The sequence below is a fragment of the Mustela putorius genome, unplaced genomic scaffold, assembly GCF_011764305.1.
Source record: "Mustela putorius furo isolate JIRA1106 unplaced genomic scaffold, ASM1176430v1.1 tig00000083_pilon_pilon_pilon, whole genome shotgun sequence".
NCBI classification, from domain to species: Eukaryota; Metazoa; Chordata; class Mammalia; order Carnivora; family Mustelidae; genus Mustela; species Mustela putorius.
This window is the reverse complement of record NW_025421273.1, coordinates 15,277,830-15,420,412: the sequence shown is the minus strand read 5'-3', so window position 1 is coordinate 15,420,412 and position 142,583 is coordinate 15,277,830. Positions and strand designations below refer to the sequence as shown.

The 142,583-nt window shown below is 50.4% G+C and overlaps 2 protein-coding genes across 7 annotated transcripts; one reads left to right on the top strand and one right to left on the bottom strand.

Moving 5' to 3' along the window:
• Positions 1–186: 186 nt before the first annotated feature.
• EVC (EvC ciliary complex subunit 1) lies at positions 187–61,932 on the top strand. Of its 4 annotated transcripts, none has more exons than XM_045075519.1 (21): positions 188–576; positions 6,769–6,891; positions 12,833–12,916; positions 14,957–15,189; positions 16,155–16,239; positions 21,850–21,948; positions 24,691–24,828; positions 27,676–27,834; positions 31,952–32,168; positions 34,780–34,928; positions 36,306–36,404; positions 39,072–39,284; positions 46,404–46,513; positions 50,157–50,367; positions 51,313–51,519; positions 53,704–53,848; positions 54,482–54,593; positions 58,357–58,483; positions 59,216–59,309; positions 59,832–59,943; positions 60,503–61,932. In XM_045075519.1, the coding sequence occupies exons 1-21, from the start codon at positions 403–405 to the stop codon at positions 60,582–60,584; spliced, it is 2,973 nt and encodes a 990-aa protein (XP_044931454.1). In that variant the 5' UTR covers positions 188–402; the 3' UTR covers positions 60,585–61,932. The 4 variants fall into 4 exon arrangements, 3 of the variants coding, with proteins under 3 accessions (XP_044931454.1, XP_044931451.1, XP_044931459.1); XM_045075516.1 differs by having other exon boundaries at positions 60,500–61,932; XM_045075524.1 differs by lacking the exon at positions 6,769–6,891 and having other exon boundaries at positions 60,500–61,932.
• A 4,966-nt stretch (positions 61,933–66,898) lies between these two features.
• On the bottom strand, positions 66,899–138,512 carry CRMP1 (collapsin response mediator protein 1). Of its 3 annotated transcripts, none has more exons than XM_045075501.1 (14): positions 138,084–138,512; positions 114,354–114,442; positions 109,110–109,294; positions 104,766–104,930; positions 91,953–92,014; positions 89,830–89,910; positions 85,253–85,321; positions 84,040–84,160; positions 81,289–81,445; positions 79,885–80,026; positions 78,839–79,009; positions 73,540–73,719; positions 71,111–71,276; positions 66,899–67,957 (listed from the first exon to the last, which is right to left on the bottom strand). In XM_045075501.1, the coding sequence occupies exons 1-14, from the start codon at positions 138,462–138,464 to the stop codon at positions 67,866–67,868; spliced, it is 2,061 nt and encodes a 686-aa protein (XP_044931436.1). In that variant the 5' UTR covers positions 138,465–138,512; the 3' UTR covers positions 66,899–67,865. The 3 variants fall into 3 exon arrangements, with proteins under 3 accessions (XP_044931436.1, XP_044931444.1, XP_044931441.1); XM_045075509.1 differs by lacking the exon at positions 138,084–138,512 and adding an exon at positions 133,810–134,182; XM_045075506.1 differs by lacking the exon at positions 138,084–138,512 and adding an exon at positions 120,653–120,745.
• Between the last annotated feature and the right edge of the window lie 4,071 nt (positions 138,513–142,583).

Sequence of the window (142,583 nt, the reverse complement as noted above, 5' to 3'; positions counted from 1 at the left end):
AACCGAGGAACACCCTCCCCAGCGGCTGGGAACGCCCCCCCCCCTTCCTTCCGGAGAAGCCAAAAGACCCGGGGGAATCCTCCGAAAGCTCCTCGGGCTGAACCCCGCGCCTCCTGCCAGGCATGCTCAGTACAAGAGCAGGCCCGGGCGGGGGCGGCTCGAAGTTTCGGGCGGACGACCCAAGCTCCTCCCTCCGGCGGGGCCGCGCGGGGAAGGGGGGACCGGAGCAAGAGGAAGGAGAGCGCGCAGGCCGGAGGAGTCGGCGGAGTGCGCCGCGCCTCTGCCCGCCGGGTCCGTGAGTTCGCTGTCGCCGAGCTGGCGGGGACGGTTCCCCGGGCGGCGGGCCGAGGCGGCGCGCGGCGGCGAGGGCGATGCTGCCCGCCCTTCGCCTGAGTGCCCCCGATGGCCCGGGGCCCGGCGGCCTGCGAAAGCGACGCGCGCCTGCTGCTGGGCCGGGACGCGGTGAGGCCGGCGCCCGCGCTGCTGGCCCCCGCCGTACTGCTGGGCGCCGCGTTCGGCCTCGGCCTCGGCCTCTGGCTCGGCTGCCGCACCTCCGGGTCGCGCCTGCGGCAACAGGTGGGTCCACCGGGCGGGTGGCCGTATGGGGGGCGCGTGCGGGCCTCCTGGGTCCCGTAGGCGCTGGAGCGAGATCGCGGGCGTCGCGCGCACCCGGCCCTGCCCTGGATTCCCCTCCAGCCTGGGAGAGGGTTGGAGACCAAGACCAGAGGGGGACGGCGGAGTGACAGAAGCGCACCAGTCTGGGGTCCGCCAGAAGTGGCTGCTCCTTCCGACTCCGCTGTGCCATCACAGGCGCCGCTAAAGCCCACGGATGCCTCAGTCTCTCATAGGGAGCACCAAGGGTCTGGACTCGCCGCTGGCGGAGGGGCCCAGCTGAACACGGTAGACAGGAGGGCTGCGATTCCCAGCCCTGTCCATAATGCTGCTTGCCCGGTGGGTTACCTAAATAGCCTCTCCAGTCCCAGCTGCCACCCTGGCATGCGTTCATGCATTCATTCACAATGTCATCCCTAGAGTAAAAGTGTGCTGATCACCCCTGCTAGCTACAGTCCTGTGCAGGATAGACCCTGCCCTCACTGCTAGAGGGTCACGGTCTCCAGAAAACGCTAGATGTCAGGTGAACATTTGATTGTAGCCCAGGCTGGGGAGTTGGGTGGCGGGAAGTGAAGAGGCTAGCTAGCACTTGCAGATGGCCACTGTGTGCTGGGCACTGAACTAGACTCTGCACCTGACTTATCTCACTGATTCCCCAGGACAGCCTTGGCAGTTTGTTCTATGAAGGACCCCGTTTTGCACTGGAGGAAACTGAGGTGCAGTGAGGTTCAAGGACTTGCCAAAGTGACAGACGTGTGTCTGAGCCCAAAGTCACTGTATTCTTCATGAGTGGCAGTGGTCACAGGAGATTCAGGGTCGGTTTTCATGACCATTGTTACAGGATTGGATGTTGTGGGGAGATGTGGGCATGCAGGGGACATTTGATCCGTGTGGTGTGATCACTGCCCTGGGTCCTTGCCACTTTGACCTCTTTGAGGGATGAAGTCGATAAGATGTGCGATGAGGCACGTGGTCTTTTTCCCTGCGTTCCTGGCCCATGCAAGAAGAGACAAGTCCGGCAGATTGCTGCAGACTTTGGGGAGTGTTTTGCTGGAAAGGCACGATAAAGGTTGAACGGAACTTACAGAACAAGATGCTTGTAGGTCAGTCTGAGGGTGTCACATCCTGCTGGTGGTTAAGGAACACTGAGGGACACTGGCTTCTTGTGTGAAGAGGGGAATAACACGCACACAATTTTGCTGGGTGTCCTGTTCAGAGCTGAGTGTTTGTGGACTTTTGGTTCTCTATTCCTGCCCCAAACCTCTGATGGGGGAGCTGTTATTATCCTCACTTTCAAGAGACGGAAGTCCAGGCTCCCCAGGGTTGTTCTTGGTCCAAGGGCACGTGATGAATAAACCGTAGGGCTGCGTTTCAACCCCAGTCTGTCAGAACCCCTAAATCAGAGCATTTAGTGTTCTGCCACCTGGTGACGTAGTGGGTAGAATCTGTCTTAGATGGTTCGACTGCTCTTAAGAAAAATACCATAAACTGTGTGACTCACAAACAACAGAAGCTTCTCTCTCTCAGTTCTGGAGGCTGGAAGTCCAAGACCAGGTGCCAGCACTGCTGGGTTCTGGCAAGGGCCCGCTTCCGGGCTGCAGACTTCTCACTGTGTCCTCAGAGAGTAGAAGGGTCAGGGAATCTCTGGCACCTCTCTCGTAAAGAGGCCTCTACCCTCAGGACTTAATCGCCTCCAAAAGGCCCCACCTCCAAATACCATCACCTCGGGAGTTGGGATTTCAACCTATGCTTGGGGAATGGGGCACACACCTTCAGACCATGGCGGTGGCCCATTTCACAGCTGAGTCACCTGAGGTTTACAGCGGTTAATCAAGCTATCTGAGGTTGGGCCCCTGGTCAGTAAGGGCTGCACTAGTCCAGTTGAAGGTAATGGTGGCTCAGACCAGGGCAGGAGCCGTGGTGGAGGGTTGGTGGGGGTTGCGGTCTCTGGCTTCAGAGTCTGGCTGATGGGATTTTCAGATGATTTGGATGGGACCTTAGCAACAGCCTTCTTTCTAAATGGACTCCTTTCCTCCTCTCTTCTTTAAGTCTCTTTTCCTAAAACACACATCCAGCAGTGACTCTCCGGGTTAAAAGCGTTCAATGACTTCTGACTGCTTGCAGAGGGTTATGTCCAATTTCCTAGCATAAAGAAGGGCTGCGCAAGATGGTTGCCCTTCCCTGGGTTATCCTTCCGAACACAAGGTGCCGTATGCCCCTGCACCCCTGCGTTCCAGCACCCCTTGCTCCCTCCATCCCCCCCCCCCCCCGCATCTCCTTGCTCCCCTTCCGCACATCCCTTCTGTCTGCCTGAACGACCTTTCTCGGCTTGCCCGCTCATCCTTCAGGATGCACAGAGTTGCCCCTCCAGGCACTTCTACCCTCGTGCACCCCGGGATCTCTGTTTTCCTCTGGTCCACCTCATCCCGCTCGTAATCGCGTGTTGCACCTCTTTCTTTTTGCTGCTTTTCTTTCGTTTTTATTTCATCCTTAGAACTTTGGATTGCGTCGACATTCCACGTGCACTTCGAGTGTTCATGCACAGGCAGCAACCAACGCCCCGGTCCACCCGCCGCTTCCCAGCAGCCACCTCGTCCAGCTCTTTCAGCCTCCTTTTTGGTCATTTACTTCCCCTTTGTAAACAACCTGCTTACTGGGCTGCTCCTTGCATTTGGGGCTCTGGGCATAGCATGGACTTCCTGCTGTGGACTGGGGGGCGGTTCAGTTCTCTTTTCTCCTCCTTCACATGAACCACCCATCCCAGCCACCCCTGCCTCCACCCGCCTTCTGTGGCCATTGAGCAGTTTTGGTTAAATCAATATTCAGTGTTTCCTTTCTTACAATTCCGGAAGCACTTTTCACCGCAAGTCAAGGATCAGCTACGATTATGATTCTTTTACTTTTTGTTACTATATTTTGTTTCATCTGAAATTGTTACCCAGGGCTCCCCGCACCCCGCCACATTGGCTTATATTCTGCGTACTTACTCACTTAATGCAGGATTCCCCTCTATTTCTGTACACCTTTTTTGAGAATTTTGAAGGCATTAAATATTTGATCAATTTTATCTTCTTGCAAAACACCTCTCCAATAAACTTCTCGCCTGCTTCAGCCTGAGTTGGTTGCTGTCTGGACCCACTGCCACTCTCAGCTGGACCAGACCAGCAGCACCAGCAGCAGCCCCTGGGAGCTTGTTAGAAATGCTAATTCCTGGGTCCCACCCCAGACTCTCTGATGAGAATTTTTGCAAGTGGGGTTGGCAAGCTGTGTTTAAGGAGCCTTTCCAGTGCTGTTTTTGTTCTTTAGCTTCAAGAAGCAGCTGCCCCTAGGCTCTTGCTCTCACCAGTGGGACTTCTCAGGGCTGATCACACTGGAAACTTTGTCACCTCCCCAAAGTTGCATACTCTTTCAGGGACCCCCCACTGTCTTTCTGGGTTCATTTCCTCATTTGGGTGGAGCACAGCCTCCAGGATCTTCCTGAGAAAGATGGGGGGAAGGGTTTTTGAGAACTTCCGTGTCTGAAATTACCTACACTCTCCTCTCTTTATTCTTGACTTGGTGAGAGTAGTTAGGTCATGGAATTCCAGGCTGGAAATAATTTTCCCCCAGAATTTTGAAGGCATTTTCCCCATCATCTCCCAACTGCCATGGTTGAGGGGGAGAAATAGGATTTTGTTCTGATCCCTGATAACTGTTTTGTTCCCCCGGGGAATCTGGAAGCATCTCTTCTTTGTTCCCAGCACATAGGAATCACACAGGGTGGGGGTTGGTGGCACTTGGATGCCCTCCTTGGGATGTGCATTCCGGAGGACTTTCCAGGGGACAGACTCACACTCCCTTGAGTTCCTTCACGATTCTTTACCTTTTAAATATTCTGTTGCATCTTTTGGGAACTCGTCTCATGTTCTGGTTGAATTGGACTGCCAATTGCCTTCCTTCTCTCCTGTTTTCCGTCTCTGTCTTTTTAGGCCGTTTGTGGAAGGCTTCTCTCAACAACACTTGTGTTGAGATTTTCACATTTCTCAGTTCTGAGTGTCCTTTTCTGTCCTCAGAACATCCTAGGTTCAATCTGCCCTATACTTATTTTGTGGGTGTGACATATTCTCTTGGCTCTCTGAGGATGTTACAGTTGTTTGTTTGTTTGTTTTAATAAACAACTTCTCCTTACACAGTGTCTGTTTCCATTTTGCTTTTTCCTTTTGTTCCTTTGGGGTTTTCTCTTTCATGTTAGAGTCTGTCCTCAAGTGGCTGATGAGCCTTGGCTTCCTGGTTACTTTTAACTGGGAAACAAAATAATGATGCTTCTCTATGGAGAGGATGAGTTTTATGCCTGGATATCTCTACTGTAGGATGATCTGGTTGGGTCCTTTCCTATAGAACCCTTGTAATGGTTGGCTATAACTCAACAAATAATCCCTAAATCCTTGGCTTCATCATCTGCCCCTCTCCACCATACCCAGACTGATGCAGCCACAAGGCCTTCCCTGGGCAGGCTGTGCACGCTCCTGCCACAGGGCCTTTGCACTTGCTGTACCCTCTCCTGGAAAGCTTGTCCCTGACATATCTGAATGGCTGGCTCTCTCACTTCCTTCACATTTCTTCTCAAATACCACCTTACTCAAGAGATCTTCCCCTCCATTCTCCTATCTTCCATCATTTTTTCTCTCTAGCATTTACCACTGCTGATTTACTACTTATTTATTTACATCTCTCTTCTATCACTGAATGTAAACTCCACGAAGTCAGGAGTTTTGTTTATTTTGTCCATTACTCATTCCCAGTGACTAGAATAAGACTTCATGCTTAATATTGCTTCGCAACAGTTGCTAACTAACTTCTTCAGTGTAAAGATTATATCCATGAGCAACCATAAGAGGGACTTGATCTGGGGTCTCTGGCATAACGGGATTTCAAAAACAGTTGATCATTATGATTGACGGAATCATGGCAGACAGAGAATTAATAAACACTGAATCATTGCTCTCAGGGGAAACACAGGGCTAGGTTTCTGCAAGACTCCAGCTACAATGTCTTCATTAACGGGCCAGTACGTAACCTTGTGTGATGTGTGTTTCTGTATAAAGACACCCTATTGAATACATATTGTTATTGTGTTAACAGCGAACATGCAGCCAATGGCACAAAATAGCTCATGCCTGAATGAAGCTTCTCCAGCACACATTTTCTCCATGACTCATACACCAGCCTTCTTGCCCTTAGAAACACCACACAGCACTTAATGTAACATGTACGGGTCATTCTTTTTTTTTTTTTTTGAAAGAGAGAGAGGAAGAAGCAGGCTCCCTGCCCAGCAGAGAGCCCGATGTGGGACTCGATCCCAGGCCCCTGGGATCATGACCTGAGCCCAAGGCAGCGGCTTAACCTACTGAGCCACACAGGCGCCCCCGTACGGGTCATTCTTAAACAACCACATCAGCAACGGGAAGCACAGACATGTGGGAGAAGAATGGCTTTCATGGAACATGAAAGGGACTCTAATCTGTGGCGGGAGAGCTGACCCAGGAAGGCAGGGCGTCACCTTCACTGGCTCTCTGCTGGACAAGGCACGGCAGGCAACTTGATTTTTCACCACACTGATTGTGCCCGGGGATGACCACAAGTGTGGATTTGGGGGGTTACAGATAAATTTCAGCAAGTAAGCAAATTTACAAATATAGAATCTACCAATACCAAGGATCAACCGAGTTTCATTACACAAATGATTTTATAATTTAAGGGCACCTAAAATATTTTTTTGAAATCATCCAATGGCATTATGGAAAATAATAGCAAAATTAATGATTATGTGCCATATCGTGTATTCAGCTGTTATCCCAGGTTGCTCACAGGCTACCAAGGGCCCCCAGCCTAGAAGAACAGTGGAGTCACCTTTGATCCAAGTGTGACCTCCAGGTCCTAAGGACATCCTGATGTGGGGAACACTGGGGCTTCTCAGGAAGCTGATGTCTGGACAGTGTCAAAGGCTGTGTGGATGAACCCTGGCGGGGTAGGAGGCGTGACACTACACACAGAGGGCCGGGCGGAGACACAGAGATGGGCACAGGTCGGAGGGGTGGGGGTTGATGGCTCGATTCCCAGGGGCACTAGGCTGACTGGCTTCAATGTGTTCTCCCTACCCCCACCTTTGGATTTTAGAAAGATGACGCTCAGAGTCTGCTCAAGAATTTAGAGTCAAATGTCCAAGACCCCTCGGAAACCGGCTCCCCATCAAGGAGGAGGAGGCGGGAAGCCCAGACGTCAAAAGAGGAGCCTGTGGATGTAAGCTGCGTGTTTAGGTTTATTTGCCGAGTCGAGTGTTGGGTGTTGTACACATCAGCGTACGGTCAGTGCAGATGCCATCCAGATGAGCCTCTGAAAGACTTCCTGTCCCAATTGGGCTTTGCTGTCATAGAATTTGCATGTGGCAAAATGCACAAATTTGAAGTTTACGGTTAGATAAGTATATACATCCTGGTAACCAGAGCCCCAATCTGGAATGCTCCATCACCCCCAGAAAGTTCTCCAGTGCCCCTTTCTGGTTTACCCTCCCACATCTCCCTCACCCCCACCCTGCCTCTTTCAGAAGGAGACATTGCTGTGATTCTACATCACCAGGATGGTTTTGCTGTTCTAGAATTTCACATCAGTGGGATCGTGTGCTTTCTTGCACTTGCCTTGCCTGAATGTCCTGCTTTCGAGACTTAATCATGTTGTTGCATGTGTCTATAATCTGTCCCATTTAATCACCCAGTCCACTGTGGGGATATAGTGTAGAGCAGGCTGTTTCCCATGTCTGGCTATTCTGATTAGGGCTTCTGTGAATGTATAAGTTTTTTTCATGTCGCTTTATTTCTTTTAAGTGAATGTCAAGTAAATATCCAGGAGTGTGGGCTCTGGCCCTCTTGACAGACATGTTAAAGGTGGATTCTCCCTGGTCCTTCCTCGCTGGCCCCCACCCTGTCCAGCCTGAGCCTGCCCATAGGGCACCACTTTGTGTGTGAGCTCCCTGGAGAGAGAAAATGTTTCTGCCAAAGCAGTGCTATTTCTAGACACTTGCTGCTCCCCAGAAAGTACCATGGATCCTGATCATTTAGCCTCAAATGCCCAAAAGGAAATATAGATATTTAGGGAGATAGATATGTAGGTATATAGAGGTAGAGGGATCCTGAGAAAAAGGGAAATATTTTTTTATTGTTGTTGGGTTTGGGTTTTGTTTTGTTTTTTAAACACTTACTGAGCACCAGACATTTTCCCATGTGTCACTTTTGAGTGAGGTGAACACTCGTGTGAATTACCTCCTGCACCTCTTTCAGCAGCCCCAGGAGGTAGATTTTATTTCTGTCCCCTTCTTGAGGATTGTAGAGGCTAGCTTCCATTATGCAGCCCGGGGGAAGGACTGGCTGCCCTCGTGGGGCTGGCATGAGGAGCCAGAGCCAGGGCTGGAGTGAGACCCTGGCATGTAATTGCTCTGTGTCCAGCTCACGCTCCCTGCCTCCCTGTCCCCAAGTGCTTGTCTCTCCCCATGTGTCTGTATGTGTGTGTGTCAGGGTAGCTCTCTGGAGATCCCCGTGTCTCTCTCTCTCTCTCTCATGTCTCTCTCCACGTGCATCTCTTTGTTTCTGTGATCAGGTGGGTTCCTGATGTCTCTCTTTCCCTCATCTGTCTCCCTCTGTTCCTATCAGCCTGTCTCATCAAAACCCTGCTCACACCCATGAAAACACACAGGTACATAAAAATACACACACTGTGGTCATAACAGCATTCTTCGGCCAAAATGTGGAAACCCAAGGGTCCATCAGCTGACAAATGGCTCAACAAAATGTGTTCTATCCATAAATGCAATACCCTTGGGCCAGAAAATGGAAAGAAGTGCCAAAACAGGCCACAACATGAAGGAACCCTGAAAATAATCATGCTCACGAAAGAAGCCGGTCCCAGAAGACCACATATCACGAGATACCATTCATATGGAAATCTACAACAGACATTGACAGACAGAGGAAGTACGCTGGTGGGCGCTTGGGGAGGAGGTGAGAGAAGAGAGACAGAGGTGAGAGCTAAGTGGTGTGGGGTGTCTTTCTGAGATGATGAAAGTGTCCCAAAACTGATTGTGGGGCTAGTTGCATGTATCTGTGAAGATACTGAAAATTACTAAAATGCATGCTTCACATGGTCGAATTGCATGCATACAGTCCTGGTCATGCAGAGGGTGGCCTTGGACATGGTGAAACACACTGGCTCAGGGGATCCTGGTACCTGGATCCCAGGAACCCAGCCCTGTCTCCTGTTTGCTGTGTGATGCTAGGCAAGAGACATAACCTCTCTGAGCCTCTGGTTTCTTGGCTTCACGAGGACAGTCACAATGCTGGCCCGAGGGTCACCCATTGGTTGACTCTGTGAACTTTCCAACTACGGGATAAGTGTTCATCAGTGTTTCCAGGGAAGCCAAGTCCTTCTACCTCCCTGGAAGCCTCACTCATGTTTTTACCTAGTTATGTTTTACCTGTTAACCATTTAGCAACACCAGATGATCAAGCTAATCATTGCCAAAAGCCAAGTTAAAGATCTGCCTGTTCCAGTGACTGGCTCGCCAGAATGCCCTGCCTTCTGCAGACCGAGCTTGTCAGCAGATCTTGGCCAGGACCAATTCTGACAGGGTGAGCTGAGCTCTGACTGTGATGTCCCGGAATGCACGGAAAACCAAGGCACTTGTAGTTCTCGCCACTCCTTGCCTAAACTTTATTTTGATAAATACCTCACGTTAAATCAAAAGCAAACAGAAAATTCCAGAAGGCTCTTCCACATGCCACGGCACAGCCTTGGCTCTCTTCATCCTGTCCTTTTGCTCCAGAGGAGGGAGAGGGGATGGCTTGTTCGTGGACGCCTCTGGGCGCTCACTGAAAGGACGCCTCTACATTGGTGAGTGAAAGGGCTTTTCTTTTCCTACAATTAGGTTTTCACTAATTTTCTGAATAATTGCATTGCTTCCACCGAGGAAGTTTTACATGGTAGGCTCGCACTAAAACCAATTTTCTGTACAATTGTATTGCTACGGTTGAGAAGATTATCAGAATTTGGAAGGCATCTGAACTTAATAAGAAAAGCTGTGGGGAAGAAAAAAAAAAAAACTAAAAACAGCAGAAGTCTGTTCACTCCTGGATTGCGTGTGCCAAGCGCTTCCGGGTCCTTCATCCTGGCAAACACCATGGCCATCACAGTGCCAGTCCTTGGTCCTCTAGGGGCTTGTGGTCTGCAGGTGGATGGGCCGGAAGCACAGAGGCATGGACTCCCCAGGCAGCTGCAGTAACCCGTCAGCTGACCTTGTGCTTCGATGTGCATCCCGGGCTCTGCTTCCAGACGTCCCAGGTGGACCCCAGCATCTCCACCTTGTGCTGCTAATTATGTTTTCTACATTTAGTGCAGTTTTTGCTTTCTCTGTGCCCTGGAGGGCAGGGACCGTGTCTTCCTTTCATTCTCCACCCCTTCCATGCTGGGCTTTCTCCTCACCTCTGTTTGCAAGAAGTTTAGGAAAGCACGGTGCCCTCTGCTTTCCTGAATTTGCTTGAGCAGGTGAGTCTCTGCTGGAAAGCAGCCCCGGTCGGCTGGCTTCCCAGGGGTCCTATCTGTGCAGTCTTGAAGAACCCGAGCTCAGTTAGGCCCCACCTCTGTCTTCTGTACTCTCCTGTCCTGAAATTCTTAATCATATTTTAATCAGACACACCTCCCCCTTTTCATTTTGTATTAGGCCCCACAAATCATACAGCCTGGTCTGACATCAGCCTTTCTGATCTCACTGCCATCCTTTGCTTTTGAACACACATGGCTTCAAGCAGAGATTGGGGCTGGATGCTGGGGGCTGGGACAGGCTAGACTCTGCTCCCTCGGGTCACAAGGAAGCCAGGAAGGGGTTGAAGCTGGCAGTGATGGGGATTTCAGATTTAAAAGATCATCTGATGGCCATGGAGAGAATGCACTAGAGGGAGTTAACCTTGGAGACTCGCTCCATGAAATAGAGATGATGGAAATAGTACAGACGTCCCCAAGTTGGCTATTGTGTGATAATTAAATGAGCAAGAGGGCATAAAGAGTCCAGCATATAGTAGGCGCTCAGTGCATGGATGGGAGCCAGCCTGGAGTCTACTGTAGCCCTATGGTCATGGCTCCGGCCAGCGCAATGGGTGTGAATGACATTTAGGAGCTCGAGCTAGTGGGTTTTGTGGTTGATTTGACATGGCAGGTTGGGGTGTGGGAGTGACAAAGTATCTGGGATCTGCCTTGTGTTCCTGGAGCATGGTGAGGCCAGTCCAGGTGCTTCTCCACCCAACACCCACCCGTTTAACTTCCTGTCTTTCATCCCCGTTCTTATTTGCATGATGTTGGAGGAGACAGAAAGGTGTCAGCTAAAGAGGAGGGACTCTGGAGCCAGGGAATCTGAGCTCAAATCCTAGTTCTGACATTTATTAGCTGTGTGACCTTGGGCTCACAGCTTAACTGCTCTATGTCCCGTCTCCCAAGTGTGGAGACAGTAGCCTCCGTGGAAGGCTCAGAGCCCTCAGAAGTGGAAGAATGTGGCACATGTCGGTGGTCTGACCCATTCTTGTCGTCTAAGTCTGTTTTTGTGAAGCATAAAATACAGATGGAAATGACAAAGCCCAGCCCTCACCACGTGGCTCCCATCCCCAGCCAGTTCAAAAAGACATCGCGGGGACCCCTGCTCCAGAGACTTCCCAGGGTCCACACCACAGGCTCAGGCAGTGCCGGTCAATGTCCACATCATGGGGAAGCAAGAAATCCTTCTGTGTGCCCCATGGGAGCGTGTCGCATTCCAAGCTGGCAACTGAAAATCAGTCATTTGTCACAAAGCTCTTTCTTCAGAAAGGGTGTAGGTAAGAAGTCTTGAAGTTGATGTGGGTGCAGTGCTCGCCCATCAGCCAGCTCAGAACTGGTAAGCAGAGATTTCTCATGGTCTGGAATGCCAGGCTCCTGACTGTCTGTTGCCAGCATCCCCTGCAGCTGATTCCCAAAACATTTATTCAGCACCCACCCAGCAAGGGGCAGGGGGCGGCCCTGGCAGGAAAGAGACCCAGAAAGGGTGTGGGGACATAGGGCAGCCATGAAGAAGTCTGTCCAGCTATGGTCAGAGAAGGCTCCCCGGAGAAGTGGCTCCTTCCCATCTTTCCTTAGAGCCGCCCATTGCTTCAATTCTGTTCTGTTCCAGCTACTTTGCTGGGTGCTTTACCCACGTGGTCCTGGGGGCGGATATGGTACCTGTTTTCTGTCTTGGAAGACTGAGGCTCAGAGAAGTGAAAAGACTTACCCACCTGCTTTTCATTTAAGGATCCGATCCAGAGTCTTGAGTGAATATTGCCATGTGGATGTGTTTACCTCCGTGGCAACGCTAAAACTATTCTGTATTTCCTTTTTCCACTAAAAGATGTTTTGCAGTTTTAAGGAAAACTTAATTATTGTCAATATTTAAATACTTATTTTTTCCAAAGCTGAAGACTTAGAATTAAATAAGGCATGTTCTACATAACACCTATCTGTCCATCCATCCATTCATCCATCCACCTTTCCATCATCCTCCCATCCATCCATCCATCCATCCACCAATTTTTTTTTAAAGATTTTATTCATTTATTTGACAGACAGATCACAAGTAGGCAGAGAGGCAGGCAGAGAGAGAGAGAGGAGGAAGCAGGCTCCCTGCTGAGGAGAGAGCCCGATGTGGGGCTTGATCCCAGGACCCTGAGACCATGACCTGAGCCAAAAGCAGAGGCCCTAACCCACTGAGCCACCCAGGCGCCCCCATCCACCAATTTGTCCATCCATCCATCCATCTCTCTACCTATCTACCCATTCATCCATCCATCCATCTACTAGCTATCAACCTACCTAGCCATCCATTTTCCCATCTACCCATGTGTCCACCCATCATCTATCCATGCACTCATTTGTCCATCTGTCCAACCATCCGTCCACTTCTCCATCTACCTATCCACTTATCCATCCATCCATCCATCCATCCATCCATCCATCCAACCCTACACCCTTTCACCCTCCCACCTAGCAAGTGAGCACCTACTTGGATCTAAATGTGCCTGTTATGGTCCCTTCCTGAGGCCACTGTTACAAATGGGTTATGGCATTTTGGTAACTCTTAGTGGGTTATCTTTCCTTTTACATAAAGCACCCCATGCCATCTGTTCTTCCTTCCCAGGAATGTGAGCCGGCTTTCAACAGCAACATCACAGCATTTGCACTGAAGGCCAAAGTCATCTATCCCATCAATCAGAAGTTCCGGGTGAGGGTCCTCAGCTCTGCCTGAGAAATGCAATTACTCAGTAATTGCCAGAGATTGGGATGGGAGTTGGCAATGGAGTGAGTGATTTGGGGTCCTGTATGGGGGTTTTATGGCAAATCATTTTAATAGGGACAATTTTGAGACTTTGTGATGAAGGAAAACGTTAGGATGAATCCACTTTATGACAGCGTTGTCAGGGAAAGGGTGTAGCAAAGCGTCCCCAGGGACAGCAGGTGGCAGCACAGCTGGGCCACGTCCCACTGTTCTAGACTAACACAAACCCGGGCACAGACACAATTACCAGCACTGCTCCTCACTCACAGATCGACCACAGATGAACACATCCTGGGGGGCTAGCACAATGCTAAGCATTTGTCACATGTTAGGCATTTCATGTAAGCTGAATCAGACTGTTATTGGCTCTTTATGCCTAAGGAAACTGAGGCACAGAGAGGCTAATGACCTGCCCGAGGTCACCTGGCTGTCTAAAGCCGGAATTCACACCTGTGGTCAGATGTTTTGCAGACAGCAGCAAAGCCCACAGTGTTTCCAGGTTTGCAAGGACATGAAGGACAGAGTCCCCGGTCCAGTACTTGAGGGAAATGCAGCTGGCTCTCCTGACCATAAAGAGGACGGGCTCTGGAGTCACACAGACTCCGTCCTAACTCCTGTCTCGACAATTTTCTGTGGGCTGTTTCCTGACTCTGCCTCCATTTCTTCATCTGGAAATGGGGGCGGTGGGCCGTCCTGCCTCCTCCCGTTGCTTGAGGGTCAAATGGGGTAATAGACATAGGGCTTAGCATGGCATGTGACAACCAAGTGTTCAGTTTTTCAATGATTATGTGCTTTTGAAGACAGCCGGAGCCAGGCTCTGCAAAGTATTGCATCAAAGCAAGGACTTCACCTTGCATAACACAGACTTTCCCAAATTAAGCTTTCTGCGGAACCATTACTGATGGGGAGCAGTAACTGCAACTGTTCCCAGGAACACACATTGGGAACTGCTCCCCGCACTTAGCCATCTGGTGTGTAGTTGAAGGGACAAAACTCCCAGAGCAGGGGCATGATTTATCGTCCACATCCCCAGCAGGCTGTCTCCTGGTGGGCACTGAGGTTTATCCAGTGGTCAGGATGGCATCATCCTCACCCTGGAGGCCCTCGCAGTCTGGGCTGAGCTTGTAGGATGATGGGTGAGCCCAGGCAAGACAGAAATGACCAGAGGCCTGTGGAACCCCGCATAGGCTGGGGAGGACAACCCTGGGTCTGGGTCTCTAGGGAAGTGGTGCTGCTGCCTAGCCGACAGTGAGTGAGGGCTGTTTCAGGCAGGGGGACCAGAATCTGGAAAGGCCCAGAAGTATGAAATGACAGGGGAGGTTTAGAGCTGGCAGCTGGCTTGGGACTGCTTGGGCAGGCACATCCTGGAGCAGCAGGACAGGCTGGACAGAGGTGGCAACCGACATCTGTTGAGCCCTCCAGCTGTGCCAGGCCCTAGTCTGTCACCTTGTGTGGTCAAGGTGACATGGTCAAGGCAGTGCATGGGGCTCGAGTTCCTTGATAAGCAGCTTTGGACCCATTCAAGGGCAGTGGGGAGCCGCCTCAACGGACTGGGGACAGGAGGGTGACACCCAGGTCAGTGTAGGTGGGAGAGCTGGGTGGTCAGCAGGTTCGTGGACAGAGCACCCCCAGGGGTCTGAGCCAGTGGTGGGAGAGATAGGGGGCAGATGGACTGCTGTGGAGGAGGTCAGGGTTGGCAGTCAAGTGTGGGGTGCAGGTGGGCCACGGGGAACAGACCCAGACTTATAGCTAAGGGATAGAAGCCTGTTGTAGAGGGTCTGGCCTGCAGTGCTCAAGAGCCATGACATGGGTCCCTGGGGCCTGGGTGTGACCCTGGGGCAAAAGCTCTATGGTCTACTCCTCCCCACCCAGTCTGCCCCCACCGGGTCTTCCTGGGACTGGCGTCCTTTGCCACTGGTGGAATTACTGAAGCAAAGTCACACTAGGTCCCCAAGACTGACTGTGCTTTCTGTTCCTCCACCCCAGCCGCTGGCCGACGGGTCCTCCAACCCTTCTCTGCACGAAAACTTAAAGCAGGCTATCTTGCCAAACCAGCCAGTGGAGGCTTCCCCCTCCAGCAGCCTGGGGAGCCTGAGCCAGGCTGAAAAGGAGGACTGCAGCTCCTCGTCCAGCATCCACTCAACCACCAGCTATGACAGGTTCCTGAGCCGCACCTTTGTCCGGGCCAACAGCTTCCCTGAGGCCCTGATCTGTGAGAGGTAAGGAGAGGGAAGCTTGGGGAAGCCTACCAACGGACCCAGTCGCTGTCAGTATTTGGAATGGAGGCCCAGAGAGGTTAAGCAAGTCAACCATGCACACACAGCTATGCAGTGTCCGAGCTGGAGCTCCCCAGCTACTGTGTGGTGCTGACCAACGTGGGGGTTATAGAGCCAGACCTGAGCCCCTAGGAGAGACCCATTAGGGGATCTCACTGAATCACTGATGTGCTCTGAGCCCACCCTGACAGCAGCTAGGGGGGCACTGTGTTGTGCAGCTGAAACTGCCCACATACTTTGTGTCCACCCCGTGTCACTAACAAAGTAAACAGGCCTCCCTGCCGATGTGATGGTCATGCAGGCTAGGAGCTCAGAGCTCCCTGGTGGCCCTTAGGCAGAGGAACCAGCACTCGGCTTGTCAGGAGGTAGAAGCTGCCTTTGATGCCAGTAAAAGCAGAAAGGCAAAGAGTTGGGAGGGTCGGGGGAACTGTGGCCGTTCAAAGTACATTTGCCCACGTAGGACAGATGGTCCAATATGCCTTGCCACTTACCTGCCCTGTGACCGTGTGACCGCTCCTTGACTTTCTCAGTCCGTTTTCCCATCTGTGAAATGGGCATGAGAACGTCTGCCTGCAGGGGCAGAGGTGGGGGACACATGACAGGCATTTCGATCGAGGAAGGGGTGTAATACCCTCTTTTCTCCCACCTCTGACTCTTGCTGCCTCCTCTCCTTCATACCTCAGGCAGCTGCTTCCCTTCTGGTCACAGCTGAGTTTCAAATAGTCCCCTTGATTCCTTCGTGTAAACCGGGGACGGCTGTTAGGCATCCCTGAGTTGGGCAGCACTTAAAATCTGGAGTCAGGGTTCTCCAAGCCTTGTACAGAGCAGGGATCTGCTAACTCCCTGGAACCCCGACTCCCCATCCCAAACACTCTCGGTGGCTTTCTGTTTCTCTTTCCACTTTCCAGTGTGGATCTTGACCTGTGTATCTATAACCTTCACCTAAAAGATCTGCTGCATCTGGACAAGGCTCTGAGGCGGGAGAAGCACATGGTAGGTGCAGGGTGGGGCTGCTCTCCCTCTCCCTGCAGGCAGGGAGTCCTGTGTGCCCTCTGGGGATGGGTGCTGGGGACAGTGGCGCCACCGCGACAGGAAGGGACAGAAGCCATTTGTGCCTGCTGATGGGGCACATGCTCTCCTTTACTGGGAGCTATGGGGCGGGGCAGACAGATGACAGCCTCCTCCCATGGGTCCCTTACTGGTGAGAACAGGTAAAAGGTGTTGGAAAAGGGCAGCATTTTTCATTTTTTAATTTAAATTCAATTTAATTAACATACAGTGGATTATTAGTTTCAGAGGTAGAGGTCAGTGACCCATCAGTTACATACACCCAGTGCTCATCACATCACGGGACTGCCTTAATGGCCATCCCCCAGTTACCCCATCCCCCCATCTGCCTCCCCTCCAGCAACCTTCAGTTTGTTCCCTAGAGTTAAGAGTCAATTATGGTTTGTCTCCATCTCTGTTTTCGTCTTATTTTATTTTCCCTTCCCTTCCCCTATGTTTATCTGTTTTGTTTCTTCAATTCTACATATGAGCAAGATCTTATGGTATTTGTCTTTCTCTGGTGGACTCCTTTCGCTTAGCATAATATCCTCCAGTTCCGACCAGGTCAATATAAATGTAAGATTTCATCCTTTCTGATGACTGAGTAATATTCCATTGTATATATGGACCACATCTTCTTTATCCATTCCTCTGTTGATGGACATCAAGGCTCTTTCCATAGTTTGGCTATTGTGGACACTGCTGCTATAAATATTGGGGTGCACGTGCCCCTTAGAATTACTACCTTTGTATCTTTTGGGGTAAATACCCAGTAGTGCGATTGCTGGGTTGTAGGAAGGATAGCTCTATTTCTAACATCTTGAGCAACCTCCATACAGCCTTCCCGAGTGGCTGAACCAGCTTGCACTCTCACCAGCAATGTGAGAGGGATCCCCCTTTCTTCGCACCCTCGCCAGCATTTCTGAAGGAATGATAACAGTGACAACAATATTTAGGAGCGCTGACTTTGGTGACTGCTCACTATGTACTGGGCCCTGAGCATGTCAAACAGGCTGTTAGCTTTGAACCTCAGCACAGCCTAGAGGGGTGGGTGCCGTTATCATTCCACATGACAGACAAGAAATTACGGAGCCACAGACAGCAGCAGAACATGACTGGTCTCTGCTGGACGCACATAGGCTCTGAGTGAACCAACTCTGGGCCCACGGAGCGAGGAAGCCAGACAGACGTGTGCCACCTCCTACCCTGTAGCTGTGGAACCCCAGTGGGGCTGGCCAGGCCTCGAGGCCACAGAGCTACAAAAGAGGAGTTATTTCTCCTGGATTCTCGAATGAGGGATGTGACCTACAGCAGGGAGGCCTGTTGGAAAGAGAAAGGGAGAGGGGTCGACGGAGAGAGTGACAGAGACGCAAACAGACACGCCCATGGGGTGCCTTGTCATACACTGGAAAAATATAAACATCAAGTTGTAGACACAGTAGAAAGAAATTGGGGCCTGTGAGAGCAGAATGGGCCTTGTAAACAGGGGCTTGTCCTGGAAACCAGAAATCCTACCAGGACTCCGGAAATAGACCCTGTTCCGGCGGCCCCACCATCCAGCAGAGCTCTGGCCCTCCCATGCCTGTGGCCTGGTCTCATTTGCCGCATGCCGTCTGGCCAGCAGGCAGGTGGCCCTAGCAGGCTTCTCAAAGGCTCTGTGCTCCTTGGAGGGCTGATGGCGTCTGCGTTCAGAGCACCACCCAGCTGGTGAGGGACACAGTACTGGCTGCCTCGCCCCTGCAGCAGCCTGCAGATGCCCACAGGGAAGGAGTCACCGTCACTCATCTGTGTGTCTTCTCTGTGGGCAGCCTTTCTTCATCTCACCTCCTTCCAGCCTTTCTTCCAGGCCTGGCATGGAACCAGGGACAGCCCCCATGTATGGGGTCCACTCTCCAGGGGGAGATGGCGGGGAACTGCACAGATGCTCCCCAGCAGACAGTAGCGTGTAGCAAGCTGTACAGTGCTGGGAGGGGAAGGGGGGCATTGAGTAAGTGTGGGACTGATGGCCAGGCTTCCCTGGAGGGACACACGTCTGCTGGAAGCTGGGGAAGGACGAAGAGTCAGAGACTTGGGTTCTGGTCCACCCTCCCACACAGATGAACTGTGTGACATAGGGTAAGTCATTTCCCCTTTCTGGGCCACTTTAGAAAAGGTATAATGTTCTCCAACTCTTACCCTGTGGAATTACTAGGAACTGAAGCTGTCTAGCTCTAGAGGGTCTCTGTAGGCAGAGCTCGGCCAGGCTGTGTGACCAGGTATCACAATCCCCCTTGTGAGGCACGCAGACTCTGTGAGGCTAAGGAAGCCCTCTAAACCTCTGAGCTCAAGGAAGCCTTACTGTTGTTTTTTGCTGCAAGGAACCTAAGACTCAGAGAGGTTGGCTCAGTCACCCCAAATCACACAGCTGGTGAATAACAGACACAGAACCCAAATGAGGTCTGAGTGCAAGGTCTGTGGGCCTGCACACAGTAGGTGTTCCACAGAAATGTGCCCGCAGGTGCCGACACCACCCTGGGGGACCTCTGTCCATGTGTGGTGTTTCCTTCCCTGCAGAATGCATCTTCGTTGTGAGCAGGACCTGGGGAAACATACCAGTCTTTGCGGAGGCCTCAAATGCCATTTCTTTGGGAGAGGTCTGTCTGCACAAGTCAGTTCAGAAGTGACTCAGACCGAAGCTGGGGGGTCACTGTGTTGTGCAGCTGAAACTGCCCTCATACTTTGTGTCCACACTGTGTCACTAACAAAGTAAAAAAAAAAAAAAGTGACCCAGAGCAGATGTGATGGTCATGCAGGCTAGGAGCTCAGAGCTTCCTGGTGGCCCTTGGCAGAGGAACCAGCACTCGGCTTGTCAGAAGGTGGACAGAAGCTGCCTTTGATGCCAGTAAAAGCAGAATGGCAGAAAGAACAGCCTAGGTTAGGGGCTGTGTGCATTTGCAAGTTGCCAACAGAGGGATCATTCGGCCTAGGGGCTTCTCCTGGTACTGGAACATTCTCTGTCTTGATTGTGGCAGTGACTGCATGAATCTGTACTTGGGGTAAAGTTACATAGACACACATACACACAGACACACACCGATACATGTGACAGTGAGTGGAAATGGAGTGAGGTCTGTAGGAAACAGTCGGACCAATGTCAGTGTCAGGATGGAGTTTGGTATTGTACCACAGTGACGTCACATGCCACCCAGGTGACAGTACACAGGAACTCTGTATTGGTTTTTCACTTTCCTCTGAGTCTGAAATTTTTCCAAAAGAAAACATTCATTGATTGACATAAATGGTAGGTATTCATCCTTTCTGATGACTGTGTAATATTCCACCATATATGTGAACCACTTCTTCTTTATCCATTCGTCTATCGAAGGGCATCTCACCTCCTTCCAGTGACATGGATGGAACTGGAGGGGATCATGTTGAGTGAAATAAGCGAAGCAGAGAAAGACGGTTACCATATGGTGTCACTTATATGTGGAACATAAGGAAGGGAGGGAAAACTGAATGGGAAGAAATCAGAGAGGGAGACAAACCATAAGAGGCTCTGGACGCCGGGAAACCAACTGAGGGTTTGCAGAAGGGAGAGGGATGGAGAGATGGGGTAATCAGGTGATGGACATTAAAGAGGGCATGTGTTGTGATAAGCATTGTGTGTTACACACAACTATGAATCGTTGAACACTACATCAAACTATTGATGTACTATATGCTGGATAATTGAACATAATAATAAATAATAATAATAATAAATAAAAAATAAAAGCAGATATTATTTAAAAATTATTAATTGAAAGGAATGAAATGAGACCTGTACCCATCACCCATTCAGTCTGGGGTCAAAGAAAAATGGGTTTAGACCAACATGTTGAGAAAAGAATGTCACCTTATGTGGCCTCGACTTCAGTGGGTAGAAAGCCAACATGACATTGTGTTCCTAGAGCTTGTTAATGCTGGCAAGCCTAAGGAAGGTTAGGGGAAGTTCTAGGTTCCACCCCTCATGGCTGTCCCTTGTGACATGAAGCCAGTTATCCAGATTTCTCAGCCGAAGAGCTCTTTGTCTGTAAGATGGAGGAGATTGTACCAATGTCCTGCATGCTCTAAAAACCAAATGAGATAATACATATACTAGCTTGGCATAGAACAGTGTTCAACAAACCTTATGACAAGGGTTGCAAACTGTGGCCCTTGGGCCTGTCCAGCCATTCCTGCTCTTGACCGTGGCTGCCTTGATGCTCTAACAGCAAAATCCAATGGTTGCAAAAATGACAGGTTGGCCTGCAAAGCCAGGAACGTTTACCATGTGGCCCTCTGCAGGAAAACATTTGCTAAGCCTTGTACTAAATTGCCTCACCACATAAATATGTCTCACCTCTGACAACTGAGCAAAGCAGCTCCACGGAAGAGTGACACGCTTTTTAGGACATGATATCGCAACAATCAGCAGTCCATAGCAGACAGAGACGGACTCACACCAAATGAACTCAAAATGCATCACGGGCTTAAACGTAAAAATGTGAGACTATCCATCTTCTAGGAAAAAATGGAGGAGAAAATCTTCAGGATCTAGAAAAGCAGATATTGTAAAAAAAAAAAAAAAAAAAAAAAGATAAACTTGTGCTCTGTAGAAGACCCCATCAGAGAGGATGGGGAGGAAAGAAGTATTCACAAACCATGTGTCAACAGAGGACTCACACTTAGAACCTAGAACATATAAAGAACGCTCAAACCTCCACAGAAGCAAACAATCTCATTAGATAAAGGGCAAAAGCTGTGAACAGACATTTCACCAAAAAGGATCTACAGCTGGCAGATAAACACACAGACACACAAAATGAGATAAAAGACACTGGACAGCATTAGCCATTACGGAAGGAATGAGGGATCTTGAGTAACAAGAAGTAAACGAGATATATTAAAAAAAAACAAAACAAAAAAAAAAACGAGCTATGACGAGTCACCTATCGGAATGGCTAAAATAACAAATGGTGGCAACACGAGATGCAGGTGACGATGGGAAGAAACGGTCCCGAATGCATTGCTGGTGGGAATGCAGAGCGCCACACCAAAGAACAGGCGGTTTCTCAGAAAACCCCACAACTGCACTCTGGTGAACCTAACCCCAGAAAATCTTATGTTCACACAGAAACCCGTTATGTGAATGTTCTTACCAGTTTTATTCACAATCGCCCCAAACTGGAAACACAGATGTCCTACGGAGGTGAATAGCAGGTGTGGGGACAGCAGGCTTGGACGTTCCTGGGTGTCCCCGCTTGTGGGAGGACTCTCTCTGGTGTAGAGGACGCCTCCATCCATTGCGACAGGAGGCCGGGGAGGAGGACTGTATACATTGCAATTCCGAACAAGTGTCCCTCTAATCCTTCTTCATGAAAATACAGCCCCTTATAGGCTATTGTCATGATTTATAATCTGAGGTATTTACCCTCCAGCAAAAAGGATGTGTGTGTGAAGAGACAGAGAAAGAAAAAGGGGAGAGAGGGAGGGATGGAAAGGGCGATACCATTTCTAAGCCTTTCTCGGTTATGTCTCCCTTCTTGGCAATAGATGTTTATTCAGATTTTAAAAATGTGCCTCCTTGATCTTCTGCCTAAAAAGAAGTCTGATGATGAATTATACCAGAGGATTCTTTCAAAGCAAGAAAATGTAAGTAAGTCTTCAACCTACATTTCAAGGTTACTTAAAAATATTTGATTATAGGGGCGCCTGGGTGGCTCAGTCATTAATCATCTGCCTTCGGGTCAGGTCATGATCTCTAGGTCCTGGGATCCAGCCCCGGGCTCTCTGCTCAGCAGGAAGCCTGCTTCTCCCTGAGAAGCTCTCCTACTCCCCCTGCCTGTGTTACCTCTCTCGCTGTCTCTCTCTCTGTCAAATAAATAAAAATCTTTATTAAAAAAATAGTTGATTAAAATATATATAAAACATATATAGGAAATTATTTTTGCTTTCATGTGTAAAAATAATCTTACAATATGTGCTTTTGAACCCAATGCAATTATGTAAAAATATGTGTACAAATATAAAAATGACCATAGTTATTAGTAAAATTTGGAAAAATACTGAAAGCAGGAAAACGAGAAGAATGCTGGTCATACCTGCTACTCAGAACCACTGTTACTGTCACCTTCTGCACAAGGTTGGGTATTTTTATTTATTTACTTTTTAAGATTTATTTATTTGAAATGAAACAAGATGGGATCGAGAGGGAGACAAACCATAAGAGATTCTTAATCTCACAAAACAAACTGAGCGTTGCCAGGGGGAAGGGGGTAGAAAGAGGGTGGTGGGGTTATGGACATTGGGGAGGGTATGTGCTGTGGTGATTGCTATGAAGTGTGTAAACCTGGCGATTCACAGACCTGTACCCCTGGGACTAATAATACATTATATGTTTATAAAAAATTAAAAAATTATTTTAAAAAAGATTTATTTGAGAGAGAGAGAGAGAGCGCAGGGGAAGGGGCAGTGGGAGAGGGGGAGAGAGAGAGAATCCCAAGCAGACTCCATGCTGAGCACAGAGCCTGATGCAGGGCTCGATCTCAGGACCCTGAGGTCATGATCTGAGCTGAAGTCAAGAGTAAGACACCCACCGGGCTGGACCAACCAGGCACTCCTAGGTTTGCTGTTGCGAAGTGTTTATTGATCGATTTGAGAGAGAGAGAGAGAGCGAGCACACCCCCTCCCCAAGCAGGCAGGGAGGGCAGAGGGAGCAGCAGACTCCCTGCTGGGGTGAAGCCCCATGCCTGGCTCCAGCCCACAACCATGAGACCATGACCTCAGCCAAAATCAAGAGTCGGACACCCAACTGAGGGTGCCAGCCAGGCGCCCCTAGGCTGGGTGTTTTAAATACCTAAATGATTTGTCGGTCTGAACTGTTTGTACTAGGGGGCATTCTGCCCTGTCCGTGTTTTACATGGAGTTTACATTGCTTTAGGGGCAGTGACACCAGTCAGTCGGGTCTTGGAGTCGAACTGGTGGAGGCTGATACCCTGATTCGTTCTTTCGCAAACTCTCGGAATCCCAGCTCCCTACTGGGCCCCGGGGTCGTGACTCCCGTCCTGCGGGATCACGGAAGGGCCAAGACAAGTGTGTAGGGGAGCACCTGGCCGTGTAAGAGTCAGCCCCTGCGCCGTGATGGCTGCCCCCATCCTCCTGACCACCCGACAACCGTCTTCCTCGTCCCGGTCGTCAGCAGCGCCGTTTCCCAGTCACCGCCGCACGAGGCGGGGGGATGCCGAGGGCAGGTTTCTCCCGCTTCCTCGGGGTCCCGGGCGGAGGGACGAGTTGCCGCCCACCCCCACCCACCCCCTCGGGAAGGAGGTCGTGCCTCGTCACCATCACCACCCCCATCCCCGGGGCCGGAGCTGCCGGGCCGGTTCCCCTCAGGCCAGGCACACGCGGTTGCATTGCATCCCCGCGGCGGCCCGTGGGCGGCCGTCAGTGTGTGGTCTGCAGCCGGGGAGACGAGTCTCGGTGACCCCTGGGGGACGAGTCTCGGTGACCCCCGGGAGACGAGTCTCGGTGACCCCCGGCGCACAAACAACGACCACCACGGTGACCCGAGTCCTTCCAGGAAGAACAGCTCTAGGGCAGAGCAAGGGCTTTGCAGGCCGCAGACCCCGGCTCTGACGCCGCCGCGCGCACCACAGAGCACGAGAGTCACCGCAGCGGCTCCTGCTGACGGAGAGCCAGTCTGACGGCCCCGACCTCCGGAAGGGGACCCGCCGCGCCCACGCGGACAGAAAGTCGGCCTGCTTACAGAGGGGCCGGTTTCCGTGCTCTGAAGCCCAGGGTTCGCCAGACTGCCTACCTCACTGCTGACCACGCTGGCCGCCTCCGCGGCAGGCCCTCACTTTCCGCACACTCCGGGCCGAGGCCACACCACCGTCATGCCTTCCCCATGGAGGACCCATGCCAAAGAGGAAGAGGCCGGACGAGTTAAGGGGGCCGCTTCCTGCTGTTGAGCCCACCAATCACATCGTGTCCCGCCTTCCCTGGGGTGTAGTCAGTAATCCTTCCCTGTGGAAACCAGAGGTGTGGGGAAGAAGTATTATTCCCTTGCAGCTCCCTGAAGTCATGGCATTTTCCAGGACTTCCTAAGAAATGTAAGGTACGAATTCATCATTTTAAAAAGTATATTCAATTTTTTTAAGGGAGGGAGAGAACAATAGAGAAGAAAAGAATCCAGTATTCTTGAGAGTCTATGTCTAATGAGCAAAAGAGATTTCTATCATCAAACCTTAAGTAGGACAATACCTAGATCAGCTATTGATGGTTAAGAAATATTTTGTGCTGGAAGATAAAAAGCATTTCTTTTTTGGAATTTAAGATATGTTAGATTTTTTTCCTTTGCTTATTTGCATTTTTTCCTTTCTCTGTTTTCCCCAGGACTTGGAGGAATTAGAAAAAGGACTTCAGGTCAAACTGTCAAACACGGAAATGTTGGGGGCTGGTGATTCTGAGTACATCACTCTGGCAGATGTGGAAAAGAAGGAGCGAGAATATGCTGAGCAGCTAATAGATAATGTAGGTGATGGATTTTTCTCTTCTTTTTCCTTATAAGAACCTTGATTTCTGCGGCAGTTAAATTAGTGAAATTAAAGAGATGGCACCTAGAAGCATGTTTAAGACTTGAAATCCCTGATGTGTTCTGCCTCAAAGCCAGGGATCTAGTTTCAGAAAGTAAGTGATGGAGAATGTAAAATGAAGGGGCCAAGATTTAGAGTTTTGTTTTGATTTGTTTTTTAAATGAATCCCCCTTGCTTAAATTTTAGATTGATCTCTTTGTCATTCAAAGCGAAGATTGCTCTAACCCTGTATGTCATTCCTGCCCTGTGGATCAGAGCAGATGCTAGCGGCTAACTTCTCCAACCCCAGGCATCACTCATAAAAGCCTGCTTTAAATTCCAGAGAGGGTGGCTTCCTTCAAATATCCCTTTTTGCATTTCCATTCCAGTACCCCCTGTTCCTATATTAGGTATAAAAAAAACACGGGTTTGTGGGTTTTGTTTGTTTGTTTGTTTTGACACCCAAGCACTGTGCTGCGCGCTGGGGATTCAGAATGGCCTTGGACCTGGCCTTATCAGAGAGATGCACAGGCTAGCCTAGCACAGGGACCAAAAGGTGAGCAGATGTGGACTTTATAGCTTACAAGTGTTGTGACAGATGAGAACACCGGAAGGCGGAGGCGCAGTGGAGAGAGGAATCCATTCTATCCTAGAGTTAGGAAAGTCTTCATAGAAGAAGAGACCCATCGAGAGGACTTCGGGAAAAATGTGGGTGGATGCTGGCCAATGGATAGGCAATGGAGGCAGCGAGGGCGGACTGAGGAGCAAGCAGAGCCAGAGAAAGCCAGAAGTCTGGCCTGAGGGTTTTCATCTCGCGCCAAGGAGGTGGGAGTCACTGCAGTTTGACAGCAGAGGGCAGCTGGATCCGTTTCTGTCTTAGAAGGACCACTTGAGCAGCTCAGTGGAAGATAGATAGGTGCTCTGGGACTAGGACAATAGGAAAATTTCATGAAGGCAGCTGCAAAAAGAGAAGGGTAAGAAAAGGTGGGAGAGCTGATAGGGTAGTAGATAGTGAGGTTTAGAGGAGAGGAGAGTGTAAAGGATCAGTTCAATGGAAATAAGGATCCCAGAATGAGAAGCAAGTTGGGAGGGGAGCCGGCTTGCCCCCTTGAGTGAGTCCTGGCTTGCCATCTTGAACTGGAGATGCCTGAGGATGGAGAGTCTCCACTAAGCTTGGGTTAGAGGACACGGAGAGCGAGGATGCTCCTGGCATGAGTGGCAGAGGGATGGTGCTCAGCCTGGATCCCCGGGTCCACGGGCTCCACAAAGCAGTGGACCCGCCTGTCCGTGTCTGCGTATTTCAAGCAGATGATTCGTGGTATGCCCAGGATTCTCAGACATGTGGTGACATCCAGCAGTGGAGATGCCCGGGCCTACAGTGTGTGGGGAAAGGGTAGGGAGGGGTGCCTGGTGCCCAGTCTGGGATCCTACCAGGCATTTAAGGAAGAGAAGACAAGGAGAATTGAGACAGGAAGGCAGAATATGGACCCTGAGGGACCAGGAGAAAATCCCGTTACAGATGCCAAGGGAATCAAGAGTTTCTAAAAATAGGGTGGGTATCCTGGATCTCTGGGGCTGGAGGAGAAGCAGCCATGCTGGCTGGACATCCAACTCTGTTTGGAGGTGGGCGGGGTGTCGCAGGTGATAGTCAGGTCCTTTTAGAATAGTCTGGAAAGAGCCTATCCAGTGGGGTGCTGGGAGCGGGAGGGAGGCCAGAGGTGTGATGGCTGGGACACATAGTAGTTTCCTGGGGGCACATGGGGCCTGCCCACCCCAGTGTGGGCTTCCTCTCTGCTGTGCGCTGCTCCCTGGAGGTGGTTGGTCAGGGAGGCTCGGTGCTTGGGTTGCATTCATCTCCGCCTTTCCTTTGGTGCCCCAAGGTCAGGGCAGGCTTCTGGTGCTGCTCAGCCCCGACCCCTCCTATGACCTGTGCAGCAAGAGGTGCCCAGATGAATTCAGAGTCAGAGAGGCTGAGCCACGGTGGAGAAAAACCACCACTCCAGGAGTTCCGTGGGCCTGTACCAACTCTGCCCCTGCCTCCCAGCTCTGTGACCTTTGACCAGTGACCCAACTTTCTGAAACCATTCCAACAGCCAGCCAGTAGACATTTTACCTGGACCCCCAAAATGCATGAGGCCTAGAGCCTGGCACCTACATGCCACCTACATGCCACCCTCCCCCATAAAGGGAGGGGGTTATGACTGCTGGTATCCCGGTTCTTAGAGCTCTGGGAGGCTGCTTGAGCCCCGACATTCTCAGCCACTCGGTGATTAGCACCTCTCCTTCTGATGAGAAGGGGGGAGAGGAAAACGATTTCAAAGAAGGGTTTTCATGGTCAGTGCCGTCTTTTGCTCTTTTGTACTGTTAGGGCAATAAGTGAAATGTAAATGCCCTTCGTACTTTTATTTCCAGAACATGGTTAATCCCTTTTGGAGATATGGAAGCTTCCAGGAGCACACTGGTGAATTTCACACACTCCCCAGGCAGCAATCATGGCCTGTTTAAGAGTTTTTAAGCTGTTTACGCTGGGCGATCTCATTGTGCCTGCCTTCCTTATCAGCAGAGCATCGGTGTTTGCTGAAAAGCCACCTTGAAACTGACTGGCACCTACAATACACCAAGGAGTAACCTCTCTATAGAACTCGATTATTGCCGAGATAAACTTGCTCCCAATTGCAGAAGTGTTTAGAATCTCAGTGTGTGATAAGGAATGAATTGTAATTCTCAAGCATGAACAGTCTGGTTTTATAACTTTCTTAAATAAGTTTTCTACACCCACCTCTTGCTTTTCATTCTCATTTCACAGATGGAAGCTTTCTGGAAACAGATGGAAAACATCCAGCACTTTCTTATGGACCAATTTAAGTGTTCGAGCTCCAAAGCCCGACAGCTCATGATGACGCTCACAGAAAGAATGATTGCAGCCGAAGGGTTATTGCGTGATTCTCAGGATTTGCAGACTCTGGTATGCTGAAGGGGTAGGGGAGGGAACCTGAAGACACCCACACTGGGGATGTGGAATCCACAAGCTTGATGCGCCATAGAGATCAAGTCAAACTCATTTAAATTGTAGATGGGGGTGTAGAGCCCAGAGAATAACAGTGAATCCATCCATCCTCCATTAATCCATCCATTCATCCATCTATCCATCTATCTTTCCCTTCATTCATCCATCCATCTTCCATCATCCATCACTCTACCCATTAATTCATCTATCCATCCAACCATTCATCTATCTGTCCATCATTCTTCCATCTTTCCATCCTTCATCCATCCATCCATCTACCTTTCCATCTATCTATCCATCCATCCATTCATCCATCTATCTTTCCATCCATTCATCCATCCATCTGTCCACCCATCCATCCATCTAGCCATTCATTCATCTATCCATCCATCCATTCACCCATCTGTCCATCCATCTTTCTTTCCATCCATCCATCCACCCATTTTCCCATCCATCCATCTACACATCCACCCTCCCATTCGTTAAGTGGAGATTCCAGCTAGCTTTGTATTGTGGAAGCAGAGAGCACTAGATCTCAGTCCTGGCTGCACACTGAGATTATCTGGGGAGCTTTAAAAGTATTGATGGTGGGATGCCAGATGGGGCCCACCCCCAGAGACTCTGACTTAATGAGTCTGGGGTTTTTAGAGATCTAGGTGACCACAGTGAGTAGTCATAGTTGATGCCCACTTGTGTGGATCAAGCTTTTTTGCTCTTCCAACGGCTCCATTAATCACCCGAGGAGATTTCAAAAAATGCCTCTGCCCAGACCTCATGCCCAGAGATCCAATCTGATTGGTCTACAGTGAAGCGCTGGTGTTGCTGGTCTTAAGCTCCGCAAACAATTCTGATACATACTTGGAGACGCAATCCAAGTATAGTATATTGTAAAGAGGAATCCACAAACTTGACTTTAAACCTAGGCTTAGCCACTTGAGGTTGTGTGATCTTGAACCACTTAGTTAACCCCGTTGAGTTTCAATTACTCTATTTATTAAAGAGGTCCCAGGAGTTTTTGCAGGTGGGCCTTGGGGAAGTGCTCAGGGACCCATAACGCCCTGGTCACCGTGAGGTTTCTCAGCTATGGTCTTGGCCTTGCCCTGCTGTCTCACGGGACAAGCCCTGCATTGGTCCACAACCAGCAGAGTGTGGTCCACAGACCAGAGGCCCCAACAACCCCCAAGGGTTTTTTAGAAATGCAGGCACCCTGACTCCCACCTCGGGCCAGTCTCAGGATATGCATTTAAACAAACTCTCCAGGTGAAACAGCTGTTTGAGAAAGTGATGTTTTTGCTCCTCATGTATGCATATAATCTCCTTTCCCTCCCCGGCACTGCTAGAAGGTAGGCATGGCAGATGTTTTCTTCCCAATGAGGAGGGATCCAGCTAAGTGACCCACCTAGGATTCCCAGGCTGTTTAATGACATCGCTGAGCCCTGGCAACAAGCTTCCGGATTTGTCATACAAACCCCTGTGAATTGGATTTTAACTTGATAAGGCTTCTGATATTACTGCTTATCAAAAGAGAAAGACTATTTTTCCTTCTTTTTTTCTTTTTGTTTATTATTCGGTCAGCAGGATATTGATTCAGGGAAAAAAATGTCTCCTTAGCTGACTTTGGCCCGAGTATTAGCCAGTAACTTCCAAATAGAAAGAAGGGAAAGAATTTTCCAGGTTATCAATACACCCTTCTCTTAGCCAGCATTTGATGAGTACCTACTTGTGGGCCACGTTCTGTTACAGGAAACAGTATTACAGACTTGAGCTAGAAACCCGAGTTCATACCACAGTCTTGCTGCTTGTTAGCTGGATGAACTTGGGGCAGATTACTAACCTCTCTGTGACTCCTTTTCATCATCTGTAAGTGGAGATCGGAAGAGCACCTGTTCTCAGAACATTAGAGAGTGGACGATATGCAAGGCCTTTGGAACAGAGCCAGGCCCATGGGACGTTGTCGGAGTGTTAGTGATTAGACCCTGTGGGCCGCAGGGCTGCCGGCAAACCAGATAACAAATCCTTATGGGATTGCCTGCAAAGGGCTGGAATCTGTGTTTGCACAGAAGAAAGGTGCTCTGTCCACACCCTGTGTATCCCCCCCAAAATACAGCTTGTGGATCTCATGTTACGTGGCTGATCAATTCCAGAAGAAGGATGTTAAGTTCTTGGGTCAGCGTCTGAGCTATCTAGTCTGGGAAGTTGGACCTGTATGTTCACATGACATCACTAAATATCAGAATCAAACTAATAGGGCTCTGGAAAGAGCCCCAGAGGTTGTAAGAATCACTCTCCTCGGATGTCTAACAAAAAGCCAGGTCAAGGGCCATGCCAGGGGCTTGTAGATAATTATGACTGACGCTTGTGTTCCTGATCGCTTACTATGTTCTGGTTGTTGTTTTAACTTAATGTTCACTGTAGCTCTGTATGTTCGTGTCCAAGAAGGACACTGTACCCAAGGTCTGCAGCTCTGACGGGTGGAGCCCAGTTCTGGCCCCGGGGGCCCTGAGAGCGAGGAGGGGCTCTTCGCCTCCCATCTGATGTCCCTCTGTCCATGCTCACCTCTCTCCACTCCTGTCTTCCTTCGAATATAAACCCGGACTTGTGCTGTTGGTACTGAGCTGGGAGGCCTCATCGTGCTACCTCAGAGGTGGCTCCTGGGGGGTTCGGGCGCCCTGCTCCCCAGTGTCCCCTGTCTGGGTCCCTCCCAGAGCAGAGCCTTCCCACCAGGCGCGGGGCCACCCAGTGCTTATCCTCTTGCGCCCCCTAGTGGTCATGGGCCTGCTCACTGCTGTCAGGCGCGCCTAATCACAAAAGGTTCAAAAAGACACTGTCCAAAACAAAACAAAACAAAACAAAAAAGACACTGTCCTTGGGCTAGTTATGGGGCCTTCCAGAATAAACCTCAGCATTCTTTCCTGTAATTGGGCCATCTTGTCCTTGTTCTGGTCACACACTGTGAGAACACAGACCAGTGAATCTCAGCTCAGTCCAACCTAGGACTATCCCATGTGATTAGCTCCTTAAAAACAGAAACACACGGAGCAGGGGACTGTGGAGGAGGGGCCCACTGGGGCAGGGCAGGATGGACAGGGAAGGCACCCCACAGCCCACAGTCCAGGCTGGCCAGGATGAGTAGGACTAGCAGGCAGAGGAGTGAGAGGAACGGAGAGTGTGCCCCAGGTGGAAGGCCCAGAGCATGCAGGGGCCTGGCAGAGATGAGAGCCATGTGTGCTGGGCACCGTGCAGGGGGCAGAGCACAGGGGATGGGGGGCAGATGAGAGGCTAGGATGGCAGGACAGATGTGAGCAGGGCCTGAGCCCGCTGTGCCTGGGCGCGGTGGGAAGAGGCAGGATTGCAGGTGTGGAGGACGAGACAGGGCTGAGGAGTCTGCTGGGTCCATGTCCGGCTGGGAGAGGCATCCTCGCCCTGGGACATGGGCCTCCTGCACACAGCAGCGGCCCCCTGCTTCCACGGTCCTCACGGTCATTCTGTAGGGTGAGCAGCTGCCCTCTGAGCCTTCCAGACCCACAGAGTCCCATCTGCCTCTGGCCAGCATTTCCTACCCTAGGAAGGGGTCTTTTCCGTGAGTCCTGTCCTGAGTCATGATGCCATGATGGGACGGGGAAGGGGAGTGGGGGACTGTTCTCAAGTCTGACCTCGAGGGAACCACTCCTCAAGTCAGTGTCACCTTCAAAAATCTCTTCAAACCCTGTGTCCCAGGCTCTCTGAGGCCCCAAAGCCCAGGAACCCTATGACCTTTGTTGTGTCTTTGCCTTTCTCTTCCAGGGCTGTGGAGGCCAAAGGTCCCAGTGACAGGGAGGGATGGCCATAAGAAAGGTCCCTCTCTGGTCACATACGTGCACTGAACCCCTCCCCAGAAGTGCGGCCCCCTGAGGAGCTCTCACTCTGTACCAAGGGCTTTACGTCTATTACTCCGCGTCAGCCTCGTGATTCCGTCCGCAGCCAAGAAGCAGACTGGGGAGGCTCACAGGGCATGGGGGTGCCAGGATGGAGCCCTTTGTCCTTGGCGGACTCTTGTTGCAGGGCGGGGCACTGACCCAAGGGTTTCTTTTCCCAGGACACCCTGGAGAGAACCATGTGCCGGGCGCACATGGCAAAGATGATCGAGTCTCTGAAACTCCAAATCCAGGAGGAGACCAAATGCCGACTGGCCGCCCTCTCCCACGGCCTGGAGCTGCTGACCATCGAGGGGAAGCTCTCCGGGAGGCAGAAGGAGGAGCTGCTCACCCAGCAGCACAAGGCCTTCTGGGGGGAGGCGGAGCGTTTCAGCAGGGGTGAGTGAGCCCCGGCTGGTTCTAGGGTACACAGCCCTCCTGTGCCAGGGTTGGGGAGAGGAGCTGGGCCTGGGGGACAGCTCAGAAGTTTCAGGAGACCTTCAGGAGACCAGCACAAGCTGTGATCCCCTTCCGGCCCTTGGAGACCTTAATTGCTCTGAGTCTTGCTTGCCTTCCCCATAAGGCTGCCCCTAGGGGCGGGGATTGCCTGCTGCAATTAGCCATCAGTGACCAGGCTGACAGAGTCCCCAGAGTTCCTCTCACAGAAGCCCCTGGACCATGCAGAAGGCAAAGGAGGGTGGCAACACCCGGAAAATGCCCAGACATGTGCCACTAAGCCACAGCCAGTGGCTCGACATGAGTCCCAGGGCCTGCTCAGCAGCGCAAGCGAGGATGGGCAGTGGCTGAGCCCGTGGGGCAGGAGAGGGAACCCAATGTGGCTGTTTCCCATGCCCATCCTCCAGCTCCTGGGGTGGACCCTGGGAGGTGGGCAAGTCAGGCCTCAAGATACTGAGGGCATCCGAAGCTTAGTCCAGGTCCCATCATTAGAAAAAAGGAACTTCTGGCTGCAAGGCTGGTACCCCCTCTGCCACCAGCATCAGTTGCCCCAGGCCTCCGGGGAGGAGAGTGCATCACTGTCCTGCAGTCCTGGGTTCAAGGCTGCATATCCTCCCCGGGGCCAGGACTGGCCACACAAAAGTGGGGCCTCTCTCGGTCCCCATCAGGACTGTCCAGGGCACGGAGTCCATGCGCTTCACAGTTTCCCCAGCGGACTCTGACGCCCACGCCGGTGTGGACACTGTAGGACCAGGGGTTCTCCAGGGGTCTTGGTCAGCTCGGGCCACAGTATCAGGATAGCACAGATGGGGGGGGGCTTACACATCAGACCTTTCTTTTCCCCTGTTCTGAAGGCAGTGAAGTCCAAGAGCAGGGGGCCAGACCAGTCAGGTCCCAGTGAGAAACCGTGTCCTGCTGGCAACTGGCCACCTTCTCTCTGTGTCCCCACATGGCAGAGAAGGCCTTCCTTGGACCTCTTCCTCTTTTTCTAAGGTACCAGGCCTAGTGGACTAGGACCCCAGTCTCACGAACTCATTTACCCTTTATATGCAGTACCATAGGGGTTAGGGGTTTTGTGTTAAAATTTAGGGGGAATGGAATTCAGTCCATGGTGTGAGGTTTTCGTCGCAGTCAGTGGCCCGGTCCTCTATCTGCAGTGGCTGGTGTCCCCTCCGCCATGCCTGCCTGCTATCTTTCAGAGATGGAGTCAGAGGGCAGGCACTTAGAGCTGGGACCTCAGGCCCTTCCATGAGGTCTTTGTGTCCCTCAGCATCACGGCTTCTGTGACCATGTGGAAGCCTGCTGTTGGCTGGAGTCCGGACCGTGTAGAACAAAGCACATCAGGCCTTGGGGGTCATTGCACACAGGGACCTGGGCTCTCCCAGTGGGAAGAGGTCCCAGCAGCACAGGGTGACAGGGACAGGAGGCCAGTACAGCCCCCAGTGATCAAACTCTGTTGAACTTGGACAGGACAGGGGAGGCGAGACAGTCGCAGAGTGGAGGGAGGACCCTGGGCAGAGGGAGGACTCTGGTCTCCCTGGACACCTGGTTGCACTCTTTGGTACCAGAGGCTAAACATTCTTAGACAAAACCCAAGGAAGTGGGCTTGTCTTACAAGTGTGGATCGTACGTGCATGCTCATGTGAGAGTGTGCGTGTGCGTGTGTGTGCGTGTGTGTGTGTGTGCATGCGCACACATGTATGAAATGCTGAAACAATCATCGCCCAGAACTGCAGACCCATGGGGGCCTGGCCCTCATTGACTTCTCTTGCTTCTACATTCCACATCTCCCTAAAAGCCCAAAGGAGAAGGACCAGCCTCACTTTTTGTCTCCTCTTCCAGAAGCCCTCTCTGGGGTCCTCCTACACGGCCCATCAGCCCTCATCCTTCTCATCCCACCACCCGGTCCCTCATCCCGCAGGACACTGATTCTCCCCTGCCCTTCTCTGAACTTCACCAGGAGCCGACTGAGCCCAGCCCCCAGCACTGTTCTGCCAGCCCCGTGACCTGGGGGAGGGTGAAGATTCGGCTCAGACCCCGCCTCTCTGCCAACCTTCACCTTCCGCACCAGGCAGAGGGGCTTGCCCTTGGGCTCCCCCCCCTCCTTGCATCTCCTGCTGATTTAATAACTTATCCTCGTGGTTTTTAGATCTCAACTGCAGTCTGAGAGTTCGAGGGCGTCCTGTGATCCCAGGCCCCTCTGTCCTCTCCTTGTGCCTGTCCTTCCCCCCTGTGACCTACGCTTTCCACCTTTTTCCCCACAAAAATACCTCTTCTTCATCTCCTGGTCAGGTTGGCCGGTCACCCTGCACAACCACAAAATGTAGCCCCTTGTGGTGTTCTGAGCACTGGGCCCGAGGAGGGAGTGGGGGGTCCCTTCAAATAACGTGGGGCTATGGGCTTTGAGTGGTCAGGGGCGCCTAACACTGGCCTTTCAGAAGCACCTCTACTTGAAAGATAAAGCCATGTTTCTCATCCTGAGCAAAGGCAGGAGACCGTGAAGGTCTTGCCTGGGGAGTAATATGCAATGTCCTGTGGCTGACTTTAATTTCAGATTTTGCCCAGCGAGGCAAAGGCCTGGTTAAGGCGTCAATGGCTCGCCAAGCAGAGGAGATGGCCAAGCTCACACTGGCCCAAGAAGAGGAAGAAAGGAGCTTCCTGGCTGAGGCTCAGCTGACCACGGCCCCGGGAGAGTTCCTCCAGGTAACCCTGCTCCCAACTCACCCTCACATCCATGGGCACAGCCAACCCAGAGGAAGGGACATCCGTGAATGGGAGGCTCCATGGCAGAACCAGGGAGGTGACCGGACAAGAACATGCCCTTGTCTTGACAAGGACAGGGACAAGGAGGCTTGCTGAACAAGAAACAAGAGGACACCCTCCTTGAGGTCATCAGGCTAGGATGATTGGGGGGGGTGCTTTGCCCCTGTATTTCCCTGCTAATGGGTAGGGTCTGGGGCGCCTGCTTGTCCATACAGCACAGTGGTCAAGCATTCGGGCACTGGTGCCTGGAAATGGGTTGAAATCCTGACTTCGCTGCCAAGGAGCCGAGTGATCTCGGACGTGTTGCTCCCCATCCCCCAGCCCTCAGCTTCCTCATCTTCACAATGGGAGTCCTGACACCTACCTCACAGGTTGTCCTAACAACTTGGGAGACAAAGTGAGGGGCAGCCATGGCCCAACTATTTGGGCCTCTGCATTGGTGTGAGCTGCACCTTGTCTCACCTCTGCTGGGGGTACGGAGGGAGGGTCACTGAATCCAGGCCCCACCCAGAGCTCAGGCATAGGACCTCCCTGGGGCCAGCTTGGTGGCCACAGCAGCTCCCCAATGAGAAACCAGGAGAAGAGACCCCATCCCCTCAAGGAGCCTCTTCCCAGGTTACGAGGTAGAATGGGGGGCTGTTTCTGTCCTGGAGAAGATGCAGCTAAGTAAGGCTGTAGGATTATGCTGCTCTGTGTGCTCAGAGACTTCTGGCCATCGCATTGCACAATCCTGAGTGCAGGGGGGGGGGGGGGGATGGTCCAGGTCGGCTCTGCCCAGCACCTCAGCGCAGGCCAGGCGTGCACTGGTGCTCAGCAGACTTGGATAAAGGAAAGAGGGTGGAAAAGATGAATAAAAGAATGAATGAATGAGTGAACGAATAAGTAATGAACTAGGGGCGTTTTCCCCAGGGGACGTCCCTAAGAGGAGTCTGTCCCTCTGATCCTATCCAAGGCATGATCTGAGGAGCCCATTCTTTGGGCTCCTTGAAGCTGGATTCAGCCACGTGGTCAGGGCTGACCACACTGACCTCTCACAGCCTATGTGCTTTGCCCCTGCTAGGTGGTGTGCTCTGCTGGGTGATCTCCCAGGGCCTGGGTGATGGTCCCCAGCAACTCAGTCACAGAATGATGTCTGGGTGGCTTGTGGCCAGGATCAGGTTTGCAATTTGCAGCCACGCAATATCCCCATGCTTCGGTTTCCTTGTATATAAATCAGGGACGACATCCTCCAGCTATGAAAGTGGCCCTTTGGGGGAATTTTTCTAGGAAAAAAAATGGGCATTTTCCCACAAGATTCAGCTCCTGTTTTATTCACAGGCTTTTCACGCGGTTCTGGAGAGGCAGAGGTTGACCCAGAGTTCCCTGGAGGAAGAGGAGGACGTCAGAACTACTGAGGCCGTGGCTGTGCTCTGCCAGGTACGTGGCCTCACAGTGGGATCTGCAGAGAACCCTCCAGATCTGCACATGTGTGGAATCCATCTCCTTGTGGGTCGGACCCCAAAGATACAGGCTCAGGTCCCACTCTGGCCCTCTGGCTGGGCAGTAGACAAGCCACACGACCTCTGTGGGTCCTTCTCTGCCTCACACACCAGGGTCCTATTGGAGACACCTTCCATTTCTGGGGTGTTCAGGATTCTGACCTCCAAATGCACCAAACGTTCTCCCAGGAATGGAAAGGAGGCTGGCTTTTGTGGGAGTCCGCAGGCAGTGCAGTGTTGAGGATGGAGGGCTGGGAGCTGACCCCAGAACAGGGAGCCTGGGTTGGAGGAACAGCAGCACCTCTTTCTCCCTGGGCAACCTTATGCAACTCCAGAACAGGGACGGGGGCTCCATGCTGGCCTGAGGACTGACTGAGGGATCAGGAGAGACCACCCATCCCCTCCAAAGTGACAGGGGCCTCCTCGCAGGGGATGATGACCAAGACACAGAGCCCTTGCCTCGGGCAACCCCAGAGCTCCTGGAAAGCAGAAACGCAGACATCTCAGCACGAAGGAAATTGACAAGTGCTGCAGCGATGGGAAGCGCATGCGGGGTCCGCTCCAGATTCAGAGATCCTGGGTCTGCTTTCTGGCTCTTCCCCTTCCTCACTATGTGGCCTCCAGATTTGAGTGGGCCATAGCAGTTCCCAGTTTCCGTGTCTGTGAAATGGGGACAATGATAGGCCTTCACAGGGGCGATGTGGGCACCGAATGGGCGTGAAGTCCTTAGGCAGCAGCTGGCATCTGGGACGTGCCTGATCCCAGTTGGCTCCCGTTACAACATCCCTGTTCACGGGTACAGAGAAGAGGCATGAGTGATGCCAGGGGTTAAGGCCGGGTCAAAGACAGCTGTCTGCAGGAAGTGATGCCTGAGCCAAGCTTCAAAGTGGGAGACAGGCCTTGTGGATGAGCTGTCAGTGTGCATCCCAGGCCCAGGAAAACATCTAAAGGTGGGAAATACAAACTGTCAGCATCCTGGCAGCTATACTGGTGAAGGGTGTCTGTATCGGTCAGCTCAGCCACTGTAACAAAGCACCCTAGACAGGGGCTTAAACAGCAGACATTTAGTGTCTCTGTTTTGGAGACCAGAAGTCCAAGGTCAAGTAGTGGGCAGGGTTGGGTTCTGATGAGGACCCTCTTCGTGGGTACTAGATGGCCACCTCCTTGCTGTGTTCTGACCTGGCCTTTCCCATGTACTCATAGAGAGAAAGAGCTCTGGGGTCTTTCTCTTACTAGGACACAGCCCTATTGGCTTAAGACCGCACCCTATGACTTCACTTACCCTCAGCCATCTCTTTGAAGGCCCTATCTCCAGATACTGTCACATTGGAGCTTAGGGCTTCAGTATTTGAATTTGGGGGGCACAATTCCATTCATAACAGTAGCCCCCAAAATGTCTTATTCTCCTGGAACCTCAGAATGTGACCTTACTTGGAGGAAGGGTCCTTGAAAATATAATTAGTTAAGATGAGGCCATCCTGAATTAGGGGGTATGATGGACATCCCCATAAGAAGACCACATGCTGCTCAGTGTGGACCTTGTGGTAGGGCAGGGACATCCTGGCTCTGGAGTCAGGTGCCTGGGCTCCATCCAATCCCAGCCAGACCATCAGCCAGTTCTGGGCTCAGGACCAGCTTATCTAACTTGTGCCTCAGTTTCTCTATCTTAACTACATTCTGATGCACAGCCAAGTTTGAGAACTACTGTTATGGAGGAAATGGGGTTGGTCTAGTGGGCTCATACTTGTGGGGCAGGTGCCCTTGATTCCCTGTCCTGTGGGCCCCGAGCCCACCTGAGCCCACCCCTAGTAGGGGACATTTTCCAGCAGGCTGAAGCTCTCTCTCCTAAGCCAGGGTTCGAGTTAAGATCTTGGTCAACTGAACCCACTTTCCTCCTCCACAAAGCAAGGCCAAAATGCCCATCAGGTGTTGCTGCTGGAGGAATGAGCATGGGGTGCAGAAGCACTGGGCCAGTCTCAGTGGGTGGCAGCAAATATATCAATTTCAATAAAGGCTTGTGGTGACTCTAAAGTGACCATGGTCTTGTCCCTCTAGCAATGTCCTTGGGATGTTTTGTATTTGGTTTTCCTGGGCCTGGGGCTGGTTGCCAGGCCTGGGAGGGCCTAAGCCATGAAGGTAAAGACTCCCTTTTTTTCTAACATTGGGAGGGGTGGTCAGGTGTGGAGAGGTTACTCCTGCTGGAGTCTGTATCTTAGGAGATGCTTGGAAATACCACGCATGTGAAGGTGTGTGGTGCAGGTTGAAGGTGTGCTTGTGATTCTGTGCATCTGGGTAGATGCTTCTAAAGGAGATAACCAGGTTGTCAGTTGGTTAGGCGTCTGCCTTCTGCTCAGGTCATGATCCTGGAGTCCTGGGATCAAGACCTGCATTGGGCTCCACACTCAGCAGAGAGTCTGCTTTTCCCTCTCCTTCTACCCCTCCGCCTGCCCTCCTGTGTGTGTGTGTGTGTCTGTGTGTGTGTGTCTGTGTGTGTGTGATTGGAGAGCTGCCTTTTCTGGGTTTCCTCTGTGCTTTGTGGAAAGCCCACAGCCCTGCCCAGAGCAAGAACATGACTTGTAACTCCATCACATGCTCTTGGCTTCAGGAGCTGTACCGCGGCACCATGGAAACTTTCCAGAAGTTTGTGGACCTCCTTTTCCTCGAGACGCTGCCAGGCGTGATGGGCCTCTCCCGGGCAGAGTGCGAGTACTTGAGGCAGGAGGTCCAGGAGAACACAGCTCGGCAGCTGGGGCAGTCAGATCGCTTCCGGAAGCAGCAGTGGGAGCTCTTCCAAGATCTCCTGGAGCAAGACAAGCAGGTGGGCATTTTGGCCAACTGGAGCTGGGGTCTGTGGTTTTTACACTTAGGAAGAATAATGAGAAATTTCATCAGTGCCTGTGCTGGACACTTAACCAATGCTGAGCCCTGCTAACCCTTCACAACCAAGGTGGGCAGAGAAGAGAGTAGAGGATGGGAAGTCAGTAGATAATGCCTCTGACTGGTCCATCGAGAAAGGACAGTGATGCCTGTGCTTTCGGAGGGCAGAAGTCAACAAGAGAAGGTAGCTCCTGGGGGAGTGGACTGGTGGGGAGGTGCTCACAGGGAGCTCCTGCTTTCCAGTGAAAACCTGTTTCCTCATTAAAACTGGGGATCCATGCAGTAGATAGAATAATGGTCCCCAGAGATGACCACATCCTAATACTCAGAATCTGTGATTAGTCACTAACAAGGCAGAAGAGACCTTGTCCAAGTGAGTGTATTAAGGATATTGAAATGCAGAGATGTCCTGGCATACCCAGGGGGCCCCTGTGTAATCACAGGGTCCTCCTAAAAGGGAAGGAGGAGGATCAGAGAGAAGAAGTGATGACTTGAGCAGAGGACAGTGTGGTATGGCCCCAAGCCAAGGCAGGCAGGTTCCTCCAGAAGCAGGAACAGGCAGGTGCAGACTACCCCCACCCTGGGGCATCCAGAAGGATCACAGGTCAGTCAGCACCTAATTTTAGCCCAGTAAGACCCATGTCAGACTTCTGACCTCCAGAACTGTAAGATCATGAATTTGCATTGTTTTAAGTCACAGAACTTGTAGTCATGTGTTATGGCAGCAATAGGAAACTAATATACATTGGTTTTTATTTTAAAAAATTAAGACTTGTAAAATAAAGGAGGAATTTCCAAATGGGACCGTACTAAAGCACCTGCATTTCCATCCTTTCCTGCTTCCTGCACACCACAGGCTGTAATAAGAACGTGTTTATTAGCCCAGTACCTAGCAGTGACCAGGTGACACAGTCCTGGCTGATGAGACTAAGTATGGTCCCTGCAAAGAGATTCCCTTCTAATACAAGAGCTGAGTGTTGCTAGGAGAAATCATCCCCTTCTTTGGCATTCCCTATTCTTCCTGCCCAGAGCATGTGCAAGAGGCCTGGGGCGTGCCAGCCTTCCATTGACTTAGAGCCAGGATGCAGCAGGAGGACACAGGTGGATGGGCTCAGGATGCCACTGTCCCAGCCCTGGACTGCCCACCCCTTGGAAGCTTGTTATAAGAAACAATTCCTGCCTCATGACCATGGGGTCCAATTCCTACCGAAGCGCACTGGCCTCCTGAAAGGGAGAAGTCTTCCAAAGCAATAAGCAGGAGCTGTCCAAGGTACCTAGTAAGGAGTTGAGGGCATTGTGCCTGCACAGGGCCGCTCACAGCCATGGGGCCGCAGAGGGCCTGGCTTCTTGTTAGACCTCCTGCTAATTCCGTTTAGTTCTCCAACAGCTGCCTCGTGTGTTCCTCTCAATCTTTCTGTCTCCTGCTATTGGCTCTAAGTTCCTAGAGGATAGCAACTCTGCTTTCCGTTCCTCATTCCCTTATTCAAAGTCCAGAGGCTGGGACACAGTGAGGGCTCAGGAAATGTGGCTGCATTACCAACAACAATGATGCAGCTTTGGAAATTATCACAGGGTCACCTTACTATTCTTCCAAGGGATGGAGTTGAAGCTGAATCCATTGGGTTCACACCAGTCCTGGGCCCAGACCACTGAATTTACAGTCTCTGGGGAGGATGGAGGACAGGCTGGCCATGCGAGTCTAATGTGCCTCTGATGAAGGCCCCCCAAACAGGAGAGAGGTCCTTTGAGAGGCAGCGGTAGTTTACAGATGGGACCCTAACCTTGTAAGCTGGATATGTGGATTTGAGCCAGCATAGCCCTGTCCATGGGCTGGTTGGCACGGGCCGGTTACCTGAATTCCCCTGACCCCATTCATCCCTGGCATTTTGCAAAACTTGCTAAATGTCTCAGAATCTCTGCTCCTGAGTTAAAAGTAAGGATCAGGGGGCATCTGGGTGCCTCAGTCATTATGTGTCTGCCTTTGGCTCAGATCATGATCCCAGGGTCCTGGGATCAAGCCCCACATCAGGATTTCCACTCAGGGGGAAGCCTGCTTCTCCCTCTCCCACTTCCCCTGCTTGTGTTCCCTCTCTCACTGTGTCTCTCTGTGTTGAATAAATAAATAAAATCTTGGGGTGCCTGGGTGGCTCAGTGGGTTAAAGCCTCTGCCTTCAGCTCAGGTCATGATCTCAGGGTCCTGGGATCGATCCCCGCATCGGGTTCTCTGCTCAGCGGGGAGCCTGCTTCCTCCTCTCTCTATGCCTGTCTCTTCTGCCTACTTGTGATCTTTGCCTGTCAAATAAATAAATAAAATCTTAAAAATAAACAAACAAGTAAATAAATAAATAAAATCTTTTTAAAAATAAAAATAAAAATTAGTATTAAAATACCTAACAGGGTTGCAAGGTAAGACCTTTCACAAAGCTTTTCTCTCATTTAATGATACTGATATTGAAAAAAAATCCAGAACTTCATTTCTGATAAATTATTAGATCAATAGCCATAATGCATCTGCAGCCCTTGAGTTATTATAAACAAATATTAGACAATGCATAGTTTCTGGTTTTTACTTCCTATTTATTTACTTAGTGAGTATACATGTGCCTGTGAATTTTCTGTGGCTTTTGCAGGAGGGTTTCAAGAGTTCTGCATGCAAGAAGCAAGCAGTGTGGTTAATGGCTTCATCAACTGATTGAATAAGTATGACCCAGGACCGTTTTCTCAATGTGTATATGTCATAATTAATTTACTGATTGGGTGTTTAATTGTCTTAAATTGCCACAAAATATTTAGAGATGCACGTGCATCCTCACTTACCAGATTTCCTCCTTGATGATAAAAATAAGCAATGCGCTTTCTATGCTTCAGATGAATATTTAGTCTGAGAAGAAAAGCACCAACAAAACTTCATGGAAAATGAAACACACACCCGGATTGTACAAATCTTTTCCCACATTGTCTTCTACCCAAAGGGCCGTAGCAATTTCGTGTCCTGTTACTCAGGGAACACAAATATTATTAAATATTATGGAATCTGTCCATTACCCATTACCCAGTTGGAACAGGTTGTAGAATGGTGGTTCTCAAAATGTAATCTGTCCTAATGTTGCTTTCTGGGCTTTTCCCCAGTCCACTGTGCTGGGTACTCCCAAAGGTGTCCCCGTCCTAATTCTTAGTGGCTATGAACATAGGACCTCATGTGGCACAAGGGACTTTATGTATGTGGTTAAGTTCAGGATCTTGAGATGGGGGAGAGTCTCCTGGACTATCCAGGTGAACCAATAGAATCACCAGGGTCCTGTATAAGTGAAAGGGAGATGCAGGAAAGTCAGAGTGATGTGGTTGGAGGAAGAAAGCCCAGCCAGCTATCACTGGACTGAAGATGGAGGGAGGGACTACTTGCCCAGGAATACAGACGGTCTTCAGCAGCTGGAAATGGCAGGGAGGTGGAGTTTGCCCCAGAGCTTCCAGAAAGCAAGTAAGCCTGCTGACAACTCAGATTTAGCCCCTTGAGCCTCATTTTGGACTTCTGACCTGCAGAACCATAAGCTGCAGTTTGTGTTGTTTTCAGCTACTGAGTGGTGGGAGAAACAGACTCAGTGTGAGAGTAGTGGACTGCCCTAGGGGAGTCTGCACTTTTTTTCTTTTTTTTTTTAAGGGAAGCAGGCTCCCTGCTGAGCAGAGAGCCCGATGCAGGGCTCTATCCCAGGACCCTGGGATCATGACCTGAGCCGAAGGCAGAGGCTTAACCCACTGAGCCACCCAGGCACCCGGGAGTCTGCACTTTTCACAGGGCATATGGCGGTGGGTGTGGTCCATAGTAGCTCGTCCCATTGTCAGTAACACCCCCCACGGTCATCAGTCCATCATGTGTTAAATCCTGACATCATCTCCCATTCTCCCCCCCACTCTCCCAGCCCCACTGCAGGCAGGTTTCCCTCACCTGGCCACCGCACCTGCTCCTACCTGTTCCGAGCTCTCAGTCTCCTTTGCTGGTTCCTTCTCACCTTCACTGCATCTGCCCCTGGAGTGGCCCAGGATGCAGCCCGGTGCCCTTCTATCCGTCTGCATGTACTTTCTTGGTGACCCATCCAGTCACATACCATCCGTCCTGGTGTCCTAAGGCTGCATGACAAATAATCACCAGTGGCTTAAGACAAAATACATTCATTTTCCCACAGTTTCTGCAGGTGAGGAGTCCAGACATGGCTTCACGGAGTCCTCTGCTTGGGGTCTCGGAGCTGCAATCCAGCCCATGGCCGGGGTCTCATCTGGATTCTCGAACAGAAGAGAATCACTTCCAAGCTCACTTACATGGTTCTTGGCAGGATTCTGTCCCTCAGTTTTTGGACTGAGGGCGGCACCTTCCCTGTTTATGTCATCAGCTCAGGATGCATTCCAAACGCCACTCTCTGCCTGAGAGCTTCCTGTATTTGATGAATAGGCATGGACCTATCCCATGCTCCAAAACAGAATTGTTGGTCTTCCTGCCCAACCTCTCCATCCACACTCTTCCTCCATCTTCCCGTTGACAAGGCCAAAATCCCTGGGCTTGTCTCGACTTGCCCTTTTTTCACCCCCAATGTGGAACTGACAGAAAGTCACACAGACTCTCCTTTCTGTCTAGTCCAGAACGGAGCCACTTTCATCATGTCTGCCTTTACACCTGGTCACAGGTACCACACCTCTCATCTGTGACAGCAGGCCCCCAGTTTCCCTGAATCTGCCTCCACTGCTGTGATCTATTCTCAACCCCCAGCCAGAGTGATCCTTCAAAAACATACCACATGACATTGATTTTTAAGATGCACATTTTAAAAACATTTAACAGCCTGGACGTTGAGATGCATCATAATTTAATTGGCAGTGATTTGTCTCCCTTAGTGATACTTAAAACAATTGTGCATCTTATAATTGCCAGTACATCAGCTTTGCTAAAAGACACAGTCACATTATGTCACTTCTTTGCTATAACCCCCCAGTGGCTTTTTTCTTCATGCGGAGAAAAGCCAGGATCCTCACCATGCCTTATGAGGCCTTCCATGTTAGGGTCTGGCTTCCCTCTGACCTCCTTGTTCTGCTGAAGTCTTTGCTCCCATGTCACCCTCCTGTGAGACCACCCCCGCAATGAAGCCTGCCCTGACTGTGTTTTTTAAAACAGCAATGTTCCCTTCCCTCAGCATGACGATGTTTGCCTGAGGTGCTGGCTTTAGAACGAGCCACCTGTAATTCGCCCCTTTTATGGGAAGACACTACAAAACCATGAGGGTGTACCAGTCATGTCCTGATTGCTTCTCCCTTTCGTTCCTTGGTAACTATGCACTTGAAATAAAGAGTAAACTTGCCCAAGGTCCAAAATCACCAGGTAACAATGACCAGGCCAGCACTCTAGCCCACTGAAGCAGCTTGTTGCTTCTGAATTTAAGCATTCATGAGCCAGCATTTGATAACATTGGAGAGGTTGGTGTGACAATTGTAGGCACCTTGGAGTTGGATGGCCTTGGTCCCCTCGACTGTGTTTGAGTCCTGTTGCTGTTTTTATCTGCATTCTGAAGTACCCACCAAAGACCCCCATATACTTTAGTGACTGTTCATTTACCAATTAGAGCAGCAAGGCTGTACAGAATTTTCTTCTTCTTTTTTTTTTTTTTTTTTTGAGGGGGCTGGGGTTGGGGCAGGAGAGAGAGAGAATCTCTGCCTAATTCTCCATTGAGTGTGAAGCCTGAATCAGGGCTCAATCACAACCCTGAGATCATGACCTGAGCCCAAATCAAGAGTCAGAGGCTTAATGAACTGAGCCACCCTGGCTGTAGAGAATTTTCTATATGAAGTTCTAGCCCCCTAAGCACTCTGACAGGTTCTTGTAGACTCCTTACAAGAGAATCAGAGATTGACTTTGATGAAAATTCCAGGGGCACCTGGGTGGCTCAATCAGTTAAGCATCTGCCTTCAACTCAGGTCATGATCCCAGGGTTCTGGGATCGAGTTCCATGTCAGGCTCTTCACTGAGCATGTCTGCTTAAGATCCTCTCTCTCCTTCTCCCTCTGCTCTTCCTGCTCCCATCTCAAAAAAAAAAAAAAAAAAAAAAAGGATCCAAAGCCATAAAGATAAGATCTAAACAACACCATTGGTGATCTGAGGCTTCTTTGTAGGGTTTTTGTGGATGATATGAAGGTCTCCATTGAGAAGCCCAAAGAATCTACAAACTATTGCATCTATTCAAATTGCTTAGTAAATTTCCCAGATACAAAATCAGCATCCCAAGGCAGCAGATTTCCTGCAATACCAGAAGCACTGAGTGATAAAACTAATAAGGATCCTCTTCAGAATAAAAGCTGTAGGGTGTCTAAAAATAAACCTGACCAAAGTGTGTAAGAGCTTAGTGGAGAAGTTTATAAACTGATGTTGGAGGCATAAAGTAAGACTGAAGAGAAATGCCATGTTCTTGAATGGGAAAACTTGATCTTGGAAAGATGGTGATCCTCTCCAAATTAATCTATAAAGTCAGTCCAATTACAAGAAAATCCAAAAGACAGTTTTCCAAAACTTGACATATGAAAGGCAAAGCAACCAAGAATAGCTAAGACAGTTTTGTTTTAGAGAATATGGGAGAATTTTCCCTAAAGTCTACACAGTTTTGCTATAAAGCAACAGATATTAAAGCAACATGGTGTTGGTGCAGAAATAAAAAGACAGACCCAAAGACTAAGAGAGCCTAAAATGACATTTGTGTATATGTAGAAACTGTGTATGATAAGGTACATGACAGGCCAGGCATAAAAAGATAAATTAATAAATGGTGCTGGGACAACTGGTAACTATTTGTGCAGAAAAAATTAGATGCCTTCCTCATGCCACGGAAAATGAATGTTCAATGTTTTAAGACTTAAATGCAAACTAGAAATTTAAAAAATCTTTAGAAGGAACTGTAAGAGAAAATTTTAATGAAATCAAAGGAGAAAAGGTTCTTGGAAACAAGAAACAAAGGGCGTGTTCCAATAAAGCGATGATGGGTGATGTGACCTTGAGCTGACCCCTGTTGCTCTGTGCTGGATTTAGGTGTGGATGGAGGAGCATACCCTGTCCTCTGTGCTGCAGACGCACCTGCAAGATGACCATGAGGGCATCGTCCACCAGGTCTTGGGCCGACTCGGTGGCCTCAGTGAAGAGTGAGTACAGATCTCTGAAGGAGTGGGGGCCTACATCTTGTGTGATCTCCATGCTAACCTCAGTGTTCTCATCTGTTAGATGGGCACATTAACTGTCCCTTGCCATTCTTACAGTGTGGTTTTGAGACCAACCAATCTGGAAGGGTAAATGTGGAGAAGAGTGATAGCAGAGTGCTATGGATAAAAAGCTTGCAATCAGAGTTAATCTGGGAAAATCTTGCCCTCAATTTCCTCATCCATAAAATGGGCTAATAATACTTACTTCATAGCGCTCTTTTTCATAGCAACCTTCTTGAATACTTTTTTTGGAAGTATAGTTTACATGTATTATTTTAAGTCTACAACTCAACGACTTTTGGTACATTTACAGAGTTCTTCAGCTATGACCATGATCCAAATTTAGAACATTTTCTATCACTTAAAAAGCCTCCATGTCCCCATTTTCAGCCACTCCCAATTTATTAATAAATCCATATTCTTCTCTATTTTTTTAAAAAAAGATTTTATTTGTTATTTGAGAGAGAGAGAACAAGCCAGGGGGAGCAACAGAGAGGGAGGGAGAAACAGACACCCTACTGAGCAGAGAACCTGATATGGGACTCAATCTGGGGATTCTGAGATTATTACCTGAGCCAAAGGCAGATGCTTAACACACTGAGTCACCAGGCATCTCTCTTTTCTACTTTTTCTATAGTTAATAGTGTAGTACCATATTCAACTTCCTCTAAAATATTTGTGTTTCCTTGTTTTATATAAGAAAAATTATTTCGATAAAACTGTTTTTCTAGTTGCCAGCCTTTTCCAGGACCCTGGTGTGTGTATACATCAAGAAGTAGGTGGATATCTGTCATATTGGATACAATAGGGGAAGGAGATGACAACAAGCAGAAAAACCTTGTGAGCCATGCTAAGATGATAGGGAGTGATTGGAAGATTTGTCCAGCCTGAAACTTGTGTCTTTTATTTGTACTAATATTTGGTCCAATTATATTTAATGTAAATCTTAATATTGTTATATTTTGATTTTTAATCTATCATCTTACTGTTTATTTTATATTTGTTTTCTGCTGCTCTGTGTTCTCTCTCTTCTGTCACCTTCTTTTGGATTAGTTTTTTCTTTTTTTAATTTTAATTTATCTGTCTTTTGGCATGTTAGCTATGTATTCTTTACTGTGCTTTTAGTTGTTCAAAGATTTTAAATTGCATCCTTGATGTGTCAAAAATCTGATATACACTAATATATTCCTTCTTCCGGGAAATATGGACACCTTAGAACACTTTAATTCCATTTATTCCTCTCTCATAGAGTATGCTTTTTTAGTAGATATTTTACTTCTCTATTTTAACCCTATGAGATGTTATCATTATTATTTTATGCAGTCAACATTTACTTAGTTTTGTTCACGTATTTATCCTTTTTGTTGCTCTTGATTCTTTCCTGTATCTTTAGGGATCCATTTGGGATTATTTTCCTTTGCGGGAAGTTTCTCTTTATTTCAGATCTGCTAGAACCTAAATTCTCTTAGGTTTTATTTGTCTGAAAAGGTCTGTCTCATCTTCACATTTGAGGAATATTTTTATTGGGTATAAAATCCTAGCTTGGTTGTTATTTTTTAAATGCTTTTAAAGATAATCTTTCATATTCTGGTTTCAGTTATTTCTGGCTGCTTTTAAGATTTTTCTTTTGTTGGAGTGCCTGGGTGGCTCAGTCATTAAGCGGCTGCCTTTGGCTTGGGTCCTGGGATCGAGCTCCACATCGGGCTCCCTCCTTGGCAGGAGGCCTGCTTTCTCCCTCTCCCACTCCCACTGCTTGTGTTCCCTCTCTTACTATGTCTCTCTCCATCAAATAAATAAATAAAATCTTAAAAAAAAAAGATTTTCTTTTGTTCTTTGGTTTTCATCAGTTTATTATATATGCCTAAACATGCATATGGCTTCCATGGGTAATTCTTGTTTGTTTGCATAATAAACTTGCAGTGCCTCTTGAATCTTCTTTGGTTTGCTGTATTTCATCAGTTTTTTAAAATCCTCAGCCATTATCTCCTTAATATTCCTTTTGCCCAGTCTTTCCCTCCATTTCTAGAGCTCCAATTATACATTTTATTAGACTTTTTCACCATATCCCACATACATCTTATATGCTATCCCATATTTTTCATTCTTTTGTTCTGTGTGATTCAGGCTGGATACTTATTTTGAGCTGTCTTCTAGTTCACACTCTCTTAAGCAATGTCCCATCTGCTGTTAAATCCATCCACAGCTCTTAATGTTGGTACTGAATTTTCAGTTCTAGAACTTCCATTTGTCCAGCCTGAAACTTGTGTCTTTTATTTGTACTAATATTTATTTGTACTTATTTTGAGCTGTATTCTAGTTCACGCTCTCTTAAGCATAGTTTTCTTCATAGTTTTCTGTTGTCTCCTGAAATTCTTCATCTTATCATTTAATTTATTAAATGTATTCATCATAACTATTGTAAAGGTTTTGTCTGATTATCTCAATATCTGATATCTTTCAGGTGTCTTTCTATTGTCTATTTTTTCTTTCTATTTTTGACCATTTCTTATCTGTTTACAAGTCTGGTTATTTTTATTGAATGCTGGACCCTGTATTTGAAAATTGTAGAGATCATTTAAGGTTTTGAATAATGAGATCTTCCTCCAGAAAGGATTTATCTTAATTCTAGCAGGGATTTCACTTAATGGCAGATCTGTGACCCTATTTGTGAATGTAGCTGATTCAAAATTAAGCTTCCATAAAGGATGATTCCTTATTCTTAGGACAAGAGCCCCAGCTGAAAGCCTGGAGTGTTTGCCAGGTCTCTCCTCCTTAGTATGTTGACTGCCAACACACTCCTCAGCTTTTCAGGCTGTCAGAAAATACCAAATGTGGACTTCTCTTGTAGACCCGGTTCTTCACTAGAGTCATTGGGATGGGAACTCAAAAACAGCCTACAGTTTCGGTTCTGGATGCATTGATTTTTCAAGTTATGTAAGAAATTCAAGTGGATATCTACTGAAGACAGCTGCATATATGCATCAGAAACTTGGGGCAGGATAAAATAAAGTTGAAAAGATGAATAAAAGAACAGATGGCTGAATACAGGTGAACAGCCGTGTCTAAGAGAACAGGCAGCATGAGATGAGACAATTCCAACCTACTGCCTTCTGGAAAGGCTCCCTGAGGAGCTGGGCTACTTGAGGTGTTGTTTCTTGGTAGCTTAATGTATTAGGGTTGTCCAGAGACACAGAACGAACAGGGGATGTATACACAGGCAAGCTGGAGACCCCAGAGAGACAGTGGTGTATTTCCAGTCCCAAGTCTGAAGGCTTGACACCCAGGAAGAGCTGATATCTTGGTTTGAGTCCAAAGGCAGGGGGGAATATTCCAGACCAATGCAACCCATGGGAGGTTCAGCCTTTTCTTATCTTCAGGACTTCCACTGACTGGATGGGGCTCACCTACATTAGGAAGTGCAGTCTGGTTTACCCCACCTACTGACCCAAACATTAATCTCATCCAGAAGCACCCAGAATAATATTCGGGCATCCTGTGAACATTCTGGCTGACAAATAAAGGTAACCATCACGTTCGGTGAAGCCAAGAGCATTGACTCCCAGCCCCGTGCCCACTTTCCTCAAAGGTCCACATGGTGCATCCTGCAGGGACATGACCTTCTGCTGCGCTCCGCCCTCCGGAGGCTGGCTCTCCGGGGCAGCGCCATCACCACGCTGACCCACATGAGACTTTCCGGGAAAAAGAGCCTTCTCCAGGAGTTGCGTGAGCAGCATGCCCTGGAGCAGGGCTCCTCCCAGTGTCTGGATGAACATCAGTGGCAGCTACTCAGAGCCTTGGTAAGATCGGCATATCCGCCTCCTACTGGCCCAGCCAGGCAATGCCACTCCATCAGGTTCCAGTCTCAGCCATGATTGCCAAAGCCCAAATCTTGGCGCCCCTGTTGGTGCAGGGTGAGAAAATGGCAGCCTCCGGAGGGAGGATGTGGGGAGTAACAGGTGTGCGAGAGGGCTTTAGTGTCTGCTATATTGAGAATTATGCTAAACACGAGTATGAAATCAGAAAACAGACCCATACCATCATTATCAGGGTGCTGGGAGGAAGGGGTCCTATGATCTGTTTTAAGGCTTGAACAAGTCGAAATAAAGGATTTATAATATGTAGGGCTGAGATTTAAACCCAAGCAGGCCGACTGCTCCTGTGGAGCCACTGAGCTATTGGAACAGCTGGTGTTTTGACACATTAGTGAGGGAGAAGCTCACGGTCACTTTCCTTTTACCTGGGAGAGCTCCATGGGAAGCAGGCAGGACTGGCCCTCCTGCCTCTGACCCCCTTCACCTCCTCCTCCAACTCAGATTCCCTGCCCTGGCTTCTGTGACATGCCAGATTATACTCAGACTCAGCTCTGGCTTCGAAACCTAGCTCTGCTGTGTGACTTCTACAAAGTTATTTAATGTCTCTGGACCTCTATATCCTCATCACTCCCAGTGTTCAGGCCTCATGATGTTTTGGAAGAATGAGGAAGTTCTTGTAGTTCTTGAGAGGCCCCAGATGGCACTGGGCACACAGTTGGTGCTCAATAAATGCTTTGGGGGGATTTCTTCAGCAGACACCCAGGCTCATCCATTGTTGACTTTGCAAGCCCAGAGGTCCCCACTTTCTGCCTTTCTCAATCCCTTCCTCAACCCTGCTGGGGTGCTGGGCTGACACCTCCCGATCCAGGCCCCAGCCAGAGCTTCCCTACGGTGCAGCAGCAGAGGCTCTCCCTCTCCCATTCCCTCCAGGAGGCGCGGGTCGTGGAGGAGGCCAGCAGGCTGGAGGAGGAGGGTCAGCAGATCCGGCTGCAGCTCCAGCAGCAGCTCCTGGCTGAGGCCCAGGAAGTCGGGCGGCTCCTGCAGCAGCATACAGAGCGAGCCATCGGGCAGGCGCTGCTGGGGCATGCTCGCAACGCAGCCACCAAGAGTCGGGCCAAGGACAGGGATGACTTCCAGGTGTGAGGGGAACCCAAGGGGCAAGAGGGATTGGGATGGGGTGCGGGTGGCAGGGCGTGGCTTCCTCCTTGTACAGGCAATGATGATAAGCCATAGGAATAAAAATAACAATGGTCAGAAGTAGGGAGCACTGTACTTCTGAGTCCACCTGTATGGACCCTGTCTCACCAGGCTTGCACTGAAACGTGGCACAGAAAGTTTAGTTTCCTTTCCCTTTCAGATGGGAAAACAGGCTAATCATGGGCAAGACATGTTTAAAGCCTTCCAGATTTAAAAAGTGGCTGACTTGGGGCTGGAACCCAGTCTCGCCTGCATGGCCAGCACATGCTCTGTTTCCCCTCTGCTGCCTCTCACCTTGAACCATAAGGAAAGATGAGACACCTCCACTTGTGGCTGATGTCCACAGTAAGAGTGTCTGTGGCTGGCTTGCACAGAAGGTGCCACAGATTTGAAACCTGTAACAGCTAGCTGTCATTGTGATGTGCCCAGATGCTTGTGGGCTTCATTCATGAGCTCGTTCCTTCAAATAGAGTCACTTTACCAATACACATTGCAAAGAGTTGGACCTACATTGCTGGGATGCCCCCTCTCCTTCCAAATATCTCAGGTCTGCTACACACAATCCAGACATCCGGGCTGTGCCTGGATTGTGACGTTGGTAGGGTCACTGCCTTGCCCTAATATTCTACACCTCTTACCTGATAAGAGCTCACAGCATGAAAATGGAATAAATATAAGCATGGCATCCCTTCCCAGAGGGGGTCTTAGTCAGGCTAGGGTATGGTGCTCCCTCCCATAAACCTACAAGAAAGAACAGGTGCTCCATTTCTGGAAGAATGCTCCTTTATTCAAGCTCCAGCCACAGGACTTTTTGTCCCTGAGCCCTATGGCAGACGCTGGGCTAGTGATCAGGTGGACAGCATCTCCCCTCTGTGGGACTTACCAGCTCCTACCAGATGGGCAGGACACAGAGGGGAGCAGACAGTGCCCCCACTCCTATGGCAGGGAGGAAGGAGGACAGAAAGCCTGATGGTGCTGGTGGGTCCAACGACTTGGGAGGGAGTGGAGAAGAGGGACTTCCTGTCTCCCCGTTCCGGTTCCGGCTTCGTGTTCTAAATGGAAGTGAAAGCAGGCCACAGCCATCAGTGGCAGCTCCTGACCAGAAGTGCAAGGCCAGGTCCAAGGTCCTTGGAGAAGTGGAGTTGGAGCCCCTCTGTGAGAATGCCCAAGTCAGCACAGAGGGAGAGAGACAGGGCACATTGCGGGATGAGTGTGGCTGTGGGAGCTGTAGATGCTCAGACCTGCTCCCCCACCCTCTTCACCTCCACAGCCTCCACACACGCCTGCAAAAGCAGGATACGTTTCTCAGATAATGCTTGGAGAATAAGTGAACAGAATAGCTCTAGAGACATAACGTAATCAACCCCACAGCAGTAACTACTTGGTAATAAATGGGCATTTCTTTTCTTGCCCAAAGCCTGGAACCATTCGATAAATGGTTTGTAGAAATGGGAACCCTTGAGTCTGACTCTCTCCCATCATCTTATGAAGTAATGGCTGGTGGCTTTGCCAGTGCACAGCCAACACGTCCATGAGGAGGGGACATTTCCTCTCCACTTTGGGCCTGAAGGTTTATCACCTGAGAATGCGTACTGCTGCCTGTAACAGAAAGACATGCTAAAATGGCAAATAAATAGAAGTTATTCACCCCACATAACAAGAAATGTGGAGGTAGGTGGCTTCAAGCTAGCACAGAGGCTCTGTGATGTGACAAAGCACCAACTCTTTCTTTCCACTCCACCATTCTTGATGTTAGTTTGCTGTCTCATAGTCTCGAAATGGCCACTTCCCCTCCAGACATCAGATTTGCATTCCAGGCAGAAAGAAGAAAACAGCAAAATCTTCCCCACACACTAAGCTTTGCCTTCACGTTTGTAAAGGGAAGGTCCCCCATCAGTCTTTCCCTAACACTGTGTCTCATTGGCTGGAACTGGGTCATACGGCCAGCCCCAGACCACCCCTGCCTAAGGAAATAAGGTCACCAAGAAGGGTGTAAACCAAGCACACACTGCTTGCTCCCTGACCAGTCAAGGCTGGGAGTTGTGGAAGCCAAGTACCAGGACAAGGGGAGGCAGGGGACCCTGCGTGCAACTTCCTTGCTGAGTCTTTTGCCTCCTGCCACAGAGGACACTGACAGAGGCGGCCGTGGAGAGCGTTTATGTGACCAGCACTGGGGTCGACCGGCTCGTGCAAGCCTATTATCAGCAGATCAGGAGGGTCATGGAGGACCATGAGGAGAGGAGACTCCAGCATCTGGAGACCCTGCAAGGTACGGCGCCCTCCTCAGGGAAGCCCCGCAGGCCATGGGTGGGACATGCCCGATGGCTCTGGATACTTCATGGTTCTCCAGAGTAAGGGCTGGGCTGGGCCAGCAGGAGACAGACGAGGCTGCCACACTGAGCATTCAGGGGCATTCACTAACCCTCCAAGCGTTGGTGTCCCCATCTGTGGGGCTAGGGTTGGGCTCACTCTCCCTGTATCCTCTGAGCTCTGACCTCCTGCTTCCCTGACACCCCAGCTCTAATGTGAGGATTTCTCCATCAATGCATTGAAATGATAAACTTAACTGTCCCCATGAGCAATTCTGGCTTCATTTGTACTTCGTTGTTGAACAGCCACAGAAGGTTTTGTCCCTAGAGATCACCCAGGTTAGAGACCATCCAGGTTAAACCTCTCTGTACATTCTAGAAAGCTCCTCCCTCTCCTCCAGGGGTGCAGGGTCTGTGAGGGAAGCCGTGCTTTCTCGTGCATCCGGAGGCTTTCCCAGGGCGAGCATGGGTGCTGGGTAAACACATATGCTCCGAGAGCAGGTGTCCCACTGATCTTTGTGCCCCAGCCCTGCCCCAGACCTGGCACAGACGTGTCCAGACATGCCCCCAATCTCGTGTGTTGAATGGCCTAGGTGAGAGAACGGAGAATTACAAGCTGCGGACAAAGCAAGGCCTCGGGGAGCCTTCCTCAGGGAGCCCAGTGGCGGGTGGAGCTGGCAAAGCCTGCAAGGCGGTCCATCAGAGGTGAGCTCCCCCTTTTGGCGTCTGATGGGACCTGTACCTGTCTGGTTCGGGAGGCCCATGCGCCTCTGTCTGGCTTCCGGCTAGACTCACGGCCCCTTGGAGGGGCCTGGCACAAGGGAAAGAAGGAGTCCGGGTGCGGGTGTTCCCCCAGTGCCAACTCTGACACGAGGATGGGGGGCAGGCTGTTTACTCTGGAGGTGACTCCTGAAAGTCCAGTGAGGGAGACCAAGGTGTCAGCCGGCTGGGTTGAGCTCTTGTCCAGGCTCTGGGAAGACCCTTTCCAGGCTTCCTTAGGCTGTTGGCACCACCTGGCAGAGCTGAGGTCCCATTGCCTTGCCGCTGCTGGTTGGGGGCCACCTCGACCTCCTAGCGACCTCTCCTGTGCTCTGCCTCCATCTTCAGCCACGTCTTTCTTGACTCCGGTTGGAGAAACTTCTTTGCTGGTAGCATCCCCATGATTGAGACCCACCCAGATAACCCCGGATAATCTCCAGATCTTAAAAGTTGCTGACCCTGATCAAGCCTTCAAGGAGCTGATTGGCATGAAAAGCAACGTCTTCACTGGTTCCGGGGATTAGGGACACTTGTGGGGGACACTGTGTGGCTGACCACAATAGAAAACAAAACAGATCGGCCCCAGGACAGTGAGGTGTTTCCACAGCACCCAAGGCTCAAGCCCACTCTGGACCTCCTGAGAGATTGTGTAAAATTCAACTTCCAATTTTGCCAGCAAGGGATGTGGAATGAGGGCCCCGCCCTGGAGGTGTGATGTCACGAGCCGGTCTGGCCGGCCCCCGAGGGACAGAGAATGCGCTGAGACATAGACACAGCAACTTGGCGTAAGGAGCCACTGACCTGGGAGGAAACTGTCCTCGGATGCCCGACAGCCTCCCAGGGAGCAAAGGGCTGTGCGTGCTGCCTCAACCTTCCCCTGTAAGCACCTCCCTCGATGGGCTCACAGCTAGCCCCCGGGAACAGCACCTGTAACTCCCGAGCTCATAGCCAGGGGGGAGAGACGGACAGGGAAACAGCAATAAATTGGCACAGGTGCTCTGATGGGGGAGGGGAGGGTCCCCGCAGGATGGCGGGGCAGGGGTATGGGTCCCTTGTCCAAGCAGAGGCATCCCGGCAGCTGGAAGCAGCAGCAGAATGATCACTGCCCTGCATGATGGAGGTGTGGACTCTGCGCCGTGCTGCACGGTCAGTTCCAGCCCCTGTCTGACAGTTGGTTTAGGACCCAAGATCCACAGGGCCCCCTGGGTCAGCTGTGGTCAGCAGGTGTCCTGCCATCAGGCTGCAAGGTGCGATCTTGCCTGGACCCTGGAAGATCCATCCACCTGTGGACCCTCAACTATCCAGTGCGGGCAGCATTGTGTCCGATGGTTCTCCCGCTGGACGGACAGGTCTCGGGCCCCCACACTCAGACTTGGGGGCTTTGAGAGGGTCTCCAGAAATCTGAATTGTTAATACACTCCTCCTCTCCAGGGATGATGGTGGATATAGTCTGAGGGCTTCACTTTGACCCCTGTGACCCAGGAGGAGGGGCCTCGGCCACCCCCAATCCAAAAGCCACCAGGCGTATGGGAGAGGGAAGCAGAGCCCAGGAAGGATGTGGGTGCGTGACCAAGGTTCACTGTGACTTAGATGGCCTTCTATGTGGCCGTCAGTGTCCTTCCCGCTCTGCCCAGTTATTCAAAGTTCCTAGTGAAAGCTGGCCAGAACTCCTGGGGACAGAGCCGTGTCGTCACAACAGATAATCGACTAGGAAGGGCAACATAAGAATGAGCCCACAAAGCAGTTCTCTGTCCAATGGCAGATTCCATTATTGCATCTCTGGTGAGTGCTGTGGTCGTGGGAAGGCCCGTCTGAGAAACACCAGTGACCCTGCAGTGGCAGGGCCCTTTCTGAGAGCCACGCACTATCTTGGTGCCTTCCCACCCCAATCCTCAGCTTCCCCATCCGTGAAGGGGGCTTGCAGTAGCTCCAGCCACACTGATGTATTCCCGTGCAGCGCCAACAGCGGGGGTGGGGGGCTCATGGCCAGCAACCCCATGTCCCTCCCCATTGGCAGAGTCATCACCACGGTGCCTTCTGCCCTGTGCCCAGTGCCCCTTGAGATTGGAACACCTCTGCCATCAGAACTGTACCAAACGGAGGTCTTTGAATCACCATTTCCATACTCAAATAGAAGTCTAAGGATAAGGGATTTAAGAGCTGATGTACCTTGTCCAGGTGTCTCAGACCCTACAGGCAGACCTCCCTCGGTGGAAGGGATGCTGGAGGGTCAGCAGTCCTGAAGGGGATCATGCTCTGGGGCCAGGCACTACACGGCTGTCCATCCACAGGCAGGACTGTCCAGTGCATGGCTCCTCCCTCAGCCACTCTCCTGTCTCAGATCCTTGTCACTCCCCTCCTGGCTTAGAGCTGTGGCCTCCGGGCTCCCATCTTGTCCTGCCGTTCACACTGCAACGAGGGCATCACAGAAATACAAGACAGCCAGGTCTCGGGCTGTCCTGGGCCCTTTCTTGACTCCCCAGGCCTTACAGGGTGAAGCCCCACCTGGACCCCTCCCCATGTGGTGCTCCCCCAGCCTGCCACTCCCATTAGCCAAGCCCCCAGTGGGTGGCAGCCAAGAGTGACCAGGCCTGTTGACAGAACAGGCAAGGGACAGGGTGCTCACAGTAAGAAGCCACCTAGCGGCTGAATGGGGTCCCCCAAAAGATTTGCCCATGTCCTTATCCCTGGAGCCAGTGCATGTGACTTATTTGTATAATCGAAGCAGGGGAATGGATGGATTAATGGGAAGGGGTCTTGTAGGATGAGTAGGAGTTTGCCAAGCAAATACAAAGAAGAAGGGAAAGATATTACTGGCCAAGAGAAGAGCATGAAGCAAAAGCCAAGTGAAACGTGCCTTCAGGTGAACACCATAAACAGCCACCTGCGGACCCCAGAGGGGGCTTCTCTCTTCAGAGCCAGAAATTCAGCACATTTGGAAAAGTATTCACAGAAGATTGGAAAGAAAATGGCAGAAGGCGGTTATGCAAATGTGGTGGATGGGATGGAATTGTGCCTGTTTGCTTAGGGTCAGAGGAGGGTCAGGCCAGGAAGGGAGGGTATTGGGATGGGGGGTAGGATCTCCACCCCTGAAAGCAAGGTGGGGCTGTCTGCAGATCAGGGACCTCCCTGTGGCCCCAGCTCGGAGCCCTGCCTCCCTCCGAGGCTTGGGGCTCCCGTATTCAGGATTTGTCAAATGCCGAGTGCTTGGCAATGAGCATTCTAGTTCCCGTTTTCAGTACGGATGGGTAGCTCGTGGGACTCTGGTCCTCTCAGGAGCATGCCCTCCTACCCCTAGGCTCTGATGATTTCTCCTATGAAGAGGCCACTTGCTGTTTAATCACTTGGCAGCTGGGGGACCCGGAGACTCTCCCCCCATCCCCCCGAGCTGCTCCCACCTGATGATTCTACTCTTTGTCCTGCTGATATCCCCAAGGATCAGGTAGGGCCCAGTGAAAAACAGGCCTGCGGGATTCTGGAAACTAGTCCAGAGTGTGAATTGCGTTCGTGATGAGTCAGCCCCCTGGTGGCCGCTGTCGCCCCCTGCGCAGGCACCATAAATCAGCGGAGGCCATCCTTGTCTCATGGCTCATGGGCCGCTGCTGGCCACCCGTTCCCATGACTCAGCAGGTACCTGGAGAGCTTGTGCTGGGTCTCTGATTGACCGGCCGGCAAGGGCAGTGCTGATGGCCTCCGTTCCTTCCGCCAGAATGGAGGAGCAGCGGAAAACGTTTCTGGCCCAGTTCACCGTGCACCACCGGGTCCGCCTGGATGCTTGGAAGCAGAAGGCAAAGGCTGTGGATCATCTGGAAGCCCAGCTCGAGGCCCAGCTTCAGGTGGGAGTTTTGGCAAAGTGCTTGCCCAATGTGGGTGGGGTGGGCCACGAGGAACGGAGCAGCACAACGCCACTCTCGTGACCACAGGGCAGCAAAGACACCTCGGCCCTGGCTCAGTGAGGTTGTCTCTGGCCATGGGCTTGACCGTGAGCCCTGGGGCCGGCAGGAGTCTTCACCCCAGTGCGGCCATGGTGAGATGACAGTAGAGGCGGGGAACGCTTACTAACTGAGGGTCTGTCACTGAACCGAGGGCCGTACACGCGCCCTCTGATGTCACCCTCTGACAGCCAAGGTTGGGGTCGCTGGTGTATTCCGGTTACAGATGGGGACACTGAGAGCTTGGTCACCATCTAGCATCCCACAGTTAATAAGTCACGGCAGCCATGCTTGTGTTAACCCACAGTCTTGGCAGCCAAGAACTCAGAGCCCAGAGCTGAGCAGAAGGGAGTTAGATCTCGACTCTGCTGCTCCACCTCTGTGGCCCTCATGAAGTCTCCACCTCAACGTTCTCATCTGTAGAATGGGGTCCCCTGCTGGTGTGAGTGAGGATGGACAGTTCTCCAGCAGGAGCTAGAAAACGCTGGCTCCCTCCCTCCCCTAGGTCTGCACCCCTCTGGGGTGCTGCTGGGGGTACTGTGTGCTCCCAGGGCCACAGTCCCTTCAGCCTCGTTGTGGTGGAGAGGAGGGACCGGGCAGAGGGACCCCTGGCTGACCCTCCCTCCTTGTGTTCAGGAAGCTGAGCAGAGCTTCATCTCTGAGCTGGCGGCCTTGGCCCGGGTGCCCCTTCCCCAAAGCAGACTGTCGCCAAGTAAGCGTGGACTATCAGGTAAGTCCTAGAAGGCAGTGCCCCAGGCAGGAGCCTCTCAGGGCTGCGGATGGGATTCCAGTCCCGTGTCCGCCACTAATACTCTGCGTGGCTTCTGTGCCCTCGTCTGTAAATGAGCAGGCTCAGGGCAGCACTGGGGCCCCCTGGGAATAATTAACACCCCACTAATTATCTGGTTGCCTGCAGCAGCTTCAGTGACCTCACAGGTGGTGTAGCCTGCTAACGGGATAGGGATGGGGAGCTGTTGAAGGACACAGGGGTCTGCTGACCTGTGTTGTGCTCTCGGGGTCTTACTGCTTGTGTGATAGAAACACGGAGAGACTGACAGCCCTGGGTTCGAACCCCAGCTCTGCCACTGAATGGCTGTCTGGCCTTGAGAAAGCGCCTCACACCCCGGGCCTCAGTTTTCCCACAAGTTAAGTGGGTGCAATCGGGGAAAGCACAGAATGTATACTTGGCCTGAGTTGGAGTCCCATGCTGGGGGTCACGGTGCCAAAGTCCGGGTTTCTGTGTCTTCTGCAGAGAAGCCTGTAAGGACGAGAAAGAAGAAGCCCCTACCCCGGGAGAAAGGGGACCCAGGGGGGCCCACTGACGATGACCCTGCCTTGGGGAGCCACCCCTCGGGATCGCTCAGGTACAGTGGGGACCCCGGCGTGCTGCCCGTGGGTGCTTACTGACCACCCAAAGTCCGGGCAGAGAAATCTGCACCTTCCTCAGAGGTGTTGGCCAGAGGCTCCCAAACACGACAGACAATGGTGAGAGGTGTTAATACTCCTGTCACAGCTGCCATCCGTGTCCTTTGTGGCTGGTTTGCCCATGACCTAGCTCCATGTCCCACAAGCATGCAGCCTAAATGACCGGGCAGTTCTCCCCCCGCCAACCCAACCTTCGGTAGGCCCCCACCATTACAGATGCCCTGGGATTTCCAGTCGGATAAATGTGTCCTGGGCACCTAGTCATCAGAGCAGGGGGGTCCCTTTCCCTGTGGTCCTCAGATGACCCCCCCCACGCACACACATCAAACAGAGGCAAACTGGGAGCTTTGTTTTTCTCCCAACAACCCCAGTCAAAGGGAAAGTGGTTTAGATCGCCTGTCACTGCCTTTCCCTCTGATCACATTGGAGAAGTGCTTGCCTCCAGACAGATCTGGAATCAGAGTTCTGACCCCTGCTTTGCGTTCATGTTTCCAGCAGCAAAAGGCTGAACCAGCAAGAAAATGAAGCTGGTGATGGCGAGAGCCCCAAGAGACTGCTGAGGGAAAGAAGCAACTTGTAGTTGGCGGCAGTCAGGGCTGAAGCCAAGAAGCCGGCCTGGACACTACTGCCAGCCCCAGCCGGGTGAGGCAGTGAGGGCCACTGGGTCCCCCTCTGCCTCCCAGGATCGCTGCGAGGGGGCTGGACAGAGACCGATGGACAGCGCCCGACAAGGCCTCCTTGACCAGGGCGGACCCTCCTGCCTGTGGAATTAGAAACCCATGTGGGACACCTGTCTGCCGTTTTCTCTCTCTGGCTTCAAGATGTGGCTTCCTTCCTCAGGGACCTCTTCCTCCTTCACTGTCTGAACCACCCCCCCATGGTGTCCTGCTGTCCTCCGAGCGCGACCACCCAGTGTGAGGCAGCCTTACTCCAGCCCCAGGGCGCCCCTGCTCCCCAGGTGCTCCCAGGTGTTTTGCTGGGTGTGCAGGGGTCTCTGGGAGTGCTGGGGTCATCTGGCCAGAAGCCTTTTCTCCACCATTTCTGTCACCTCATTCTGTCTGTTCCATGAGATGTGTCCTATGTGCCATGTCCCACACACTTGGCTACAGTGTTCTTATCTGGACCCATTCCTGGGTTTGGGTCAGCTAGTAGCTAATGCCAGTCACTTTGGGGCTAAGTCTCAGGGTCCCAGGACCCTGACAGAGACTGTAGAATCCCTGGCCTGTGGACCTACGTCACCAGCTCTGGGGACCCGAGGCCCCACAGAAACATCCTGATGCCTGTGCGGGTCTTCTGGGGGCAGCCCCGCTCAGCCCTTGGACATTCCCGGGGAGGAAGGAGACCCCATTTCCGCCGGGGTCTCTGCTGCTCCCAAAGCTTCCAGACCAGCCCTATTGAAACAACTCCCAGGAGAGGCCTTTCCCACCTGGAAAGAAAATCACTCTTTTCATTGAAATCGGGGATTCTCAACCTTGGCACTCTGGACATTTTGGGTGATATAATTCTTCGTTTGGGGGTAGGGGCTGTTCTGTGCATAGTGGGATAATTTGTGGCATCCCTGGCCCCCCAGATTCTAGCACTGCCCAGTCGTGGGATCCAGACATGTCTCCAGGGACATGGCCAGATGTTCCCTGGGAGGCATCACCCCTAACCTGAGTCAAAGTGTGCCACCACCTGGGAAGTCCGGACAGAGTGGGCCCTGGGAGCCCCTGTCCTGGCGATCTCCTGGGCCATTTGTGGCCTGACTTTTTATTTCTTAAAATCTCAGTTAGACTCTCTCAGTCAGGAAAGAGTGGCTCTGGGACGGAAACCACCCGTCGTGCTTACCTGGCTTGTTAAGGATGCTTCCTATCAGAGCATCCGGTCCCAACGGGTCTGCCCATAGGCTCCCTCTTGTGGCTGAATAAAGCATTTCATTATTCTGCCGAGTCTGTGAACAAGCTGTGGTTCCCTTCTTGCAGTATTCTGGGAAGGTGGTTGATCTAGAGACCACTTTTGTCACGTGGGTCCTTCACACAGAGGCATTCTGGAGTTGGGGGTGTGTGATCTGGTGACTTGAATTTGGTAAATGCAGACCCCCCCCCCCCGCAGCCCCGTCCTCTTGGAAGGATCAAAGGCAGCTCAGCTTCTGTAGATCTTGCGGGAAAATTGTTTTGTTTCCTGTGTGTAGCATCCTCCGCCTGAGCGATGGTGTCGCACTCCGGTGCTGCTGGGCCCTTCTTCGGGCCTGCTGTATAGCTGTTGCACTTGGCACAGCTTGGGGCGCAGAACTCGGTGGACACTGGACTGTTCCTGTTCTCATCACAGTAGAGACGGAGCCTTCCAGCCTCCAAGCAGGGGCACAGAGGTGCCTCCCATAATGCACCTGCTGTCCACATCAGAATAAAACGTGGACACCAGAAGCCATGGGACTGGCTGGCGCAGGCTCTGGCATGCCTGAGGCAGGGTTCACAAACCCAGCACACGCAGTGCAGAGGAGACGGAGGACCCATCGCCACTGATCTGCAACCCTTCCTATCCCAGTGAGTAGTATGGGTGAGAGGTTGGTGGGGAGGTCGACACTGGTGACCTGGAAGGGGATGGTGGGTAAGTTAGTGGATTCTTTCCTCCACACACACCTTCCGTCTGACCTGAACTCAGCAAGGCGGAAGGCCGGGGCTCTTCAGGGACCTCTCTGGCCAGCCTGGTGTCTGTCCTGCCCCTACCTCTAGGGCTGATCTAGACAGGACAACAGGAGACGCCTAACTGCTCCAACCTTTGCCTCCTGCTCTGCCCTGCCTCCTCTGACTGGCCCACATATCCCAAGATCCAAAGCTGACTGGTGCACACTTCAGCAGCATTCTTTGCTCAAAGGAGAAAAAGCAAAATCTTTAACAAAGACCACAAGGCCTGGCAAGGTCTGATCTCAGCCACAGCCCTGCTGATGCCCCACCCTCACTCAGCCTGTCTCTTCTTGTGGCCTCACACCTGTCCTCCCCCATGTGCCACTGGGCCTTTGCACAGGATGTTTGTGCTGCCGGCCTGGAACAGCCCTACACCCTGCCCCTCATCTCTGCCTCACAAGCCTGTAAACATCATTCACATCTCAATGGCAAGACTCACATCAAGCACCTTCCTTACAACCCCTAGACAAGATCAGGCCCTCCCCTTGGGCTTTTAGCCTAACAGAGGAAAAATAAACATGGCTTTATTTACCATCCACATTTGGAACCAGCTGAGACATAGAGATGTTGGGGAGATCTGTACATGGATCTTGATGGAGCCACTTTGGAGGACTGTGACTGGTCCTGTGGCCGTGAAGTCTCGCTCCTCCATTCCTACCTAGCCACACACATAGCCCCAGACACAAGCCTCCCCCGTGGGGACAACTGGAAGCACCACAAGAACAGAGAAACAGGGAAACCAGATATGGGGTGAGAGTGCTGGAATGTGTACATTTTGGGAAGAAGAGCTTAATAAAAATCAAATGAAACTACAAAGGGATAAGAGCGAATCAGTATTCAGAATGAGGGAGGAGAGGAGAGTGATTTATTTTTTTAAAGCCTACAGAATTCCACATAAAAAATCACAAATCCAAAACAAATAGTTTTCTAAATCAGTGGATTGCCTCATTCACCTCTATAATACCTCAATCTAGTATTTCTCCACTCGAAATTCGACACATCTGGCAGCCAGGAGATGTTCTGTGGACCAGCCTCTGGCTCGGTGCTCCTCTGTCCCTCCCCCTCGGGCCACACACTTCTGGCGCCAGGTGCCACGGGACTTGCGTACTCTGAGTCCTGATACAGGAGAGGTAGCACAGGGCTGGCTGTTTGTGCTGGGCTGGCCAGCACACAGAAACATCTCAGTGAACCCCTGTCCACCTGCCCTGACCTGACCCTGGAAATGCCCATGGCCTCCCCAGTGACACCTGATACTCGGGGACGTAGGCGGGGAAGAAAATCGTGTCTTAACCGGCTGCAGCTCACAATGTACACAGGAACAAGGGCTCTGTGGACATAGCACTAAGCCCACCCCCAGGCCTGGGGAGGGGTCTGTGCAGACGTCATTGACTTCATGGTAAACCACGTCCAAGGTCAGTCATATCCTTGGAGAGAGGAAAGGACACCCCTCGGCACACTCAGTTCCCTCTTCTCAGACTGAGCAAGCAGGTGGGGTTCCTGGGGAAGAAGGAATGAGAAAGGCCAGGAGAGGCCCGCACCTCTGCCCTAGCGCAGATGCCCCTCCCTTGGCGCAGACACCAGGTGTGGGAGATAAGCATCTGTTTCCCTTCCTGGCAGCAAAGGGCAGGTGCAGTTAGATGTTTGGGGTAATAATTTCATACCTGACCTTCCCCCAGAAAGCATTCCCCCTTGCGTTCCCCTGATGAGCACAATGTTTGGTATAAAATAGTCCTCCACGGTCACTTGGTGGGAGGAAGAAGGAAGAAAGAGTGGATGGGGAAGAAACCTTCAGGGTGGCAAAAGTCCTTTTGGTTCAAAAACACTCTTCTTGCTCCTCTGCTCCAGAAATTGATGTCACTGGAGAGAAACTCCAGGCCAATAACACTGGGGCCAGAGTACATTAGGCAGTGTAGAGGATAGTGAAAAATGGATGGGGGAGACTTTAGCTGTTCTGTCTCACCTTTTAGAGTCAATATGCAATACAGGTGTAAAAATAGACCAGCCAATGCAGAGGGGTCAGGCCAGCCCTCACTGGGACACCAGAGCCCACTTAAACTTAATCAGCTACAAGCTCGCTAGCTTTGCAGTGGTAGTTTGAAGCTGGCTACAGGGGAAATCAGCAAACTCTGCAAACTGGGGCTCCCAGCCCAGCCCAGCCCAGCCTTGTGTTTAGTATTTGTTTTGCAGGGTACCTTGGGATCCCTGGATCAGAAGACCTCTGCACTTTAGCCACCTGATTTATAATAAAGCCAACACTGCAGCCTAATGGGAGGGAAGAATGGTCTTTTCAGTAAATGGTGTGGGGTCATTTAGATATTATATGGGAAAAAGTAAGTCTTGAGGCTTCCCTTTCCTTATACACAAAGATTAGTGAAAGATGGATCAAATACCCCAACGTGGCAAGATACAGCACGTTTTTTGGTAGGAGACTTAGGAGAATTGTGGATAGCAGAATAATTCCCTTACAGCAAAGATGTCCACATCTTAATTCCCGGAACCTAGGACTAGGTTAGGCCTGTGACATGATAAAGGGGAATCACGGGTGTGGGTAGATGGATGAGAGAATGGATAAGTTTCCCCTTAAGCTTTTCAAGAAACATCCCCTACCTCTTCCTACCATCTCAGGACCCAAAAGAGAAGCATGTGCCTTGTAAGGAACGTGGTAGCACAGGCTCCAAAACTTAAGGCTTGTCTGTCTTGCACCGCCAGGACCTGGGACTGTGACTCTTGGGGGTGCTGGGGAACCTCATGTGTGGCAGTGGGACAGTTATGCAGAGGGACAGTACCCCCACCAGGATGTGGAGCTTAGAGAATGTTAAGGCTGCTTTAGCTTGTACCCCCGGATGGGTTAGGGGGTGATGCAGGAGAGGAAATGCTTTCCAGAGAGTGGGGTAACTCACCACTACCGTTACTCTTCTGGAAGTTTCTGTGTTGCCCTTTAATAGTATGAATAGGCCACAACCAAACATCAAAAGACCTTATTCTTTACTCTTAAACTTTCCCTTTATTTAGCCTTGTTTCAGTAAAGTCCATGACAGACCATGAGCCAACACCACGTTGGACCTTAACTAAGGTATCTTAACCCAGCCAGGCAGGAGGAGAACACACTAAAGCCTTTAAGTAGATGTACTTAGCTGTGCTGCCTTGGATGATTATAAAACTTAGCAGTGAGGAGAAAGGAGCCTTGGACTTTGGGCCAAACTTCATGGGTCCTGGATTCAAATCCTGCATCAGCCGCTTCCTCACTGTGTGATCTTGGACAAGTCACTAAAGTCTCCAGGACTCCTCTGAAAAAGGGGCATAGTAGTAGAGCCCACCTCACAGAGCACCTGACATGTAGCCAGTGCCACACAGGTGCTGCCTGCATGATTACCATCACCATCATTATCATCACCACCACCATCATCATCTACCATCTCCATCCTGTTACCATCATTGTCACTGGCACCACCATCATCACCACAATCACCATCACCATCACCGTCATCACCACCACCATCATCATCCACCATCACCACCAAGATCATCATCATCACCATTGCCATCAGCACCCATCATCACCATCACTATCATCATCATCATAATTCTCATCATCATCACCACTATCACCACCACCTTCAAGGTCATCATCATCATCACCATTGCCACCATCATCATCAACCACCACCATCACCACCATCACCACCATCACCACCATCAGCACTATCAGCACCATCAGCACCATCAGCACTATCAGCACCATCAGCACCATCAGCACCACCATCATTACTACCATCACCACCATCACCACTATAACTACTACTAGTGGCAAAATGAGATAAGCAACTTTGCCTGAGTTTTGACTCCTCAGAATATGTATCTGCTCATGGAACCAAAGGGAAGAAATGTGTTGCTTAAAGGTTGGAGCTCCCAGTCGGAGGCAGACTGTAAGCTATAAGAAAAGAGCACCCCAAGGATGGGCCAGGCAGGAGGGAATAGACATGGGCTTTCAAACCACGCAGCAGAAGTCACCTGTCTCCTGCTTTTCCCGCCATGACCTCAGGGTCTAAGGTCAACACTCCACACCTTGTGACTGGCTCCCTCCCCTTCCTCCTCTGCTTTCCCCAGCATCCACCAAGAATGAGTCCTGGGAAGCAACCGCCACACACCAGTCATCACAAGGAGGAGTGCTGGGCTTTTGCACCTAACCGAGCAGCCACACTTCAAAGAAAACACGCTAGTCGGGCCAGCAGGCTGTTTATTGTCTTTATTTTTTCACAAGCTTTGAATTCAGAAATAAGAGCCACGATAAGTCAGTTGTTAAGTAAAAATGGGGGTGATTACAAAGGAAAACTTTGTACAAAACTTTAAAAATCTGACTGCCCCATCAACCACCTTGAAGGGACCAGGAGCGGGGCCACGGGGAGCAGCCCTCGCCCCATCGTTGTCAGCCCTGATGGGGGCGGGGAGACCCCTTTCTGAGTGTGAACCTGGCTAGGCCTGAAGTCGGAGTTGGCTGGAAGGACACACACAGACCAGAAGACGGCATGGCGAGTCACAAGTGCCACGGAGACCAGGGTTTCTGACACAGGACGTGGATGGTGTTTCTCTGCACACACTGGAAGGCTCCCCTGCCTCTCTGAGAATTCACAGAAGGTTCTCGAGGCGGGTGGGGGTGGGGAGGAGTGGGGCAGGCGGACTTGGGGTGGGGACAATGAGTAAACATCTTTGCGTGGAGAGTTCTGGAATCACCCCTGAGGGCTCGAGGTCTCGGCATTGGGTCTACGTGGGTCCTCGGCGATGTCCCGTCAGACGCGCTCACAGACTGCACACATAATTTAGTAACATGCATCAACTATCCTAGAACAGCTACAAGGGGGCAAAAGGAACCACCCAGAGATTCATGGAGCCCGTGGAGTCAGAAGTGGGAGGGACAGTACAAGACGCTGCTAGAACCTGTGTTCACTAAGGAGGGAAATGGAGACCCATGCTCTGAAGTGGAGTCAGCATGAACACACGACCGTGGGGCAAGGAGTTTCCAAGCAAACACACCACACTAGTACCACTTCTTCCTAAACAAGAGAGGAAAGAACATCATTCAATTTTCCCCCCATCAGTACCAAATAAAACTGCGGGTTTCCCAAACCCTGACAGGGAAAGGAATGGACAGTATTCCTAGAACGCTTCACGCTGGAGCTCAGCCATCCGCCCATCGGCCTTCAGCCCAGACTGGTGATGTTGGAGCGGCCACCAGGGGGCGCGACGATGCGGTGGCCGGTGCGCCGGGGGTTGTTGTCGTCGATCTGGGCACCTGAAAGAGACGAATTTAAAAATGGAGCTTCCCTATGACCCTGCAATTCAACTACTGGGTATTTAATCCAAAGATACAGATGTAGTGAAAAGAAGGGCCATCTGTACCCCAATGTTCATAGCAGCAATGGCCACGGTCACCAAACTGTGGAAAGAGCCAAGATGCCCTTCAGCAGATGAATGGATGAAGAAGATGTGGTCCATATATACGATGGAGTATTATCCCTCCATCAGAAAGGTTGAAGACCCAACCTTTGTATCAACATGGACGGGACTGGAAGAGATTATGCAGAGTGAAATAAGTCAAGTAGAGAGGGTCAATTATCTTATGGTTTCACTTACTTGTGGAGCATAAGAAATAACATGGAGGACATTAAGAGAAGGAAAGGAAAAGTGAGTTGGGGGAAATCGGAGGGGGAGACAAAGCATGAAAGACTGTGGACTCTGAGAAACAAACTGAAGGTTTTAGAGGGGCAGGGTGGGGGATGGGTGAGCCTGTTGGTAGATACTAAGGAGGGCATGTATGGCATGGAGCACTGGGTGTGGTGCATAAACAATGAATCTTGGAACGCTGAAAAGTAAGAAAAGAAACAAAGAGAGCCAGTCACCACTGACAGGTTCCACAGGCTACTCATGAGGGAGGCTGAGCCCTCGTCCCAATACGCCCTCCAAGCCTCTCCACACTGTGGGGTTCAGTCCAGGTTCACCTCTGCAAAGGCTCCCCAACATCCATGGGGTTCACTGCTCTCTCCTCTCTGTGCCCCCCTCAGGCCCTGAGGTGACCCTCTTGCAACCCTGAGCACCCTGCACTATTTCTCGCCTGGTGTCATGTTCTTGAACCACGTGGGCAAGCACCTATTGAGTGCTTACTGTGTGCAGGCACAAGCCTGGTGCTTTAATATGTGTGTTTGAGTTTAGGGTAGGCAGCAGTCTTATGAAGGGGGAAGTGTTTACTCCAAATGTATGGACAAGGAATTGGAAGCTCAGGTCATGCACTTTGTGGGGGCAAGGCTGGAGGGCAGGCCAGCCAGAATTCCAGTCCCAACTGGTTTGTCTCCACAGCTCGGGCTCCTACAGGAGTTAGAACAACACACAGCAGTGCCCGAGGCTCCAAAGGTGTTTTTTGCACAGTATGCATAGCCGTGCACGTGTGGATATGCACGTATGAGTGCGTGCGTGCATGCATGAGAACTACTTGAATCTGGATTTACCCACCTTGTTTGCAACGGCCACATCTGCATGGGGGAGGGGCATCATATTTTTTGTTTTCAGTTTGCCAAAACAACCATTTGTTCCAACCTTATACATTCTCTGGCCGTTAAAGATGTAAAGTTCCAGCATCAAGCGCAGTGCCTGTGCTCAGCAGATACGGATTCGGTGCGTAAGCAGTGACTGATGGACAAAGCCAGAAGGACAGATGGCATGAGAGGGAACTGGGGTCCAGTCCAGAGACAGGTTCCAGGACAGATCGTGTCTGGAATCTGGGGGACTTGGAATTGGACCCACCTTCCCTTGGCCTTCACTTCCTTTTCTGTAAAGTGAGAGGAGCAGAGACGAAGTACCCTCCATCCCCGCCATGTCTGATCTCTGAAAGTCACTATGGGTGTAGCGTGGCAAGCTCCCTTGGTAGACACTGTGTCTTCCTGGTAAGCCAGGAACTTCTTCAAGTCCCAGAACCAGAGATCAGGCTTAGTGCTCAATCCCCGTTTCCCTCATGATCCCCTCCACCTTGGTTACCTGAGCACTACTCTGATAGCACCTGTTGGTCACAAGAACCCTAGGGCACTCAATCAGCTGCATCTCTAGAAAGTGACATTAAGCAGGTATTGAAAAGCCACTTATGAAGTCATTCCTGATGTCAGAAAGTCCCTATGGTGCTGGTAGCAAATGAAGTCACCTGCTAACCTGCTGGGAGGCAGGCTGGGGCAGCGCGGTGGGTCTGGATCCAGTGAGCGCCGAGCTGGGGCATGGGCTGGTGGGCCAGCCCTTCCCGCAGACTGTTCATTTCATTGTTTCTCCAGTTCTAAAAGGGCAGAGTTCCCCCCACCATACCTAATAACAATCAAGAGTTGTGACTGGAGGAGAGGTCCAGTCTGCAAACTCCACGTTTCTTCACACTCATGGCTTGTCCTGGCTCTGTGTCTAATCCCCGTTGTGCTGACTGAACATCCCATGAAATACGTGAGCGGTGTTTTGGGTCCATTGGTGGAAAACATACTAGTTCTTTTTAAAGACTTGAATCACACTCATTGTGTGAGAAACTCTTGCACTAAGGCTTGTGAGAAGTAAGATAAGTTGAAATGGGGATCCCACCACCACCACTTATATCTCCCACTGTCTAATCTCTGAGACGGACACTCCCCCGGATGGAGGGCAAGTTGTCACCCCACAATTTAAATGGCTATTCATTTCTCTCTCTGCTTCCCCATTCTCATTTGCCAAACATATTAGCTTCTCTGTTTAAATGGTTTTCATTCCTACTAGATCTGAGTCTACAAATGAGGGGCCACTGACAAATCTTGGCCACTACTTGTTTTTGTACAGTCCATGGGCTAAGAATAGTTTTTTACATAGTTTTTTTACACTTTTCAATGGTTGCCTTTGAAATGGCTACTTAATATAATACCCTAACTTTTACGTCTTAGCTCACAAAACCTAGACCATTTACCCTCCAGTCCTTTAAGACAATATTTGCTGACCCGCCGGAGCAGACTGGGGGCTGCCCAGCTGTGTCTTATCCATCGCCATATTCCTAGAACATAGCCCAGCATAGAAACACGCTAAAACCTCAAATACTCCCGTGGACAAAATTTCCCGGGAACAAAATTCCCATTCAATTCCAGCGTGTGCATGTGTGCCCTCATGTGGCGAACTGTTGAAACTGCAGCATCCTAGGGTCCGAGGGACCAGGTTCGGCTTCCGGCGGAAGGCATGCTTAAGGATGAGCTCAAGGTCAATTTTTGTGCAGACTTCATCACCAGGGTTAGGTGTCTCTGTGTAGTCCCTGTGGAGCCCCTCTGCTTTCTGACTTACCCCCGCCCGTTTGGGCACTCCCAGGAGGGGAGGAGATGGGGCTCCCCACCTGTTCCTTGCTTTCTCCTCTGTAGCCCAAGGGGACTACTCGGAAGTGCTGTGGGCATGGGGAGCCTCTTACCTGATAAACTGAAGTTGGACTGGTGGAGGTTTCTGATGGGCGGTGGCTGGTGTTTGGAAGGCGAGGACTTGGCAGAAGGAGCAGGAGTCGCATATTTGGGTGTGGCTGGGACCTCGTACACAGGACCATCGTACATGCCCCTGGGAACACCTTGTAACCCTGAAACCTAAACAAAGGAAGGGGAGGGGGACAGATGGGCAAGATGCACCTGAGCCTTCCCATTCAGGGAGCCAGACCCTTGCGGCCGGACAGTGACCAGAGGGCACCTCGGGGACATGCACACATGTGTGGGTACACATGTACACACACCGCCATATGCATGCACCCCTATATAACCCAATACACAAAGACATGCACACACACACAGAGCTCCATACAAAAGGACCCCAAACCCATTTTCAAGAGGAAAAACTCTCCCTGCATGCCCCATCTCCCTCAAGGACCACTGAATCATCTATGGTCTTGCAGAAGGTGAGCCCAAGACAAAGATTTGGGGGGAGCTAGTTTATTTGGGAGGTGATTCCAGAAAGGAGGAGGGGGAGAGGAAGGGAGAAAATCTAGCACATGGTGGGGTGATCGGACTACCTCTGAGGGCAGCCGGCTCAGGGAAACCACGAAGTGAACATCTGCTCAGACCCTCTGGTAGGTGGGGCATGGACCACAGTCTCCATCCCCACAAGTCGAGCACTGGCCCGGGGAAGCCCTACATCCCTGGCTATAGGTCTGGCCACCTTTCTGTTCTCCTCTTCACAATACCTGCTTCCCGCATCTCTGGGCATCCTTCCATTCTAGCTGGTTCCAAACCTGCCTCCCCATGACCTTCAGAGACCTCCTCCAAGCTCAGCTCCGCCAGAGACAGGTTCAGGTCCTGTCCCTCACCTGGTGTGGCTCCTGTCCTCTGCCCCCAGGCACATAGGGAGGGAGTGCCCTGCACGGGAATTCAGGTCCCTGCGGATGAGGGCCTGGCATACAGACCAGGCACCTGCTCTTGTGGATGTGGCTTCTAACCACAGGCCTCAGAGTCACACCAATGTAAAGGAAATGAAGCTGGCCCCAGTGTGCTGGTGCCCCTTAGTGGGCATGCAGCCCCGAGTTTGCACAAGTCTCCTTATCTCTAGCATCCTGCTCCGGTCCCTCGGCCACCCCAGCTCTTCATGCCATTTCCCAGATCGGACTTGCTTATTCTCCATCCATCCTTTCCCTAACTGACACACAATGTCCGCGTGATTTAGAATCTTTGACCCGGGGTGATACACCCTACAGGACACAGAAAGGCCTGAGCATTGTAATGTGGGCCTCAGAGTCTGGGGTATCATGTTTCCAGGCTTTTCCATCAAAATCAGTGGTGATAGCGGGGGTCGTTTATGAAGCACAAGAAAAGCAGGACCACACACAGGAGGGTACACAGACATGTGCACACATGTGCATGCATACACATGTACACACAATCCATGCACATACATCCATGCACACACATGAGCACCCACACCCACACACATGTGCACACCACACATCCATGTGCACACTTGCACACCCGCATCCATGCATACACACCTGTACACAAATGTGCACACACCCATATGCATCTGTGCATACATATATGCATGCACACACACTGCACACACATACACACACATGTGCACACCCCCACATCTATGCACACATGCACATACATGTACCTGTGTGCACACATCCATGTACACACATGTAGGTATATACACCCCCACACAGAAGTACACATATACATGTATAGATACATCTATGCACACACACACATTTACACACATACACAAGCTGGCCCTTCCAGCAAATGTCAGCCATTTACTGTGGGAAGCAGGTGGCCAGAGTGACAGGAGGGACCCAACTAAGGAAGATGATGGGGCCACCAGGGGGGGTTTGCGTGAACTGAGAGCAAGCTCCGTGAACCATGCTGGAGAATGGATGGAGCCTGTGACATGCCCTTCAACGGGGCATCATGTGTCCCTGCCGAGACTGTTCCAGGAAAGTGGGAAAGAGAGATGCAGAATGGAAGGGCAGGGGAGGCAAGAAGAGAGGGCAGGTCTGAAAGGTGAGAGAGGCCGTTCTGCCATCCCTTGAGGATCCTGGGGGTGATTTTTCCCAGAAGGGCAAAGCCTAGAGGTTCCAGCATTCCTGCTGTGTGACACTGGCCAGCCCACTGCTTCAAGCACCAGAGGAGGGTCCTAACGCTCAAGGAGGGGCTGCCCAGGAAGCCGAGATGATGTGGGACATGTGCCCCAAAAGAGCTCCATTCAGTGTTACTCCGGCTGCCCCTCCCATCCTACATGGGCACACCCCTTTACAGTCTGCAAAATCCTGGGACATCGACCACGCCCCAAGACTCCGGCAGGGCAGGGTGACAGCTCCTGTGGCCATGACTTGTTCACGCTGCACGCTCTGGACCCACTCACCTTGTTCCTGATCCTGACGCGCTGGTAGAGGTACTCGGGGAAAGGCTTCCGTGGGATAAAGCGACCCACGCCCTTGTTGACGTTAATGTTGCCGTCCTCGAAGACGATCTTGCCCTGACTGATGACCACCAGCGGGGAGCCGTGGCACTCCATGCCCTCGAAGATGTTGTACTCCACAGCCTGCACGGCCAGAAGCACAGCAGAGCCCTTACCACCTGCCGCAGGGGTGGAACCCTCCGGATGTCCTCCCACGGGCACTTCCTGCACTCGCCCTCGGGAAACGTTCTCTGGAACCCTGTCTTCTTCCCTTCGGTGTGCCTTCCTCAGCAGAATCAGCCCTCGCTCACCCTTGGGCATTGAGGCTGAAGGTGGTTTTGTCTCCAGCACCATGAACTTGAACACGTCCCCTCTCCCCCCATTGTCTGGTAATGTGGCTGCTCTGACCACAATGGGCATTTTTCTGTCTTTTTAAAAAATACCTTCTTTAAGGTAGTTTCTATAATTAAGTTACTGGGTTAAGAGATATTGAGCTTTGGTAGGGTACATGTTGCCTACTGCCCAGTTATTTTCCAAAGGCATCAGACCAACCAACAACCGTGACAGGGCAGCGGGGGAGAGAGACACTTCCTTGATTTCGTGTCTGTAAACTCCCCTCCAGCACAGAATAAGGTCATTTTTATATTTTTGATTTCTTTCTTTCTTTTGTTTTGCTAATTTGAAAGACAAAATATGTTCTTAGAAATACCCATTCCTTTCATAACCCCTAAAGGGAATCTAAGTACCACTGGGCAACTGTTTTTTATTATTTAAAAAGTAGGTCATCTAGACAGTAAAATGAAAAATCAAAAAGCACAAGCGACATTTGATTTTAAAAAGTAGGTCTCTCTGCTATCTCAGACCGAGACACCTGCCTTCAAGAGAGTCTCCTGAGCCCCCGGATATTTTTGGAGCATGAACAATAGTCTCGGCATTGCAAGAGCTCCGTCTAATGGATTTCACCCAAATTTTTCTCCTGACCTCAGAGATTGTTCCATATCGGCACAGGTTACTATTAAAACTGTTTTTAACACCTTTTAAACCGCCGTGCTGTATTCCCTAGAGGGAGAATTTATTTGTCGGTTCCTAGAGATGGAAAACCAGATGGTTTCCCTGCTTTCGCTGAAGCCCGTACTGAACCACGCTTCTGCATGTCCACACTGGCATGTGTGAGTCCCTTTCTAGATGTGGAGTTGGAGCCAAAGAGTAAGTGGATTTTTAACTTTGATAGATTTGTGCTCCCTCACGTGCCTCCTGCCGTCCAACCCCACCTGTGCCCCATTAACCAGCTGGGTCTCGGTCACTGTGTGGGTGGTCACTGTGTGGGTGAGAAACATACTCCTGAGATTTGCATTTAGTTAATTACTAGTGAGACTGGGTCTGTTTTGAAAGCTATATACGTTGTTTGTATATTTCTTCTTGTGTAACTGTGTTTCCACACAGTTTTATGGTTTTTTATTTTTAGGTTTATTTATTTATTAGGTTCTGTTTATTTATTAGGTTCTTGGTATTTTCTTCCTAGTTTCTAAGGACACTTGTGATGTTAGGGAATTTATCCGTTGTTTTGTCCTGAGTCTCACCTGGCTGTCTGTCCTCTGCCTTGGGATCTCCTACAAGGTAATAATTATTATTATTTTTATGCCACACTGTGGGGTTTTTTGGTTTAATTTGTACATAGTCAATGCTCACACAGGCTAATCTTCCTCTTTACGCTTTCTAAGTTTTGTGTCTAGCTTAGAAAGATCTTCTCCCCTTCAAAACTATCATTTCTAAACACATGGTTTATTCTAATCCTTTGGTAGCTTTCATTTCAACCTTCAGTCCATTCTGTGGTAAAGAGCATGGCGGAGGTCTGGCCTTCTGGGTCTGCTGCTGGAACCCACTGGCTGATAACTGCCTCTGTCTGGCCAATCTCAACTTCCTCCTGCTTTGTAAACCCAATTCTCTCCTGTGATCGGGCTGCCACCTGGAGGTCCCCTCTGTCCTACGAACAGCACACTGCCTCAATGACTGTAACTATACAACCTGCTTCGAGAACGTGGATGAGGGTGCCTGTGTGCTCAGTCGGTTCAGTGTCTGACTCTTGGTTTCAGCTGAAGGCATGATCTTGGGGTTTTGAGATCAAGCCCCATGTAGGGGTCCGTGCCCCTCCCCCTTTTCTCTCTCTCAAATAAATAAATAAAATCTTAGGAAAAAAAAAAAGAAGAAGAACTGGGGTGAGCAGGGCTTGCCCCCTTATGTTCCAGAAATGTCTGACTAGTCTCACATTTAGCATTGAGGACCTCTGCTTTTCCAGCTAAACAACAATTCCATTGAGTTTTCTGATGGCATTGCTTCAAACTTACAAATGAAATTAGCAAGAATTGCTCTTTGCTCTACTGAATCATTTTTGTGTAAAAGAACTTGTGTATATAAAAGTCTTTAGTTTTTATTGTTAATAGGAACAGGATTTTGATTTCCATTCTATTTTTCAAAATGCACTTGAATTACTTCATAGAAAAGATATCCATTCTTCCTACTGGTTTGTAATCAGCCAGTGGGTTCTCTTATCATTGCCCCTGGATTCTGGGAGCATGCTTGGGGGTTCAGGGAAACGACTGGGTCCACACACAGCTGCTGACACTGAGACACACTCTGGGTCAGCAGCTGCCTCCCAGGACCCAGGCAGATGGTCTGCCCTCACCTGTAATGTTTGCTAACCTAATGCTTCCTGAATCACTCTGAAGAGACCCACTATGTGCTGACTCATGTCCTGATGAAGCCCCAATACGGAGCATGAGTGACGCTCTGAAGTCAGTGAGGAAACAAGCCGCTGAGCCACCGGTCGAGACTGGCCGACCTCCTGGCTCACACGGCCCCACATGGCCCGCTATTCCTCATGCTGGAAGGACACGATGTGCGCTATCACGCCCCTCTTAATCGGGGAGTTCTGGCTTACCCCCTACAGATGCCACATTCGAGATCTGGCCACTACATGGGGTTTTAAAAGTTGTTTCCTTGCCTAAAAGTAATATGTGAATGATGTAATAATTCAAACAGTGCAAAGGATAACAATTAACATGAACAAAACTGGGGTGCCTTGGGTGGCTCGTTTGGAGTAAGCATTTGCCTTTGGCTCAGGTCATGATCTCAGGGTCCTGGGATTGAGTCCCATATCAAGGTTCCTGCTCAGTGGGGCATCTGCTTCTCCCTCTCCCTCTACCCACTCATGCTTTGTCTGTCTTTGTCTCTGTCTCTCTCTCTCAAATAAATAAGTGAAATCTTCAAAAAACAAAAAAACGAACAAAATTGTCATCTCCCATCTGGGAGCCCCAGGTCCCTCGTCTCTACCCTAGAAAGCAGTTACTGGTCCTTGGTTCTTTTGTGTCCTATAAAAGATAGCAGGACACTGACAAATGGGGAATACGTTTATGTCCATGAAGAGATAATTGTGCTCTATCCGGGCAAGGGAGCGTTCTTCACCCGTAAGAAGGAATGAAGTACTGGGGCCTGGGCGGCTTTGTTCGTTCAGCATCTGCCTTCGGCTCAGGTCAGGATCTCAGGGTCCTGGGATTGAGCCCCACATCGGGCTCCCTGCTCAGTGGAGAGTCTGCTCCTCGCTGTCCTCTCCCTATCCTGCCCCTCTCCCTCTCGTCCACGCTCTCTCTCCTCTCCCCCAAATAAATAAATAAAATCTTTAAAAAAAGAAAATGAAGTAGAAGCACACACACAGTGTGGACAAGCCTCAACACCATGAAGCCAAACGAAAGAAGCCAGACACAAAAGGCCACACACTATGGGATTCCTTTTTTGTGACTGGTCCAAAATTGGCAAATCCAGAGAGAAAGAAATCAAATCCCTGGTCAAAGGGGACCAGGAGAGGGGAGAACGGGGAGTGACTGCTAATGAGTCTGGGAGGATGTACAACCTTCTGAATACACAACTACACAAATACACAAACCACCACAGTGTCCACCTGGGTGTGGGCTTAGGGGCAGTGAGAGGTGGGGTGGCCCACGGCCTGCCACCTGCCGTACCATCTCAAAAGTTCTCTTGATGGGACCCTTCCTGACCCTAGGAAACATGTGTCTCTCCTGTAGGACCAGACCCCACTTGACACACACACGTCACGGCATTCACAGAGATTCAAGTGGGATCGTGTGCATGCGAGGTGGTAAGTGTGGAGAATGGGGTACACCTTTCTCTAGGGAGGTGATCTCAGTCTCATTTCCTCCTGATCCTGTCACCGGGGATGGGAAGTGGGGGGTGAAGGATGCCAGTGTGTCACTAGGGAGCACTGATTACCATAAACACGACAGCCAGCTGATAAGTGGGACAAGACTTCTACAGCCCCATGCCAACTCCCTGGGACCTGAGGGCCAAGCCCATGAACTGCTACGAAGGGTTCTTGTCACTTTCTTATGAGACTTCCTTGTCCTCATGCATGTGGTCTCACCTCTCCTAGTAGGTAGCCCCTAGGAGGCTGGGAAGCTGTGCCTGTGTGACAATGAGGACCTCACAGGATGATGGGCTGTGCACACACTCTTCCCGCTGGCCTGTGTCCTGTAACAGACATAGTGGGCCGGGGTACAGGATGTGGTCTTCTATGTTTCTGACATTAGGACATTAATGTGGACATTAATTTGGACCCAAGATTACAGCTGCCCTTGCAGAGCAGGCTTTTGAAGCAAGCAAGGAGGGAGGAGAAGATGACTCACGTCTCTTTGCATCCTAGGTTTGCTGGCAGAGTGAGAAAGTCAAGGGCACATAGGATACAAAGCACAGAAATAACCCATGGCCATAGGCTTGGTGCCTGGAGCTCAGAGAGCGTGCACCCCTGCAGTGTGCTCACACACAGAGGGCTCTAGGCCCAACCCTTTCCTTTGTCGAGTGTTAGCAGTGACCCCAACGTGAACAAGGAGATCTCTGAGATAGGAGATCAAACCCTTTCTAGCTTGATAACTAGGTTGGAGAAAGAATCTTGGACCTAATACTTCTCTGAGCTTGAGAATGCAGCGTCCAGGGCAGAGCCCACCAAGAGAGAGAAACAGAGAGAGGGAGAGAGAGAAAACGCATCAGTAACACATCAGTAACTTAGCCGAGGCTGCTCAAAGCCAGTCTCTCCAACTGGCAGAGAAACGTGAAGGACTGAGTCATGCCAGACATCAGATCACATCCTGGTTGGAAACTCCGTAAATCATTTTCAACCAGAGGCTTCTAAAGTGGTTGCCAAGTGAGAATTGCTCACCCAGATCAGGAGCATCTTGGGTAAGCCAGGACTTACCGACTTGTGACTTTTGGCTGTTATGGTCTTCACCTTGTCAGGGTCCCAGATGACCACATCAGCATCCGAGCCCACAGCAATCCGCCCTTTCCTGGGGTACAGGTTAAAGATCTTGGCTGCGTTGGTGCTGGTGATAGCAACAAACTGGTTCTCATCCATTTTGCCAGTAGCCTAAAGGCAAGATCTGCTGATGAGAAGAGCCGCCCCCATAACAGGGCTGGGGAAAGGGCAGGCAGGGAAAAATCTAGGCCAGCTGACAGGAGTCCTTGAGAGGAGTCTGAAATTTTTTCCTCCCCTGCTGAAAACAGGCCATCTGAAAGGGCACCAGGGCCTAGCCCCATTGGAGAGGAAATGTAACCGACCACGCAGAAGCATGCTGACCTTTGCTCGATGGACACTGTGCCATCTTGTCAGGCCCATTGGGCCCAGGTTTAATAGAAAATGAAAACCTTTGGTTCAAGTCAGGGACCAGAGTGTGATGTGGAGTGTCCTAATACAATAAGCACCCTCTATACCCAATGTCAACCCAGGGCACAGGTTTTACAAAGTCACCTTTACAGGCACACAAAACTAAGGAAAACATTTTGCATCCTTAAAGAATACAGGACAACTGTCAGGCCTGCAACTGCAGAGGAACCCACAGGACCCGTGCTGCTCTTTTAAGAGTCACACCCTTCCTCACGTGCCCTCCGTATGCATTCTCTCTTGCCTCAAAGCAAGGAAGGGAGGAGCATTAAGAATCGGTGGTGCAGGGACGCCTCGGTGGCTCAGTCAGTTGAGAGTCCAACTCTTGGTTTCAGCTCACGTCATGATCTCATGGGTCGTGGGATCAGGCGCCACATCAGGCTCCACTCTCAGACGGGAGTCTGCTTGAAGATTCTCTCCCTTTGCCCCTCCCCCCACTTAACTCTGGCACTCTCACAAATAAATAAATCTTAAAAAAAAAAAAAAAAGGAACCAGCAGTGCACTATGTGCTAGCTTTTGATGGGCCACTTAGGGTGCTTCTAGAATGTTCCTGGGGATAGAGAAACAGGGAGCGCCTTACCACTGCCTTATCCCAGACAACAGTCATCCGCTCCTCTATCCCATTGACGCCCTCAGGGATCAGAGTGAAGTTGTCCTTGCCCACCGCCTTCTGGGCAGTGCTGTAGGGACAGTGGCCGCTGCCTGTGACCTGCAGGTCTCCACTGCAAGGATGAAAACAAGGTAGGGGTCAGACCTGAGTTCAGGTGGAACTTCAGGCACCCAGTACTGGCTATGAAATGAAAACCCCAAGAAATTCTGGGGAGAGGATCTGGGGCATATCATGGGCATTGGTGAGTGACATCAGAAGGCCCCTTGCTGGGAAGGCTCTGTCAGTGTGGGCTCTGGGCTCTCTCAGTGAGGCTCCCTAGGTGGGCCTCCTCTTCTTCGCTCTGAAGAGCAGAAACCCACCCAAAAAAGGTGGCAAGTCAGGTTCACTAGGGGGTGAAGCCAGATAGGGCTTCGCCTTGGGGCCTGTTGTGGGGACTTCTCTTCCATGTTGAAAGGAAAGGATCCTGGAGGTCTCTAGGCAGAGGATTGGCTTGGTCTGACTTGGGGTCTAAAATCTGGGTGCTGGTTGGGAATAGACTATGTCATGGGCATGGAAGGGACAGCACAGAAATAGGCCTGTCAGAGGCGAACCAGGATGGCCGCAGCCAAGGGGGCAAGAAGTGGTCAGATCCCGGGGCCTTTGGCTTGTGTCCTGCCCTCTTCAGAGATGGGCAAGACTGTGACAGCAGCAGCTTTGTGGGGGAGATGGCAGTCTCCTCTCCAAGATGGACTTGGAGCTGCCCCACAGACATGGGGCTGCAGGCAACAAGTAAGCCCGTGGATATGCAAGTGAAGGGATTCTGCATCGCGCGGGAGAAAGAGGTTTCCAGGGTAGGCACACACCCTCACACCCCTTTGGCGCTCCTTCTGACCAGAAGCCAGGACTTCTCCCCTAGCCAGCAAACTCCTCCTCATCCTCTAGCTCCAGGCCCAATATTGCCTCCCCCATGAAGCCTTCTGCAAGTCTCCTGGCTCTGAGCATGTGGTTCTGCTTCCAGAACAGCCTGCACACCACACCACTTAGCATTCTCTTAGACCTAAGTGCTACTTCCTCACACTGCCCAACAGCAGGGAAGGGACCAATGCAGCTGTGCTCCTACTGTGTGCACATACCCAGGGGGTGCTTTGCAAGAAACAGTAGCCACATGCTGAGCCCTCAATTCCAGGCCATATTCCTACACTGTCTATAACCAGCCCCACACCAGATACAATGTTCTCCCCCACTCTGCCGATAGGTAAACCAAAGCAGAAAGCCATGGCAGGTTATGTGACAAACCCAGGGTGAATCCTGGACTCTCATGCCTAATCTTGGGGGCTTCCCAATATACCACCATGTACCCGGGACCGCCCCCCCCACCATCCCTTTGGCTCTCACCAGGCCAGCAGGGAGGTCAAGTAGTCAGGCGTGGTGGGGTCTGGGCTCAGGGGAGGGGAGGTCACGAATGCCGCTGCCTTGGCCCAGTTCTTACTCCAGTAGTGGGTGCCATCCGTCCCCAGGCTGGCAGCAATGGGCTCACCAAACACCAAGGGGCCTGTGGGGACAAACACAACACACAATCAAGGACAGGTGGTCTCTTGGGGTGAGGGGGGTTGGGTAGCATAGAAGTAGAGGGTCAGAGACAGGAGAACAATGGTCTGAGGGGCAAGGTGTCATCTGTCCTTCTTCCCTGCATCACCATACAGTCTGCTGACTCCGGGCCACCAGGCAGTTAGCATCGGCTGACCTCCCCAGCAACCTCCCGGACTGGGAATGCATTTCGTATTTGGATGGGACCATTATGCCCTTTGGCAGACTTGTCATTCCAGGCCCAGGGACGGAACCGGCTGTCTCAGTGTGGATTCTGCCAGAAGCCGATCCTCCAGCAAAGGGGTCGAGTTCAAGCGTTTTACTTGGGAGGTGATTTCAGGCAGCACCGCCTGGGGATGGAGGAGGTGACACAAGGCTGAGAGAGAAGCCGAGAACAGGTGTATAATCACCGAGTCACGGCCAAGGGCACCTGCAGCTCAGGGCCACCAGGGCCTCTGGGAGACCACTGATGGCACCTCAGGACCATCCCACCCCCATGGTGAGGGAGCTGGGCTGCATAGCCACCCACCCACCCCTTAAGGGCTAATTCCAGAACATCCGCTTTCCAGGAATTCCAGCCTCCTTCCAGGGAGCAGGTCTGCTCACAGAGACGGATGTTACCTGGATACAGGCATCTGCCCAAGGCCACCGTGGTGGCCCGGTGCAGCGACCAGGCTGCCCGAGAGTCAGTCCCGCAGCGATGGGAATGTTCTCTCTCCCTGCCACTCAAGACGGCGGCCACTAGCCTCCTGTGGCTCTTGAGCGCGTGAAATGGGGCTAGCACAGCCCATAGAAGGCATTTACAATTGTACTTAGTTTTACATAATTTAAATGGAAACAGCCATATGGGACTGGCAGCCACCATATCCCTCCACATGGCCAGGACCTGCGTGCTTACTACTGCTTCCAAACTGCTGTCACTGCTCTGCCTCAGTTTCCTTATCCTTAAAATGGGGCCAGTTCTAAGCAAGCTGTGTCTACTAGAGTGCTCTCTTTCAATGCCTCTGCCAGCTTTCCCTGAAAAATACTAAGACAAGGTATTGTGGGTTCACAGTGGCTCTGCCCCACATGGTAACTGCCAGCCCCATGCGGCTGTCCGACCCCTGATGCTGGTCGGAATTGAGGCATGCTGGAACATGACACACTAGATTTCAAAGACAGCACACAACAGTAACACAAAATAACTCTAATATTTTTCATGTAATTGCATGTTGAAGTAAGAGTTTGGATGCATGAGGTTAAAAACATATTATTGAAGGTATTTTTAAAAATAGAGTTAGTAATGCTTCCCATTTAGGGCTCCCATGAGAAACAGGGAGGCTCAGGCATACAGCAGTTGCTCAGTGACGGCTGCTGGCTTGTTGGTTTCCACCCCGCCTTCTGCACTGACCCGCAGCTCCCTGGTCAGTCTCATGTAATGCAGAGAGGGACCAGCCACAAAGGTGACTGTCCTTGGCAAATGTCCACCAGGCACAGCCTTCGTATAATGTGTGCTACCCCTCCTCTGTCTGTTGGTCTGTCTGTTATTCTCTCTCTCTCTCCCTGAGTTTGGGATGGAAGCTGCTTTGGGAGCCTTCTTCATTCTTGGTCTGGTGACTGATGGGAGACTGTGGACATCCCTGTTAAGGAGGCTGGGGGCCTGCCCTCGGGCCCCTGCTGTGAGTCTCCTGCAATCAGAATGTGCCCACTGAGCCCTCCTCCAACGGTCCTCAGCATGGCAGGCAGCCTGGTACTAGGGTCCTACTTGGGAGGTGAGGGCACCCGGGCAGGAAGTGAATAGCCAACTTGGAGCAAAGAATGGCATCCAACACCCACAGAGTCCTGGGATCCTGCCAAGGACTTCTCATCTATGAGCATGAAGACTTCACATCTTAGAGACAAAGCAGCAGACGTTCGGTGTGGTTCAGTGGGGCACTGTCTTCGAGTTGGGTGACTGGCCTCCTGAACCACACTCTCCTGATGTCCAGCATGGGGCTGCGCCCAGAACCTCTGGCTCTGGAAATCCATCTTCTTCCTTTTCAACCCAGACCCAAGACCCTGCACAGGCCCCACACCTGACCTTGGATGCAGGCACCAACCATGGGGCCCTAGACAGGAGACCCAGGATGATGTGTCCAGAGGGGACCAGAAAGAGGGTGGGCAGGATCCCAGAGCTGATGCAACCGGCCCCAGCACTGACTTAATGAGATCCCCCCTCCCCCACCACCCAGAACAGAACTGGAACAATACAGAGCTCTTTAAAATACATGGTCTCAGGGTACCCATGGGGCTCAGTCCGTTGAGCGTCTGACTCTTGATTTGGGCTCAGGTCATGATCTCAGGGTCATGAGATAGAGCATATGATTCTCTCTCTCTCAGCAAGTAAACAAATTAAAATAAAAATATAATACAGGGTCTCATCCGATCCTACAAAGTGGGATAATTTACCTATAAGGGCTCAGGCTGCGGGAAACTGACAGGGTGTCTCTGCCCTGGGCAGTGGCCCCATCAGTGAACTTGACCTGCTGGACAAGCTCCCTCCTTAAGGCCCACAGGAGGCCGGGGCGCCGGACTGCATACCTTTCTTCCTGGCCAGGGTGATGATGTCCGCCGCACTTTTGCTCATCACCTTCGTGATGTACACTGGACAGTTGATGCGACCAGCGATGGTGATGGCCCGAAACACAGCCTCAGCCTCTAGCTGGGGACACAGCAATATGCGGGTCACGAGAGGGAGGGGCAGAGGTGAGCCCCCCAGCCCCTAGGGCTCTCCGTGAATCAGAGCCCTTCTGTTTTCCTTAATTAAGTGCAGCCAGAGGCAAATCTACTGCTTCAAGGCAGAAAAGTAACAGATTTTTAAAAAGAAAGGAAAAAAGGAGTCCAAGTGTATTTGGTTCAAGGATTGGAAGGCAGAATTTTGTTCATCTGCTTGCTTGGAAGCATGCTGAGTGTTCTGTGAGGAGGGGACAGACCAGGCAGGATAAAGCCTCGAAAGGCCCATAAAATAGTCCGTTACTTATAAAACACCTGCAATAAGTGAATGCACGTGTCCGACAGACATTCCCATGTGTCCCCTCTAGACCAGTGCCGTGCAAACAATAGGACCAGATATGTTTTGTACTGCTTTGTTTTTTTCAGTCTGCTGATGCTCCAGACGTGGTCCCAGTGCTTGAGACGGACACTGAGTCCCACGGTGCTATAAGGGGTGTGTCAACACTGTCTTCAGGTCTGTCCTGATCTCACCAGGGATGAGGAACACCGCTCACGAGCCATGGACCTCACGTGCAGACCACTGCACTAGATCAACTTAAAAAGTCTATCTACCATGTGTTGTGGCCCCAGTGCCAGCGCAAGGCCAGGCTCATAGCAGACACACACGTACGCGTGCACACACACACACACACACACACACACACACATCCATGCTCAAGTCTTAGAACACAGTGGGCAATGTGCAGGAGAAGCTGTTCTATCGGCTCTAGATCTCGAATATGCGGCTCCATTTTTCTATCACCAAATACACAAAGTCCTCAGCAAGGATCCTTCTATCCAGTTATGATACTGAACTGTTCATGGGCCTTGGTGTGGAGCTTCTGGGCTCAGGGATGAGCAGGGTCTTCCCCTGGCTTCCCCCATTTTCCCCCAGGCCCCACAGGAAGCCAGGTGTGCTGGGATGCTCCCGTCGGGGGAATGGGGATGGAGATGGGGGGCTCTGTTCGCTGTTCCAGCTGGAACGGCATCAGGGCAGGCCTTCAGTGTTATCAGAGTCACACCCCAGGGGAGGCCCCATTACCTCCTCGGGTCTGCTCAGAGCATGGCCCTCGGGACCTGTGATGCCCATTTCCAAGATCCGCTTCTGTTCCTGCAAGACAGGAGCACTGAGTTAGCGACTGTAGAACATCAGCCGGGAGAGGCCAGTCCTCCAAGGCCCCGTTAGCAGACAGGCAGCTGAGTCTTAGAGCTTATCCCAGCTCTGGGACAAGAGCACCTGTGTCTTAGAGCTTCTGCATGGAGTCAGTGAGGGAGCCAGCAAGACGGGGACCAGGGGTGCGGCCAAGCTCACTCCCTGGCAGGGGGCTCTCATCATTCCTCTTCCCAGTGTCGGCCATTCTAGCCAGCAAGCCTGTACTCCAGCTCGCCACAGAGCCTAGAAATGACTCCCTGTGGTAATGCCCTAGATTCAAACACATTTGCTTCAAGCTTTCCTTGCCAAAAAAAAAAAAAAAAAATTAAAAAATTTCTCAAAAAAGAAAAAAAAAAGATGTTTTTTATATTGGCCAGATGTCAGCTGTGTTGCTAATCGTCACTTGCGTGGTTTCTGTAGCATTCTTGGGCACGTCCCCGCCATGGGTCCCCAGCCCGATCAGCCATGGGAAAAAACAAAACAAAACACCATAATTTCAACCGCATCTCAGGTTATTAAGCTTCAGCTTTATTGTAAGAATGTAAACCGGAAATGTCAAGATCTCATAGCCGGGTAGATTTCAGTAAACAATGAGATTATCTAAGCTACCAAAGACAATGCTTACAGGGCATTTCTGTACACTATTTACACAATGACTTACGACATGGAGAGATCAGTGTGCCAGACTGTTTAACCGTCCCTTGCTATTTCTGCAGTGAAGAAGACAGGAAGCGAAGACGGTTGGAAGACAGAAGGACACAAGATGCTCTCATGGAGGAGAGCACAGATCACAGGAAGACTGGAACAGGATAGAAACGGTGGTCTGAGCCCGTGCATTCTTTTCATTCCCCCTCTGCAACCCCACAGAAGGGGCAGAGAAGGTACCCAAAAGCCACGAGAATGCAGAGCAGACAATGAAGACAAACTCTGGGAACCTGGGAAGTAGAGGAGCAAAGGGTGACATTTATTGGAACTGAGAAAGCTAAATCCTATGTGGGCAGCATGGAAAGCTGAGACCACACCCCCCTCCTCGACGTCGAGCCCAGGTGCTGGGGGCGCCCGGCTGCACATCTCACTCGTGGGCGTGTGGGGCTTGTTTGCTCTAGAAAGAGGTTTAGCAGTTACGACCAAAGCTGAGTATACAGGTAGACGCTAACAGAAACGCGAACCCAGGTTTAACAAAAGGCCGAACAAGAGTGTTCATACCAGCTTGATACACAACAGTCCCCAAATTTGAAACTACCCCAGGATCCATCAGTGAGAGAATACATTAGGACCTATTCCTGCCCTGGTATTGTACAGTGATGAAAAAAAGAAAAAAATTTGTTGTTTCGTGGAAGACAGGGAGGAATCTCATAGATTGGAGCAAGAGAAGCCAGACATAAAAGAACACGTATCATATTGTTGCATTTCTATTAAGGGCAAAACTAGGCCAAACAGGTGTGTGTGGAGGGAGATCACTGAGAGGCCCCCAACAGGCCCACTTTCATAGCTCCATGCCCTGTGTAACCCCTAGGTTGCTGGACCTAGCACCTTGCTTCTAATGAGCAGAACATGGACAAGAGAGATGTCCATGTCTCTGGCTGTCCCTGCTGAGATGACGTCACAAAGGACCGTGACCTCCACCTTGTTCACCCTCCCCCCTTGCTCTTCCATCTGCTCACTGGGAAGGAAGCCAGCACCCCTGCTGGGGTTGCCCTCAGGGCAAGGAACCAAGCCGGCCTTCCGGGAGGAGCCAGCCAAGAACAGAGGGCATCCGTCTGAGCTTGCAAAGAACTAAATTCCAAGAACAAGCACTTGACTGCGGCTAGACGTCTCGCCCCAGGGTGGCCTTGAGGCTGGCCATGGCTCTGCCTGACTCCTTCACTGCAGCCTGCAACAGAACCCACTGAGCCACACCTGGGCTCCCGGCCCGTGGGACGGGACCTGAAATAATAAACGGTTATTGCTTTCACATGTGAAGTTTCGGGACCCGCAGTGAGGCAGCCACAGAGAACTAATGTAGATGGTGGTGGCCTGAAGGAGGGTGTTACCATGAAAACACCTGAGGCTGTGGGGATGGCTCTGGGACCAGGCAGTGCAAGGGGGCACGACTAGAGAAAGAGCGAAGTGGCCTGGAATGGACTGGATCGTCGGGAGAAAGATGGACCTTGAGCACCTTGGCAGGGAGAACTTGAAAGGGAATGAGGACATTATTGGAAGCTGAAGCCTGCATTGGAGTCTACTTTAAAAGAAAGAAAGAAAGAGAAGAAAAAAAAGGAACCAGGACGAGATTGTCTTGAAAATTCTCTGCTTCTCCGAAGAGCAAGATAGTACAATCAAGAAATGTCTTCTGGGGGCACCCGGGTGGCTCAGTTGGTTACAGACTCTGACTCTTGCCCAGCTCAGGGCATGATCTCAGGGTCCTGGGACGACCTCTGGGTTGGACTTGGCGCCGAGCATAGAATTTGCTTGAGATTCTCTCTCTCCCTCTGCCCCCCCCCATGCTCTCTCTCTCTCAAATAACTAAATCCTTTTTAAAAATCTAAAAGAAATGTCTTCTGAGCAAATGTAAAATCCAGGACATAAGCAGCAGACAATACTCCGGAGACAAAAGTGGGGTATGGCCCCACAATGTTGGTGAAGATCTGGAAAGATGGAGGCTGGGGACTTCGGGGTGAATTGGTCACCAAAAAAGCCCTTTAAGGAGACTGATGGTGCACCCCAGAGCCCCTCCAACAGGAGGGCCTCTAGAGAACTCAGGGTGTGAGAAAGGCAGGAGTAGGCTTATCAGGAAGAAACCCATGGGTGTCTTTTGTCTGATGGCATGAACCATGGAGGGAGTCACAGGAAGCCAACAAAGGCTGGGAGAGTCATTTTAGCAAAACCCAGGCAGCCTGGGCTGAATGGTATGAAAGGAAGCGGTTGTACCTCCCAGCTGTACCAGGCAGGGAGCAGGCTCTGTGGCAAGAACGCACTACCTTTCACAGAAGGATGGATGACGGGAAGTGGGGGGTGAACCAAGAGCCCAGAAGGGGAAGCCAAGAGTTATGCAGAACTACTCTCAGCCTCCGGGACCTAATCAAGGAACGGCCAGCAAGTGCACAACTGCATTTCAGAACAGTTACAGACCCGCTCCTGAAGCCCACCATTTTCCCTCTTGAAAAGGAATATCCCCCCCCCTCCACCATTGTGTGCTGTATGTTGAGTGTACATTGGGGGAGGCGGATAACTTGCCTCTTTGGCTCCAGGGACCTGAAGACTGTAGGAACTATCCCCAAAGAGCCTCATCTACCAATGGATCTGACTTAGACACTTCCAGACTTTGGTGCTGTAATGGGAATTTGGAGGACCCTGGACAGGGATGGATGTGTTCTGCATGTGAGTGGGATCCCAATCACTGGGGATCAGAGGACAGACTGGGAGATAGCCTCTGAGAGGGCCTCCAGTGATCCTCAATTCCTGGGGTCCACACCCTTGTGTAATCCCAACTAAGAAGCCAAGAGCCGATGTTCCCAGCGAGCATCAGAGCTCACACACTTAACGATCGTGGCATACACACACTGTGCTCAGAACTGCCGTATCATCCCGGTTCTGTACCCCACATAATTGAGCAAGCTATGCACATCTGAGCCCCATTTCTCTACCTATAAAGTGGGGATATCTGTGTCATATCTGTGATGTAGTGGTGACCGTCACTATATATAAACTCCTTCATATCACGCCTCGTATTAACTACTTTCATTAGATGTGTCCAAATGTTTTCCGGTATGCACGATCTTGCTTTGTGATGTCATGATCAACCCATGCCCCTGACCTCTTCCTCCTCTTCTCCATCTGGTCAACCAACGAGACCAGTGGACTGTGCTCCTTTCCTCTGCTCTATCTCCCGTCTTCATTTCTGCTGAGAATTGAAGGAGGAGAACCTAGCTGGTCACTTGCTTCTACTCTTCTCTTATCAAATTCTCCATCCTACAGCCAGAAGGGTCAAAATGCATTCATGTCTCTCCCCATCCAAAATTTTGCATGGCTACGGCCTACTGTGTGTTGGACACCGGACTTCACGTACATGATATCATTTAATCCTCGTGAGGCAGGTGCCTGTGGTCAACGGGCTAGGTGGTGGCAGGGAACCTGCCATTACACTCCTCCCAAGTCCTACAAGATGATGAGCAATGCTAGCTCCCATGCACCTCACCTCTGGCATGCCCCAAGTTTGCAGAGCCCCTCCAGCCGATCCTTACTTGTTCCTCATGCAAGGCCGTGAGGCTCACAGGGCAGATCTGCCATCCCCACTATGCAGAGAGCCCTCTGCAGACAGTGAGTGCGTCACCCGTACCTGGAGCGTCTGAGCCACCATCCAGCTCTCGGCCTGACCCTTCACTGCCTAGCCACCTTGCTCACCAACGTCTCCACCCCTCTGATCATACCATGACAGCGCTGGGATGCAGACGGGAGCGGCAACCGTGGACAGCCACACCACTCACCTGAGCTATCAAGTCTCCATTTTCTGCGTGGACCAGGATCACAGCGCCCAGTCCCTTCAGGAAGGTGAAGGCTTCATAGAGCTGAGGGAGAAGCAACCAGGCGGGGGAGAGGAGGAGGGGAGATAAAAATGTCAGAACCCGAGCATTTGCAAAGAGGGCTCTTCTGCTCACGGAGTCACCCTCCCGCCCCTGCAGAGGCAATGCAGCCGCTCTGTTCATAGCCATGGAATGTGTTGCTCAACAAGTTAAGCCTTAGAAAGGGACTCCCCTTGACCCTGACACCCTCCGGATCCCAGAGCAGCAGGCTGGGGGAAGGGCAGAACTGAGCGAAGCCACAGCACCACAGGAAATGCCCTCGGTCCCAGTGCCTATGGTGCCTCCTTGCCTTCGATGTGGCTCCGTCCCACTCAGGTGGCCGCAGCTGCTGCTGGGGACAGCCATGCTCAGACCCTGTTTTCAGGTCTACAGAACTTGTGGACCTAGGCATGCTCAGCCTGGGCTGTGGGCCAAGTTCTACAACAACTCAGGTAACAGGTAACACACACCCTGCCAGGCATCTGCTTACTTGGCCAGCAGAGGCCCTGCACCATCCCCCGCCCTGCTCCAACCTGCAGGGGATCTGCGCTCAGACACGTGCCCGCCATGAGGACCAGAGCTGCCACATTCCTTCTCCAGGGCCTCTCGAATTTTAACTTTGTTCTGCATGCACACAAGACAGCACCCCACCCCGGGATATGTGCATCTAGATGCAGATGGCAGGTGGGCCAGGAGGGGTGGGTACTTGGGGGCAGGAAGCACCTTCCAGGGCCCCTATGGCTGAACTCCATCTGCCCTTGGAGCTTTGGTGGTTAGAATGAAACACGTTATGCCAGACAGACACACGCTACTTTTTCACAAAACTGAACTGATTTTAGCCTTTCAATGACACATCAAAGTCCTCCAGGGCGCCTTGGGGTAAGTTATTCTCTGTAACTCCAAGTGTTTATTTTGAAAGGTGAGAACTGGATGCGTCCTGCTTCCTGTCCAACTGCACGGTCATGAGGAATCATAGCTTCTCAGCGCCCCTGTGTGTGCCAGGCACTGTCCTAGAATCATGTATTCAGAAACTCATTCAATCCCCTGATGACCTCTAGGAGGCAGGGAGTCTTACGACTCTAAAGCACAAAGAGGTTGGGAAAGCTGCCTCGGGATGCACAGCAAGGCCAGGGCTGCAGCCCCAAACTCTGGCTACAGGATCTATGCCCTTTGCCACCACACTGCCCCACTGTTTTAACCAGAGGTCAGGGCAATGCTCATACGACAAGCCCGAAGTCCCAGTGGTGTAAGAAGGCCAGGTGCCCAGGAGACAATGACCTCAACACCCTGCATGCACCACGAGAGCACCACCCTCTGGAGCTCCTCTCCCCGACATGACAGTGTGGGAAGCCAGCCTGCCCAGAGACGGCCACACTGCACAGGTGAGAAAATTAAGGGAGGGAGGGAGGAACCTCAGTCTCGACTGGCTGGAGAGAGAGCCAGGGCTCCCCTCTGGGTCAGAGCTAATGACATGGCGCCCGAGCTTACTAGATCTCCAGAATGAACTGCTGAACTTTTAGAAAAGTATACTTTCCTGAGCCCTGCCCTGAACATCTGTGATGGGATCTAAGACCTTTATTTTTTTTTTTAAAGATTTAATTTATTTATTTGAGACAGAGAGTGAGTGAGAGAGGAAGGGAGAGGGAATCTCAAATAGACCCCCCACTGAACACAGAGCCCCATATGGGGCTCGTTCCCACAGCCACGAGATCATGACCTGAGCTAAAACCAAGAGTTGGAGTCTTAACCAACTGAGCCACCCAGGGGCCCCTACGAGTCTGTCTTTTTTTAAATAAGTTTTTTAGATGACGCTAAGGATGAGGTGGATTTGGGAACCGCCATGCAAAGGGATCCCCCTCTCGACCCCACTCGAGTAGCTGGACAGAGATGCAGGCCCAGCAGGGGAAGGGGAACCAACACAAGTCACATAGCAAGGTCGTGTCAGAACCCGGACCTGCACCCAGACCTCTCGCCTGCCCATTCTGACAGCCCCCTTGCCCATCAGCGTGGCCTCTTTCTCCCAGGAGCGGGTGTGCAGGCGGACCCACCTGGCTATCAGACATTTGGTAGAGATCCTTATACGCCATGTAGACTTGGAAGGAATTGACACCTGTTCCAAGATAAAAAAAAGGAAACAGAAGAGTGCATTTAAGAAAAAAGAAAAGTTCCTTTCTGGTAAATCCATGATCACAAGACAGAGTGGTAACTGCGAGGACAGAAGGGTGTCACCGGGCCTCACAGAGGGAGCACCAAACCCAGCCTGGGCGTGCGGGTGAGGGCGGTCAAAGGAGGCTTCCAGGGGAGGCACACGGCTGAATCGGAAAGAGAGGAAGGGGAGGAGGGAGAAGAGACAAAGGGAGAGGCAGAGGGAGGAGAACTATTGGGACAGAGAGGCTGGTGTTCGTGGGTGTGAACAGTAAGGGGGTTGAAAAGACATCGAATGTGAAGGTACTAGAAGCGTCCTACGGCTTGATGCTCTGTTATGGTAAAATACATACAACAACATTCACCATCACAGCCATGTTCAAGTGCACAATTCTGTGGTATTCACTACATTCAAAATACTGTGCAAGCATCACCACTACTTGCCAAGGCATGTGTTTTTAAAGCAAGGTGTGACACGATTAGACTTTCTTGTCTCAGAAAGACTGTCCTGGAAGCAGTGTTGAGGGTGGGTCCGCAGGGCAGCAGAGGGACATGTAGCTAGGAAGAGGATGCTGAAGGTCAAGGGGACAGGTGTTGCCGAGGCTGTGAGCCAGGGTGGGAGCTGCAGGGGTTGGGGTGGGGGATTCTAGAAGGTTGAAATGACAGGACTTCATGTGCTGTGTGGACAGGCCAGCAGGGAGCAGGGGACGTGGGAGACTCCTCCCTAACACACCTGGCAGGTGCATGAGGACAGGGACAACGTCTTCTGTACTACGTCAGTTGTCACACACGTAATATGTGCTGTGTATTTAATGTTCATCACGGAATCCAGAAATGTCTGGGTAAGAATATGCATTCAGGGCAAAAGTATTAAATGGGATTGAGAATTCTTTTATACTAAAATAATGGTGAAGACAAACCAAAGATCTTTTCTTGTGCAGAGAGCCCCGGCAACAACAATTCCCTGTCCAAATCATTAAAAAAAAAAAATTTAAGGAAAAAAATTAGATACAGAAATTAACATTAAAATATCAGTTTCTAATTAATCAAGTAGACTTAAATAGAAGTCATAGACACCTGAGTGATACTGTATTCATTATAAAGATCATCTTTTTTAAAATCTGAAAGAAAAACTCAGTATGTGCAGAGACACAGATCAATGCTCAGTGAGTAAACAGGTAAAACTAAAACTAAAGTGAGACATAAGCTCCTGGCTTCATAGCTTTGACTGCGTCATTATTTCCTTAAGGCGAAGGGAAGTAAATATTAACCTAGTTAGCTTCCACGATAAGAATTTTTTTTGCATGATAAGAAATCTAAGAAAAAAAAAAGAAAATGAAAAATTCCCCAGAAATTAGAAATAAATGACACAAATAAAAGCAGAAATAATGCACTAGCAAACATAGTGAATTTAATGAGTACATCCTAAAACTTCATCGTTCACGCGAGTGGACAGGGTCAAGTCATCTCACATTGAAAGCCATCTCAAAAAATCATGACAGATTTGAATTGTTATCAGTGGAAACCTCCTGTAAACTCTTAAAACCTCAAAACAAAAAGCAAACAGGCAACACCGTAAATATATCTATCTATATCCACAACAAATTTAACAGAGGTTTTAAAAAAGACCCTCTTATTTAGAAAACAACAGTGGTGACTTTTGGGGGGAGGAGGGTGTCGTGACTGACATGGGGCCCCAGGAGATTCCACTGGGCGGCATCTGGCAAAGTCCTATTTCTTGCCCGAGCAGCGTAGCCTCATCATAATTCATAAAGCCACATTTTTTTAATCTGCGTGGTTTTTCTATTTCTGCTTTATGTTAAAAATATTAAAATAAAAGTGAAGAAGCCAAAAACCCCAAAGGTAAAAAGTACTTTGAGACAATTTAAGAAAAAAAAAAAAGCAGCTAATAAAGATAAAGAGATTTGGTCTTATTTGTAATTAAAGTAATTCAAAATAAAACCTCAGTACTATACCACAGTTCAAAATATATTGCCCAGTGCTACTGAATGGGAGCCAAAATGAGTCCTTCCTTCATACCAATTTGCACCTGCTTAAAAAACCAATTAAGCAATGCATATTAGGAGTAGTGAATGTTCCCGTGTATTTGGCCTGATCACTCCACTCCTAGCAACAGGGCCTTGGAAACTCGGTGAGCTCCAGAATTCCCCCAAACCTCCCAAATTCACACATGCCATCATCCTAGCTTTTCTCCAAGGAGGTAGCATGGAATACCAGTTCTCAAAGACGGTGTTGAGAGCTTACCCGATGTGAACCCATTCATGATACCTGCCAGTTCTCAGAAACCCTTCCTACTGGATCCACCCCGTAACCTTGGAAGCAGCCCTGTCCATACCACATAACCCCAGACCAGAGATACTAGGGCAGGGCTGGGCACCCGGCAGATGGGTATAGAAGCAGAGAACACGGGTCAAGGGTGAGGGGAGAGCAGAGCAGGCTCAAAAAGAAAAGCACAGGGTAAGACTCCTGGTGTGGGATCCTTGAATACACGTCATCATCACTGAGGCAAATCTGTTTCATTAAACGTAAGCCAAGCTCTGGGGAGATTCTATTGTTTGCAGTCAAACCCCGGGAGGCTGATCTCTAGACTGGTGAAGAAGAATGGATTCATCTACAGTAATCCGGTTTCTCTACTGCAGGGCTTCTCACAGATTTTCACATGATCACATGCATTAAGAATAGTCGAGAACAGAATAGAGAGAGAGCATTTCCCAAAACTTACTGGACCCCAGCGGCCCTTTTCCATGGAATATTTATTTTTGCACTCATCAAATATTTACTGAGTGTTTCCTATGCGTGAGCACTGTTGGGTTGGTTGGCTCCGGGAGTGCAGGAGGAACAATAGAAATGATAGAAATGACCACCACGGGGTCTCGAAGCCCTCTTCCAGCCTACCCCACCTCCTTAACCCTTGACTCTCCTGCCAAAAGGATGTATGCCCAGGTCATGTCTCCATAGGTAACCCGATACCTATGCAGAAGACAGATAAAAGACACCCCCGCCAACTCCCTCCCAGCAGGACTTCCCCCACTCTGCTTTCCAGAATCGTGGAACCTGGAGGGTGCCCACCTCCCGGTGCAACTTTCTTGGCTCCCCTTCTCCTGAGCCCTGAAACTTCGCCAGAGAGTGCCTTTAAAAAACCTTGCCTTGCACCCACTTTGCATGGTGTTGTATTTATCTCGTCTATAAAACCTTACAAGCACCATTCTAGAAATGAGACATAGAGCTGTGAACAAGGAAGGAAGGATGCCTGTCTACCTTGTACTGGGAACAAGCCATAGGCAGATAAGTAAGCAAAGTAATTCCCTGCAGCGATGGGAGCCAGGAAGAAATTAGACTGGCTGGTAAATTTTTTTAAAGTTTCAAAAAAGCTTCACGGTGACGCTTTCTCTCCCAAGAGGCCGAGTCTGTTTCCCTACTCCTTGAATGCGGGCTGGTCTGGAGACCTGCCCTGACCCAAGTCATGGGGTTGAAGTAGTGCCATGCTGGCTCCAAGCCATGCCTCAGGGCTTCACGCTCACCTTGGAGACCCACATGAAGGGGCTCAGGAGATCCTGCTGGAGGACAGGCCATGGAGATGTACGTTGGTTTATCCATTCACCCATCGATGGACATTTGAGTTGTTTCCAGCTTTTGCCTCTTGTGCCTAATGCTGCTATGAACACAGGTATACAAATATCTCTAAATCCCTGCTTTCAAGTCTACTGGATAAATACCCAGAAGCAGAGTTCCTAGATCATAGGGTACTTCTACGTTTAATTTTCTGAGGCCCCTGCATGCCGTTTCCCAGAGTAGCTGCACCAGTGTGGATTCCCACCGACAGTACCCCAGGGGGTCCCATCTCCCCATATCCTCTCAACACTTGGTACTTTCAGTTTTGTTTTGTTTTTTATAACAGCCCTTCTAAGTGGTCTCTCATTGTGGTTTTAGCAGTGGCTATTTTCAGCCCCTGGGTTTTGGAGTGGTTTGTTATAAAACAAAGGCTAACTGATACAGAAATCTTTGCCTAGAGGTCAGGCGCCGCAGTGGCCAAAATCTAACACATGTGTCATTGATCTTGGGGCTGGGTAGTAGGTGGAGGTCAGAACAGTCCCAAGGAGACTGAAGGCCACATGCTGGGAAAAATAGCCAACACACTGTTAGTGGGAAATGGGCCACACATACTAGGCAGCAGCAACACAAGAGGAAAAAATTGCCCCTTGTGATGATGTACCCAGAGAATTTGCGAATCTGCCTGAAATGACTTCCGTGAAGAATGTTAAGGGCCTAATCAGAGTATGATGAAACCCCAGAAGACGGGCATCCAATGGGACTGGAGAGACAAGGAACAGTTCAGTTTGCAAGTGGAACTGAGTGGACACACAAGACTGCTTCTCATCTCTACTCTTGCCAACACACAAATAGTTCTCAAAGGAAAAAAGGACCTCAGGGTAAAGATTACATTAAGGGTGTGCTTGGAACTCTTTGTTAAGACCTCCTAAAAACCCGAGGTAGTGTCCAGTGAACTTCCTTGGGCAGACAAAAGGACTTCCAAGAATCTTGAAGGCATCACCACACGTCACCACTGACAGTCATCTAAGGTAGAGAGAAGCTTGTCTCAGAAAAAGATTTGTCTGGTGGAGTGAACTATAATGCGATCCATTAAAAACCCACAATGTTTTTAAGAAAACTGTACCCTCTTTGACCAAAAGAGACTGAGCCTGTTCAAAATGAAAAGGACCCCTGGACACCAGCTTTCTGTGGGTAGGAAAAAGGCAGAGAAGGGTACTTTGCTGCAAACATGGGCCATTTTTATGGAAACTATGTCTCCAACAGTCAAGCCAAGAATCTCCAGGCTAGTGCCTGAGCTATGCAAACAATGATCTAGGGCCAGGGACAGGAAGCTTTTCTTCAAAGGGCCAGAGAGTAAATCTTGTAGATTTTGTGGGCCATATGTAGTCTCTGTCACATATTCTTTGTTTTCTGGTCATTGCTTTTATTTTGTTTTGATTGTTTTGTTTTTGAAAAACCCTTAAGAATGTAAAAACACTCTTGGTTGATGAGCTGCATAAGAAACAGGCCACGGGCCATATTTGGCCCACAGACTGGTGTTTGCCAAACCCTTAACTTGGGAACTACTCCCAAGGAGAAATACTGGCCCTGACGAAGGAATATTCTCTACCCTCCAAGGCCAGCCCGGCAGTATGTGTCCAGCTGGATTCCAGAATTTCGATGGGGTTATGACCATGCATCATTTGCTTTCTCTCTTTTCAAATGGGAGTGTTTGTTGTGGTGGTCCTGTCCATGTCCTACCATTATATGTGGGGTGCCTAGGGTGGGAAGGCACATAGCTTATGTCTTAAGTTCATAAGTCTTTGGATCAAGAGAAGAAATGCCCAAGAAACCTCATCCACATCTTCCATAGATGTTCATCACGAGATCCTAGACTCTGAACCTGAGGCCATAACCGAATGGAAATTTGTGGAGGTGAGAGTATGTTGAATGAAAGAGAACTAAGTACTAACTGTGGCCAGATAGGACACTATTGAGATTAAAATGGCCACAAATTCTTCCAGGTTCCTCCCTTCAGAGGTGAAATCTTTTTCCCCCGTCCCTTGAACCTGCGATATTGTGACATGACTTGACCAACAGGCCACAATTGAAATGAGGATGTGTGTGTACTAAGTTTAATCTTCAAGAGGAAGCTTTCAGCTTCCATGTTCATCCATTGGAGCACTACCACCAAGACAAGTGGTTGTAGAGGGCCCATTAGAGGACACAAGATCATCTCCCCAGCCATCCCAGCTGAGGCCCAAATGTCTGAGTGTGTGAGCCCAGGCAAGATCAGGAGAGAAACCCATCTGCAGCTGTAGTTGCCAACCTACAGAGTCATGAGGTGATTAATAATTATCATTTTAAGTCCTGAGTTTTGAATGGTTTGTTACACAGCAAAAGCTGGCTGATACACAGGGCAATGCAATAGACTATGGAAGTTCCCACAGAAAGATCCAGAGGGTTCATACCAATGGTGTAATGACACCATTGTCTTTGTGTTGCTGTTCTTAGAACACACCCAAGTAACACAGGCTAAACACTTGACCCAAGTGACACAGCCCAGCAATGTGAGTTCCTCTCCTCTTTGCCTGGCTTGTTTTTTTTTTTTCTCTCTCTCTTCTTTTCAATAATCTCTAAATTAAGTTTCTATTTGAGACTGAAATGCTGCCACCATCCAACAAAACCAATAAGTACTATTAATAGTGGCTGGGGTCTATGGCTCAGAAAACACAGGCAGAACTCCCCTGTCGGGGGTTTATAAAAAATCCGATCCCATAGACATTCTCCCCTGCCAAGGCCACACAGCATGCTGGCACAACCATTTTCTAGAATAACTTCCTCTTGTATTTTGAGATTTCTAAAATAAGCCATAAAGTGCTTGATCTAAAGATGGATTCGAGCGCTGAGCGATGGCTTTCATATCCCACAGGCGGAGCTTGTCTTTGGGAGACGCGCTGTCCACCTGTTCTTTCGGCAGCCTGAATGCAGCGTAAAGAGCACCTGGCAAGGAGGTCAGGAGCTGGGGAGTAGCGCTGAGGAGTCATAACCTGTACTCTGGCTAAGGGCTCCCAGCAAAGAGACCGTCCAAGGAGGCTAAATCCAGCCTGAGCCCCAGCTGCCAAGCCCATGCCCTGAGAGAAGGGCATGTTCTTCCGATGGAGCACCCCAAGAAGGTGCCTTTTTGCAATTCTCACAAAGACACCAAAAGCGCTAGCAGCAGCTCTATCAGAGAAAGCTGAGTCCAAGTGCTAGCTGCTGTGTGACACTGGGGAAGGGACTAGATCTCTCTGAGCTTCAGTTTCCACTTCTGAAACAGGTGGACTGAACTATATGAGCTCTACATTGATTTCCTGTCCTGAAAATATCCTGCCCTTGATCGTACAGTCCAATGATGATGGCCATCAAGATTCCTGGGCAGGCCCTCTGACTCAGAAGGGGGTGTGCTAAAAATGCCCTAGGAAAGGAGACCAGACATGTTCCTCCCTCCCTCGCTTTCTTCCCTAATTCGGTCATTCATGCACTAAGTATTTACCGAGAATTTACTCTATGCCAGACGTGTGCTAAACACTTGGGGTAGAGAATTCAGTAAGACATCTTTCAGGAACTCAGCTCCCCATTATTTATTGAACCACTCCCATGTGCAAGCATCTGAGGGAAAGCCCTTGAAAGCCACATGAGCAGCTTGGCACTGAGCCTGGGGACACTGGGGAAGCCACGCCAGGTGTTCACACTAATTGCTTTTTTAAATCCCACATCGATGGCTGGAATGCACCAGCAGGATAACACTGGAGGCAAAGCCCAGGGATGAGGCTGAGGAGGAATCTGGACAAGACACAGTGAGCCCCACATCTGGGAAGGGACTTCGGGGGAGACCCAGAGTCCAAGTTGAACTGCTGTAAATGCAAAGGCATGGATCCACTGATGGATGGGGGAGGGAGAGAGAGGGACTGGCTGGACAGGGGTGCCCCCCATGGAGATGGGGACCCAGAGTGACAGATAGCAGAGTTCACAGGAAGAGGTAATGGGTTTGGGAGAAACTGGTAATAAGTCTGAGTCCCCTGGGGGCATCCTGGGAGCCGTATCACACACGAATTGGGATCGGGGTCACAGGCGGATGGATAGTGAGGACACTACAGAAGCTGAGGGCCCCACAGGAAGGTGAGCCTGGACTGGAGCCCTGAGGTCACCACCATTCACGGAGCACCTTGGGAAGGAGAAAGACCAGGTGGGGCTGGGTGGGGCTTGTAGACGAACCCACATGTGTTTTGATGAAGCTGCAAGTGCACAAAGGAGGGGAAGGGGCTTGAGCCAAGGCTCAGGACAGTGCTACTTGCCTTGGGGTAAGAAGGAATCCATGCACTTAGGAGCACTGACAACAATATCCTTTGTAACCCATCCCCCCAACCTTGGTCACAGGACTGGCCAACAGGACGGAAAGGGCAAGAACAAGTGCCCTGGACAGGGGCCAGCCTCTACTGGGGACCCTCAAATTTCTTACCTTGTTTCCCCTCCAGACCCTTGGGTCCTAGCAACCCCTACAGCCTGTCGGTGCTAACCCTCGGGGCCTCAGAGGAGGGCACTTTGCTGGCCCACCCATCCTAGAGCCGAGGGTTCGGGCCCTGGGGTCTCCTTCAGGGGATGTGAAGGGGAGCCTGAGACCCAGCTTCGGGTCTGGGGGTCACAGAAGGTTGACGTTCCTTTGGGTCTTTCCTAAAGCCCTGACACAGGGGCGCACACAGTCCCCGAGCCAGCGATCCTGACCCTGCTTTGTATCAGAACACCTGAGCTTTGCAAACACATCCCTCTGGGAATTTGGGCTCAACAGGCCTGGAGCCTGACTCTGGCAGGTTCTTAAGAGCTCAGGAGGAGAACCCATGATCTGCTAGAGTGCCTCCTGCTACCAGTGAGACAAGTGAGTGGGACACCACTGCAGGCCAGGAATAGAGAAGAGAAAAACTCACCTCTCCCTGCGCAGTCTCGGTCCAGAGGCCAGATGAAGACAGCAAGAGCCCTGAGCCCCACAACTCTGCTGGAGAAGCCCCCTCTGGGGCCGTGGGAGTTCGGAGGGGGAGTTCGTGGGAGTTGAACCTGCCTGGAGTGCTGAGCAAGCACGGAAGGCTTCTAGGAGATGTGGTAATTTGAGCCCATCCCTGAGGATGGCCTCTACCATCGGACACTGGTTTGGAGCCTCCCTGCATGTCTCAGATGCACCACAATGAAACGGCGGCCCAGGGGCCACCGAACAATGAACGAGGAGGAAGCTCCCGCAGGAGAGGGGCTAAATGTGGAGGATCCTGCCTGCCTAAGGGAGCACATTGCCTCGAGTTCCTGGGACGGGGGAGCTGGGGAGCAGGTGCGGGGCCCCTGAGACAACATGAAGTTTCCAAAGCTCTTCTATTGAGGTCCCCACACCTGTGGGTGGCCGCACAGACACCAGCCCTTGTCCAGGCAGTCTGATGCTCTGACAGAGACCATCCAGTGTCGGCACAGCCCCTGGCCCTGGCTGCCTTCTTCTTCCTGCATCACCAAGGCAGGCCAGAGTGGGACCCCTCTCCACAGAGGGCACCCCTTTCCTCTGTCCCCATGGCGTGTATCAAGAGACATGCAGGCAGCAAGCCCTGCTTGAGGTCCCCTATGCCTGGGTTCAGCTGGACTCAGTAGCTCAACTGCCGTGGTACCTAAGAAAAGCCACCCCCCAACCTCCCTCTGGGGTTGCTATGACAACAAAGACCTAGCATCAGGATGAAGAATTAACAATAAGCTCAGACAGTGGGGTTTGCACTTGGTACCAGAGCCCAAGTGCTTTGGATGTGCTGTCGCTGAACAACCCCAGAGGGATCAGCTTGGGGACTTGCCCGGCAGCACCTGGCCAGGACGCCGAAGGGCAGGCTTGAACCCAGGCAGCCCGACTGCTGGGATCATCCCACACCCTGCTGCTGGGAGAGCTGCAGGAAGATGACCCTCAGCAGTCAGCCCTGTGTGAATCACCCTCCCTGCACAGAGCAGCCTCGCTCAAGGTCATGCTCCCTCCCAGAGGGCCTCACCCAGTGCCTGGCTGGTGAGGAGCTATGAAGTCCACACCCCCTTAGCTTCCCTGGGATCCAGTGACAGGGTGTCCAGGTCTCAAAGCTCCCTGCGGCTGATCTTGTTCTCTGGCCTCTCCTCCCAGTGGCTGATCCTGTGATCATGCTGGGGGGCGGGGGCAAAATAACACCCCCACAAAGATGTCCCCACCCTAATCCTCAGAACCTATGAATATATGTTCCTCCCACAACAGAGGGAATCTGCAGATGGCATTAAATGAAGGAAACTGAGATAAAAGATCATCCTGTATTACCTGAGAGGGCCTAGTGAGATCACCAGGGTCCTTTTGAAGGAAAAGCAGGGGAGAAGTCAGAGACAATGGGGGGGGCGGGGGGGGGCGGGGGGGGTGGTGGTGTCTGGAAGGTTAGTGTCACCAGCCAGCATGCAGGCAGCCTGGTGGGGCCGGAAAAGGCAAGGAAGGGCTCCCTCCAGGGCCCCTCAGCACCTTGACCTCAGCCCTAAAGCCCACTTCAGACTCCCCATCTCCAGAACTGCCATTTGGGTTATTTTAAACCACAAATGGGGGAAGGGGGCTTGTTACAGTAGCAAAAAGGAAACCAATCCACACTCATTTCCTGCACCCCAGTCTCCACCTCAGGTTTTGCTTCAGTGAGCCCTGACTACACAATTATTTAAAATTTTCCAATAGGAAGGAGATCAACCCAGTATCTCCATAAAACGAAACACTCTGGGGGTCTTATGATGGAATGATGATAAAAGTAATAACTAAAAGTACAGAATCCTTACCAGGAGCCAATGGTGTTCTAAGCACTTTATACCCTCTCATTTGAGGTTCCAACCTCTATTTTCCAGCTGGGGAAACTGAGGCACAGAGAGGTTGAGTGATTGCCCCAAGGTCACACAATTGCTAAGTGGAGAGGCCTGGTGAGCCATGATGTTTTATTGCACGGAAAAAAAAAAAAAAAGCATCATGCAAGGTAAGGTACAATACAGGTCTGCTCACGTGAGAATTATGTGTGTTTGAGTGTGGACACACACAAATAGGAAAGATGCCTGGAAAGACAAATTCTTAATTATCACTTTCTATGTTAGACACTTCCATATTGTTTCTGAATAAACAGGCACTAATTCTGAAACTTAAATCAATAGAAAACATTCTACGATATTAGTCAGACACCTAAAACCATGAATGCACCTAAAAACTTCTCCAAGTCACTTCCTTGCAAGTTTCTGGTCAGGGGAAGAGAATTCTCTGTCCTCTTCTAAGACAATGAAATACATAGGACCGCACAAAATGCCCCTCGCCCACAGAGCTGTGGGACCCTCCTGAGACAGTTTTGCGATGCTGGTGTTCTACCTGACTCTTCACACCCCCATACACAGCCAAGCTGCTAAAACCGATGTGATGAAGCCCATAGGGTAAGTGGGAAATTGCTCAGGATTTAACGTTAGGTGAGAAAAATGAGATACAAAATTGTAAATTATGGATCATGATTGGATTGTGATTGGATTATGATTCTGTACAAAACAAGAGTGTGATTCACAGCAACTGCAATGGAGTGCCTTCTTGATATGCAGAACAGACATACAAAACCCAAACTCATGGGGGGACAAAGAATATAACCAGACATTCATAGAAAGGGATGCAAAGTATTTATCATAATTAATGATAAAAGAACAGTGGACAGTGGTAGACTGAATTTGACTTATCAGATTTGCATGGATTTTGTAGAAGAAATACAACCCAATGGCACAAGCACGCAGAGAGCTAGAGACACGGGGATTGTGGGCATGCAAGGTGCATCTTTCAGGAAAGTAATTTGGCTGTAAGTGTCACGAGCCTTGAAAAATGTTAAAACGTCGATCTTGTAATTCCATCTCTGGAAATCTAAGGAAACAATTAGAAATGCAAACAGACGTTTATATACAAAGATGTTCACCATAACACTACCTAGAGTAGAGCAAACAGAAAACCCAAGTGCCCAATAAAAAGAAAATAACTGAACAAGTTAACCATTACACTGTACATTACAAGCCCTGAAAAGTTATTAATGAAAAGTAATGATCAGTCATAAAATGTTAAGTGAAAATAGAAGGATTCCACCTAACTGCCATCGTATAACTATATAAGGAGAAAATCATCCAAATCGACAGAGCAATAATCCTTAACATGAATGTAAGCAGTGACTGGGGTAAGCTCAAGAAGAAAAAAGATTTTTTCCTTCTCTTGATGTTCTGACTTTTTTGCAATGGGGCAAATATTCTTTTATAATGAGAAAATACAGCATATGTTATCTTAAAAATGGAAAACACCCTTGCGTTCTCTTTGGAGCATTTCCTTCATTTGAAGCAGCCTCTTCCGAGAGCATCCAGAACTGCCCCTCTCCAGACTGACCATTCCCGCCATAGTTCATTTTTTCCCTACTCTTTGCTTTGTGTATCTTCAGTTCAATTCACCTCAACACAATGCACACTGTAGTGTCTACACCATGCAGGGACATGTGGTGTGAGTCCAAACAGAAGGGAATTGGGGTGGGATACAGAGATGGATAGATACAATCTCCCTCCCTCCACCCCAGAGAGCTCAGGGTGTAATACAAGAGCAAGACAGAGAACCAATGTCCCATAAGCCAACAACAATGGAGAAGGTGCCCCCAGAGTAACCTGATATAGACATTCAAGGAACAAGTAATTTTGATTGGGGAAATTGGAGAAGCTACGAGTTGAGCTTGGGTAGCTGGATAGAAGAAAGGCATTCCTGGAAGTGGGGAGTAGTGCCTGAGCACAGGCCCAGCAGTGCAGCAGACTTCAGGGGATGAATCCAAGATAATGGTAAAAAATGAGAAATGAGCCTAGGTCACTGAGGGCCTTGAGTGCCAGGCTAAGAAAATCAGATTTTTTTCTGTGAACAGGGGGATATCTCCAAAGGGCTTGAAGGAGAAGAGGACAGACTCCTCAAAGAGGATCTCCTTTTTCCATTGTATATGCCGCAGTGTGTAGCTCATAGCTGGACTCACAAGAAATGCAGATAAAGGGATTTTTAAGTCCATATACTGAGACCCACCAAAGAACCAGGGATTCCAGAACTATACCCCCATTATGAAGCTTTAACTGACCTTTGTCCTGCACCAGCACCTCCAACTCCTCCCGAACACCATCGTACCAGCTTGTGATGTCCACATGGAGGGAATAGTCGCAGCAGGATTTGGTGTCAGCTGCCTCATGCCATTTCTCGAAGGAGGTCAGAAGGCTAGACCCAGGTTCAGGGACAACATGGTCAACTGTGAAAGAAAAATATGCATCACATTCCAAAATGCATAGGACCTGAACTATTCCAATGGTAGCCTCAAATACCCTCTTCACCCCATCATCATCATGATCACACCATCATCACCACTATCATCACCATTGACATCATCATCATCACCACTTTAATCATCACCCTCGCAATCAACACCTCATCAACACCATCACCATCATCAACACCATTCCCAACATCATCATCACCATTACCATGATCATTATGTCATCATCACCATCATCATCATCATCACCACCATCACCATCACTATTATCAATATCTCCATCATCATCACCATCAACATAATCATCACCATCACCATCACCACCCTCTCCATCATCACTCCCATCACCATCATCAATATTGCCATCACTGTCACATCATTACCAAAACCATCAGCAGTGACATCGTCACCACCGTTGTCATTGTCATCGGCAGCAACAGCAGCAGTATCACAACTATTTATTGAATGCTTATTATGCCTCAGACACTGCCACCAGGCTTTCCATAAATTATCTCATTAAATCCTCACAACCATCCTGTGAAGTCAATATTAATATCTCCAGTGGCTGAAGAAGAAACTGAGGCTCAAAGAGGGTAAGGAACTTGTCGAAAGTCACACAACTAGGTAAATGGTAGGAAGAAGACCTACGGAGTCCTGTCAGCTGCAGTTGGAACCCCTTCCCACTACTCCATGCTGCCACAGCTGAAAGGTACACAACCTTATAAACTAAAAGCATGTTAACTTCATCACCTCTTTTCAAAATAAAATCTTAAATGTAAAGCAAATGAAAGCGGAGATGCCTGACTTTTAAACCCCACTTGACTTTGCATATCCGTCTAGCTACTACCCTGTTTCCCTAACATCTACCCTTCACAGCCAGACATCTATAAAGTGCAGCTTTATTCTCTGCCCACTCATTCCTCTACTGTCGAAATCATCAGCCTCTGCACTTAATTCAATCTCAATGTCTCTAGATTTAATGGAAACATTCTGTCCTGACTCCAACGGACCTCCTGGGACACAGTGAATCACTCCCTGCTCTTGGCTTCCATGACAACATGGCTTTCTGGCTTTTATTCTACTTCTGTGGCCATTTTTCTTCAGTCTCCTTGTAGACTCTTCTGCCTCTACTTGGCCATTAAATGGTCAAATTCCCTATGGCTTGGTCCACCCTTCAATGCACCTGCTCATTAAAATGTACCATTCCCTCTTAGCTGCAGAACTCTGACCTCAGCTCTTTCCCTGACCTCACCACCAAAAAGACTCAAAAGCACATCAAGATTAAAATGTCCCAAGCCTCATGCAACATTGTTCCCCCTTCCCCTTGCAAATCTGGTCCCTACAACCCCTTCAGCTTGAGGCTACCATCTTAATTCCACAACAAGGATCCCAAGGGTCATTCTTGACTCTTTCCCTCAGGTACTCCCATCACCCATCACCAAGTACTTATATTTTCCTCCTACATATCCCCAGAGCTGTCTATCTCTGTCCACCTCCATGGCACTCCTCATCCTAGCTACCCTCTTCTGTCAGCTGAGCTACTACAATCACTTCCCCCTGGTCCAGCCACATCTGATCTAGGCCACTCTATTTTGGTCTCTTTAAAACCCAAAGCAGATGGCATCATTCCTTGCTTGAACTTCAATGCCTGCTCATTGCCCATTTGAAAAAGTCCAAAATTCTTACCTCAGCCATCAAGACCCATCAGTACCACCCTCACCTTCTAGTCTTACCTCACATGATCCCATCTCTGAATCTCTGCACTCATGCCTCACAGGCCTTCTTCTGTCTCTTCAATGCAAGCTGTGTCCTCCCATCACAGGGGCTTCACACATGCTGTTCCCTCTTCCTGGAGCCCTGCTCCCCTCCACCCTCTTCACCCAGTGAATTCATACTCATCCTTCAGACCTCTGCATGAATGCTGCATTTTCAGGGAAGCCTTCCCTGAGCTCTCTGCTCCTCAGCTCAAAGCTCTTTGCACCCCTTTATATTGTAGTCCTAGTCACAGATTACAGACATGTGCGTATAGTTACACATGATCTGTATAACTCCCCATAAGACTGCAAGCACTGGGGTACCAGCACCATGTCCACTTTGGTACTTCCCTCCCCTAACACGTAGCACAGAGCCACCCTCAATAAGTATCTGTTGGATGACAACATGGGGTGGGGACTCAGAACCTTCCCACCCCTCATGATGGTCCTCCTAGTGCTTCCACGAGTTCTTGGGGTTCCATGAAACACATTGTAAAAATCACCCTTTTCCAGATGGGGTGGATAAAGCCCCTGCCCTAAGGGTCTCAAAGGAGCAAAGCAAGACCCTTGAGATCCTGACTCTTGATTTGGGGCTCTGTCTCTACTCCACATAGGTCCCCTGAGCCTGTAACTTCCCTCTCCACTTCCCAGCACTGTGTGAGCTTCTATCTCCAAGTATTTGCCACATGTCATGCACGACACCCAGGAACCTCATGTGTGTCTTCCAGCAATGCTATGCTTGGGGAGACTCAGATAATAAAGCCCATCCTACAGATGAGAAAGCTGAGGCACAGGGAGGCTAAATACTGCCCACAGTCACACTGGTGCTGAGTGGCAGTGATCAGGATCAAACCCGGAGAGCTGGGGTCCAAGTCCAAATCCATCCAGGTCCAACACTGGGGCTCCTCCCACTTTCCCAACCAGCACACAAAAGGCTGTCTTGTGGAGAAGGGACCAGGACTGTGCTTGCCTCATGAGCTGGGCCATTCCCTCCTGAATCAGGGGGACAAGGAGGCTCTGACACATGAGCTCCACCTGCCATGGCCAACTCTAGCCCAGCATACTTCCAAAGGGATTCCTAGGAGAGAGAGAGATGGGCAGCCAGAGAGCCTAACAGTTGAAAGAACACTGAAAATCAACTGTTGCTTACTTATTAATTAAAATAATTTATTAAAATGGAATCCAAGAGGGGCACCTGGGTGGCTCAGTTGGTTAAGTGTCTGACTTCAGCTCAGGTCATGATCTCAGGGTCCTGGGATCAAGCCCTGTGTTGGGCTCCCTGCTCAGCAGGGAGTCTGCTTCTCCCTCTCCTTCTGGCTTTCCCCACTGTTCATGTCTCTCTCTCTCTCTCTGTCCAATAAATAAATAAAACCTTTAAAAAAATAAAAATAAAATAAAATAAAATAGAATCCAAGAAAGAAAAGCTACTTCAAAAACTACAGGAGACTACAAAATACTGTAGAAGAATCCAGGATCCCAGGAAACCTCTGTGCTAGATGGCTTTGTTTGTACACAATGCCTCCTCCCTTCTCACCTTCACCAGGGTTCATGGTGGGCAGAGTGCAATCCCAGGGACTTTGGGCTCTGCCATGCAACTTGCCTTGGCCAACAGAACTTCAGCATGTAAGTGAAGACATGAGGTGGTAAGAGGAATGGCAAGTTTCTACCAGACTCCTCTTGTACTTCTGCTGTCTGCCAGGAAAAGGGGATGGTTGAGCTGGGTGTTGGTTCCAGGGTGGGAGCTCCTTGGTGCCCATCTGAACCCAACCCAAATCCTGAGGCAGAATCACTCCATCCTGCTTCTAGTCCCTCCGATCATTCACCAAGAGAACAAGTGACACTTGAAGTCTGGGGACTATTCATTATGTAGCGTTATCTTGGCATTACTGCATCAACACTGATTAGAACAACCACTTTCCCACTGTGTCACCTTCAGCAACTTTTTTCAGCCTCTCCTCTCCCATCTTTCTTCATAACACCTATATCCCTTGTCCCAAAACTTTAGCCATGTGCACACCAGGTTCAGGAATTTTTTGCTTTATTTCCCTACAAACCATATCATTCTTTCCTTAATACTTTTCTTTAGATCAGCTCACCATTTCTAAAAATTTAAATGCTAATTTCAATCTCACCCAATGCAACAGCACCCATGATGTGCTAGTGCTAGTTATTTATCTTCCAATGCATTAAAATAATTTAAACTTTTAAGTGTCTGGATTGCCTATAAAATCCTCTCTCTACCACCAGTGCCAGTCTTTATGGTAGGTTGTGGTGAGAATTACATGAATTGGTCCCCTGAGCAAACTGCCTAGTGTAGATTGAGAATGTGGTGTTTCTGCTGCCACTGGTGATGATGAACCAAAGTCACGGCCCATGTGCCTAAGGCAGGGGTTCAACTCACTGATCATCGTGGTCCCGCCTGCCAGCGCTGCCCTGGTCCCTTGGAAGAAGTCATCGGCAGCGGTCATCCCCTGGGACGGCTTCTGCAGGTACGTGTTGACATCGATACCTCCAGGAATCACCATCCGTCCATTGGCCTCGATGGTCTTCACTCCACCAGGAACTATTAAGTTCTCTCCTATTTGTCTGGAAACAACCAAATTGGCCTTTGGTTCTTAAAGGAAAGACAACATGGCAGCCAACTGTGCAGCTTCAGTTCCATTAGGTAAACATTCCTGAGCCAGGTCCTAGGCAGGGTGCTGGGTAGGCAGAGAATGCTCAGGCAGGGGTAGGAAGTACAAGGTGGTGGGCTGCTTCACCAGTCCAGGAATCCGGGAAGTCTTCCAGGGGATGGTGGTGGCAAAGGGTCCTCAGACTAGCCTAGAACTCCAGAGTTCTTAGAACACTTTTATCAACCACTTTGATGATCCAGATTGCAGGAGACACGGTGTACCGTCCCCTAGCTCTGCAGACCATGAGAGGTAGTGTTACAGGCTGAAGTGGGACCCTCCCAAAAACTGTATGTTGATGCTCTAACCCCAAGGACCTCAGAATGTGACTGTATTTGAGGGCTGGCCCTTTACAGGGACAATAATGGTAAAATGAGTTTGTCCCTGTGGGCCCTAATCCAATAGGCTTGGTGTCTTTGTAAGAAGAGGAGATCAGAACACAGACCCGTATAAAGGGTTGACCACATGAGGACACGGGGAGAAGATGGCCTTCTACACTCCAAGGAGAGAGGCCTCAAAGAAACCAACCCACCCACCTCTTGATCTCAGACTTCCAGCCTCCAGACCCACAAGAGAATGAACATCTGTTGTTTAAACTGCCCAGTGTGTGTGGTATGTTGTTACAGCAGCCGTGGCAAGCTAATGCAGACAGGCAACTGGGATTATCGTTTTCACTCTCCTGAGAACTGACCTCAGGAAAGCTACTTAGCTTCCCAGTCCCTGCAAGAAAAAGCCACAAACATCGTAGCACCTGACTGGAGGGAATCACACTGGGGACAGCAGAATTTTTCTGAACCCGCTGACATCCCTTCTGTTCCCCAACCTGTTAGGTGCCAGAAGGGGTAGAAATTCCAAAGGGAGGGAGAAGGGAGAAGAGCCTAAGAATTTGGAAGACTTGCCCCCTACTGTGGCAGCTGTTTCATCTGTTGGAACCACAGGCAGGAGACATATTGGAAGGGAGGCTCAGCCAGAACTAGGACAAAGAAGAGAGCCTCCAAGGTCAATGCCTGGTGAAGACCACAAGGTCTGAACAGGAGCACATTTTATTTAAAAAAAAAAATACAGTGGCTCTGAACTCTTGAGATGAGGCAACAATACTGTAAGATACAGAAAACACCTGTAATGAAGATACAGGCAAGTATTGCTGCAGGGACCACCATGTCAGGTCCCAAAGAGAATCCACACTCGAGCAGCTGAAGAAGACGATCCTGGCTCCTCTGGACCCCTGCACAGGGCTGGTCTAAGCAAGTTATGGTGGGTGGGAAGAGGGCTCCTCTTGGGCTCTCCCACAGAATTGGGGCATCGTACTCTGTCCTGAAACTGAAAATAATTCTAGCAAAAACACGGGTCTAGGGACCACTACCGTGACCACGGCCACAAGCACAGGCAACTGGTGCTGCAGCCTCTAATGCCATGTCCTTCCCTCTCTCACCTCCAACTCGATGTGCAGACTCCAGCTGTGCCTGATCCTCCTACTGTCCAGCTCCAAACACGTGGAGATACGTTAGGAGCTGAAGAGCAGGGGGTCCAGGAGGAGATGGCCCCCAACCTTTCACCTGGAGCAGGTTACCCCTGAGAGCCAGCTCTCCTAAGCACTTTCCAGATCATTTCATTTCATGCTTCAACTGGCTTTTTGAGAAAACGGGATCCTGTTCAAATGGTTAATGCTGGCAAAGGCTTGGGTGTGACCCAGAGTGGGCATTGGGCTATACACACATACAGTGTGTGGGTACATGGAGCCTGAGTGGATGTGTGACTCAGTCACCGTGTTGCAGTGCCAAGTACTACCGTTAGGGGCGGGGCCCATTTTAAAGGCATGACAGTTGCTTCTCTTTATAAGAAGTAAACACATTCTGCTAAGGGGGAAAATGGAATTCAGAGAGGTATGTTGACTTGTCCAAGGCTGCACAGCAAGTCAGTGGTGGGTATGGACTCAAGCCAAGTTCCCCCAAGTCTAATATAATATCTAGCCTCTGCCCACCAGCCTTACTTGCCTTCCGGCGTCTCTTACATCGAAGGAGCAGGTTCTCCCCAGACTGGGATTAACCCAGATGGAACTGCCAATGCATTAGGAGAAAGAACACAAATGGCTCTCCATGGCAGTATGTGCAGAACAGGAGGCTCCAAGGATTAGCCAGAACTATTCTCCCTCCCCGCAACCCCACCACCACCCTCGCCCCCCACACAAGTGCTCTGTGGCTAGCGTCTGAGTCACCAGCCCTCGCAAACTGGATGGAACCCTCAATGAATCCTAACCGATTTAACACAAACACAGCTGACACGCTTTCAGGAAAACTGGGCAAATGGCCACAAAAGAGAAGAATTCTTGGTGTTCAATCAAAGGGAAGGAGCATAACTGAGCCTCCTTATGCCAGGCTGTGCCTGAGGTCAGTATAGGCGGTCCCTCTGGGTCTCAGCCCTCCCACCCCTGCCCCCCAGCCAGCAGGGCTCCATGCTCCAAATGACCATCCAGAGACTCGCTCTGCTTAGTGAGGTGTGGGGAGGAGAAAGAGTCAAATAAAAAGGGGTTTCTGACTAAGAGGAATTGACAAATAATGAATGGTAGACACTGCATATTTCCTGAACAACTCGGTCTACCAAAGTCCCTAAGACTCCAGGTGTTCACTCATATAGCAAGCACTTAATAAATACAGCTTGCCCGGTAAGCACTTGCTTCACATATACACATCTTGAACTGCAAGGCTCCTGCAGAGCTAACCTCAATCCCATGTGACAGGTGGGTAGGTGGACTTGCAAAAGGGTCAGCATCCTTTACCCCATGCCCCAGAACCCTGAGGCCCCACAAAACAGAGTTCACCCCGGAGTGGCTGTCTCTATCGAAGCAGGGGGTTGACCTAGAAACATCACTCCCCCACCACCTCTGTCTCTCTCCCTCTCGTTCCAGCCTGTACTATGACCAAGAGCCCAAGGTCCTGCTGCCTGACAGGCCAGGGTTCCTCTGCTACACTTCCTATCAATACTTCTGGTACCTCTCGTATCTGGCACTGACTAAGGCCATGTCCCTAGTCAGGGTCAAGTGCAGCTTGGGGACTGTGGGGACAGGCACACAGGCTGGCCAGCAGAGGAATGCTGCCAGCGTGGGCATCAGGGAAAGCTTCCTGGAGGAGGAACCACATGAGCAAGACCCACAGGACAGATAGAGGTGGGGAGTGAGGGGGGCGGAGGGCAGTGAAATGAGAACGTGGGGTGGGGCAAGGTGTTCCAGCCAGAGGTGCAAGGTTCCAGGTGAGAGCTGCTGGGCTAAGTCAGCGGGTACCATGTTTTCAGTGTGGCTGGGAAGAAGCAAGAGGAAGGAATCCAGTGGAAGAAGAAAGGCTTGGGCAGGACTTGAAATGGTCGGAATCGGGACTGGAGTTGGGGTAGGCAGAGGGAGGCAGAGAAGGGCTCCATGCTCTCCCGAGCTCTTCACTGGACAGGTTGTGGACATGGTCTCTCCATGTTCATGGCCATCCACCGCTCCCTCTTATCCCCTCACCTACTCCCCCCTCCCCTCTTCCCTGCCTCCCTCCTCCTTCCTCCCTTCTAACCTTCCCCTCTCCACCCCCTCCCCACTCCTCCTCCTCATCAAAGCCTACAGGGCACCAGATGGTCCCGTTAACAGACCCCATTTCCACTTGACCTTCACCTCATTCACACTCCCCTCTGCCTTTCCTTCCTGCTTCAGCAGCCCAGGCTGGAAGCTGAGACAGTCTCTGGCTCCTGCTCTTCCAGACTCCAGGGGAAGATGCGGAGCAACGAGTGAAACCAGGGCACTCACCATGTGAAAGAAAGAGAGTTGAACCTCTCCGTGAATAGCCAGTAAAATGTGGTCGCCCCATCAAAACCAGTCTGGTGTTGTGGGCTGAGCTGGGAGCCCCCTAACTTCTATGTTGAAGCCCTGACCCCCAGCATCTCAGAATGTGACTGTATTTGGAGACGGAGCTTCTCAAGAGGTGACTACATTAAAATGAGGCCATTTGGGTGGGGCCCTTATCCAACAGGAGGGATGTCCTGTGCACATGCGCACATGGGACGACCCTGTGAGCGCAGGGTGGGAAGACACCCTCCAAAACCCAAGGAAAGAGATCTCAGACGGAACCGTCGTCACCAGCGCCCTGAGCCAGGACTGGCAGCCTCCAGTCTGGGAGAGGTAAATGTCTCTTGTTTCAGCTGCCCAGCCTGGGGTTTTTTGTTACAGTGACCGAGCAGATGGAACACACTGGGATGTCACAGCGAGAGAGGAAGCCAAAAGGGACAAGGTGCAGGAACCCTCCAGCCCAGTGCAGACCATGGCCCTGTCCTAACATTCTTCCTTTTTCTCCTGGCTCCCTCCACCCAATCCAGACACTGTGGGCAGGTCACAGAGCTGTGAAGTCAGTCCTGTGTATTAGGGGGGCCTCTGCGCCTTGCCCCGAGCTGACAATGTGGGGCAGCATTTGGACCTCACTGTCCTGCCAGGTGTACTTCCCACCTCCTTTTGCTTCTGATGGCCTGCATAGGGCTGGTGCAGCGGGAACATTCCAGAATCTCTAGCCCCTCCCCACCTGCAGTTTCGACCTCCCCAAACCTTTGTATCCCTGATATTCACAGCACCGTCATTCTGGGCAGAACTCTAAGGTCCCAGCAGCCTGGGGAGACTGGCTTTTCTTTTTTTTTTTTAAAGAATTATTTGAGAGAGAAAAAGAGACTGAGACAGCAAGCAGAGGTAGACAGAGACAAGCAGACTCTGCTGAGCAGGGAGTCCAACACAGGACTCCATCTCACAACTCCTGAGCTAAAATCAAGAGTTAGATGGTCAAGCAACCAAGCCACCCCAACACCCCAAGACTGGCTTCTTAAAACCCATGTTTTGGGGATGCTGGGCAGGCTCAGTCAGGGGAGCAAGCAGCTCTGGATCTCAAGGTCTTAAGTTTGAGCTCCACATCGGGCGTAGAGCTTACTGAAAAAAAAAAAAAGGTGTGTTTTGGTCAACTCACTTTATAAGTCCATCTTCCAGGTAGACATCGGCATAGAAGGACTGATCATCATTGATGATCCGTCCACCCTTGATGAGGAGCCGGTCACTCTGAAAAGCCAAGCAAAATATCAAGTGTCACTAGGGAAAAGCCAAGAATTTTTGTTTTAACTTTTAATAATAAAGTTATCCAAGTATTTTCAAAAGTAAAGAAATGGCATAATAAAGTCCCCTCACGCCCATCACCCAGACTCAAAAGCCTCAGTGACTGGCTACTCACATTTCACTTATTCTACCCCCCCCTCACCCACCCCACTGCTCCAACACTTTAGTCTTCTTCTTGCTCAGGTATTGTAAAATAAATCCCAAACAGCATAACCCACCACCTAGAAATACCTCGGGATACATCTCCAACCATTAAGGAATTTCTAAATAATCGGAAGCACAACCCATCATGTCAATGGACCCAATTCACAGTAATCCTTTCCTAGGTGTTAAGAGCCCACCCTCAATTTTACGTGGCTTTACAGTGGGTGATTCGAGCGGGGCTCTGTCTTCAGTCCCCACCCTGATCTGCCTCTCCGTGGCCTGCCAAGATCTATACCAGCCTTCCTTCCCCTCTGACGCCGTTCATTTGCTGAAGAAATGAGATCATTCATAGAACAGGAGTTTATTAGGGTGTTATTACTGAATAGAATAAAACTCCATTTAGAGACCTTCTAAAAGCTAACAGAGAGACTATAAACTAAAGATAACTCCCCCAGAACAACCTCCAGTCAAACATCTGAGGTTTCTCTCCGCCGTTCTCCTCGACGCCCCATGGTTGTGATGACTGTTAGCATGCCTCCACTCATCCGTGCCCACATTACGCACTGGCTCACTGCCTCAGCTCTCAGCATAGGGCCAGGCCCTGAGGGGCCAGGACGGAGCAGGGACAGAGACGGAGGTGCTCTCCTGGAGTGGACGGTGGGAGAGGCAGAGGCATAAGAAGCCACGGGTTTACAGGGTTACAAGAGGAAAAGGGGAGGGCGCCCACCATGGGAGCAAAGAGAAGGTGCTGCTACCCTTACCAGGAACCAGACCAGGCCAGCTCACACCTAAAAAAGTATGTTGAGATGAGTTGTTCCAAACAAGCAGTAGGGAAGAAGGCCAGGGAAGGCAAACCTTCAGAGTCTAGACAGAGACAACTGGTAGCCAAGGTCCATAGGCAGCAAAAAACACAGCAAATTCTAGGAGCCAAAAAGGACACAACTATCTCCTTTTTGCATTGTATCATAAGAGAGTCCCCAAGTTATTACCGGTTCTTCAAAATCATAAGTGACTACAAAATATTCCATCTTCTGGATACACAATAAATTGTTTAGTGATCTGTCTACTGTTGGACACTTATTTTCATGTTTTTACAATGGTATGTATTGCTGCAATGACCATTTCTGCACACAAAGCTTTTCGTTCAGCTTGAATTGTTAGAATCAATTCCCAGAAGCATAACAACTGGGTCAAACAGTATAAACCTCATTGATGGCCCTTGATAAATATGATGAAATAGCTTCCCAAAAGTATTGCTCCAATTTGCCACGCATAAAATCAGCAAGCACCCTACATTATCATTAATACCTATTTGTTAATTTGCATTTCTTGGAGGTTGAGAATTATTTTGTCCTGTGCTTATTAATACTTGCACTATCTCCCAGCTGGAGATGCAGGGATGAATGAAACACACAGCCTCTGTCTTTAAGCCCCAGCCTTTGGGTAGGGAGAGAGACAAGTCAATAGACACTTCCCATGGAGTGTCTTCCATAGGTTTCCCTGAAAGCAGAGCCTGAGACAAAGGATTGGAGGCCGATAATGTCTATGGAGATGACTGCACAAACCGGAGTGAGGAAGTAGGGAGAGGCAGGCAAGCACACAAATCAAATACAGAGTGTTCCCTGATCTGGCAAACAGTGGCGTTAACTGGGGTTTGATCCCATCAGGACCCTCTGAGGAACTGTACAGAATACAGCCCAGAGTGGTCCCTGTGGTCTCAGGGCATCAGCCATGAGAGGAAGGCAGAAGACACTACACAAGCGCAGAGAACAAGGGTTAACCCAAACTAAAGAATCAGGGAAGGCTTACTGAACAGAAACAGGGCATGCAGACTGCCGCTCAGGACCCTCTTGTGGCATTGTGCATCAGCTCTGTATTTCCTTCAGAGTGAAAGCCAAGGTTAGTGAGACTCGATGTAATCTGGAATCTCACTACCTAGGCAATGTTCACTCTCTCACTTGCTTCAGGTCTCTGTTCAGCATCACTTACCTGAGAGCCCCCTGGCTGCCCTGTCTGGAACACTAGACACTTCTGTCCTACCAGCAAACCCCACACCACTGCCCACTTTACTTCATAATACCAACTAGAGTACACCCCACACACTATATATTCACATGTTTATCTAAAATGTGACTTGCCCACTGACATCAGAACTGTGGGGCTCCCCCACTGACAGGGTCAGACACAACTCATGGGGGACTACTGCATACACGCTGATGCAGATAATGGTGACAGCTGAAATGGTGCCCTGCAGCTGTCCTGACAAGACTGTTAGCTTCATGGGGGTTAAGATTTTCCCTCTGCATCTCTGATACTCAGACACAGCCTCGCTGGTTGATGGATGGATGGATGGACGGATGGATGGACAGATGGAAGGATGGACAGATGAAGAGATAGATTGATGGGTGGATAGATGGATAGATGAATAGATGAATGGATGGAGGGGAGGATGGATGGACAGATGGACAGATGGATGGATGGACAGATGGACAGAGAGACAGATGAACAGATGGATGGATGAATGGATGGACAGATGGACAGACAGACAGATGGACAGATGGATGGATGGGTATATGGATGGAAGGATGCATAGACAGATGGATGGATGCATGGACAAATGGGTGGGCCCTGAACTGATTCTTGGAGGATCAAGAATGGATCTTGATGGAGAGCAAAGGTATCACAGCCATGAGACAAGGAACTATGGGCCTTGAGGCAGGGAAGACAAGTATGAGCCAACACATACTGCTCCCCAGCAGGATGGGCTCTGGCTTCAAGCTCAACCACTCTCAGGCCCTACAACTTGCCTTTTAGCCCTAAGATAGAAATCAGCCACAACTTGCACAATCCCCCTCCAGGGCCAAGGAAAGAGGAGGTTGGGGCTCTACATATCCAAAAGGAGAGATAAAATAGTGTGCAGATTTCCCCAGGCTCCAGAAAGCAGGGAAATGTGAGTCATTAGCAGCAGCTGGTGCATGGCTTCCAGAACATGGTCCCCCCATGGGGGCTCTGTCACATTTAATAGAGGACTTTACAGGCTCAGCCTGAAAGGTAGTATTTAAAGTACAGTGCACCAGAATATCAGCCCCACACTTCTCTTCCTAGAATCAGATGGTGCAGCTTGTGTTCAAATCCACCTCCATCCCCAGTTACTGGCAGATAGTGTATGTAGCTACTGCAAGGGGTCCCTTCTGGGGTTCTCAAGGGGAAAGTGTATTTCTAAACCAGCATGTCCATAGCAAGGCAAGAGCTGAAGTCACTTCTTCTTTTTCTTCCTTAACATTAGCAGTGCCTTTGCCTTTTAGTTGGTATTTTTGGAATCATGCTCTTTGAATTCTAGCACAGAGGCATTTAAGTAGATGCTATTCCCAAAGGGGAATCACAGGTGTAGTGAGTTTAGAAAATTCTGGGTTAAGCAGAAACAAAGATCATTTATACAACTGGAATTCCCAGATTCTCTATTTTATTGATGTATAATGTGAATATGTAAGAAGGGAGCTGAATTTACATATTTTCCAAACATAGATCTTTTTGTGGTATGGAAAATTTGACAAGGATGTTTCCCCAGACAACACCTTAGAAATTGTGCTTTACAAGAGTTAAGCTCCCCAAGCCCTTTGGCACTGAGTGGCTCTTATGGAACGTTAGGTCTGATCTGACCTCAGATGGAAACATGGCTTTGAGACGGGGCAGCTTCACACATTCACATAACTAATAAGGGTCTAGCATAGACCCAAGGTTCCCTAACTTTCCGCCTAGCACTGTCTCTATCAAACATCATTCTGCCACATCTTAAAACATTTCCACACTCTAGAATCCATGACACTCATAATCAGATACAGTTTAGAAAGAACCAGGGGTCTATGAGCCAAGGACCCAGCATTTTAGGGCTCCCTTTCTTCATGCAGGAAATCTAAGTGTAAGATCTCACAATAAGAGTGAATTTGATGGTACATAATTTTTAAGAATTCAACAAAGTAGAAGTCACACATTTAAAAGAGAATGATACCCTGCTCTCACAAATAGCATATATGAACAATGATGAGCTTTGTATAACAACCAGTGTTTAAATACTTGGAAGAAAATGAAATATCTAATCAAAAATTCAACAAAAGTCTAACAGCAGGGTGTGCCAGAGACTGTCATTCATTCCACGGTGATAGCAATGACCTTAAGTGAATTGTGCTCAGCATGCTCCAAGTCCTCGGATCGGTGTTATGGAGGAACAGAATGTCCAGATTCAGATACAAGTTCCAATCTCTGCCCACTTATTATCCATGTGACTTAACCTCTTCTAGACTTAGTTTCTCCATCTGCAAATGGGGACAATCGTCTCTGTCTCATAAGGTGGTTGGGAAAAGTCCATGTAGTATATATATAAAGTGTTTAGCACAAGCCTAGCCCCTGTAAGTACTAGTAGAGTTATGCATTGCTTATTCTTTGCCATCTTCTATAACAGGAACTACACTCAATAACTATTTAAGGAAGCAGTGTGTGCAACTAAAAGATAAAGTGCTTGCCTTTAAGGAGTTCTCGGGCCAGTGGGGAAGACTGTGAAGTGCTGAGGCAGAGAGAAGAGAAGAGATAGGGAGGCGCACAGAGCCCCCTCTTCTAGCTCTTCTCGGGGGAAAATTGCTTATCTGAGCTGGAAGAATGAGTAGGAATTAGCCGTATGGCAAAGGAGAAGAGAGATTGCAGAAAGGAGTATGGCATGGGGACAGGCACAGAGGAAGAAGGAAGCTGGTATGCCAGGGGATCTGTACCTGGTTTCATCTGGCTGAAGTATGCCCTTCGAGTGGGGATGTGGAGCGTGTGCAGGTGCCAGCTCACGGGGACTCTAACCCCATGTGTAGACAGAGTCCAGACTGGTCACCATGATCTCAGTAAGATCAAGCACTAGACAATTTCGCAAAATGTATCAAGGGCCTTAAAACTGTTCATGAACTTTGACCTAAAAATTTAGCATGGGATGTCATGCTCCTGGGAATCTGTCCTCAGGAAAATATCCCCAAAACAGGCCAAAGAATTAAGGACAAAAGTGTGATCCAGAATTAATTACAATCTTATAGCCATACCACTGATGATGATGAGGTATCATTCACCTGCTAAAATATTTCCCTGGGATTTCTAAGGGTGGACAAAAGTGCTAGACAATAAAATGTTAGGTGAAAAAGCAAAATACCAAATTCCGTATATGGTAGTAATTCGGGGTAGGGGGAATAGATCTTTCTGCTAGTAACTGACTCTCCCCAGCAGAGACTGTGGAGGTACCCGCATGTCCCATTGTCCCTTGCACAGCCCTCTGCCACAACACTGAGCCCATGTCAAGGTCACTGTTCATGTGCCCGTCTCCTACAGGACAGGACATCCCTTTGTGGCTAGCAGTGCCTGGGGTAATTCATCTCTAGATCCCCAGGGACCAGCCAGGGGTGTTTAGCAAATGTTTGCTGAGCAGCAGGAGAGGTGGTGAAAGACAAGAGGCTAGGAGAAAGGGAAGAAGAAGAGAATGTTTGAAAAGAAGGAGGAAGGGAATGAGAAGGAGAGGACAGAAGTGGAGATAGAGAGGGAAGGAAACGGACAAGAGGGAAGAAAGGAAGGCAGGAAGAGAGGATGGGGCAAGAAACAGAGAACTGGAGAAAAGAGCAAACAGACACATTAGAAATCTCTTTCTCTGGTTTAAAATTCCCCGAAAGCCTAAGCCTGCTGCCCAGGAAGAGAAGATGCCTTAATGCAAAGCCTGCACAACACAGATGGTGCTGAAGGAAACCCTCAGGAGGGGCCCACATAAACCTTGCTTCTGGACAGTAATCACATCTCTGCCAAAGGTCTGTGAGTCAGAGAAGAAGCCCAGAGAAGGGAAGGGCTTGTCTGCAAACCTGCTATCATCTCCATACAGCCCCAACTGGGAGAGAGCTGGTGCTGGCAGGACGTCTTCACTCTCTTCACAAACACTAAGTACTACGTAGAATGCTGCTTACAAAAATTAGCCCTCAAAGCTTCAGACATCCTTACCAATACAACGGCAAAGTAAACAACAGTCAGCCTCAGCCAGGAGGGGAGGTCTGGGTCACAGTGAAATTTCTGCATCATCGTCTATCCCTGAGTGAAGCAGGAACAACTCCCTGTGTTGTTCTCCCTCCTGCCTGGTGGGAATAAAATCTGTCATCTCCACTGCAAAATCAGAGGGATGGAAAATCCATTAAGGTCTAGGAGGCTTGGAAGAAAAAAGAGGTGATGTGCTAATCAAATCAACACTTACCCAAAAATCACTAGTTTAGCAACCTTGGGCACCTGGAAAATAGCAGAAAACCAAAGCTGTTATTACAGAGACAGGGAAGACAGTGACTATGTCATCAAGGAAGGGACAATTGAGCTGGGTTCTGAAATATGAGAAGTTCAAAGAAGCCAAAAAAGGAGGAGAAGCAGAACCTTCCAGCAAAATAAATAGTATATAAACAGACACAGTGTTCTTAAAGCTCCAGGTTCTACATAGTCTACAAGGAATGCAAAGTGGACGGTGCATGCTGTCCGTGGTCCTGAACCCTCATTGAGCATTGGGACAGCAAGGTTTCTCCAAACCCTGAAGTTGGATGCTGAAGTTGCCTCTCCCTTATCCAGCCTTGTAGTTCTTCTTTCTTGGCTGTTATTTTGTCATCTTTATACTCCCAGAGGACAAAAACAATCGTGAGCTATGTTTCACAATGTATGTAGCTGGTTATATTAGCACTAAGGCTTAATACCACCCTTTCAATACTTTAATTCTCCCACCCCAGGAATTTGGGGGGAGGGCATGCAGCCCCACGTCCCCTCTCCTACAGTTCTTCACTAAGGTGAAATGCTTCACTAATACTCTAAATAATCAGAGTAATGAAATGACCAGTCACTCCTTGGGAAAATGAAGAATCCCTTCCTCCAAAGGACTAGCATGGAAATGAGTCTCAAAAAGATCTGGGAAGCCCCACTTTGATAGAAATGTGCTTGACCATGCACAAACTGCATTCTCTTGCAATAAAAGAAATGTCAAGGTGAGTTTTAAAAGTTACCAGTTCTTCAGACTCTGTAAGCCACTAATGTTGAGGCTTATGTTTACAATCCAAACATTCAACAGGACAGGTAGGCACACCTCACTCATGCATGTACAACTCATAACAAGGCACCTGAACCTAGATGCATTCCCAAAACTGACTGGGATTGTCTGCTAGAAATTCCAATCCAGGTGATTTGTCAAGATTTTCATTTACCAGATGTACATTACAAGCCAAGAATTTGTTACTAACAAACACCTCCAAATAATCTTGATACCGGCCCTCTGTGATGAATTGTGCTATTTGTTTTGTAATTCTTTCTGCGTCCCCGCACTTGCCATGCTCCAATGTAGGTGCAGGGTTCTCCTGCCCCACCAGCTGAGGGTACAATCATGTGACTTGCTTTGAACAAAAGAATGAGAGTGGATGTGAGTATGCCCATCTGAGCACAAGTTTTTTTGTTTTTTTGTTTTTTTAGATTTTATTTATTTATTCGACAGAGATCGCAAGTAGGCAGAAAGGCAGGCAGAGAGAGGAGGAAGCAGGCTCCCCACTGAGCAGAGAGCCCAATGTGGGGCTTGATCCCAGGACCCTGAGATCATGACCTGAGCTGAAGGCAGAGGCTTTAACCCACTGAGCCACCCAGGCACCCCTGAGCACAAGCTTTAAGGGGCAGGTGGATTCAGTTCAATCTTCACAGTCCATCCTCTTCCATGAAGACTGCATGACCCAAAGAGGGGGCCTCCTCCATTCTGAGTCCCAGAAGGAGAGAATATGAGGAGAATACATGACACAAACAGAAGCTTGAAGACAAATCAAGCTAAATTCTGCTACACCTCTGCCACCCACCGACCTATAAGCAATAAATATTTGGGGTTGTAAGTCAGATTACAATATTGTTTGTGATGGGGCATTATTGCATCAAAGTGAACTGATACACCATCAAGATTCTGTGATGAGAGCCATCTGAGGGGCTTTCTGGCTCAAATACTTCATGATTCATGACTCAGTTCCTACCTTTACCAACTAGAGCCCCATGCTTTCAGGCTCCCCTTACAGATCTCCCATTCGACCTTCCCACAGCAGAAAGGGCTGCCATATGGTGCTTCGGCACATCCCACTTATTCCCTTATTCTCAGAAAAACCAGTCCATTTGCTGCTTTTTTTTTTTTTTTTTTTTTTTTTTGCCTCAGGGAGCAGCCTGTCAGCCAGCAGCCCTTTGCCACACTTTCCAGGAAGGCAGGCCTGGAAGTGGCAACCAGCCTGAGACCAAACCTAATTAACACCCATTTGCTCTCCACTTGTGTGGGTAGTGAGCACAGTGGCATCTTCTTCTTCCTTCATGAATCAGAAATAGCGGTGGTCCCCATGGATTACAAGCTTTCTCTGGAAGCTCAGGCCCATTTCCATGACAACTGCAGTTTTAACAGTGAGATCTCAGGTCCCATGAGACTGGCAGACAGTCAGGAAATAGTCTCTCATGGACAGAATGTCTGGTTTTAAAAATAACCCACCTGTATGATGACCCCAGAAGCGGGCAGAGCCTTTGGGCTACCTATAGGAGGATGGCACCAGCTACATCTGTGCCTATGTCAGGACCATTCCTGTGCTGTCTTGTGTCTGCTTTTTATCTCATACAAAGCAATGTGGACATAAATCCCTTGCCTTTAAGGAAATCATATCCCTGAGCGTGTGCTAAGCATCAATTCTGCATTATATGGGTTTTCATTTTTTTTAAAGATTTTATTCATTTATTTGGCAGACAGAGATCACAAGTAGGCAGAGAGGCAGGCAGAGAGAGAGGGGGAAGCAGGCTCCCTGCTCAGCAGAGAGCCCGATGCGAGGCTTGATCCCAAGACCCTGGGATCACGACCTGAGCCGAAGGCAGAGGCTTAACCCACTGAGCCACCCAGGCGCCCCATATGAGTTTTCACTTTTAATTAAATTACCTGAAGAAGTGGGTATGACGGGGGTGCCTGAGTGGCTCAGGTGGTTGAATGTTTGACTCTTGATTTTGGCTCAGGACATGATCTCAGGGTCGTGAGGTGGAGGCCCAGAATAGGACCCACAAACCTGCTTAGGATTCTCTCTCTCCCTCACCCTCTGCCCCACGCCCTGCTCTCTCTCTCTCTCTCTCAAAAAAAAAAAAAAAGTGAATAAATAAAATAAAAAAGAAGTGGATATGATGGCTACAAGTGAGGAAGCTCAAGGAAGTGAAATAATTTCTCAAGGTCACCCAGCCAGAAGTGGGTGCTGCGAGATTTGAACCTAGTTCCACCTGTTTCCTACAGAACAACAGCCTCATTGCCCCCAGGGTGGTGATCCTGTGTTCTCCTCACTGTACCTGGCTAACAGGTCTGAGCTTTAGTTCCTTCCTCTGCAAAATGGGGACAAGCAAGAACTGGCCATGTATTCCCATTCAACTCTTTACCAAGCACAATCCCAGCGCCATGCTGATAGGATTGCTGCCATGGTGACCAGAAGGGAATAAGGGCTCTGAAGGTTGCTAAGAGCTCTCCAGTGAAGAGATATTAAATGCAGAGACCTATTCACCTAATAAACACTGGCAGTGCTGTCTGTGAGCCAGATGCTTCCACACCCATTATCTCATTTGACAAAGAGGCAGAGTGGCTGGATGGTTAAGTCTGTGGGTGCCAAGCAGACCACCTGAGCTCTGATCTGTCGCTACCCTTTCTAAGCCTGTGCCCCAGGCAAGTTCTCCTCTGCCTGGGTCCATTTTCCACCCACAATGCAGAGAGCTCTTTTGAAAGACAAATGAATGAACATGTGGACAGGCACTTAAATCTGTGCCTGGTTTTGTGTGTGTGTGTGTGTTTTAACCTTTGCAACATGAGGAGATGTATCTCATTGAAATGCTCAGTTCCATCTCTGACCTCTCTCCAAACTCTCCCTCAGACCCAAGTTTTTCCTAGATCTTGTTGCATCTGGTCCAGAATGTCCTTGCATGTACCCGCTGAAACACACCTTCCATGGCACCTGTCCCAGTTCAGCCTTCACCACCTGTCTCCCTGCTGCCTGTCTTGTCCCTGCCACATGACAGCCAGTGACCTTTCTGAAACACAAAGACAATCATGTCACATGTCTCCTTTAAACCCTTCATCAGCTGGCTTGTCCTCACGTACAAGACAAAGGATGCCCTCCTGGGTAATTTCTGGCCTGACCCATCCCCTCCCCCAGCCTTGTGTCCCCCACATTCCTCTACTCACCACACACGGACTCCTGAACAGCGACTTCATACCCCCATGCCTTCCTATGGCCTTCCTGACAGTCTGGCTCTACCCACTGATTTCCAGCTCACCCTGTGGGCCACAGTGTCCCAACCCCAGGGATACACGGTCACCCCTTGCTCTTCCCATGGCTCCAGGCAACCACCTCATGGTCAGCATTGCTTCCTGGCACTTCATCTTCCACGCTCATCGTCATCTGTCTATCTCTCCCATGAGACTGGGAGATCCTTCACACCAGAGACTACAACTTATTCCCATGCAGCTTCTTAGCCGGGCGACCCGGGACAAGACCCCTAACCTCTGCATGCTTCAGTCTCCTCCTCTGTAAATGGAACCAATCAAAGTGCCAACTCACAGGATTCCTAAAGATAATGTGTTAAAGCACCTTGGTCCATGTCACATGATGAATATGGTCTATGCTGGTCTATGTAGTCTAGTATTTTATGCCAAATGTCCTATGTCCAAGCACTGAGGAAGCAGGAAAAAGCTTCCATTGCTCTTACGACCTTCTCAAAGGTGTCTGTGACTCTAGAAAGTTTTTAAGCCAGTTTGAAAAGTGCCCAGTGATTAAAGTTTTCATTTGAATCTATTTTGTTCTGCGTGTCCAGAAATAAAGGATAGCAAAAGAGAAAAGAAGAAAATGAAAGGAAAAAAAGGAGTGAAAAATCTTAACATTGCACCTAGAAAGTGTGCTCCATGAAGAATAGAGCACCGGGACATTTTGGAAAAGAGAGGGCCCTGGGTAAGGAGAAATGCCTTGGAATTGCCTTCTGGAGCCTCCAGAAAAATAAAAGGAGACCTGTAAAAACTCGGGGGAAAAGTAGGGCAAGAGGCAGACTCTCAGTCCACACACACAAGTGAGCTTTCCAACAATGGAGCTGCTCAAGAATAAAGCAGGCTGCTGAGTAAAGTGGTGATCTCTCCGTCATGAGAGATATGCAAGGAGAGGGTATTTGGAATTCTTACACTAGAGGAGAGGTAGGGGGTGAGGGAGAAGCCACAGACACTACTTCCTGCCTTCTTAACATTGAAAATTTTGTATAACTTAAAAGGTTCTTTTTAACTTTAATGTTGTACAAATAAAATACTGGCTGAGATATTTTTAAGACTTCAGCTCTAAGGGTCGATGAGTATGGGACAAAATACAGGGCAGCATAATTTGGGGACAGATACAATATCTAAAACAGCTTCCTGTTTCCTTTCTGCAATTCTGCATCAGACTCACTGAGCCATGGGACTGACCTGAGGTCATTATTCAGTCAAGCCCTCATGAGATACGGGTGCTATGATCCTCCAGCTTATACAGAAGCCCTTATCATAAACTCTTGCTTTTCAATGGGAAATGCAACAAAGCCCATTAATATATCAGCTCTGTCCCCTCTATACTGCCAAAGTACCACTTGGGAGGCCCTTTCTGAGTGCCCAAAACCCTTCATGCCATCCTCATCTTCTTCTGGATGCTCACCACCTAAATACTAAATCCACAGATAGGCTCTCTGTTAAGATAAGTCAAAGGCAGAAGAGGCTGAAACCATACTCAGCAAAGCAACACCATCTGCAGCCGGGTTTCATTCATCCACCCGCACAGTATGAAGCTTCTCTGTCAGTCACCAGCCCACAAGAGCACTCCTGAAAGATGCCAAAGAGAATGAGATGCTGTTCCAGCCCTCCAGTGTTCAACTGAGTAGACAAACCAAAGTTACTGAAGTGGGAGTGCTCACAGTTCCCAGCTGCTGGGGGAAGGATCCTCCATGGAGAATGGACACAGCTTATATGAGGGTGAATGGCTCTTGTGGTCAGGGAGAATGATTGGCCAGGGAGAATGTTCCAGGTGCCTGGGGCCCTGGTGCAAGGAAGGAGTGGGGAGCAGCAACACCATATGTTCACAACCATCACTTCCCTCCTTTTCTCTGCTTGCTTTTATTTTCTAGACCAGTGTCTCTACAAAACCCCCTAGATCTCATTCCTTCTCCCAAACCACCAACACCAATTCAGAGTGGCCTTTTCCCAGAGCAAAGTTAGGATTCCATCACTGCATCTCTCCAGGGCAACAAATCTCAGCCTGTGTTCAGAACACATGTCCCAACAGCATAAAAAAATTGCAGCATTCTTAAAGTAATTAAAGACCTACACAACATCAAGTCAGTCAGCATTCATTATTAGCATGCCATCCCTACTAGGTGTGACAACAGCCTGTCTCAGGCATCTTGAGTAGCTCACGTCCCTAAGCTTCAGCACTAGGGCACTGTCCACAGCCCTGACTATGTCCTTTTATGGGCCCAAGGGAAAATCCTCTTGAGGCTTTCTTTCCAGGACAGGAGCTTCCTCTGGTTCACAAAAAAAAAAAAAAAAAAAAAAAAAAAAAAAAAAAAAAAAATTAGACTCATTCAACAACACCTCCCTGCTTGTTGTAAATGCCCAGGATTCCATCTGATACATGTTACTAGAACAATTTGTAGACTTGGTTGCAAAAATATAAATTTTACATGCTGATCAAAATTTAGCAGCACATCTGCAGAGGACTTTTTTAATAGACCACTCTGCTCACAGCACATGGGCTAAGAATCGCTGGTAGCTAGACTATCTCACATTTCCTATCTTCTACCAGTGCTTCTTGTAATGGGTTCTTAATCTCCATATCTGGCCCTTGGCTCTCACCCTGTACGCCTTCACCAATCTGGATTTCCAATGGCCCACTGAGACCCCTCGGCTTAGTGTTCATTTCCAACTTAATTCAACCTAAGAAACAGTGCAGGCCTTTTCTTCCAAACTCATCCTTTATACTTCCTGACCCTCTCATCATTAGCTCTAGTAACTGTTTATTAGCATCCCTTATGTGCCACAACTTTCCTTTTCTTTCTCTTTTTAAAATGTTCTTTTTTTTATTCTTACCGTGTTATGTTAGTCACCATACAGTACATCATCATTAGTTTTTAATGTAGTGTTTCACGATTCCTTGTTAGCATATAACACCCAATGCTCCATGCAATCCTTGCCCTCCTTAATCCTCATATCTCCTTAAGGAAGCTTATCATGAGACTTCTCTCCATTGACTTAGGTCTGATCATTCTTTGACTAGACCCATGTTTCTGACTAGGACCCATAATTGAGCACAATTTCTTAGAAGCATATCAGGTTGCTTCCAGTCTCCTTCTCTCCCACTTTGGCTCCTTCAGCCCAAGTCCCAAAGTGAGATGATTTTTCACCAGCATCCAGTGGCAAAGCTACAGCCAATCCAAGGCCCTCACAGAGCATCAGCCAGAATTAAATGCGTGTTTCCGAAAACCAGTTGTGGCAGTTGTTTGCTATGGAACAAGACTGACTAATATACCTTTCCAAATTATGAATAATAGCAACTAACCTAGAGAGGATACACCACATATGGGCATTAGTCTAGGCATCTGACACATAGCAAGTCATTTAATTCTCAGGAAAAAACCCTGTGGAGTATTACTATCTCCCTTTCACAAATGAGAAAATTGGTGCATAGACAGAATAAGACACTTGCCCAAATTACATAGGGAGTCGGTGGAACGGTTAGACTCCAAATCCAAATTGTCTGGTTTCAGAACTCACACTCCTTCATGCTGCCTTTATCATACCAGCTTCCCAGTTCACAAATGTCCAGTGGCTCCCTGTTACTCACAGAATAAAGTCAGAGTGTCCTAGACTTGGAACTGGATCATGTACCCCAACTCTAATCCAGGGGCAAGAAAAGGAATCCAGGGGCGCCCGGGTGACTCAGTCAGTTAAGCATCCAACTCTCAGTTTCAGCTCAGGTCATGATCTCAGGGTAATGAGATCAATCCCGCGTCAGGCTCCCCAATCTGTCCAGTCTGTTTGTCCCTCTCCCTCTGCTCCTCCCCCTGTGCTCTCTCTCTCTCTCAAATAAATATATAAAACCTTAAAAAAAAAAAAAAAAAGGAAGAAAAGAGGGAGGGACGGAAGGAAAGAGAGTGGGAGGCTGGAAGAGAAAGAAAGAAAGAAAGAAGAAAAGAAAAGGGAAGGGAAGGAATCTGAAGCCCAGGAAAAGAAAGTGACTTGCTTGAGATCAAATAACCCACCCGTATTTGAGCCAGACTTGGAACCTATATGCTATTTCCATCCCAATTGGGTACATGCTACCTGACCTCCAAAGTGTTACAGAATCCCCCCATACCTGCAGCCCTTCACACGTATTTTCTGTTCCTCATTCCCCACCCGGATCCAGCTGCCTCTAAAGCCTCACTCTCTTCTGACCATATTCCTTCTCTAGCGCAAGTCTTGTACAGGCTGTTCCACCTGCCTTGCTCACTCTTCCCTTGTCTCCACCAATCAAATTTCTCAACATCTAGCTTGTGCTGCCCCCCACATCCCAGGAAGCCACCTCCTATTGCTTTCACCAACACTGAGTCCTCCCCTCCCCAAGCCACTCTAACACCTGTGCTCTGTCATCCTTAATCGCTTTTGTGTGTACTTTGCCACTTAGGCAGTAAGCTTGTTAAGGTCATGGATCATGAAATATGTATTTTTAGCTGCCCATCACAGCGCACAGTTCCAAGAACAGAACAGAGAGGTGGTGAACACTTGCCTGCTCACCTGCCGTTCTGAGTTTTCATTTCTTCCAAGAGAGAGCCTGAGTCTGGAGAAGGGAACGATCATCTGTCAGGCACTGAAATGTGCCAGGCACACTCACATATGTCACATCACGTGAATACCACGGATTCAGTCGTGGCCAAGTTCATCACGAGAAACAGACACGTGGGGCTAAGTTGGCACGGCTAGGGTTACAGAAGAAGTCCTAACAATATCATTGCTACCCTCTCTGAAATGCTTATCAAGAATTTAATCTAAACAGAGTAATTTTTCCCCTAAGAATATGGGGGACCCCTTCTCTGGTCATGAATTAGACATAAGTGAGGGTGTTTGCGTCTCTGCCCTGGATGATAGAAGCTCCAAATGGGGATCAGATGTCCAGCTGCACGCTTCCAGTGGCCTGAAACATGGGCAGGTCTGTTCCTAGCTCTTTCTCCATCCTCGGCCCTGGTAGTCCCAGACTGCACTGTATGCATGACAAATCCCTGTGGACATCTCAAATCCTTTGTGTAAAAAAAGGGGAGGCATGTAAATAAACTGAGTGTCTGAACTGAGTGGCATCCTCAGGAAGAAGTGTTTCTCATATTTGCACATCAGAGTAACTGATGAGAAGTGTTTCACGTGTTTCGCATATTTGCACATCAGAGTAACTAACTGAGTCTGATGTGAGTTTCACTTACTGATCTCTTTCTTCCCATCTTCGCTGTTTCATGGTACGCACACATGCAGACACACACAGATTTTGATCAGATAGTGATTTTCATAGCAACAGACTAGCCCTTCTAGCCCCTCTGCTTGCACCTGGATATTTCTTTCTTCCTGCACAGGCCACTGCAAGAGTTTTTACGTGCCACCGAAACTCTTTGGGTTACAGGGAGGCTATTGCTATTGCCCTATAGAACTGCTCTGAAAACCCAGTGAGAGATCATGGAGGTCATGCCGAATGCTGTTAACAGCCTGCAAACCCACAAATAATCAGTCCCCATGAATTCCTACTTTTAATAATCATAATTCTTCACCCTTGCAGTGGGCACTCTGGTCCCCCTCCCCCACCCCCAATGACGAGCAGACCTCCCCCTTCCATGGCTCTGTTGAGAGCCCAGAGCTTCTGCAGGGCCAGGAAGCCATGTGCCTTTGTTTGCTCAGAGCCACGCCCAGGATGTTCTAACACTTCACCACCGCAGTGGGCTTCAGAAACAGCTTCAGCTAAATTAATCTGTGGCTGTACCATTAATTTTTTTAAAAAGCCACACATGAAAGAGAGCTTTGTAAATATTTTAAACAATCCTTAGGGGCTGAAGCTAAGTGTTTCTGCTTTTTCCCTCCTCTCTGTGGGGCACTCTCTGATCTCAGGGAAAGGCTGAGGTGGAAATAGAAGGAAGGATGCCCGACCACAATCAACACGGGTAGAACATTGTCCTAACTCAGCCATCCCCTGTCTGGGATGTCCTTCTCCTCTTCTGCTCAAGGACCCTCACCCCATCTCTGAATGTTCCGGCTAATCTGGGACCTTATCCCGATGATTGTTAGATGACAATGCTCAGGCTCACAGGGGGCACAGAGGGACCGAACAGTGAGCAGATGGATCCTGGGACTGAGCTAAGAGCTGTATCTTTGTCCTTTTCAACCCCCAGGTCCCTCTATGAGCCATATACATCCAGGATTTGTCCTCCCTGCATAGAGCGGCCACACTGGGAAGCAGAGGTTTGTACAGAGCTGACTTTCCTTCATTTTCATCCACACACCACACTCAGTTGCCTCTGGGTCTCCCTCCACTCATGTACAAGCCCCCGTCCTCCCTGTACTCCTCCCAGGACTAGGGTGGGTGTCCCTGCTGCGGTTTCCGCCAGCCTGCTGTGTGTCCCCTTAGCAGACCCCCCACGCTCGGATGCAATTTCAAGTGGAATGGTCGGTCTTTGCCAGACTCTGGGAAGGCACGGGCAAACCCATCTCATGCCTCCTTTCCCTAGCACCCAGCACAATGCCCAGCCCAGTGCAGAGCTTATTAATTTACCAGATGAGTACTACTGTGCAAACTAAGGATGCCGCATTTGGAAAGCCACAGAGCCCTGCCACTCATTTAATGGCATTCTGGTTTCTGTCACAACGTGTACATTTATCAGCAAAAGATCCTTGGGAAGGTGAGGGTCCTACACAGGAGCGCCATCCAAGTCCTTCCTCTCTGGTTTGCTGTTCTTTAAGCCACAAGTCTTTCTGGCTGAAGTGGGCTTATGTGGACCAAATGAAAGACAAATAAAGGCTCCTCAAGGGCCTCCTTCCCAGGAACTAAATATACTTTTCAGCATCTCCTCCCCATGCACCCATGCTATCGAAGCTGCTAGAACCATGCCATCTGGTTCTCTTTGACACACAGGTTGACTACTGGCTTCGCACGAAGATGAAAGCAGAGCATCAGCCAGTAGTTCTACTGCCCTTATTCATGCCTGACACTCACTAAGTGCTTTGCCAGAGTCCTCTTGGATGCGCCTTGGTCCTGGGAAGCAGCCAGTGTGGGCCCCTGTGGGATATCAGAGCGCAGAGGCTGAGAGGTGGCAGAGTGAGGCTGAGCTCCCAGATCTGTCTGATACAAAAGCCGGGGCAGCCATCTCCACTTGGGAGGGCCACAGCAGGAGGACAGGGCAGCTGTTCAAGTCTGGAGCGCCATTCTTACACACCTGCCTCGAAGACCACTGGGCAAAACTACCTTCTTGGATACTGGGGTCCTGAGAGGGGGACAGACCTGCCACGGGCCACAACCACAATGGGCCCCAAGGCTCCAGACTCAGCAGTCACTGCCTCACCCCCGACTCCCATCACTTGCCCTGGTGCCCCTGAGGGTTCAAGAGAGGGACCTGCTCAAACAAACCCCCCTTTTCCTCCCAGCACTGCCTTGCCTGGGGCAACCACACCTCTTCCCATGACTTCTAGGCCACCAGAGTTTTATAGGACTGGCCACCCACACTTTCATATCTCAGAAGGCAGGGATAATGGGTGGATGAGAGATGGTCACTACCCTCAGGGGACACACTCTAGACAGGAAGTCACCAAAGGTCTGCTGGCAAGACCTGAAGCTGGGTCCAGGAGGGGTTTTCCGAGGAAGACTCAGCCCACAGTTGGAGAGAAGATGCAGGGGTGGGAGGATGGGGGCTCTGTCCCAACCTGCCTCTCACTTGTGCCCCAGCCAGTGCTCTAGCCTCTGGGGTGTTTAGGTAGACAATGCCTCCTTCAAAGGATTTATTGAAAAGACTCAAAATAGTATCTGTGATAGACTGGGCAGTAAATGAGAAATGTCAGCTCCCACCCCCTACCCAAAGCTGCCCACCTCCGGTAGGTGCCCTGGGGCTTCCAGAACCAGGATTCTGGATAAACGACTATGTTGTGTTTCCTGTCCTCAAACCTCAGGTATGCTGGAGGATTCTATCATACCCAGAATGCCACCTCCCAGCACCTGGCTACTCCAGCAGCTGCTACCAAAGGCCCATAGGTTTCCCCAACGCCTGTGAGCCACAGCCTTCAGGATTGGTTTGGCTCGACTGGGGTGTCACGGAGGGAATGGGGTGGAGGACAGGTCTCCCTGAAGCTGCGCCCTCAGCCCTCAGCTCCCCACCCGAGACAAAGCAGGGATCCTTTGTTTCCGGTCACACCCAGGGACAGGGGACAGCTCAACCCCCACTACTCTCCTACCCCTCAGTGTTAACCCTTCTGGGGCCACAGCTGCCAGTGCCTCCCCATTAGGTTTATTTTTAGCAATGGTGAGGAATGGGAGGGGCTCTCCATCATGGCGCTGTCTCTAGGTCCAGGCTTCCACTCCATCAGTATGCGCGGGGAATGGGAGGCGTAGGACGGTATTTTTCTTTCCTCGGGCAGGGAAGGAACTCGGCGGCGAGATGCAAGAGCTGGACGGTGCTGAGGCCAGGCGCAGGACGCTCGGCGCTCTCCGCCCCATCCAGGCTCCAGGGCTGGAGGGAGGGGTTCGGCCCCCCGCGCCCCTCCCTCTTTTGTTCAGCTCCGCATCCTCCTTGTCCACGCCACCCTCCCGCACTTCCCGTGGGGTGGGGGCTGGAGGACGGCAGGCCCGCGGGGAGAGGGACCCGAGGCTCCAGCCCCGCCTAGCCATGCGGGGCTCCCCCTACCACCACCACCATTGTCCCCAGAGGCTGGGGGGGAGGGGGCTGCAGTGCTGAGATCAGCCCCGCCCCACCCGCCGCCACGCAGGAAGCCTCGGGGGCCGCCCCTGCCTTCCCCCCGCGGATCCCGACCCTGGCGGCGACCACCCCCACCCCACAAAAAACGGCAGGCGGGGCCGGGGGGCCCGGCTTACCGTGATGTGCGGAATGCTCTTCTTGCCCTGGTACGACATGGCCCTGCTGGCGCCCTCGGCCCGGCCGGCGGACCTGTGGGGCTGTCTTTCGCTTGGCCCGGCTCTCAACCGGTTCCGCTCCCCGCAGGCGCGGTGACAAAGGCCCGGGAGGGCAGAAGAGAGGGATGGAGGCTCAGCGCCCGCGGCAGCCCACGCGCCCGCTGCCCTGGCTGCTCCGCCCGCCCGCCGCCGCCGCCGCCGCCGCTCCGGCTGCCAGCGCCGCCCGGCTCGGTGAGGAGGGCGGGAGGAGGAGGGAGAGGCGAGGGCGGGAGGAGGGGGCTACAGACAGACAGCTCCTCCCGGCGGCGCGGAGCTGAGCCCGATTCGCCCCTCTCGGCTCGAACCAGGAAGCTCTTCCCTTCCGATCCCCCCCCCCACTCCGCCCCCCGCCCCCCGCCCCCCGAACGGCCCAGCCCTGCCGACCCCCGCCCTGCGCGCACGCCTAGGCTGAGCCCCGGCCTCGCTCTCGCGATTGGGAAGGTCTGGTTTTCAGGGTGTTTTAAATGCCGGAGACGGCCTCGGGCAGCGCCGGCAAAGCCCGCCGCAGCGCCACAGGTGTGCGGCCCCGCATTTGCGGGCCACGACAGAACAGCTGCGCAAGGCGGGGAGCGTGGGGCGGGCGCTGAGGATCCGCCCGAGCTGCGGGAGCATTCAGGGGGCCCTCCGGAGCCGGCCCAACGACTGCCCCCGCCCTCTTCTGCCTCTCCTGCTGCAGCCTCCGTTCCTGTTGGTCCATCCGCTGTGCACTCTCCCTGAATAGATCAAGCTCTTTTCCATCCCCAGGGACTCCAGGCCTTTATTCAAGCTGTACCCTCTTCCTTAATATCTAACCCCAGACAAAAGGTTACCCATCTCCCAGACTCATCTTTAACGGCCTCTCCACAAAGCCTCTCCTGCCACCCTCCCCACTCCCATCATTGAATCAGCCTCCCCGAGAGCTCAGCAGGAGCCTTACTGCCAGGCCAACGGAGAGCAGCCCGAATGACAGAGACAAGGCCCTAACCTAATTAACGGCTGACCTTCCCTACCCCCTACAGCAGCTTCTCATCACACAGCCTGGACCTCGGGCCACCAGGTCACCCCCACAGGCTTGCCTACCAGTGATTGTTTGGAGGGCCAGACCGCTGGTACTAACGTCCCCACAGACCCCAGGAGAGCCTGGGGGGGACAAGAGGAGAATAGGATGTCCTGCTTCCCAGCGTATAGTGTACCACAGTGAGAGGTGGGCAGGAGGCCAGGGCATAGCTTGATAAACTTCTTGACCAGAAAGAAGAGGGAAGGGGTATTCCTAGCAAGCCCCCACAATCCCAGACAGGTACCCCAAATCTCCAGACAGAATAAAATGTTAACCTTCTCTGCCATTCACTTTCTGCCTGCAAAATACAAACCTGCAGTATCTTTTAAAAGACCCATTTTCTTTACTTTCAAGTTGTCACCCAGAGGGAGGATGTGCTAGGGGTGGTAAAACACCCCACCAAGCAAGCTGAGGCCTGAAGCCCTTCCCTCCACAGCCACCTAGAGACCAGTCACCCACACCAGGACAGGAGGCTAGAGATGCCTTGGCCTTGGGATAGATGTGGGGTTGTAAATTCACAGAAGAGAAGCAACTTAGTATTCCAGGAACACTAGACCATCATTTTCCCATTATACAGGTGGAAAGTTTGGGCTTACAGAAATAAAATAGTATCTCAGGTGCAAAGTATATTAGCTACAGCGGAACAGTTTCTGGAAGCCAGGTTCCTGCCCACCTTATCTAGAACTCATTCTCCTACACTCATTCTTCCAGTCTGTCCTCTGGACTCTGATCTGGGTCTTAAATCCTTGTTGATTTAACAATTTAAATCAACCCAGAATTTGCAGAACCCAGAATTTGCAGGTCTCTGTTCCCATAACGCCTACATTCCCTTCCTCAGCTTTGGTAAGTCGGTTCCACGCATCAGGACGTCCCCAGGGTCAGTCTGGACAGGGAATCTCCAAAGCCCGGGCAAGACCACGTGGCATCTGGGGGAGGGGCACCAGTTCGCGATTGGCCAAACAGATCGCTGCTCCCAAGCAGACTTCCCGGGTACAAAGCGCCGCAGTCGCTGGGCCTCCGGCCTCAGCAAACGCTGCGCCTGCGCCGCAGAAACTCCTCCTTCCTCCCCAGGAGAGAGCTTTCTGGGCGGGGGGAGAACCTCGGGCCCCGGCAACCTCTGCAAAGCACTGGAGCCTCGAAGCCCGCCCCAGAACCCGAGCCCCGTGGCCGTTTGGTCCCCAGAAAATAAAACGTTTCCCCTGAGGGAGACCGTGAGCCCCTCGGTTCCGCAGTCCCAAACCTAGAGGAGTTCTGGAGCCCTAGGCACGCCGGAGGCGCCGCCTTTTGTCCAGTCCCCGAGAAGCCATGGAGAAAAGGAAGAGTGGGTCAGAAGAGGAGAGAGAGAGAGGAGTCGAAGAGGTGAAGCGACCACCATCCCTAAATGCCTAGGCGCGGCTGCGGAGCTGCCCCAGACAGAGCCTGGGAGCGATGCTGGCGCTGGTGACACTGGTCGTAGCTCCGTCAGGGACTCACTTTCAGACAGCTTCCGGACGTGCACAAAGCGCTCTCGCCTCCCTAATACTCCACCACGCCTTGTGGGTGCCTGGGAGAAATATGCCATCCCCATTTCACAGGTGGAGAAGCTGAGGTTTAAGAGGACTAAGTGCCTTGGCTGGAAACCAAGGTTTCCCGGTACCGACTCTGACTTCTGGATCCGCAACCCTGAAGCCTCCCGCTCGGGCTCAGAAGCCTGGATCCCAAGCAAGGTTGACCACCAGGAAAGAAGGTGGTCAGGAGAGAATAAGAAGGGGTAGAGAAAAGGAGATGACTCGATGTCGCCCGCCCTTCTCCCCCACCCCATAACTATAGACCTCCCCTTTACAAAGCACCTAGTTCAGGACCATGGAGAGATCCCGAGCAAGGTGGACAGAACGCCGAGAGCGAGAGAACCAAAGCAGCAGGAGACCCGGTACCGCTTATAGCAGCGGTAGGCTGCCCCAGCCCCCACTCCTCCAGGAAGCCCTCCCAGATTTCTGTCTGGATTGAGCTCTGCTTCCTCCCGCTCACTTCATGCCTCTCACAGTATTTAAGGGGGGAGAAGGGTTAATAAAAAATGATAGTAAAATTCAACAACGAACATTTATTGAATGCTCACTGCCCACCAGCATTAACTGATTTAATTCTCACAATGTATCTGTCACCCACCCTGGCCTGGGGTGGGGCCAGCGTGCTGAGCTGGGACTCCAGCACCTACCGGAGGTCTGGGACCTCAGCAGTGCTCAGACTTTGAGTTCTGGGCTAAGGTGACAGCTCGCTGGACCTCCCGTGTTCCAACTTTCGTTGTCCTGGCATCTGGCCCCGACCCTCACACATACGTCCCAAAGCTGTGCTGTCTACCCATCCATCTTCCTCCAGTTCCATGGCGACCTCTAGCTTAAGGGAGAAAAGCCATAGGGCCCACGGCCTGGCATTCCCTCTCCCTAATGCTCCTTCACTTTAGGAGGGTAAAAACCTCCAAGTCTAGGAAGCCAGAGACCGGGGTTCAAATCTCTGCTCTGCCTCCAACTTGCTCTGTGAAGAGAGCAGACTGGCGTCGTGCTGTGGGACTCAGGAGCATCCCCTGAAGATGTCGGTGCTTGGGGATAACAGTTTCTAGTTCTATCTGCCCGACCCATCTAAATCGTTAACCAAATCTTTCCCCCAGAAAGCACAGAGGGGGCACACAGGAAGGGTTCCTTTCAGCATTAACCTGTGTGACCACAGGCATTTCACTGAACCTTTTCCAGAGCCTGGAACACAGTAGGTGCTCTATAATCACTAATGAGTGAGTGAATAAATGAATGGACGAATGCGAAAGGAGCTCCCCTTCTTTTCCTAAGGCAGGGAATGGGGATCCTTGGGTTAACTTCACCCCAGAGGTCCACTCGCTTTTTAAGGGTCCATGTGGCGGCTGTAGCCAACTTACTTTCCTTCTCAGAGCCTTGCTCTCTCTTCCTGCAGAAAAAGAGCAGGGAGCTGGATTTCGAAGGACCCTTTGGAGTCTCACTACCAAATCGTACCACCTCTCCGACCCTCCGGTGTGACGGAGTGGGGGAGGGGCCTTCCGTGGCCCTCTCCAGCCCGGTGGCAGCATCCGCGGCACTCCGCTCAGGCGGCTCCACGCCCAGCTGTCCCGAGGGCCCCGCCCCCCCCGTCCGGTCCCCGCGCGCCCCGAGGGTACCTGGCCATTGTCCCGGCCGAGTGGCAGGTCACGGGGTGCGGGGCAACGGATGCGAAGCGCGGGTGGTCGCTCATCGCGCTCGCCCGGCGAGCTGACCGCGGAGCCCGAGAGCTCACTCACGTCGCTGGCCGTGTCCTCGCTACCACCCGGCCCTGGCAGGCCGACGGCGTCGGGCCGGCCAGCACTGCGAGGCGTGCGAGCCGAGCCGCGGCGGCCCACGCTGTACGCGTCGAAGTCGATGGTCTTGTTCTCGTAGGCGCCCTCCACCGCGGCGAACATGCCGCCGTACTTCTGGCGCGGCGTCTGCGCCGCGCTGCCCGGCCGCGCCAGGTACACGGGCAGGTCGTCCTCGGTGTTCCACGCGCGCCGCCGGTCCGCCATGCCGGTCCAAGGCCGGCCGCCCACCCGCGCTCCCGCCCGCCCGCGGCCCTGGCCACCGCCGTGCGCCGCGCTCCGCGCTTGGTGCGGGCCCGCGGCGGCCCAGGCGCGACTGCGGCCCGGGGAGAGGAGGGGCGGGGCGGGGCGCGCGGCGGGGCGGGGAAGGGGCGGGGCCGGGGCGGAGACTCTGGGAGGCTGTAGAGAGCACTGCGGCCGGCTACAAAGGACCGGGGGGCGGGGACACGGCGGAGACGGGGAGGGACGGTGACGTGCCGGAGCCGCAGCGCCGAGGGCGGGCAGCCGAGCCGCAGTGCCCTCACCACACCCCCACTCCCCGCCCCCAGACCGAGCGCAGGACGCGAGGAGAGCGAAGAGGTGAGAGCCTGGAGTACACACACACACACACACACACACACTCTACACACGCGGGAGCACACGCACACACTCCCCAGGCACACACAGGTTCTTACCAGCACACCAGACAATTACACCATAAAACACGTGAGACATGCACAAACATGCTGGCACGCTCACACACACACAAGCACACACATACACACACGGGAGTTGATTACACTCAGGCTTCCCAGTCACACACAGGCTCATTCAGTCACATCTTAGACACTTTTGCACACACGTACAAACTGGTACATATTACGAGCAAATTACACACACCCACCCCAGAAATTCTCACAGTCACCCAACCCCACCAACCCAGCATTACACAGAAATGGGTCGCGCAGCCGGAGAAGCATTCACACATTGGACACAGTGTTCATTCACTCTGCAGTGTTATATTGAGTGCCTGCTGGTGCCGAACACGTTGTGGGAGCTGAGGATGGCGCTGTGAACAAAACACATCTGGTCTCGGCCTCAGGGAAATGACATTCTAAGGAGGGAGGAAACAAACACTGGCATAATGCTCTAGGCCCTGCTAAGTGCTAGGAAAGATGATAGGGCAAAACAAGAGGGGCATGCCACAACCACATGCACTGGGGCAGACAAGAGAAATACACTCCTGTATGCCAACAAATGGCTCACACACATACACAATGCTCACTCCTACAACACCCACACAACAAGGAGATTGTCACACACTCATACCAAAGGCAAACTCACAAGGTGACTCGACACAGGTGCACTGGTAAACCCAGTCAGGACACCCACACAGAGATCCACACCAGAAATAAGGAAAGTCTGAAAATTAAAAATTAAACAGGAACACTCCAGAGAAAGACACACAGAGAGAAAGATGAACACATAACACCACACACACACCTGTCAGTCATCCAGACAAATATTCCCCATTCTAGAGTCACCTCCCACGACCCCTGGTACATCCTACACTAAACGTGCCAGGAGCTTGCAGCTGAGGGTTCCAGGCATCCTCTGGCTTGGGCCAGGTGGAAGACATGTGGGTCTGGGGGCCATTCTTCTAGGGATCCCCTTAATCCTTCTTCAAGGCCAGGCTCCGTTTGCCTCCCCTAGATACCACCCCTCATTTCTCCATGATTATTATCAGGCAGAGTGACCTGAGAGTCTCCCAGGATATGGCGATCTCAACTGGTCTTTCTGGACGGATGGAATCACCAGCTGCTGACCCTCTCTGCCTGCGAGCCCAGATAGGCAGCATCTGGGACAGGATGGGGACCACAGAAGGGAGTCTGAGTGCCTGGCCTGGCACCCTCAGCCTTCCCTCTTCTGGGAGCTGTCTCTTCAGCACCGGATCTCACCAGTTCTGGGGGCCCAGACGGAGAGCCAGATTCACATTCTCCTTCTTGTGACTGCTGGAACCTATGTGCTGATGACACCAGGGATACTGGCTTCATGGTAGCTGACTCCTTGCTGTATTTACTATCCTTCAACGCTGGAAGAAACTGCCCACTGAGCAGATGAGGAAACAAGAGAGGAACAGTGAAGGTGCCTAGTGCCTCATACATTATTGTTGCTTAGCCAGGCTTGGAGCTCCATGGGCATTTAGCAGGTCCCTTTCTTGTGCTGGGAACACTGCAATGAATCTTTATAAAGCTCCTTCCTGCAAAAAGCATATATTATAGTAGGGGTGAGAGTACTGGCCATAAAGAACATAAGAACCCTTCCCCACTTTCCTCTTCAATCCATCCCATCCCCCATCCTGGCCTCCTCCTTTGTCCCTGAGCACCCTGCATAGATTTCTGTCACAAATAATCCACTTGAGGTCTGGAGGACTCTAGGCTTCATTCCAAGTGTTTTCAGTGAAAACTTCTTTCTGTCTGGGGAAATACTATTCCCAGGATATCCCAAGCCAGGAAATTTCATATTGAAGCTCACCTAAACTTCTAAAGCCTCACAAATATTCGCAGCAACTAAATCCATAGAAATAGCAGGGAATCCAAGAATCTTTCGAAGTCAATCCTCCATGCCTGAATCTGCTCTCCACATTTTTAGGAGCTCGTCTGCCTTGCTTTGCTTAAATACCATTGGTGATAGGGATCTCACTGCTTCCCAAGAAAACCCTTTCTGCTGTGAGAAAGGGCTAGGCAGTTGTCAAGACCAGAAGGGAGTAGTGCAAGGAAGAAGGAGGAAAGGAGTTGCCTTTGTGCAGAAACAAGAAAGGAAAAGTATAGCTCCCATTTATGGAGATTTGACTACACCTCAAGGACCATTGTGGGCACTGTACATATATTAACTCTTTTAAGCATCATAACGACCTTTGACATCAGTACCATTTTAGCCTCATTTTACAGATGAGAAAACGAAGGTTCAGAGAGTTAAGTGACTTGCCTAGGGTCACAGCTGGTATGTGATACTGCTTAGGATTTAAACACAGAGGTCTGGTCTCAGAGTCTGCGTCTTAATGGGTACTCTTTACCCTTCTCAAGAAGTATGGCTGAAGGAATCCCTTTGGAAGAGGAGAGGTCTGGGATAGAAGAGTCTGGATTTTGGGATTAGAATCCTGCCCTTTCTGCAGCCTAGAGCAATTAATCATTCAGCCCTCATCTAATATACATTTGGATACTCACTGTATGTCAGAGACTTTATGTTACTCCTCAAGACTCCTCTGGACTCCTCTGCCCTGAAGACAAGAGAGGAGGGTCTGACTTTTATGGAGTGCCTAGCAAATGTATGTAAAGGACTTCGCACAGACCATTCGTCTCTACACACTACAAATCTGCTTTACCTGTCACTTGATATGCCAACGGCTCTCTCAGCAGCTCCATATGGCAGGCAGCATCTCCATATTGTGGTGAGGGGTACAGTGTTGTGGGGTACGTACTTCAAACTCACAGCCCCAGTTATCGGCCAGGAGATGATCACCCTGGGGTTCAGCACAGGCTTATCTGAGTGCTTCCTACAATGTCCCCTCTTTCAAGGACAGTAACCCAGGTGTAGCAAAGAAAAGGAAGCCGGAAACAAAGCTGGTGCTTAAGTTAGGAAATGTACCTGCCAGCCTGCTGGGAGACCAAGGGAGAAGGATTTGACCAAGGCCAGCAGATGAAAGTCCAGGAAATCTGAGCCAACTACATGTGGGCCAGAGGATGGCTATGACCTTCCCCCATCCTCTCCTCTGACTTCTCTCAGCCCTCCAGAGAAGGAGTGCTCACAAGTGAATTGAACCATGATATCTGGTGAAGGACAAGCCAGGAGCCCGTCCTGTCAGGCCACGAAGCCTTCCAGGGTGATGGCAGAGAAGAGAGAGGTCCAGGTCACATGGCAGCAGGGAGAGAACAGAAGAGGCCACTCAGTTCTAATGCATGCTCTCTGGCAGGGCCCTTGTTGGACAAACAAACAAATAAAAAGATGTTTTTAAAGTATCAGTTGTAAAAAGAATGCTTTCCAAAAGATGAGGGGAAGGGAAGTGTAGTTTCTTGTTATGTGTGAATCTGCAAGGTGGGTAATGGATTATTGCAGTTGTTTTGTGTCTAAGAAATAAGACTGAGAAGTTAACTACGCTGCCTGTAGTTATGTGGCCAGCAAGTGGCAGAGGAACAGTTCAGCTTCATTTGATTCTGAAATGTCTGCTTTTCTCTGCAGCTTCCAAGGCAGTGCACAGGGGAATGTGGTAGGCAGAATAATAGCCCCTGCCAAAGATGCCCATCTCCTAGTCCCTAAGACCTGTGTATATGTCACCTTACATGGCAA

Coding starts and splice junctions, on each gene's coding strand:
- EVC (XM_045075516.1), top strand. CDS start 403: ATGGCCCGGGGCCCGGCGGCCTGCGAAAGCGACGCGCGCCTGCTGCTG. Junction 6,892..12,832: donor CAAAAGAGGAGCCTGTGGAT/GTAAGCTGCGTG, acceptor CTTCCTTCCCAG/GAATGTGAGCCGGCTTTCAA. Junction 53,849..54,481: donor GCATCTGGAGACCCTGCAAG/GTACGGCGCCCT, acceptor TGAATGGCCTAG/GTGAGAGAACGGAGAATTAC.
- CRMP1 (XM_045075501.1), bottom strand. CDS start 138,464: ATGGCGGACCGGCGGCGCGCGTGGAACACCGAGGACGACCTGCCCGTG. Junction 92,015..104,765: donor GGTGCTGGTGCAGGACAAAG/GTCAGTTAAAGC, acceptor ATCTTGGAACAG/GTGTCAATTCCTTCCAAGTC. Junction 85,322..89,829: donor ATGGAGACTTGATAGCTCAG/GTGAGTGGTGTG, acceptor CCTGTCTTGCAG/GAACAGAAGCGGATCTTGGA.